Source organism: Salvelinus alpinus, chromosome 30 (assembly GCF_045679555.1).
Source record: "Salvelinus alpinus chromosome 30, SLU_Salpinus.1, whole genome shotgun sequence".
Classification (NCBI taxonomy): domain Eukaryota; kingdom Metazoa; phylum Chordata; class Actinopteri; order Salmoniformes; family Salmonidae; genus Salvelinus; species Salvelinus alpinus.
In genome coordinates this window covers 36,366,093-36,509,372 of record NC_092115.1, presented here as the reverse complement: position 1 = coordinate 36,509,372, position 143,280 = coordinate 36,366,093, and the positions used below count along the sequence as shown (strand labels likewise).

Here is a 143,280-nt window from a genome sequence, read left to right as displayed (position 1 = left end):
GCCGCATACCCTGGGGATCCACACACAAGTTTAATGTTGTCTCAGACGAGATGGAACAAATAAAACATGGCATAGCTTGTCTAACACTTTCTGTGAAAATGTGGTACAGCAGGTGTTTTGAGACATTTTGACACGCTTTTCTTCCTAATTGATTTGTGAAATGGTTTTCATGTTTGACTGTTGACAGCTCCACAGTTTCATTTGAACAACCTATTTACAACTTAATCAGTCAAATGTTATTTAATCAAATGTATTTCTAGAAATAGTCGATCCTGCGCATTTAGATAAAGAAAACATATAGTAGCCATTTAGTATGTGTTGTCTAGTTAGTGTTTGTCTATCTGGAACAATTTCTTGCTACAAGGGACAGTCTCGTATCAAGTCAGGTTAATAACTTAACTTTATTTCTTGCAATAACTTTCAAAAAATATAATTCAAGGTAATAAAATGTTTCAGTTCAACAGCGTACATGTTACATGTACAGTGCCTTCAGAAAGTATTCATACCCCTTGACTTTTTACAGCTTGAATTTAAAATTGATTAAATTAATATTTGTTGTCACTTGCTTTTCACATAATACCCCTTAATGTCAGTGGAATCTTATATTTAGAAATGTATACAAATTAATTAAAAATGAAAAGCTGAAATGTCTTGAGTCAGTAACTGTTCAACCCCTTTGTTAGGGCAAGCCTAAATAAGTTCAGGAGTAAACATTTTCTTAAGTTGCATGGACTGTGTGCAATAAGTGTTTAACATTGTTTTTTTAATGACTACCTCATCTCTGTACCCCACAGATACAGTTTTGTGTGGGGTACAGTCGAGCAGTGATTTTCAAAAACAGATTGAACAACAGACCAGGGAGGTTTTCTAATGCCTTGCAGAGAAGGGCACCTATTGGTAGATGGGTAAAACAAAGCAGACATTGAATATTATTTTGAGCCTGGTGAAGTTATTAATTCCACTTTGGATGGTGTACCAATATACCCGAGTCACAACAAAGATACAGGCGTCCTTCCTGACTTAGTTGCCGCAGAGGAAGGAAACCGCTCAGGGATTTCACCATGAGGCCAATGGTGACTGTAAAATGGCTGTGATAAGAGAACTGAAAATGGATCAACAACATTGTAGTTATTCCACAATACTAACCTAATTGACAGTGGGATAAAAAGGAAGCCTGTACAGATAAACAATGTTCCAAAACATGCATCCTGTTTGTAACAAGGCACTAAAGTAAGTGCTTACCAAGAAGCCAGTGAATGTTCCTGAGTGGCCGAGTTATAGTTTTGACTTAAATGTACATGAAAATCAATACCAAGACCTGAAAATGGTTGTCTAGCAATGATCAACAACCAATTTGACAGTTTATTATTTTCAAAATCCTGTAATGTGCAGAATCCAGGTGTGGATAGAGACATTGATCAATGAGATTACAACCTATAACCTACCCACTCAAAAAAGTGTTGTGTTATCACTATGCTTTCAACCATCTAAAAGCACATCCAAATTCCAATGGAAAAACTGTCTGATTTTTGGTTTAGTTGTTACCCAAATGTCTATCAATGCGCTTTCAACCATTTTAAAAGCACAGCAAAGTTGAAATTGGAACACAACGTCAGATATTGTTTATTTATACAACAGAGTAATGTGTTATCATGGTGCTTCATTAATAGCAGAACTAAATGACCTGGATTACATTAAAAGTACATGATGCAAGTGATCAATGCTGTTTGAGATTCTGCACAGATTATTACAGCAATGTTGAAGTTCTCCACAGACCTACTATGACATATGCATGCTATCTTGAACATGCATGCTTTGTGATTACATTAGAATAAATGTATAGTTACAATAACCTTAAAATGTGGCCATGGATGTTGTGGTAGCAATTCTATAGGAAGAGAGAAACTGCAGATTCTTTTAAACAACACTTTATTATAAGATTTGCAAAAAATGAGAATCAACCATCCACTCAACAGTGCATAGTTGAAAGCTCAATGAACAGTGTTGGTTCTCACCTTTTATAGAGAAGTACTTTTTTTTGTATGCATGGCAGTCAGCAGATAGTGTGTAAAAGGCAATTAGTTGTCTTTTACAGCCGTCCGGCTATCAACCTTGTGCTAATTGCATTCACAACAGCAAACACTATAATGTGCTCCTTTCTGCAAGTTTCCATACATGTGACTTTCTGTAGATAGTAAACTCAAATGTCACATGCTGCAGTCGCACCCAAAGGGACCTTAGCAGTCTTAAGTCCCACAAAGACAAGTTTGTATCAGGTTAGAAAACACAGCAGCATATAACAAGAGACATTCTTTAAACAGTAAAACTTGGGATAGCATGACTAATTATGTAATTTTACACAATATTTCCTCGCTTTTGAGACATTCTAAATTTTAAGGTTAAGTGTTACATTAGTTTGTAAGATGGCCTTAACTTTAGGCTATTTACTGTACTACAAAAGCAACATTTGAATTGTGTTTGATTGACAAGGCAACCAAATAGAAACATTTAAAGGATATGTACTATACCTGCTTGGATAGTTCCATCTGAGCCACTGGCTTAACTCCATTCTGTAACTTTTATTTTTGTTGGAGATGTGAATCCAACATATAATTGGTTAACTTATCAAGTTAACAGGCTATTTATTGTATTTCAAAAGTGATATTGTGTTTGGTTGTCAACACACCCAAATACAGGAGGCGAGAGAGTCAGCTTTGGGAGTGTGGAGAAGAGCAGTTTTGGTTGAGTGACCTGTCTTGAAGCCTGACTGTTTAGGGTCAAGAAGATCGTCCTGAGAGAGATAGCGAGAGAGTTGGTCAGAGACAGAATGCTCAAGTGTTTTGGAAAGAAGGGATACCGGTCTGTAGTTTTTGACATCAGAGGAGTCAAGTGTTAGTTTCTTGATGAGCGGAGTGCCTCGGGCCATTTTGAAGTCAGAAGGGACGCAACCAATGATCAGGGATGAGGGAAGTGAGGAATGGGAGAAGGTCTGGAAAAGGGGATGGGGTCAAGTGGGCAGGTTGTTGGGCGGCCAGACCTCACTAGTCACAGTATTTCAGCTGGAGAGAGAAGGGAGAAAGAGTTCAAGGCGTAGGGTAGTTCTGTATGAGTGAGACTAACTGACTCAATTGGCTGAGTGAATGAGGAGCGGATGTCATCAACCTTCTTTTCAAAGTGGTTGACAAAGTCATCCACAGAGAGGGAGGAGGAATGTGGTGGAGGATTGAGGGAGGAGAAGATTCAAAATAGTTTCCTAGGGTTAGTGGCTTGAAATGTAGAGTGATAGAAAGTAGCTTTGGAAGCGGATGCATAGGTAGAGAGGATGGAGTGAAAGGATGAAAGGTTCTCTGGAAGTTTAGTTTTCCTCCATTTTCGCTCAGCTGCCTGCAGCCCTGTTCTGTAAGGTTGCAATGAGTCACTCAGCCACGGAGCAGGAGTGAATGGCCGAGCCAGCCGGGAGGAAAGGGGACAATGCGAGTCAAAGGATGCGGAAAGGGAGGAGGGTAGGGTCAAAGAGACAGGAGGGAGAAGGATTTAGCAAAAGGGAGAGATGATAGGGTAGAAGAGGAGAGACTAGTGGGAGAGAGAGCGACGATTGCGACAGTGCATGACCATCTAGGTAGGGGCTGAGTTGCTAGTGTTGGAGGAGAGGGAGACACAAAAGGAAAAAAAGTAGTGATCAGAGACCTGGAGGGGGTTGTAGTGAGATAAGTAGGCGAACAGCCTCTAGTAAAGATGAGGTCAAGTGTGTTGCCTGCCATGGGAGGGGACTGGGAAAGGGTGAGGTCCAAAGAGGCAAGGAGGGGAAAGAGAGAGTTGGAAAGAAAGAAATTGAAGGCAGACATCGGGAGGTTAAAGTCGCCAAGTACGGAGAGCGGTGAGCCGTCATCAGGAAAGGAGCTTATCAAGGTGTCAAGCTCATTGAGGAACTCTCTAAGGGCACCTGGTGGGCGATAGATGGCAATAATGTTAAGCTTGAGTGGACAAGTGACAGTGGACAGCATGGAATTCAAATGAGGAGATGGACAGGTGAGTGTGAGAGGAAAGAGGTGAAAAGAGTAGCACTGTTCCACCCCTGCAACGACCAAATGCGAGAGAGCAGCTGGAATAGCAGTGTTCTCTGGCGTGATTCGTTCTCTATCAGGGCCAAAAGTCACGGGACTGAAAGGCAGCATAGGCTGAGATGAACTTGGCATTCTTGACCACAGATCGGCAGTTACAAACGCTGCCAGGGACCAGTAATTCCACATGGGTTGTGCGTACAGGGTACACTAAATGATACCTTTTTAATTTATTTATTCAATTAGGCAAGTCGGTTATGAACAAATTCTTATTTTACAATGACGGCCTACCCCAGCCAAACCCTCCCTTAACCCGGATGAAGCTGTGCCAATTGTGCGCCGCCCTATGGGACTCCTGATTATGGGCGGTTGTGATACAGCCTGGGATCGAACCAGGGTCTGTAGTGACGCCTCTAGCACTGAGATGCAGTGCCTTAGACTGCTGCGCCACTCTGGAGCCCAAAAGGGTTGCAGCCAAGTGGTGGGGAGCATCTGTAACGCCTATAAGGAGAGGAGCGAACGGGTATAGAGAACACACACATAGTTGCCAGACCTAGTCTGGCTTTAATTCCAGGTTGTCTACAAATTAATAATTGATATGTTGGATTCACGTCTCCATCTCAACCAAAAATATCCCATAGGTGGTGCTGCCCAGCCTATTGTTGTCCCCCACAATAAAATCGGGGAGGGAACTGTGACTCTGTGTCCGTAAATTAGTCACACGCGATATCTCAGAAAGCACTGGCTCGATTTTGAAAAAATGTTTTTGACAAAAAATGATGCGTCTTGCCTGCATCATTCGTAGGGGAAGACATGTTTACTGTTGCCTTGGGGCTGTACATTTTGACATTTTATAGTTTTTCTCCAATAGTTAACTGTTTTCAAACACTCTACAGAATAAAACCTACTTCCCTCTCTTTCTGTTCCTTTTCCCTCCCTATGGTTTCTCAGAACTAGAATTCCTGAAGCATCGCCTTGACAAGATAGCTTCTTATTCCTCAACATCAATATGCATTCCTGGAACCTCGCGGCAGGTAGCCTAGTGGTTAGAGCGTTGGGCCAGTAACTGAAAGGTTGCTAGATCGAATCCCCGAGCTGACAAGGGAAAAATCTGTTGTTCTGCCCCTGAACAAGGCAGTTAACCCACTGTTCCTAGGCCGTCATTGTAAATAAGAATTTGTGCTTAACTGACTTGCCTAGTTAAATTAATACAAATAAATAAATTGTTTGGGCTCCAAACCTTCTCAGGTGTGTGCATTTATCTACGTCTGCCACACTGTCATAGAGACTGGATAACTGGCTGTGTTTTAGGTCCAAACAGTCTGGTGAGTGTGTCTCTGTATACTGTATTTTCTTTGATAATGCAATCTTCCAATTTCCATGCTTGTTTTTTGATTATTAATTGATTCATCACCATATTTTACAGTATGGTGTTATTTTCTGCTTGTGTATTCTATTTGCATGTCATCCAACAAATGTAAACTCCTGGAGTTTGCTAAATGGCATTGGCATTTGGATTGGAACCGGTGCTTTGGTATGATGAAAATAGAGATATTTTGCCACCTGTGTGTAAATCAGCTATAATGCATGTACTATGCAATAGTTAGGGGAGACTGGGGGCAATTGTTACAGTTTTGTCTTTTAATCTATTGCTCAGCGATCACTTTAACTAGGCCAGTAATTTATTTATTTATTAACTTACATCGGTCTCCTAATCATTCATACCGTTTATATGTCTGTACTGTACATAAGATGGTCGGATCACAATATTGATTTTAATCAGGAAAGTCCAGACGTTACATTTGCCCCTGTGCCAGAGGCAATTGTAACAGTAGCTGGAGTCAAACGTAACACCTAAAAAAATAAATCCACTTAACTGAATTATATTATGATAGACGATATTAATATTTTGATGTACGTAACCAATAATTACGGTAACACCCATGTTTGTGCATGACCGTTCGGTTCCTCTCGACATCATCTGTGCCCGGTTTTCCAAAAGTATCTTAAGGCTAATAAGTTCATCGTTAGAAATATGAACTTAGCCTTAAAATGCTTTTGGGAAACCGGGCCCAGAATAGTCTTATGGTGCCCAGATCATATCTGTTTACTACTTATTTAGCACTCTACAGGACCCCAAGGCTATTTCAAGTTAGAATTTGTATAAGTCATGTATAATTCATACACTCTTAAAGTTAAAATCACTTGTTTCATTTGGCTGCTTGGCTCAGGGTCATTTTAACACTGCATTACCATTGCACCCAATCCAGCAGTCATGACAAAACCTCATGTGCCTAGTAAGAGACAAGTGACACGTCATTCATGTCAATGTTTTTTCCTCACCCATCGACATACACACAATTCCCCATAACAACAAAGAGAAAACATATTTTTAGAAATGTTTTAATACTTTATTGAAATACAGAAATATCTCATCTAAGTATTCACACCCCTGAGTCAATATTTTGTAGACGCACTTTTGGCAGTGATTACAGCTGTACGTATTTATGGGTAAGTATCTAAGAGCTTTCCACACCTGGATAGTGCATCATCTGCCTATTTGTTATTTTCACATTTCTTCATGCTTGAAATTGGTTGTTGATCATTGCTAGACAACCGTTTTCAGGTCTTGCCATAGATTTTCAAGTAGATTTAAGCCAAAACTGTAACTTGATCTCTGAGGAACATTCACTGTCTTCTTGGTTAGCAACTCCAGTGTAGATTTGGCCTTGTGTTTTAGGTTGTTGTCCTGCTGAAATGTGAATTCATCTCCCAGTGTCTGGTAGAAAGCAGAGTGACCCATTTGCTTTGCCACATTTTTTTGCAGTATTAATTTAGTGCATTGATGCAAACAGGATGGATGTTTTGGATATTTTTATTCTATACATCCTTCCTTCTTTTCACTCTGTCAATTAGGTTAATATTGTGGAGTAACTACAATGTTGTTGATCCATCCTCAGTTTTCTCCTATCACATCAATTAAACTCTGTAATTATTTTAAAGTCACCATTGGCCTCATGGTGAAATCCCTGAGCGGTTTCCTTCCTCTCCGGCAACTGAGTTAGGAAGGATGCCTGTATCTTTGTAGTGTCTGGGTGGTTTGATACACTACATGACCAAAGTATGTGAACAGTGGATACCTGCTCGTCGAACATCTCATTCCAAAGTCATGGACATCAATATGGAGTTGGTACCCCCTTTGCTGCATTAACAGCCTCCACTCTTCTGGGAAAGCTTTCCTCTTGATGTTGAAACATTTCTGCATGGACTTGCTTCCATTCAACCACGAGCATTCGTGAGGTCGGCACTAATGTTGGGTGATTAGACCTGGCTCATAGTCGGCGTTACAATTCATCCCACGTGTTTGATGGGGCTGAGGTCAGGGCTCTGTGCAGGCCAGTCAAGTTCTTCCACATCAAATCAAATCTTCCACAGCAATATCGAGAAACCATTTCTGTACGGACCTCGCTTTGTGCACAGGGGTATTGTTATGCTGAAACAGGAAAGGGCCTTTCCCAAACTGTTGCCACAAATTTGGAAGCACAGAATAGTCTAGAATGTCATTGTATGCTGTAGCGTTAAGATTTCCCTTCACTGGAACTAAGGGGCCTAGCACAAACCATATAAAACAGCCCCAGACCATTATTCCTCCTCCACCAAACTTTACAGTTGGCACTATGCATTGGGGCAGGTAGCATTCTCCTGGCATCCACCAAACCCAGATTCATCCGTCGGACTGCCAGATGGTGAAGCATGATTCATCACTCCAGAAAACGAGTTTCCACTGCTCCAGAGTCCAATGGCAACGAGCTTTACACCACTCCAGCCGACACTTGGCATTGTGCATGGTGTTCTTAGGCTTGTGACCGGCTGCTCGGCCATGGAAACCCATTTCAAGAAGCTCCCTACGAACAGTTCTTGTGCTGACGTTGCTTCCAGAGGCAGTTTGGAAATCGGTAGTGAGTGTTGCAAATGAGGACAGACGCCCATCAGCACTCAGTGGTACCGTTCTGTGAGCTTGTGTGGCCTACCACTTCACGGCTGAGCTGTTGTTGCTCCTAGACATTTCCACTTCACAATAACAGCACTTACAGTTGATCGGTGCAGCTCTAGAAGGGCAGAAATTTGACAAACTGACTTGTTGGAAAGGTGGCATCCTATGACGGTGCCACGTTGAAAGTCACTGAGCTCTTCAATAAGGCCATACTACTGTCAATGTTTGTCTATGGAGCCTGCATGGCTGTGTGCTTGATTTTATACACCTGTCAGCAATGGGTGTGGCTGAAATAGCCGAATCCACTAATCTGAAGGGGTGTCCACATTCTTTTGAATATATATACTGTACATCATCCAAATAGTAATTAATAACTTCACCATGCTCAAAGGGCGATTCCAAAATCCAAATGTTTTTTCCCATCTATTTATAGGTGCCCTTCTTTGCGAGGCATTGGAACACTTTTGTGGTCTTTGTGGTTGAATCTTTGTTTGAAATTCCCTGCTCAACTGAGGGACCTTACAGATAAAGGGGTTGAATACTTATTGATTCAAGACATTTCAGCTTTTCAGTTTGAATTCATTTGTAAAAATTTCAAAAAACATAATTCCACTTAGACATTATGCGGTATTATGTGTAGGCCTGTGTCAAAAAAATTATATTTAATCAATATGAAATTCAGGGTGAATGTGGAATGTGGAAAAATTCAAGGGGTGTGAATTCTTTCTGAAGGCACAATGGAGCTTGCATGGCTGATGAAAATTATGCTAGTTTGAACTATTGGACATTAATACTCAGGGCAGTATATGAAAAATACAGCCAGTGGTAAAAAAAAAAAAAAGTGAGATATTTAGCTGTAACTCTTCAAGCAGGGAGACAATCTAAATGGGCATGTACTGTGTTATTTTCATCACTCTAGCTTATTTATGTTTGTAGAAATTGAAGGTGTTATAATTGCCCCCTGTTAAAATTTCCCCCCGTCTCCCGTACTTGAAATATAGAATGAAATTATGTTTATTTGAAGTTTACATGAAACTAGTTTATCGTCTTTGCTCCCCAGCTGTGTGTCAAACAAGTTATATACCTTTTTCTATCTTTTAATAAATACCATACCACATTTTCAGAATGGTATAATTTGGTTGTGTCGATGAGAATGGAGATTACAATATTCAAGACGATATTTGATCATAAACCATGAGTTGTTAAGAATGGTTGAAGAAAGTGTTTTTGTATTTTACATTTTACCACAGTGCGTCGTGCATTATGCATCTATAGCCTTTTATGTATTAATAACCACGTAGAATTAGGAATGAGAATATTAGAATGGACATGCACCTTCTTATGATGGTATAAAGATCAGCCATTTTGGTCAAGGAGTTGGTCAATGTATAGACCTAGTGGTATTAGACAGAATGTCGAGACCCTGCCTGTGGGGGGGAAAACTGTGGTTATCTAGGTTACCCCATTGGCTCACAGCAAAAACGTAACCTTTTTCAACTGCTATTTTCTTGTTGTCTGCTTGTTTTAGTCAATTACAAAAATACATTTAAGAAAAGTACATGTCTAAAGAATACTTTTCAACATTGTCTGCTCCCTAGCATTCTCACTACTTAGAAAAACGTTATATTGTAAGACTTTCCTCATGCCCCTTTTCATAATGATGCTAGCAGCCACTTGAGTGAGTGCTAGCTAGCTACCGACCGGAACATGAAGCTAGCCAAGACCAACAACACAAACAAACAAACGGACTATACAGTTACATGTAGTGAATGGAGTTACAAATGGTCTGTACTAAACAAGTTTCCCACTTTCCCACACCTAATAGCTTGAAGCCATAGGGCTCTTGTCACAGGCTCTATTTCCCTATGTAGCATTGCAAACCGTAGGTCAAATCAAATCAAATGTATTTGTCACATACACATGGTTAGCAGATGTTAATGCGAGTGTAGCGAAATGCTTGTGCTTCTAGTTCCGACAATGCAGTAATAACCAACAAGTAATCTAACCTAACAATTCCACAACTACTACCTTATACACACAAGTGTAAAGGGATAAAGAATATGTACATAAAGATATATGAATGAGTGATGGTACAGAACGGCATAGGCAAGATGCAGTAGATGGTATAGAGTACAGTATATACATATGAGATGAGTAATGTAGGGTATGTAAACATAAAGTGGCATAGTTTAAAGTGGCTAGTGATACATGTATTACATAAAGATGGCAAGATGCAGTAGATGATATAGAGTACAGTATATACATATACATATGAGATGAGTAATGTAGGGTATGTAAACATTATATTAAGTGGCATTGTTTAAAGTGGCTAGTGGTACATTTTTACATAATTTCCATCAATTCCCATTTTTAAAGTGGCTGGAGTTGAGTCAGTATGTTGGCAGCGGCCGCTAAATGTTAGTGGTGGCTGTTTAACAGTCTGATGGCCTTGAGATAGAAGCTGTTTTTCAGTCTCTCGGTCCCTGCTTTGATGCACCTGTACTGACCTCGCCTTCTGGATGATAGCGGGGTGAACAGACAGTGGCTTGGGTGGTTGTTGTCCTTGATGATCTTTATGGCCTTCCTGTGACATCGGGTGGTGTAGGTGTCCTGGAGGGCAGGTAGTTTGCCCCCGGTGATGCGTTGTGCAGACCTCACTACCGTCTGGAGAGCCTTACGGTTGTGGGCGGAGCAGTTGCCGTACCAGGCGGTGATACAGCCCGACAGGATGCTCTCGATTGTGCATCTGTAGAAGTTTGTGAGTGCTTTTGGTGACAAGACGAATTTCTTCAGCCTCCTGAGGTTGAAGAGGCGCTGCTGCGCCTTCTTCACAACGCTGTCTGTGTGGGTGGACCAATTCAGTTTGTCCGTGATGTGTACACCGAGGAACTTAAAGCTTTCCACCTTCTCCACTACTGACCCGTCGATGTGGATAGGGGGGGCTCCCTCTGCTGTTTCCTGAAGTCCACAATCATCTCCTTTGTTTTGTTGACGTTGAGTGTGAGGTTATTTTCCTGACACCACACTCCGAGGGCCCTCACCTCCTCCCTGTAGGCCGTCTCGTCGTTGTTGGTAATCAAGCCTACCACTGTAGTGTCATCCGCAAACTTGATGATTGAGTTGGAGGCGTGCATGGCCACGCAGTCGTGGGTGAACAGGGAGTACAGGAGAGGGCTCAGAACGCACCCTTGTGGGGCCCCAGTGTTGAGGATCAGCGGGGTGGAGATGTTGTTACCTACCCTCACCACCTGGGGGCGGCCCTGGGACTGGGATAAGGATTGATTGAATATGTCCGTAAACACACCAGCCAGCTGGTCTGCGCATGCTCTGAGGACGCGGCTGGGAATGCCATCTGGGCCTGCAGCCTTGCGAGGGTTAACACGTTTAAATGTTTTACTCGCCTCGGCTGCAGTGAAGGAGAGCCCGCAGGTTTTGGTAGCGGGCCGTGTCAGTGGCACTGTATTGTCCTCAAAGCGAGCAAAAAAGTTATTTAGCCTGTCTGGGAGCAAGACATCCTGGTCCGCGACGGGGCTGGTTTTCTTTTTGTAATCCGTGATTGACTGTAGACCCTGCCACATACCTCTTGTGTCTGAGCTGTTGAATTGCGACTCTATTTTGTCTCTGTACTGGGACTTAGCTTGTTTGATTGCCTTGCGGAGAGAATAGCTACACTGTTTGTATTCGGTCATGTTTCCGGTCACCTTGCCCTGGTTAAAAGCAGTGGTTCGCGCTTTCAGTTTCACGCGAATGCTGCCGTCAATCCACGGTTTCTGGTTTGGGAATGTTTTAATCGTTGCTGTGGGTACGACATCGTCAATGCACTTTCTAATGAACTCGCTCACCGAATCAGCATATTCGTCAATGTTGTTGTTGGACGCAATGCGGAACATATTCCAATCCGCGTGATCGAAGCAGTCTTGAAGCGTGGAATCAGATTGGTCGGACCAGCGTTGAACAGACCTGAGCGAGGGAGCTTGTTGTTTTAGTTTCTGTTTGTAGGCTGGAAGCAACAAAATGGAGTCGTGGTCAGCTTTTCCGAAAGGAGGGCGGGGGAGGGCCTTATATGCGTCGCGGAAGTTAGTATAACAATGATCCAAGGTTTTACCAGCCCTGGTAGCACAATCGATATGCTGATAGAATTTAGGGAGTTTTGTTTTCAGATTAGCCTTGTTAAAATCCCCAGCTACGATGAATGCAGCCTCAGGGTGTGTGGTTTCCAGTTTACAAAGAGTCAGATAAAGTTCGTTCAGGGCCATCGATGTGTCTGCTTGGGGGGGAATATATACGGCTGTGATTATAATCGAAGAGAATTCCCTTGGTAGATAATGCGGTCGACATTTGATTGTGAGGAGTTCTAGATCAGGTGAACAGAATGACTTGAGTTCCTGTATGTTGTTATGATCACACCACGTCTCGTTAATCATAAGGCATACACCCCCGCCCCTCTTCTTACCAGAAAGATGTATGTTTCTGTCGGCGCGATGCGTGAAGAAACCAGCTGGCTGCACCGACTCCGTTAGCGTCTCTTGAGTTAGCCATGTTTCCGTCAGGATTTTTGACCTGGCAACATGTACATTGAACAACAAAGCAGCTTTTCGGCATGATTTGTTATTTCTGTGTAACAAAAAATCTACGACGAAGTTGCCTCTTTTACAATGGGGGTCAATAAGAAAGAATGTTAGTTTCCCCCAATTTGTAAGCGTGGTCGAGGGGAATTCCTTTTTATTATGTGAATACCGACTGGGACTATGGTTTGACAGTGCTGTGATAAGATATTGTGTAAAGTAATGAATTTGAAATTATGCCAGCATTCCATTCAAACAATGCAGTCACTCCACAGCCATACACTGGCTGCAATCAGTTCATGACAGGATATTATAAACTGGGTGGTTTGAGCCCTGAATGCTGATTGGCTGAAAGCTGTGGTATATCTGACCGTATACCATTGGCATGAAAAAAATGTACTTTTTTACTGTTCTCACTGTTCTAATTACATTGGTAACCAGTTTATAATAGCAATAAGGCACCTCAGGGGTTTGTGGTTGCGTCGTGCATAAGAACAGCCCATAGCCATGGTATATTGGCTATATACCACACCTCCTCGGGCCTTATTGCTTAAGTAGTACTCACAGCTTTCTCAAGAAAACAAAAATTTAGACATTGGTCTGTTTACATATATTTTAGGGGCTATTTATACAGCAAATTGGGATAAAACCAGTGTAAACTGTATTTCTAATTATATGACAATAGTTTAGGTTGACAATACTTCTATTACAAAATGTCTGATATACGTATATTACATCCCTTACTTTTTATTTTCCTGCATAAGTAAATTATGCCTCTACTGCCATTCATTCCAATTAGTCTGGTTAGGATTTCTCCCAGACCAAAATGGCTGCTATTTTAGAGCTAATGAAATAGCCCGCTATAGTAATATAATATGATATCCATGTTAATAACCATGTGAGCAATTGCACTGCATTCCACTCCACCTTCTCCTACTAAAAATAGAATAAAAACGTAAACGTCTTCTTTTTTTGTTGTCAATATATGGGTACCCTACATGCAGACTAGACAGACCCTAGTATATGCCTTGCCAATGCTAATTCTACCAATTTCAAAGGGCTGTTGCAGTCTCATACTTACGGTAATAAATACTTACGTCACGAGTTGAGCCGAAGTGAGTTTGCTATTGCGCACGGATCTTCCGCATTAAACATTGGGAACATCTCAATTGCTCTTTTCTCTGGTAATCTCTCCTCGTCTCCTTCTCAAAACCCATTGGATCAGAATGTCAGAGGGGCGGGACCTCTGGCTTTTTCGTTCAATGGGTTTTGAGAAGGAGACCAGAAGAGAGGACGCGAGGAGTATGAAATTGAGATTCTCCCATTGTTGCCATTTATCAACATTACGTATTGATATTGCACATTAGCTTGTAAATTGTAGACTATTCACTACACACAGAGAATAGAAATCTGTAATTTGGACTAGACAAGATGTCCAGCTGCAATTTTCAGTCGCAGTTGTTATCCATTATGGAGGTATTAGCTAAAGCAGCTGTAGCAGAAATAAACAAACGTGTTGATGATAGCTGTGCAGTTATACGTTTGGAAATGACCCAAAGCCAGCAAGATATTGATGTTCTGAAAATGAAGTGTCAAATGATGGAAAGCGAGCTGAAGAAGACACGAGTCAGGAGAAAAGGTAGTAGATGTGTTATTCATGAAAAATTGTGTGTGAATATCTGACTGAATACAATTTTTGTAATTTTTTTTACCCATGGCATCAGAGAGATCGTCATATCCAGTCAAGATTGTTTTGAACAAGCAAAGGAGTAAATCACAGTGGAGAGATGGAGAGATGGCTGTTGAAGAGGACTCTCAATCCCAGGTGTGATACATTACCTTTTACAATTACAGAGACCTGACCTCTTGGATCAATTCTGTTATTGGAATATTAGGAGAATTTACAGCTTTTGTGTGATTCATGGGTATGAAAAGGGTTAGATATGCTGTGTCCAGAGTGATAACCTCAGTCCCCTGTTACAGCCTACAGATGTGGAGCAGAGAGCAGAGACTGAACCCATACTGATCAAAGATGAGGAGACAGCAGAGGATGTGTGGAAAACGGACCCTCAGGAAGAGCTCAGGATCACTGGAGAGGGTGGGTGTGACCATAAGGGGTACTGCTCTGTCTATGAAAGACTGTGTGGGTGTGGTGGTATGTGTGTTCACTGGCGTCAGTTCAGCTAAACCTAGGGCAGGGGTTCACAAACATTTTGATCGCTGAAAACTCTCGTGACCCCAACCATGTGAAAGAAAATATGTAATTAACAGCCAATGTTTACTTTTTTTTGGAGGGGGGGGGGCTATAGGAGTCAATTGAAAAACATTCTAACAATATTTCTGATTGTCTTCTCAACTCATCATCACATATGTTTAATGTGGGGCTATGACAGTCAATTGCAAATTATTGTATCTTATCTCACCACCACTAATGAGTTGGGTGTTCTTGATGCATGTCGCGTCAGAGCTTCTCAAAGTCAGGGGGCGTGGTCGACAGTGTGCAACTCGTCTCTGCTGTCACATCCAACCTGGACGAGAGTGCTGAATCCAGCTTCACACAGATATGAGCTGGCGAAGGGTACCATGAGTGCTTTCAAGACAACTGGGAACTCTGAAAAAGGTCAAATCATGACGTCAGGGCTATTCGGGTCGGATAGTAGTAGCTCTAGAAAGAGGCCCGAGTTACCGAGTTGGAATTCCAAGGATTTTTTGGGAAGTCTAAGCTCATTTACTGTATTTCTACACAATTTAAAAACTCTAAAATGCTACTTGAAGGGCAGCAAAAACAAACACAAATGACCCTAGCCATTAATTATCACCTCAATATTAGGTTTAAAGGTCTGTGAAATGGCATATACTGTACAATATCAACCACTACTCAACCTCATCATTAATTGAATAATTTACTTGTGGAACGGCGCATACAGTGCAACATGAAATAGATGCATAATGCAGACAGCGACTTCAAATGCCGACATCCATAGGTGACGCATGAGTTTTAAGTTTGGGAAAGCTATTTTGTCAGCATAAAATTGCACCTTTTATAATAAAGGATTGCATGCATCTATCATTGCATTTTCAGACTAATGTAAGATAGGCTACTATTCCTAATGTGATGAGTTGATTGCATAGTCATAATTGTATGTAACTCAATCACTGTTTGCAAATCAGACAGTTCTGAATAATGTATGCCTGAGCACGTAGTGACATAGAGTAGGCCTAATCAGAGACGTTTCTTCTCCTTTCTTTGCAGAGGAAAAATGTGGTCTTTTATAAACTCATTTCATGCAATTCTACTACACTTTATATTACTGGAGACATAAGCAACATATTTTTAATATGACACATTAGTAGTCATTGTAAATAATAATTTATTCTTGACTGACTTGCCTAGTTAAATAAAGGTTGAATAAATAAAAAATACAGTAAAAATAGCCTAATCTGCTGACTGACAAACGGATCAGTAAAAATGACCTTGTCTTGAATGCAACCATCTAATCTAGGCCGAAGAAAGTGGGAGACACAAACTGTACAATATGACATCCATCTAACCTGTAGGAGGATAATATTTTTCACCCCAAAAGACTTTACAGTGGTACTGATCCAATGATAAAGACAGTGAATATGCTCACTCAGCAGGGATATGGCCGATACCCTCTGCTGGTGCCAATAAGATAAGAGACTGTTCGCTCAATTGGGAGTTGAGAATTTTGACAACTAGAGACAGATTAGTCTCTTTTCTTTGTCTTCTCTTTTCAGCAGTAGCGATTTGCTTTCTAAACTATGTTTTTCCTACGATTTGTATTTTGAAATATTGTGATAGGCATATTTCTATTAAACTGCTTTTCACTGACTGCTGCAACATAACAATCAGCTATTTGGTAGGCTATTTGCTGCACACGCTGACAAAACTGCGCACTTATAACAAGCCACAGCTAATTTTTTAAAAGAAGCTAATGATCCTCTGTGGCCAAATCATGCCCTCTGGTGAAGTATTTTGAATGATTGTATTTATTTCTGTATAGGCACGAGTAATTGTATAGGTCATTTTGGCAAATTCAATTTTGTGTTGGGGAAGTTTATCCCTAGCCTATTGTAGGCTGACAACAATGTGAAAGTAACCGTTGCATAAAACAGCTAGCCACAAAGCCGACTTGAATTGCCAACATCAAATTCAAAGCAACGGCGCACTGCCTAATTGGCTGACCGGCAAAAAAAACTGTCTGGCACTGTGTGCTGTCTGAGAGAATGATGGGCAGGCTGGCAGCTTCTCTCCGAGCGAAGCTTCGTATGGTCCGAAAGCCAGCCAATCTATGTGCTAAACAGCTGTTACATTTTAATCGGGATTGGAATGATTTAGTCTACTTTTTGGTAGCCTACTTTTACAATTTTAGTCTTGACCTAGGACATAGTGACTGCCATACCCAACTGACGCCCCTGTGGACGTTCCAAATTGCTACATTGGTGTTGTGTTTTATGTTCTGGCATATGGAGTGCACGTACACATGCAGTCAATTCTAAAGTAGTCATGTTTTGCAACCGTTAAGGGTCTTTTGTAATGTTTATTTTATGTTTATTCCCAAATCTTTAGAGTCTGGTTCCAAGGCTGGGCAACCACCATCCTTTGAGCAACGGCGCTGTGACGAGGACTTCATCACACAACCCAACATATCTCCTGAAGACTCAGTGGAACATTGCCCCAATTCTGATGGTCCAGAGGAACCAGGCACACCCAGGCTCACATCTACAGAGGTGTTCAGCACAGAGCAGCACGGACCAGATGAGGACTCACTAGAGCTAGTGATGGTGAAGGATGAGAAAGAGGAGGAGCTGGATCAGACCACGGCCCTGGCAGGACCTGACCAGTTTGTCATGGATGAGACTGATGGGCAGCTGTGGACCTCTGTGGATCCAGGCAGAGACACTGACCCTGATGGCCACCCAGATTTCTCCTTTCATGGCGCAGAAGAGTACTCTCAGAATATCTCAATTTTTCCATCTCACAGTGGGCTGCCATCCCTTCCTACTATGACAGATGGTGTAGGGCCATCGGTTCACTCTTCTAGAGGGAAACGACATGCTAACATGTTCAGTACAGCAGCACACATGAAAAGACATGTCAGGACATTGGCTGATGAGACTAGACAACAGATGCCAGAAGGACAGAGGGGCGAGAGGCTGAACTCAAATAATGATGGAAATAGTTTAGCTCTACAGCCAAGGCAGCATCAGTACAGGGCTTCAGAAGCAACAGTGAGAATGAGTGAGTGCATGACAGGGTCAAACATGGCCACCACCTCCACCTTCTCTGGATACAGCCTGAGTCGCAGTAGTTTTAACATGGTGAAGAGAATGAGGACTCAGTGGAGGTCGGGCGGCACCACTGAGAGGCGTTTCAGCTGCACCTTCTGTGGGAAGAGCTTCCAGCGTTTCAGCCAGCTCAAAGAACACCTCCGAAGTCACACCGGAGAGAAACCGTACACCTGCGAACAGTGTGGCAGGAGTTTCACTAAGCAGTGCAACCTGATCAGACATGCTGTGGTCCACAGCGGGGAGAAGCCCTACGAGTGCACACAGTGTGGGAAATGCTTCACCCGGCGCTCCAGTATGAAGTCACATCAGAGAACTCACATAGGAGAGAGTCCAGTGTCTCAAAATGTGGTACCCGCATACCCTGCGGATCCACACACAAGTTTAATGTTGTCTCAGACCAGATGGAACAAATAGTAACATAATTGTATAATTTTTTGGTAACATTTTCTATGTGAAAATGTAGGCAGAAGTTATTTTGAGACATTCTGACAAGCTTTTCCTCTCTAGATTTGTTTGACTGTTGACTGCACCTCACTTTCATTTTCACAACCTATTTACAACTGGTAACATTGTGTATTTGTACCACAAAATCATAAAAAACATGTTTATATTCAATTAAAAGAATATATATGAAAGAGTCATTTAGGAGCCATTTAGGATGTATTGTCTAGTTTGTGTTTGTCTTTCTGGGATGTCACTTGCCACAAGGGGACAGTCTCATATCAGGTCAGGTTGATAAATCAACTCAACTTCATTTCTCAAGTTATATTTTCACTTTACTCTGCTGCTGCCTTAAAATGTTAAAGGTGCACTATGCAGAAATCGCTCCGCCATTTCCTGGTTGCGAAAATTATAATAGTGTGCCTAATTTCAGTTGGTGACAAAACAAGCAAGTATAGTGTAGAGAATCATTGTACAGTCGTGGCCAAAAGTTTTGAGAATGACACAAATATTAATTTTCACAAAGTCTGCTGCCTCAGTTTGTATGATGGCAATTTGCATATACTCCAGAATGTTATGAAGAGTGATCAGATGAATTGCATTTAATTGCAAAGTCCCTCTTTGCCATGCAAATGAACTGAATCCCCAGAAAACATTTCCACCGCATTTCAGCCCTGCCACAAAAGGACCAGCTGTCATCATGTCAGTGATTCTCTCGTTAACACAGGTGTGAGTGTTGAGGACAAGGCTGGAGATCACTCTGTCATGCTGATTGAGTTTGAATAACAGATGGGAAGCTTCAAAAGGAGGGTGGTGCTTGGAATCATTGTTCTTCCTCTGTCAACTATGGTTACCTGCAAGGAAACACGTGCCATCATCATTGCTTTGCACAAAAAGGGCTTCACAGGCAAGGATATTGCTGCCAGTAAGATTGCACCTAAATCAACCATTTATCGGATCATCATGAACTTCAAGGAGAGCGGTTCAATTGTTGTGAAGAAGGCTTCAGGGAGCCCAAGAAAGTCCAGCAAGCGCCAGTACCGTCTCCTAAAGTTGATTCAGCTGCGGGATCGGGGCACCACCAGTACAGAGCTTGCTCAGGAATGGCAGCAGGCGGGTGTGAGTGCATCTGCACGCACAGTGAGGCGAAAACTTTTGGAGGATGGCCTGGTGTCAAGAAGGACAGCAAAGAAGCCACTTCTCTCCAGGAAAAACATCAGGGACAGACTGATATTCTGCAAAAGGTACAGGGATTGGACTGCTGAGGACTGGGGTGAAGTCATTTTCTCTGATGAATCCCCCTTCCAATTGTTTGGGGCATCTGGAAAAAAGCTTGTCCGGAGAAGACAAGGTGAGCGCTACCATCAGTCCTGTGTCATGCCAACAGTAAAGAGCCAAGGGAGTGGGCTCACTCACAATTTTGCCTACAGAGCAGCCATGAATAAAGAATGGTACCAGCACATCCTCCGAGAGTAACTTCTCCCAACCATCCAGGAACAGTGTGGTGACGAACAATGTCTTTTCCAGCATGATGGAGCACCTTGCCATAAGGCAAAAGTGATAACTAAGTGGCTCGGGGAACAAAACATCGATATTTTGGGTCCGTGGCCAGGAAACTCCCCAGACCTTAATCCCATTGAGAATTTGTGGTCAATCCTCAAGAGGCGGGTGGACAAACAAAAACACACAAATTCTGACAAACTCCAAGCATTGATTATGCAAGAATGGGCTGCCATCAGTCAGGATATGGCCCATAAATTAATTGACAGCATGCCAGGGCAGATTGCTGAGGTCTTGAAAAAGAAGGGTCAACACTGCAAATATTGACTCAACTTCATGTAATTGTCAATAAAAGCCTTTGCCACTTATGAAATGCTTGTAATTATACTTCAGTATTCAATAGTAACATCTGACAAAAATATCTAAAGACACTGAAGCAGCAAACGTTGTGTAAATTAATATTTGCGTCATTCTCAAAACCTTTGGCCACGACTGTACAATCTAAACGGCTGTGAAATATCTTTTCCATAACCAAAAATCTTGTATTTTCAGCAGTTTTGAAGCTGGTGTACAAAATCGAAAGTAAAAGACACAAAAATGAAACTTAAGAACGATAATCATAGAAGTAGCGCACATAGAACAGATCTACCGCTTCTTAGACTTGCCTTCAATGAGAAAGACATATCTATAACTCACATTTCTATGTGCGTTTTGTCGGGTCGCCCAAAGAGTTACATATTGCAGCTTAAAGTTATATGTCAACTCAAAACTAGTCAATAAAATATTTAAGTATAATTTACTATACATGTTCAATAAGCTTCACATTTTACATCTGGAAACTACACTTTTACTGTGTACATTGTCTAATCTGACACTACACCAGTACTGTATAAAGCTGGTAATCTGAATCAAAGGTCATTAGATACTGTAGATATCTAAATAGATTATAGAAATTGATATGCTTGTTAGTTTGAATGATTTACTTGTTCATTGATTTGCCAGTCAACAGAGGCGGAGATATGCAGAAAGAGAATGTGAGAAAAGGAGAGACTCAGGAAGTCAACAGGGGAAGTTTAGTGGTTTCTTGCGTCATTGCTTGCTGCTGCTTGGTTGTGCCTGTGCAGAGTGAAGGTAGGAACAGTCTTAACTCTCTTACTCTTTCTTATTCCTGTTTTTACCTGTAAGTCACCCCGACACGGGACAAGAGTAGCAGTGACACCAACACATCCTCCGATGTGGGATGGTAGGGGTCAGGGGGATGGAGAGGTGGGGTCAGGCTCAGAGGCTTTATGTTCTACGACAGGCCTGCAGTCACAATGTACAGTTAAATGGACTTCAGCTGTAGTGAGAGGGCCCCAATTGCCACGAGAGACAGAGAAGAGAGGGTCACAGAACAGCCAGAGACTTGGTTTGGGGTGTCAGGGTGTCCCATCAACATAGAGAGGCTTGATTGAATTTGAAGTGTCCCCAGATCACAGCACTGAGAGGGCGACTGGGAGTATTGGGGTGAAGGGTGTGGCTTGTTCATTTTGTGAAAAAATATATTGGTGGAAAGTGAAGAGTTATGTATGCTGTAGATTGTGAGCGATGCACAGTTTGATTTGAAGTGACCACATTAAGTGTTGTGTTGGTGTATACATATGATTTTGCTGGTTTCTTACTTTACAGAGTGCCACAAACACAACAACATACCGCATGACCCAGCAGAATAGCTTAACACAGCTATAGCACAGTAAAGTAATGCACTTCACAGAGTTAAACATAAAGCACAATAAAATCCAATGAGGAAAACAACACCGCCTGTAATATCAACAGCACATTGTAAATATATATGAAATCCACGTTACCATTGACCAATTCATACAGAAAATACTCATATTAAACACGCACATACACACATAGTTAACAACAGGGCTGAATGTGAGAAGTTGAGGCAGGAGAAAATAAGAGATGCGGAGACTCCGGAGAAAAGGAGGGAACAATGAGAAGGTGTTTGGCTGTCACCTGTTGGACCACCTGGCTATAACCTGTCAGGAGAGTAAGTCCCAAGTTCCCTCAGTCTGTTAGAATATATTGTATCTGAATAAGATAAATATTAGCATCCTGTTGTTCATCCCTGTCAGGTCCATAGTATTATCATCTTGTCTGTCTCTCAGTTCCTCAGGTGCTGCGAAGCTGCAGTGAATTCATTGAGAAGCATGGGGTTGTAGATGGAATCTACAGGCTATCTGGGGTGTCATCCAACACACAGAAACTGAGGTAAGCGTGTGTGTGTTTGTGCCTCGTATGTGTGTGTGTGCACGCTCCTGCGTGCTTGCGTGAGTCCGTGCGTTTCTATGTGGTCAAGTACAGCAGTGAAATGTAATGTGTTTGTCTCCAAACAGGGGTGAGTTTGACAGTGAGGGAACCCCAGATCTCAATAAGGATGTGTACCTGCAGGACATTCACTGTGTCAGCTCTCTCTGCAAGGCCTACTTCAGAGAGTTGCCCAATCCTCTCCTCACATACCAGCTCTATGACAAATATGCTGTGAGTACCTGTCTTACTTGATAGTAATTCAGATACATGGACACCAGGGTTGCATTCAGTTGGAGCGAAAAGGAGAAAGCATTCTGACACGGAAAAGGAAGTGTTTCTATTGGACATGTTCAGGAATGTTCAAAATGTTTTCTCCCATTTCATACCCACTGAACGGGACCCAGCATTAAAGAGATTGAACGGGACTCACTTACAAATTCGTACCATATTGTACGAATTGGAATTCGTGTCATACGAATTGCAGGAGGGATAAAAGTTATTTTTTTTTTAAATTGCAGGACGTAATATATCATACGAAATGTATGACGTTGTACACAATTGTTAAAACATTTTTGGGACCTGTGTTTGGCTTGTGAGCGCTAATTTTAAAACTACGGGCTGACATTATACAAAACCTTTATAACGCATCTTTAAGATGGCATATGGCTTTATGTATCAACCTCACACACCACTTAACCCCAGGAAGCTGTGGCAATTCAGCTGGAGGACGAGAGGCTGGTGAAGATCAAGGATGTGCTGAAGGAGTTACCCACTCCCCATTACAGGTAAACCTCTACCTATTCAGCCGTTTTTCATAGAGAAAGAGTAAATGTTTGCTATGTGTAACCGGCGTGAAATGGCTAGTTAGCCGTGCACCCTAGTAGCGTTTCAATCGAAGATGTCACCTTGAAGTAGTTGTTTCCCTTGCTCTGTAAGGGCTGTGGCTTTTGTGGAGCGATAGGTAACGATGCTTCGTGGGAGGCAGTTGTTGATGTGTTCAGAGGGTACCTGGTTCGAGCCCAGATTGGGGCAAGGAGAGGGACGGAAGCAGCACTGTTGCATTGGTGCCGTGACCCAGATCACTCAGTTGAGCTTTGCCCAGCTGATGGGGTTGCTGCAGAGGAGGAGGAGGAGGTCAAAAGGGGGGGTGAGAGTAACTGGTGTGAAATGGCTAGCTAGTTAGCGGTGCGCGATAGTAGCATTTCAATCAGTGATGCCACTCGCTCTGAGACCTTGAAGTACTTATTTCCCTTGCCCTGCAAGAGCCGTGACTTTTGAGGAAGCATTAGGTAATGATGCTTTGTGGGAGGCAGTTGTTAATCTGTTCAGAGGGTCCCTGGTTCGAGCCCAAGTTGGGGCAAGGAGAGGGACGGAAGGAATACTGTTACATATGTGTAACATTGCTGGAACCATCTGTTTGTAACTAGGGGGACTGTACATTTTGCCATGTGTAGTTTTTCTTCAATAGTTTCAACTGTTTTCAAACTAACTACAGAATTAAACCCCTTGCCTCTCTTTTTGTACCTTCTCCCGCCCCCTGGTTTCTCAGAACTCTAGAGTTCCTGATGCGTCACCTTGTAAAGATGGCTTCTTATTCCTCACACACCAACATGCATGCCCGGAACCTCGCCATTGTTTGGGCTCCAAACCTTCTCAGGTGTGTGTATCTACATGAGAGAGAAAGACATGAACTAGATAGAGATAGTTTAAACAGTGTGTTTGCATTGTTCAATGTTGTTTAACCCTCTGAGGGTGTTTGCAGGTCAAAAGACATTGAGGCGTCAGGGTTTAACGGTACTGCAGCCTTCATGGAGGTGAGGATACAGTCCATCGTAGTGGAATTCATCCTCACCCACGTGCCCCAGCTGTTTCCTGATTCAGGTACATCACCTCTTTCTCGCTCTCTCTCTCGCTCTCTCTCTGAGAATATACAGTGTACTTTTTCCACATTTTATTACATTACAGCCTTATGCTAAAATGGATGAAATAAAAATTATTCCTCATCGATCTACACACAATACCCCATAATGACAAAGCAAAAACTTTGCAAATGTATATAAATAAAATACAAATGTATATAAATAAATAATTCCATACCTTATTTACATAAGTATTCAGTACCCTTTGCTATGAGATTAGAAATGGAGCTCAGGTGCATCCTGTTTCCATTGATCAACCTTGAGATGTTTCTACAACTTGATTGGAGTCCAGCTGTGGTAAATTCAATTGATTGGACATGATTTGGAGCAATGATAAATGATAAACGGAGCAAAGTACAGAGAGATCTTTGATGTAAATCTGCTCCAGAGCGCTCAGAACCTTAAACTGGGGCAAAGGTTTGCCTTCCAACAGGACAATGACCCTAAGCACACAGCCAAGACAACTCAGGAGTGGCTTCAGGACAAGTCTCTGAATGCCCTTGAGTGGCCCAGCCAGAGCCCAGACTTGAACCCGATCAAACATCTCTGGAGAGACCTGAAAATAGCCGTGCGGCTACACTCCCCATCCAACCTGACAGAGCTTGAGAGGATCTGCAGAGAAGAATGGGAGAAACTCCCCAAATACAAGTGTACCAAGCTTGTACCGTCATACCCAATAAAGCTTGAGGCTGTAATCGCTGACAAAGGTGCTTCAACAAAGTACTGAGTAAAGGCTCTGAATACTTACGTAAATATGATATTTCAGTTTCTTATTTTTTATAATTTTGTAAAATAATCAAAAAACTTGTTTTTGTTTTGTCATTATGGGGTGTGTAGATTGATGAACGAAAAAAACAGTTTTATCCATTTTAGAATAAGGCTGTAACGTAACAAAAAAAGTCAATGGGTCTGAACACTTTCCGAATGCACTGTACACTCACTCATAATCTCTCATATCTCCTCTCTTTCTTGTTCATCTCCTTATAAAGGTATTGGTCTGGAGTGTCTTAAGTCATTCCCATCTCCCTCTATACACAATCCAGAGAAACCTTTATTCCGGGCCATTCCATTCCAGTTAGGCAATATCAGCCCAGGGGACGGCCCCCCGGCCATGCGCTCATATCACGCCATCATCGACGGCACAGACAAGTAAGCAAATTAACCAAAGAACCAAAACATTTCCAATTTATGACAATGTAGTAGTAGGGAGTAACAGTATAGTGGTTGAGATAGGTAGAGATTTAGTGGTCGCAATCGTAAAAGGTAGACTAGTACTAGAGGGGATAGTTCTTCTTCCATGAACAGTTCACGTGGTGAAGAAAAACTCCTGGCCCCAGTAACAGTAGTAACATTCTCTACAGGAGGAAGGGATCTCTCAAGAGCAGGAAGTGGAAGTCCATCTTCAATTTAGGAGGCAGACTCCAAGACCCGAGACGAAGGAACAAGAACTCAACCAAAGGTATGCACCCTCTCCCATAAGAATTAGTGCCACACTGATGTTGTTATCTTTCAATACAATGCATAGCTTTGCAATGGTAATAATGATTAATTTGAGTTGTATAATCATCTCTCCATTTCTCTGTAGAAAAAGAGAGAACTGTCTTAAGGCCAGCCAAGAGCATGGATTCCCTGAGCTCAATGCCCTATTTGCATGAAGGTACACATCCTTCCTTGTTTACCGACTCCTTATCTATAATGTATAGATATTGGTGAACATGTTTGTAGAGTAATCCAAGCATGCTGCTAAAGCATACTTACATTTCTGTGTTCAGTAGTACTATAGGCTTACACTTATGACAGTTTCATCTGTAGACTAATGTGACTGTTTACCATACCTCACAGGTTCCAGACAACGAGCCCCTTCCACTGTCATGTCCCCCCTGGCTCAGCCCTCTCCCTGTCCCCAAGGTGGTGCTGATAGAGGGGCATCCACTAATGGTAGTGATGTGGGCAGCGGATATGCTGTGACCTTCCGGAGGGGTCAGGGGGCTAGTGTGAGTGTAGTGAGCGGGGGAACAAAGGGCAAATACAGTCGACTGTACAGTCACTGTAGTGGGGGCAACAGCACTGAGGCTCTGCAACCCCCATCCAGATCCCCAGGACTCTCCAGCAAAGCGGACCGGCGGGCAGGGATACACATCTCCGGACCTTTCTCAGTCACCGTCCCCCTTCACATCACATCAGGCCTGGCCTTTGGGGTGCTGCAGGGGGGTGGAGCAGAAAGGGGCAATCATAGCGGAGATAAGGGGGAGGGTGAGAGACAGGAGGAAGGGGAAAGGCACATCCGAGTGGAAGTTGTGGTGGAGGACGAGACTGACGGAGTCAAGAGAAGAGATCAAGAGGTATCGGAGGAGAGGAGAGATGAGGCAGAGGATGATAAAGTTGAAGGAAAAGAAGACAGAAGAAAGGAGGAGGAACTGAATGGGGACTGTGTATCTAAGCCATCAGAGGAGAGGGGTGAAGAGAGTGAGGGTGGAGGAGAGGATACAGTAAACCATGAAAACGATGAAGAGGAGGATGAAGAGGGAGAACACATGGGTATGTCTGATCATTCATATATTTTAACGATCATAACACATTTGCGCAATAAGGGAAATGAAACCGTGATTGTAGTAGGATTATTGATCCTGTTTGGAGTGAGTTTTCTAGACTTTTTTGAAAATGGAATTATTGACAATTGGTAATATACAATCTAAGTTGGATAGGCCTTTTGTGTCGATCTGTAAAATCTACATTTAATTGTCAGAAATCAAAGGCTCTGTGCAGACTGCCCTGGATTCTCCAAATGGTGTCAGAAATGACGCAGTTGCCACAGATGTGCCGTACCCTACGACGATGGAGGAGGACGATGCACAAGTCCAGGACTGTCCACTAGACTTTCAGGATACTTTTGGATTCCTGGACCTCATGGACAGCAGTGCCTCCACCAAGGTGTGTGTGCGTGTGCACATGTGTGTTTCATAATTTAGTCATGATCCTAACCTCTCTTCTCCATCCTCTCTCCTCCCAGATGTTCCAGGCGTTCTCAGTGGAGCCTCATCATGGGGAAGATGAGTATGAGGACGAGGTGGAGCAGAGATCCCCTGAACTCTCACATGACAAACCAGACTCTGTCACACAGCCACCTGTAGACACACAGACACAAATACAGACAGGCTGCCAAACAGAGACACACACACTGAGGCAGACACAAACGCCCACACACAGACCTCTAAGCTTTGATCAATATGTACGAGCCGACAAGTCAATGAGTCTACCTTACATGTCCAGGCCCTTCCTGCCTGCTCGGTGCTCTTCCTCTGAAGAAGAGGATAATGACGACAAAGATGCTGATTACGACAGAGAAGATGAGGACGATGATGACATGTTCTGTAAAAGTCTACCATCTAGTTTGGTGTTCAACAGACTGACATGGAGTGGGCCTCAGACTGACGTGGAGAGCGCTTTGTCCCTCCCTGCTAAGCCCTCACAACAATTGGACAGTGCTTCTGATGACAGGTCCATAGGAATTGGTCTATCACAGAGTTCTGAGGCCAGAATGCCTCCTGAGCACTTGGACATTGATTCCCCTGATTGCTGTAACCCATCAGAAGAGGTCTTGAGGCATAGCAAGGCTGAAGAAGAGAATAGACTGGAAGCGATAGACCTGTTGGGGGAGGAGGATGCAGGGCAGGATCCAGACAACCAGGAGAAAGACCAGGCAGACACACTGACGAATACATGCACAGAAAGGTAAGCCAAGGTGGGTTAGGAAGTGACTCAAAGTGAAGAACAGTATATCAGGATAAATGTACATGATAAATGTTACCTGTCATCATAGAGCTGATGTCTTACTCTTCACATTACAGCACTGAGATACAAGAATGTTGTCACTCGGTTGAAACGAGCATGACGAAGGAAGAGGACATTGAGAGGGGCCTCGCTTCAGCATCCTCATCAACTGACTGTGAGGAGGCCTCACTGCAGACCACTGCAGAGGAAGAGGACACTGGAGTTCACCTGCAGCTCAGAGACGAGGAGGACCTGAAGAGTCACTGTGGTGAAGGTGTGATTTCAGAGGGTTACAATGGCGATACCGTGAGCGAAGCCGAGAAAGCAGATTCACAAGAGCATTTACTCACTGCCTGTCGTATAGTTTCCTGTGCTGAAGAGCCAAAGAACATACTCAATGAGCGATCGGAGGTAGTTTCAGCTGGGGGCGCAATGGAGCAGCCTGAAAATAGTGCTGAGAGGGATAGCGAGGGAAAGGAGGAAGATGTAGAGGAAGAGATGGAGGAAAGAGAAGATAGAAATAAGGGAGAATTTAACAAACAAGAAGGAGAGGTAACAAGAACTGAGACTGAGAAGAGAGAGGTATTAAAGGAGTTGGATGAAACAGAAGGGGAGGACTTTGGGGCGAGGGAGCAAAGAGGAATGATTGAAGAAGAGGAAAGGATTGCAGGTGAGGAAGGGGAAGTAGGAGAAGAAGACATTTATGAGATAAAGAGCATATTAGCCAGGGATGACATGATGGAAAGTGGAGAGAGGAAGGATAGGGAAGGGGAGACTGAGGAAAGTAAAGTTATGGAGGAGGTGATAGAAACCAAAGAGGGAGAGAGTATTAGAGTACAGCAGAAAGAGATAGATAAGGAAGGAGAGAGTAAGACAAGTGAAGAGATGAGTGCAAAAGAAGAGACGAAGCGAGAGGTGGAAGGAGTGGATACCATGGGAGAGACTGAGGAAGAGGCAGCTGAAGAGGGGATGGAAAATATGTTGATTGATAATGAGGAGCATAAACAGGACCTAGAGGCACAGCATGTTTTAGAGAGAGGAGAAAGAGCTATAGATCTGATGAAGGATGTTGCGGGAGAGGGAGATGAGGAGGGAGATAAAGAGATGGAAGTGGGAGGTGTAATCAGGGACGAAGAAGGAGATAGTATACATGTGGTCCAACAGGAGACAGAGGAACATGAATCAACAGGGCCAGATAAGGAGAACCAAGAGAGGGAGAATGAAGGAGAGACAAAAGACCAACTACAGATACCAACAATAATAGAGGAAAGTGAGGAAGAACTGAAAGAGGTCCAGATTTACATCAAAGAATTGAATAAGGGACAGAAGGAAGGGAGAGGTAGTAAAGTGGGTTCTGAAAAAGGGGTGGGGAGAGTGCTGGTCAGGTCTAAACAACAAACACCCCCTAAAGTGTGTCAATCAAGATCAGTGCCAATGGTACCACCTAAGCCACATCACTGCCGAATAACTTCACTGAACCTCAGACAAGAGCAGCAGAGGGAGAGGAGAGAGGCAGACAGAGCCATGGGGGAGGGAAAGGTACACAGGGCTTTGGGACAGCAAGATAAGGACAAAGAGAGAAAGATGGAAGGGAAGCTAGAGCATGACAAAGTCTGCGAGACAGAACAACAGTGAAATGAGAAAGGGGAAGATGAGGACAGAGGCAAAAGGGAGTGGCAGGAACAGTGGGGAGGGGAGAGGAGGAGAGATGCGGAAGAGGGGGGAATGAGAGACATGATGAAGAACAGTCAAATAAGTATGTGTTTTGATGAAGCTGTTGAAATGGAAATCAAGAGAGGGAGCGAGGAAGAGGGCAGCAGTGAGAGGGAGAAACAGAAAGATTGAGGATATGAAGTACAATAAAGAGAAAGATGTGGAAAAAGACACCAGTAAATGTTGTAGTCATCGACTCTGTCTGGACGGTTAGTATACAACTGATCATTTATATACAATATATAAATACATTAAACATTACATTTTTATTATACTCCCTGTATAATTCAGCCTGGGTCTAGAACCGGCCCACTCAGATTCAGGGCAACTCAGAAAACTGATCCTCCGCACTCTCTCTCTCTCCCTCTGTAAATGTCCCCCTTTTTGTTGCTGCTTTTAACCTATTAATGTAACTTACCATTTTAACTGCTTGGTTTTAATCAATCTGCAAAGAGTTGTCAATGTACACCAAGTATGGAAATCTCAGGTATCACATCTCATGCATAAGCACAATTGGTGTTGTTAAGAGTGAGCAAGCAAATGGTGAGAAAGCAAATGTAATAACTTCTTAGGAGTTAATGATCGCTTAATGATTGTCTAGAGATGTTTTTAAGGGCAATGTGTCATCATTTGTGTCAATTCCATAAAACAATGCATTTTCTGTTTTATTTGTTTTTGTAAATAAACTTCTTCTGCAAAGAAAAGTGGTCGTCGTATTTGTATTTTCAAAAATCATTTCACTAGTAGCTAGCAGACAATAAAACCAGGTAGCTAGGCGTTTATTACTGATTTCAAATAAATATCCCCATATAAGTGCATTTATTTGAAAGTGTTTGGTACTTTCTGTTGTCATTTCCGTTATCCATCTTTCCGGAAGAAGTTCCCCCCCCTTCCACAAACGTTGCTGTTTGCTAGCTTCGAGAAGCTGTACAATAGAAGAAACGATTATGTTATAAACATTTTACAGAGGCACTCGCACTGCATATTTGTTTCTGTGTAACAACGGTGATTTTATTTGATGAGCAATGTCTAACACTGTTTCTTTTAGTACACAAATAGGTGCAATCATGGATGTGCTAGCAAAGGCAGCTGTTGCAGAAATAACCAAATTTGTAGACGAGGGTACTGTCGTGCTACGGCTGGAAATGTGTCGGAAAGAAAACGAGATAGAAGGCCTTAAAAATAGTTTACAGCTGATGGAAAGAGAACTGAGGAAAGCTCAAAGGGAAGCAGCAGCACGAGGAACAAATGACAGGCAACATGCTGAGGGAATTCAGCTTGGGAGTGGGACCTCACAAAACGGTGAGAGCTCACCCTTAGTTTAGTGCTGTCAAGCAGAGCCCGGTTTAAAGCATCTTAAGACTACGTTCATCGTTAGACCCATAGGACCCTATCGTACCATATACCTATGGTTTTAACGATTAACTTAGCTTCTTATACATCGGGCAATGTACCTCAGTTGTGTAACCAGGATTTGAGTTGTAATGAGGACTGGAAGGCGCGCGACCGCTATTAAAATGCTATTTGGAGAACAGCAAAAATGACCCCAGTCAATATCACCGTTGCTGCTGTAGGTTAATTCACCTCAGTCATCAGCAAACAGACTATTAGCTATACAATTGTAATGTTATACCCATAAAAGGGAGGAAATATGAGAACTGATTCACGCTAACACGTAGCATCAGGTAACGTTATTGTTCAGTCAGTTGTAATGATGAATTGCATAAAATCATCAGTTATTTACATGGATATCTCTTTTCTCAAATTACATAGTTTTTGCATTTGTAGTCCTAGGCATTACTAATATACAGGAGTGAAAGTAGAATTTATTTCTTCATGGTGCAGGAGCTCAAATGTTTTATGGGCCTAATCATAGAACTACATACAGAATCCCTATTAATTCAATAGGATCTCTGTGGGCCTAGCCATTAAGATTTGTAATTTAACTTTTAAAATGTATTACCTTTTATTGTGGCATAAACACAACCAGTCATCATTTGTTTTAATTATTGTGATAGGCTAATGTTTTATCGGTAAAGCATACTCCTACAATGTTTGGGCCGGAACACTGTACCACCTTACTTTTACCCCTGCTAATATATGCTATTTAGCAGACACTTTTATCTGGAACGACTAACAGTCAAGCTCCGCATAAACAGACATCATTGGAGCAGACAAATGATTGTACTATCACATTCACATTAATTATTAGAATATTACTTACGATTCTGTATTAATATCAGTGATGTAGGGGTAAGAAAAAGGTGGGTAATGGGTAAACTATAGACTCCAGTGGGCGATCGAGACGAGACTAACAACTAGAGGTTGACCGATTATGATTTTTCAACGCCGATACCAATTATTGCGGGACCAAAAAAAGCCGATGCCGATTTTTAAATATATATATTTGTAATAATGACAATTACAACAATACTGAATGAACACTTTTATTTTAACTTAATATAATACATAAATAAAATTAATTTGGTCTCAAATAAATAATGAAACATGTTCAATTTGGTTTAAATAATGCAAAAAAAGTGTTGGAGAAGAAAGTAAAAGTGACTCCTGCCATAACGTTTTACGTCTCAGGCCCTCGGGCCTGTGCCGCGAGAAAGCAGGGTTAGCCCTTTGAGAGAGTGGTTGCTGCTAAAAAGGCATAAACAAACCACTGTTCGTTCGCAAAGAGCCTGGAGCGATTAGAACTCAATCAGATCAAGAATATAAGCGCACGGAGCTTTGATCAATGCTGGGAGCAATATTTAGATGTTGACCCATAATTGATTTACTTTGTTGTGTTCAAAATAAACTCAGCAAAAAAATAAACGTCCCTTTTTCAGGACCCTGTCTTTCAAAGATAATTCAAAAAATCGAAATAACTTCACAGATCTTCATTGTAAAGGGTTTAAACACTGTTTCCCATGCTTGTTCAATGAACCATAAACATTTAATGAACATGCACCTGTGGAATGGTCGTTAAGACACTAACAGCTTACAGACGGTAGGCAATTAAGGTCACAGTTATGAAAACGTAGGACACTAAAGAGGCCTTTCTACTGACTCTGAAAAACACTAAAAGAAAGATGCCTAGGGTCCCTGCTCATCTGCGTGAACGTGCCTTAGACATGCTGCAAGGAGGCATGAGGACTGCAGATGTGGCCAGGGCAATAAATTGCAATGTCTGTACTGTGAGATGCCTAAGACAGCGCTACAGGGAGACAGGACGGACAGCTGATCGTCCTCGCAGTGGCAGACCACGTGTAACAACACCTACACAGGATCGGTACCAAACATCACACCTGCGGAACAGGTACAGGATGGCAACAACAACTGCCCGAGTTACACCAGGAACGCACAATCCCTCCATCAGTGCTCAGACTCCGCAATAGGCTGAGAGAGGCTGGACTGAGGGCTTGTAGGCCTGTTGTAAGGCAGGTCCTCACCAGACATCACCGGCAACAACGTCGCCTATCGTCGCTGGACCAGACAGGACTGGCAAAAAGTGCTCTTCACTGACGAGTCACATTTTTTGTCTCACCAGGGGTGGTTGTCGGATTCGCGTTTATCGTCGAAGGAATGAGCGTTACACCGAGGCCTGTACTCTGGAGCGGGATCGATTTGGAGGTGGAGGGTCTGTAATTGTCTGGGACGGTGTGTCACAGCATCATCGGACTGAGCTTGTTGTCATTGTAGGCAATCTCAACGCTGTGTGTTACAGGGAAGACATCCTCCTCCCTCATGTGGTACCCTTCCAGCAGGCTCATCCTGACATGACCATCCAGCATGACAATGTCACCAGCCATACTGTTCGTTCTGTGCGTGATTTCCTGGAAGACAGGAATGTCAGTGTTCTGCCATGGCCAGTGAAGAGCCCGGGTCTCAATCCCATTGAGCACGTCTGGGACCTGTTGGATCGGAGGGCTAGGGCCATTCCCCCCCAGAAATGTCCAGGAACTTGCAGGTGCCTTGGTGGAAGAGTGGGGTAACATCTCACAGCAAGAACTGGCAAATCTGGTGCACTGCAGTACTTAATACTTTTGATTTTGACCCCCCTTTGTTCAGGGACACATTATTCCATTTCTGTTTACACGGAACCCAAACCGGCTGCGCGCGTGCGCCATCGTGCATACATGTATTTTGTCCCCCCACACCAAACGTGATCACGACACACAGGTGAAAATATCAAAACAAACTCTGAACCAATTATATTAATTTGGGGAGAGGTCGAAAAGCATTAAACATTTATGGCAATTTAGCTAGTTAGCTTGCACTTGCTAGCTAATTTGTCCTCTTTAGCTAGCTTGCTGTTGCTAGCTAATTTGTCCTGGGATATAAACAGAGTTATTTTACCTGAAATGCACAAGGTCCTCTACTCCGCCAATTAATCCACACATAAAACGGTCAACCGAATCATTTCTAGTCCAGCTCTCTTCCTTCCAGGCCTTTTCTTCTCTTGACATTATTTTGCGATTGGCAACCTTCATAAATTAGGTGCATTACTGCCACTGACCTCGTTCGTCTTTCAGTCACCTACGCGGGTATAACCAATGAGGAGATGGCACTTGGGTATCTGCTTCTATAAACCAATGAGGTGATGGGAGAGGCACGACTTGCAGCGCGATCTGCGTCAGAAATAGGAATGACTTCTGTTTTAGCCCTTGGCAACGCAGATGCTTGTTGGCGCGCGCGCGCAATAATTGAATAACATAGATTTCAAAATGTATTTTGCAACGCTCGCGCACGCGACGCGAGTGATGTGGTAAGCCTGTTAGTCACATGTCTGTGGAACTTGTTCAGTTTATGTCTGTTGTTGAATCTTATGTTCATACAAATATTTACACATGTTAAGTTTGCTGAAAATAAACAGTTGACAGTGAGAGGACGTTTCTTTTTTTTGCTGAGTTTATATACTTTTGTTATTTTTCAAATTAGAAAAAGTTACCGAAGTCCAGACCCCGGTGTCCTCATATGTAGTTACGGCCCTGCCATCAAGTCAGGTTATTTGCACTGTACAGGGTTTTGCTTTATCGCTTATTTGACATATTTCTAACAATTACATAAACTGTCTACTCTACTTCCAGGTAATGAAGAGGACCAGAAATCCCAAGCCACGCCTGTAGAGGACCCGGAGAAGTTCAATGAGCTGCAGAGCTCAGGACACCTTGTGGAGGCGAGGGGTGGACTGGAGTTGTTGGTGAAAGCAGAGCAGGTGGAAAAACATGTAGCCCAGGGAACTGTACAAGACCCAGGAATCACAGGCAGTTTGGACTTTAGAATGGATGAGAGAGATAGTCAGCTGTGGTTCTCTGTTACACAAGGACTAAGTGGGAATGATTCCACTCACCCAGATGGGTCTTACACTACAGAGAGATGCTTACAGATGTTTTCCTCTCAGGCAGATCAATATCCCACTCCCATCCCATCCCATCCTGCTTCCTGCAACTCTTTGTCTTCTGCAGAGAAACCACTTAATGACATTTTCAGCACTGTCCCAGTGAAAGTGGAGCCCGAGTGGCATCCTCTTTATCATGGCGATGCCATGTCTGAGTCCTTTCAAGCTGACCAGGGGCAGTACAGAGATACTCTGCACCCTGTTGTGATGGAGGGCTTGATTTTACAGCCTAGACTGCAGCAGCCAGGACCTTCTTCACAAGGGCTCATGAGAGCAACTGGGAACACATCTGAGTCAAACTCACACAGCAATGAACATATTCTTAATAAGAACAGATTGAAAACAAAAAGAATGGTCAATGTTTGGAGAGCTGTACCAAACCAAAAAGTGTTTATATGCTCATTGTGTGGAAAGAGCTTCCACCGCCATTGTCAACTTGAAGCACACCAGCACTCTCACGCTGGAGTCAAACCATACAGATGTCTTGAGTGTGGGAAAAGTTTTACGCAGAAAACCAGACTTAAGTCCCATCAGAGTGTTCACACGGGTGAGAGACCTTTCAGTTGCAGACTCTGTGGCAAGATGTTTGCAAGGCAGGACAACTGCCAAAGACATGAGCGATTTCACAGTGGACAAAAGCCATTTAGTTGTGTGCAGTGTGGTAAAAGTTTCACGGTTCTCGGTAACCTCAAAATACATCAAAAACATCAATGTAAATTTGCCAATGTCAGAATGTAAGATTGCATGTTGTTCAGTGTTTTCCTCAGCGTTGTACAGTTAACCCTAACTGTGTCTTCTTGAAAAACATGTTTAACAATTATTTCAGCTTTAAAACCCTACTACTTACAACTCAAATAAGAACTTCCAATTGTTTTGTTTTTTTCATCTTGATGTTTATTTAGGAAATTACTGAGCTCAAAAAAGGGAATGCCATATTAGATTGCAATTTGCCTAGCATTTTTACCAATCTCAACAATATGACATAAATGACTTGATATGCTTCAAGGGCTTTATAGGAAGGTAAGCATTGTTAAATGAGGATGTCAAATTTGAACAAATAATTGTCATTTTGTGTGTCATACCATGAATATTAAATGACATTGAATTGAATGGATTTTCAGGTTGTATATAGTGCAATCAGGGCCGGCTCCAGGCATAAGCGGTCACCTGGGTCTCAACTTAGTTACTATTGAGAGTAAGAATAGTAAAATACACCAGGTGCTATTTAGAAATGTGCTTGTGCACCAGCAGATTGTTCTCTTGTTAATTCAGTCAATCAATTTGCTGACAATTACAGAGGAGCTGCACCAGGATTACACATGCGCAAACCGTGAACAGGACGTCAGCGCTGTGACTACCTGCTACACCAGCGACATAAACAGACGTGTGCGTGGAATTAGATCAGTAGCACTTGGTCTCTTCTGCAAGGAATATATTGACTTTGCATCCAATATGGGTAGACCAGTGGAGGCTCATAATAATGGCTGGAACGGAGCAAATGGAATGGCGTCAAACCATGTGTTTGATTTATTTGACACCGTTCCACTGATTCCGCTCCAGCCATTACCACAAGCCCGTCCTCCCAAATGAAGGTGCCACCAACCTCTTGTGGGGTAGACTATATGATAACAACCATATTCTCACTACATAAAAAATTCAGTTGAGTAAAAATTCTACAACCATCTGCAGTCAATTAACCTCGCTCATTAATCAACAATTGAACAGTAGCTGGCGGTACTCTGCAGGCCATAAGAAATTCACATCAATTGATTTTGTTGAAAAAAACAGAGAGGAAGAGGCGAAGCGAGAGGGTTCTTTGGAATTACTTTTGTGCCTTTAATTTCAAGCAAACCTTTTGAATTCGAGAACAAAATTCTTAGTATTACACAAAAAATCATGTTTTTGAAAGCAAAACATTAACCCAATACTATTGAGAGCAAAATAAATAATATTGAAAGGCAAGAACAAATTAATTGTAAATGAATGCAAAAAATATATATATGAATGCCCCCCAATTTTCTTTTGTGAAACATGTTTTCAATGATCGCGTGATTGCGATGAAATGCTTCCATCTTTGCCTGCAATTTTTAGTTATGTTACCTTGTCCTTTGCTTGGCTGCCTTTTTTTGCAGTTGCAAAGTTTTGGCACATTCATTTCATTTAAGCTGGTTTAAGAGGGAGCCTAAGATGATGTTACTCTATTGTTCAACCCTATTTGGATTGATCGTCCAGCCTCACTCAATGATCCATTTTTTTCAGTCCTAGCTACATATACTGTATATACAAAAGTATGTGGACACCTCTTCAAATTAGTGGATTTGTCTATTTCAGCCACACCCATTGCTGCGTGTATAAAAATGAAAATGTGTCTCCACAGACAAACATTAGCAGTAGAATGGCCTTACTGAAGAGCTCAGTGACTTTCAACATGGCACCGTCATAGGATGCCACCTTTCCAACAAGTCAGTGTATCAAATTTCTGCCCTGCTAGAGCTGCCCCGGTCAACTGTAAGTGCTATTATTGTGAAGTGGAAATGTCTAGGAGCAGCAACGCCTCAGCCGCGAAGTGTTAGGCCAAACAAGCTCACAGAACGTGACCGATGAGTGCTGAAGCGTGTAAAAATTGTCTGTCCTTGGTTGCAACACTCACTCCCGAGTTCCAAACTGCCTCTGGAAGCAAAGTCAGCAGAATAACTGTTCGTCGAGAGCGTCATGAAATGGGTTTCCATGGCCGAGCCGCCGCACACAAGCATAAGATCACCATGCGCAATGCCAAGTGTCGGCTGGAGTGGTGTAAAGCTCGCCGCCATTGGACTCTGGAACAAATTCTCTTGGAGTGATGAATCGAGCTTCACCATCTGGCAGTCCAACGAACAAAACTGGGTTTGGCGGATGCCAGAAGAACGCTACCTGCCCGAATGCATAGTGCCAGCTGTAACGTTTGGAGGAGGAGGAGGAATAATTGTCTTGGGCTGATATTCATGGTTCGGGCTAGGCCCCTTAGTTCCAGTGAAGGGAAGTCTTTAACGCTACAGCATGCAATGGCATTCTAGAAGATTCTGTGCTTCCAACTGTGGCAACAGTTTGGGGAAGGCCCTTTCCTTTTTCAGCATGACAATGCCCTCGTGCACAAAGCGAGGTCCATACAGAAATGGTTTGTCGAGATTGGTGTGGAAGAACTTGACTGGCCTGCATAGAGACCTGACCTCAACCCCATCAAACACCTTTGGGATGAATTGGAACGCCGACTGTGAGCCAGGCCTAATCGCCCAACATCAGTGCTCGACTTCACTAATGCTCGTGGCTGAATGGCAGCAAGTCCCCGCAGCAATATTCCAACATATAGTGGAAACCCTTCCCAGAAGAGTGGAGGCTGTTATAGCAGCAAAGGGAGGACCAACTACATATTAATGCCCATGATTTTGGAATGAGATGTTCGACGAGCAGGTGTCCACATACTTTTGGTCATGTAGTGTATCATGTCTAGCTACATTGTAGCGAAATTCACCAAAAAACAAAACAGAATTGCAAACTAAACTGTTAAATTAACCCAGATTTCAATTTCATCGTAAGTCATACAAAAAGTAATTAACAAACATGTTAAGTTTGTTTTTCTGATAATCTGTCAAGGGAAAAAAAAAACTGCTTTGTAAAAGTTTTTATTTAGAAGATGAAAGGACAGTTGAGTAGTTTGTTTTTCACTGTAAAAAAACTAAGTTTTCTTCTCACTTTTCCCCCCAGTAAAGCTGCTTTTCATCATTTCACAGACTGTAGCCTAAAGACAAAAACTATGTTACCAAAATGATACAACAGAAAACAAAATGGCGACATCATTAGCTAGGCTTCCATCTAACTGGCGACAGTTTCATGTGAATATTCTAAAATCTGCACCTTTTCTCACCAGAGTTGTGTTTCCATCAAATTGCCTTGTAGCGGATAAAAATCTGTGCATGATGACGTAGTGCACATAAAATTTACTTTAGAAGTTAAATTCCCATGTATCAAATAAAAAATAAGTTAAATGTGTTTCCATCGCATTTCCAACTCTACTGATGATTTTGTAACAAAGAATGTTACCTAATATAGCGAATGTGTGCTCTAGCCAACAGCTTGCAGATACAGTGCAGGTATAGCCTACACATGAGGTTATTATGGGCAAAAGAGCAAGATTATTTTAATTTGTCAAATGGCAGCCAAACATCGATCATCATGTCACCAGAATAAGACCCTCGATATTTATTGGAAAGGAGTATCAAGCTCATCAACTGGCACGTTCACCACCCTGTGAAGTTCATCATAACTTATTTCATCTGTAGCCTAATAAACTGCATGCTTTCCCGAGTCGTAGTGCACACATGTCATCACATGACTCCCAAGTTTACTTTGATAGGATGGTGACAATAATTTAAAAAATATATATTATATCAATATTTGCTCATAAAAGCCTTTCCACTGCCATTTCTCTCATAATACATTTTACAGACAAAACGATCCCACCTTGTCTAGCGTATTTTGTTTTGTCATTTGGAAAGTTTACCGGCAAATACATTTTTCATCCGACATGTACTTTACTCGCATAAAAAGGTTGGATGGAACCTGGTTAATGACACTAAAACATCTCCAACACAATCTAATCTTGATTCTTTGGTCATCATTTCTATCTAAACACATGACAGATAATGGAATGCTGATGACATTGTTCTACAGTTCCCAGGCACATAGATAGTGAAGAGCAGTAGCCTATTGTTCTATTGAAATGTACTGTAACTGTAGTTGTCCTACAGCAGGCTGCAGACACTCATCATCTTAGTGCTGCTTGGAGAAGAAGTCTTTGCTCTTCTGGGTGTCGGGCTTGATGGTGTCACTTCCTGGTTTCCAGCCGGCGGGACAGACTGAGGAAACACCAGAGAAGAAGTGTGTGTGTCAGGACAGTGCAGTATGATAAACAAAACACTTTGAACCGGAGCTTGACATTTTTATACATTCTGACATCTACTATCAGCCTAACATTCTCAGCTGTTACAAACATGGAATGTTACCTTAAAAGAGAGAGTGGTAATAGTGCTCTAAATGCTAAATGCATAGTGCAGGTATCGTCAACTGGCGGCCCTTGGCCCCCCCAAAGTTTTGAGCCACAAAAACATTTTTGTACATGTAACACTAAAATCAATAGGAATTCACCTCAAAATTATTTTAATTTAGGAAATCTGTTACTAAGTATTTCCACTCATAAATAGAGAGACATATGTGATTGTGTACCAATGTAATCAAGGTTTGAAATTATGTTTTTGTCAAATACAGTATCTGTTTGGGCTTCTATCGTACAAATGATTCATAATTATGTTCCAGTCCCCTGACCATCTGCTCAAGAAAAACAATTGGCCCGCGGCTGAATCTAGTTGATGACCCCTGACATAGTGTATGTGTCTTCTGACGGTACATGGTAAAATATGGCACTGCAAAAGGTTAGCCTGATTCTGTGTAGGATAAGGAGGTATTGTCTTTTAGAAAACAAAAAGAAAGCAGGGTTAGTTATGTACCTTCTCCGTGTTTGTCAGTGAACTGAAAGGCCTGCACCAGACGCAGGGTCTCGTCGATGGAGCGTCCCACTGGAAGGTCGTTGATGGTGATCTGCCTCAAGAGGCCCTTGGCGTCAATAATGAATAGGCCCCTGAAAAAATAAATATGGTATAGATTGAGTCATTTAGGTTTGTGTTAGTCTTGTTGGGCACATTACCCAGGTTTTGACCCAGTCGGTCATAGAAACACTGAACTTTGACCCTTGAACTTGTCTGTTGTGAACCCACCTGTAGGCGATGCCCTCGTCCTCCTTCAGCACCCCGTAGTCCGTGGAGATGGAACGCAGTGTGTCGGCTACCAGAGGGATCTTCATTGGACCCAGACCGCCCTGCTTACGAGGTGTGTTGGTCCTGTAAGAACACACAACGAGTCTGAATTTAGTCTTTTTTTGTGTGTCTGAGACCAAGCGTCCCTGCCAGCTGTGGTATACAGACGGACACGGATAGTAGTAAACAGGTTTCTGTGTGCCGGTCCTCTGAATAATAATAAAAAATATTTGGACACTGAAGTTTTAGCCTACTCTAGTAACTGAAATATGTGCACTGACTGTAGGCCTATAACACTCACATGTAGCCTAATATAATAGTACTGCAGTAAAATGATACACCAAATTATAATTTGGACCGTGCAAACGTGCGGTATTTGTTGACCTACTTTACTATTTTGTGAATGCCTTTTCAAATGGATTTCACTACTCGTGCTTCTCCTATAAAGTTTTATCTTGGAATACTAAAACAATGAATAATCCTGTCAAGAGGTCTAGGATCTTCTCCCATTTGAAAAGCTAAAAGCAGATTTACGCATTAAAGATCAATCAATGGCTCAGGTCAGGTTTTCCCATTCAGACTTTAACTCCAAAGCCAGAGGGGTTGCAATTTTGGTTAGTAAAAAAATACATTTCTCTACTACTAATGTTATTTCAGACAGTAACGGGAGATTTTTAATCATAACTGGCACACACCTGTAGTATTGTTCAATGTATATGCTCCCAATTTTGATGATGTTGAATTTGCCAAATTGGTTTCTGCCAAATCCCTTCTCTGAACACCCATCTTTTGATATTTGGCGTGGATCTGAATTGTTTTATTAGCCCGGCTTTAGGCCGCTCCAACCCCAGAACTATGTCTCCTTCTGCTATGTCAAAGTCCATTCTCAGATTTTATGATTCAGAATGGGTGTACAGATCCCTGGAGATTTCAGAATCCCCAGGCAGTGTTCTTTTTTTCCCACATGTACATCATTCTTTTTCTTGTATTGACTATTTCTTTATTGATCACAAGTTACTTCCAAATGTCACCTCTTCTGAATATTTACCCACTGTCATTTCTGACCATGGACCTTTAGCCCTCGACATAGTCCTATCAGGACAAACTCGTACTCCTCTCTGTTGGAGATTCAATTATCTTCCCCTGTCTGATGCAGACTTCTGTAACATTATCTCCACTTCTATTGATAATATATATTTTTCAAATCAGACAAGCTCAACCTCTCATTCTCTCTTATGGGAATCACTTCAGGCCTTTCTTATTTTTCTCATATTAACAAAACTCGGAAAGTTAAACTAGAAGAACTCACTAAAGCCATCCTTGACCACCAATATGCCTTGACGCCATCTCCAGAGCTATATAAGCAACGCTTGAACTTACAATCTGAATTCAATCTCTTGTCCACTACAGATGCAGAATGGTTACTATTGCATTCACGTGGTACCTACTATGAACATGGCGACAGGGCAAGTCGTCTGCTCGCACACCAATTAAAACGCAGTGCTGCTACCCGTCTGATTCCCCAAATGAAAGATTCCTCTCATAGCTTGATTTCTGACCCTACGGGGATCAATGACACCTTCAAATCTGAATTTCCATCAGATACTGCCAATATGACAACATTTTTGGGCGAACTGGAGACTCCCACAGTTGAGGCTGAAACTGTAGATGATCTCCTCTCAGCCTTGAAGAAGTTATTCAGTCTATCAAGTCAATGCAGAGCAGCAAACCTCCAGGGCCCGATGGGTTTCCAACAGTTCTTTAAGAAATTCCATACCAAGTTAGCCCCTTTACTTTTACCTATGTATAATTAATCACTTGAACGTGGCTCGCTGCCACCTACCCTAACACAGGCTTCAATAGCGCTTCACCTGAAGAAGGGGAAAGACCCCACTTCCTGTTCTTCATTTAGGGCCCTAAGTCTCCTTAATGTGGATGTAAAGATGCTGGCGAAGGTGATAGCAAGGTGTCTGGAAGTAGTCTTACCAGGACTCGTATCACAGGAACAAACCGGCTTTATAAAAGGACAGATTCTTTTTTATATTCAGATGCGGTTTAACATGATTTATTCTAAACAATTCTCCAACTCCCCTGAGGTGGTAATCTCCCTAGATGCAGAGAAGGCATTTGACAGAATTGAATGGGAGTACCTATTTGCTGCTGTTACATTCTTTTGACTTGGGGACAAATTTAGCTCATGGATCCGTCTCTTGTATACATCTCCCCAGGCCAGTGTCTGTACCAATGTCAACCGTTCTGACTATTTTGCCCTGGAACGTGGGACAGGCTGCCCAATGTCCCCTTTATTATTTGCTGTCGCCATTGAGCCTCTTTCAGTAGCTTTACGGGCATCCTCCTCTTTCCAAGGTGTAACACAGGAAGGAGTTGAACATAGGTTATCATTATATGCAGATGATTTGTTACTCTATGTAAATAACCCTGTAACCTGTTTACCTTCTATCCTTTCTATTCTGGAGAACTTTGGCTCCTTCTCCGGTTACAAGCTGAAACTCCAGAGAAGTGAGTACTTCCCACTCAATCCAGCAGTGCTACAGTTCCAGCAGACAGACTTGCCTTTTCAGCTTAGCCGCTCTGGTTTCAAATACCTTGAAGTGAACGTTACTTGTTCATTACATGCTCTTTTTTCTGCAAACTTTGCTCCCCTCCTTACGCAAATTAAATCTGATTTTCAGAGATGGGGTAGCTTACCACTATCACTTATATGCTGTAAAAATGAACAGTTTACCCAAATAACTATCCATTTCAATCTATCCCATTGTTTTTACCAACTTTCTTTTGTTTTTGTCAATCAATCAGGCTGTTACCACATTTATCTGGGGAGGAAAGGTACCTAGAGTCAGTAGATCTTTACTTCAGAGATGCAAGTTTAGTGGAGGTCATACACTATCCAACTTTGTATACTATTACTGGGCAGCCAACTTTCAGTAATTGCTATTCTGGTTACATGCTCCAGATACCCCATGATGCTACCTAGAGGCACATTCTTGTATTTCTGCTTCTCTTCCTGCTTTACTCCGCTCTTCTCTCCCAGCATCCACCTCTTGCTATACTGGCAATCCTGTAGTGCCTTCCACACTTAAGATTTGGTACCAGTTTCGAGTGCATTTTAAATTCTACTATGGGTCCTATTGATAAGATTCACTTATTCCCATTCCACCAACAAAACTACATCTGCTTGGGAACGGGAAATGGGTGTTGAATTCACACAGGAGTGGTGGGAGGAGGTGATTGATAGAGTACGCTCCACTACATCTTGTGCTCATCTTGGTCACATACAATTTATGGTTTTTCAAAGAGTGCATTTTTCCAAATCCAGATTGTCTGAAATATATCCAAATGTAAATGATGAGTGTGATAGATGTCATGTCTCTGTTCAGTCAATGCTCTAAACTACAAAGATTACTGGGATTCTCTTTAAAAAATGATCTGAGGTGCTTGAAATTAACCTGCAGCCATGTCCCTTGATAGCTGTTTTTGGTATTCCAGAATACGCGTTCTCCTTGGACCCCAAACATGCCGATGTTGTTGCTTTTATATCCTTATTAGCTCGACGTAGAATTATTTTCCAGTGGAAGTCTGCTCAACCCCCACTTATTTCTCAATGGCTCAACGATGTAATGTTCTTCCTAAAGCTTGAGAACATTAAGTATTCTCTTAGGGTTTCCAATGAATGTGTTATGTGGAGGAAGGAAGGAAGGTTGGTTGGGATATGGTAAAATCTTTGTACTTACATTGATGTACATTTTGTAAAACTTGAATACAAATATATACAAAAAAAATTATAAAATGATCGCTGCACTGTAACTTATCCTGCGTCACCTAGGATGAAATCTTCATAAGGCAAAATAATTGTGCAAAAGACTCGTACCAGGCAAGATGGCAGAAGTGGGAGTCAACAGAGGCACCAATGACCTCGCAGTCGATCTTCCTGAACTCCTCGGCAGCGTCACTGAAGGCGATGATCTCAGTAGGGCACACAAAGGTGAAGTCCAGTGGGTAGAAGAAGAACACCACATACTTCCCTGCAGGCAAGCAGCACAAGACACACCATTAGACAAACCTATCAAGTTGCGGAGCCTGGAAGCACATATTCAATGTAACTAAAATCTTATCCAACAGGCTTATAGGTCATTACTGTATTATCAAACTTTAAAATCAATCAACAAAGGACAGTGCAGAATACTATGAAACGTAGTAGTAGGTCTACCTCTGTAGTTGGAAATGCTGAGGTCTTTAAACTGTCCATCTGGCATGACTGCTGTGGCCTTGAAGTCAGGGGCCAGATGCCCGATGCGCGCTTTACCTGCAGCCATCTTCAGTTTCACTGGAGGGGGAGGAAGATAAATTGAACAAATAATCCTTAACTGTTTTATGTATGCTGTCAATATACATTATACAGCAATAACCACTCATGGTAGTACACAAAAAACACTAAGATAACTGGACATGACAGATGAACTGGGATGCTCTCTCCATCCTCTTTCTATACATTTTCGGCATTGAAGCTATAATGTGAAAAGAACTGAAAACAATACAGGCAGGAATAGGAAATTGATTCTATGGAAGATTTCACTTCTTTCATGAGCAACACCTAATCCACAGGTGTTTCCTAAATGGCCATTTATGGCTTTATTTTAAGCATTAATCACATAGTTCAACAGGCTGTTCTTGCCTGGCAAGTGGCAAAACCTTTTACTATATTGCACACGCAGTCAGTCCTATTTCGTAAACCTGCATTCGTTTTTTTCCCCTCACCTGATTTTTTTATTCCAATATTCCATTGAACAAATAAATTATGTAGGCCACTTGGACATAATCCCCCCCAAAAACTATTGTAAAGCTAAACAAACTCATTTATTCTGCCGTCAATGGAAATGTAGGCTACAAGTTTAATGCCGGTAAGATTGCACACAAATGAAATGATAAGGAAATAAAAGTGAAAAACTATTAGTCATAGTATGGCTAAGTTTTCACTTTCTTTTTTTGGAATAACCGAAAACGTGCTTTAGCCTATATATTTCATGATAGATTGAAAGTGTAGCCCTACAAAACACATACCTCAGCCTTGGTCCTACAGCAGCCGCTTGAGATGAGGAGTGCGAAGAACGAGATTAATCGCATGGAACTATATACAGCAGCTCAATTCTCGCGATGTTAGAACACTGCCAGTGGCCACAGCCCATTCTTTATTTATTTATTTGTATTATTATTTTCTTTAACAACAATTCAATACTGAACGTACATGGGGGAACACAAGTATATATAAATAATATACAAAGGACAATTGGGCTAGGGGTTACAATATCACATTACACAAGGACCTTAAGGGACATGCATAGAATTATGTGTAACAGCTTTTTTGTTAGTAGAGTATTTAATGGTCTTAAAATATAGTTAAATGTATTTTTGTAAGGAACGAAAATGTGGTGTTTTGTTTGTAAATTTGCATTTGTGAATATGAAATTTGGCCAAAAGAATAATGAAATTAATTACATGAAATTGTTTCAATTTATTTATATTGTAGGTAAAATATTCAAGCAGTACGTCTCTCCACAATAGCGTAAAATCTTAATAAATGTGTTCAATTATAAATCTACTGATGTCTTGCCACAGTTTCCTTACATGAATACAATGCCAAAAAAGATGCAAACCTGTTTCTGGGTGGTCATTACAAAAGATACAATTTGAGTTTATGTTTTTCTTAAACTTCTTCATATAGTGGTTGACAGGATAATATTTATGAATCATTTTAAAGGAAACTTCCTTAATTTTGTGAACAAGTAGGTATGTGTGTGGCAACATCCAAACTTTTTTCAACAGATATTATCAATAAATCCATTCCAATAAGGCATACAACATTTTGCTGAAACAAGGTTCGTATCGCTCTGTTGTTGAATGGACCAAAAGAGAAACAAATCTTTCCTACTGTTGAGTCAACAGGGTTAATGGAAGGTAGACTCTGAGGGTCAGGTCTTGACATGTTCCTGAATAATAAAGCAACACCTGAGGGAATGGCATCTAAACCTATTGCAAACTCTTTAGGTGTTACAGGGACATGTAAAGTGATAAGAATTCCTTATAACTAAGTAAAAAACCCTCTGCATTTACAGTTGAAGTCAGAAGTTTACATACACCTAAGCCAAATACATTTAAACTCAGTTTTTCAAAATTCCCTGTTTAAGGTCAGTTAGGATCACCACTTTATTTTAAGAATGTGAAATATCAGAATAATAGTAGAGTGAATGATTTATTTGAGCTTTTATTTCTTTCATCACATTCCCAGTGGGTCAGAAGTTTACATACACTCAATTAGTATTTGGTAGCGTTGCCTTTAAATTGTTTAATTTGGGTCAAACGTTTCGGGTAGCCTTCCACAAGCTTCCCACAATAAGTTGGGTGAATTTTGGCCCTTTCCTCCTGACAGAGCTGGTGTAACTGAGTCAGGTTTGTAGGCCTCCTTGCTCGCACACGCCTTTTCAGTTCTGCCCACGCATTTTCTATAGGAATGAGGTCAGGGCTTTATGATGGCCACTACAATACCTTGACTTTGATGTCCTTAAACCATTTTGCCACAACTTTGGAAGTATGCTTGGGGGTCATTTTCCATTTGGAAGACCCATTTGCGACCAAGCTTTAAATTCCTGACTGATGTCTTGAGATGTTGCGTTAATATATCCACATAATTTTCCCTCCTCGTGATGCCATCTATTTTGTGAAGTACACCAGTCCCTCCTGCAGCAAAGCACCCCCACAACATGATGCTGCCACCCCCGTGCTTCACGGTTAGGATGGTGTTCTTCGGCTTGCAAGCATCCCCCTTTTTCCTCCAAACATAACGATGGTCATTATGGCCAAACAGTTCTATTTTTGTTTCATCAGACCAGAGGACATTTCTCCAAAAAGTACAATCTTTGTCCCCATGTGCAGTTGCAAACCGTAGTCTGGCTTTTTTTATGCCGGTTTTTGAGCAGTGGCTTCTTCCTTGCTGAGCGACCTTTCAGGTTATGTCGATATAGGACTCGTTTTACTGTGGATATACAGTAGATACTTTTGTACCCGTTTCCCCCAGCATCTTCACAAGGTCCTTTGCTGTTGTTCTGGGATTGATTTGCACTTTTTGCACCAAAGTACGTTCATCTCTAGGAAACAGAACGCGTCTCCTTTCTGAGCGGTATGACGGCTGCGTGGTCCCATGGTGTTTATACTTGCGTACTATTGTTTGTACAGATGAACGTGGTACCTTCAGGCATTTGGAAAATGTTCCCAAGGATGAACCAGACTTGTGGATGTCTACAATTTTTTCTCTGAGGTCTTGGCTGATTTCTTTTGATTTTCCCATGATGTCAAGCAAAGAGGCACTGAGTTTGAAGGTAGGCCTTCAAATACATCCACAGGTACACCTCCAATTGACTCAAATGATAGCAATTAGCCTATCAGAAGCGTCTAAAGCCACGACATAATCTTCTGGAATTTTCCAAGCTGTTTAAAGGCACAGTCAACTTAGTGTATGTTAACTTCTGATCCACTGGAATTGTGATACAGTGAACTATAAGTGAAATAATCTGTCTGTAAACAATTGTTGGAACAATTACTTGTATCAGGCACAAAGTAGATGTCCTAACCGACTTGTCAAAACTATAGTTTGTTAACAAGAAATTTGTGGAGTGGTTGAAAAACTAGTTTTAATGACTCCAACCTAAGTGTATGTAATCTTCTGACTTCAATTGTATTTAAATGTGATATTTAATTCATTTATTTTTATATAAATATTTGCAAACATTTCTAAGAACCTGTTTTAGCTTTGTCATTATGGGGTATTGTGTGTAGATTGATGAGGGGGGGAAACGATTTAATCATTTTTAGAATGAGGCTGTAACGTAACAAAATGTGGAAAAAGTCAAGGGATCTGAATACTTTCCAAATGCACTGTAGGTCCTTAGAAACAGGAGAAGGAATACATTTGCATTTCCAGTCGGTATATGAAAACAGAGAGGAAGGTCTAGTGCTCTTCAAACAACAAATTACGATGTAATTAGTGTTTTTGTGATTATTCAGGTATTATTGATGTCCATATTATTGTGTTTTTGAAAGCTGAACATTGGGCTGTAGGCCTCTGTTTGATCTGTATCCCACCGCACGCTGCCTGCGAGTTTAATAAGGGTTTATTGTGTTGGTCCCCTCTTATCTGGCCCTTCATGTGGTGTCCATGGCAACAACATGCAAAAACATCACCCCAGTTACAGCAGCAGCAGGATGAGGTGGAGGAGAGATGAGGAGAGGCACTGGGCCCTTCAGTGTGCACCCAACTATCTCTGTAGCATCTTTTCATCTGAGGGCAGAAAATGACTAGCCTGGTCCCATTGGCATGACAATGGCCTTAGGAGCTGGCAGCACAAGCATATCTGGGACCAGGCAACATGACCACTGTGCACTGTAAACACCAATGTGCTGTCATTACTCAAAACTTTTGAGGAAATCCGTTGCACTTCCTAACTCTGAGCACCGTTACTTAAAGTGATTTCGTAGTCATTATTCAAACCGATAGTCACTGTGACCCTGTTTGATTAGTATCATCTTGAACATTTTAAGTGACTCCTCCACGATGCCTCCAATATAATTTCCCAGTGTGCCTTGCCTTTTCGAGTGAATTGTAGAGTTACCACCCATGACTGTTTTTGTTAGTGGCAGAGACATGGTTGTCGATTTCGTTAATTTCCAGTACCAGTTCCAGGTGAATATTATCATTATAATTACATTCTTTATGACAATATATGACATACAGTATTTCAGAAAGTATTCAGACCCCTTGCCTTTCTCCACATTTTGTTGCGTTACAGCCTTATTCTAAAATGGTCGTACATTTTTTTTATCCTCACCATTCTACGCATAACACCCGATAGTGACAAAGCAAAAACAGGTTTTTAGAATAAAATAAAAAAAGTATTACAAATAAAAAACTGAAATACCTTATATACAATTCACCCAACGTATTGTGGGAAGCTTGTGGAAGGCTACCCCGAAATGTTTGACCCAAGTTAAACAATTTAAAGGCAATGCTACCAAATACTAATTGAGTGTATGTAAACTTCTGACCCACTGGGAAGAAATAAAAGCTGCCATAAATCATTCTCTCTACTATTATTCGGACATTTCACATTCTTAAAATAAAGGGGTGATCCTAACTGACGGGTAATTTTTACTAGGATTAAATGTCAGGAATTGTGAAATACAGAGTTTAATGTATTTGGCTAAGGTGTATGTAAACTTCCGACTTCAACTGTAAGTATTCAGACCCGTTACTCTTCTTGGTATGACGCTACAATCTTGACACACCTGTATTTGGGAAGTTTCTCCCATTCTTCTCTGCAGATCTTCTCAAGCTCTGTCAAGGTGGATGGGGAGCGTCGCTGCACAACTATTTTCAGGTCTCTCCAGAGATTTTAGATCGGGTCCAAGTCCGGAATCTGTCTGGGCCACTCAAGGACATTCAGAGACTTGTCCCAAAGCCACTCCTGCATTGTCTTGGTGGTGTGCTTAGGGTCGTTGTCCTGTTGGAAGGTGAACCTTCGCCCCAGTCTGAGGTCCTGAGTGCTCTGGAGCAGGGTTTCATCAAGGATCTCTCTGTACTTTGCTGCATTCATCTTTCCCTCGATCCTGACTAGTCTCTCAGTCCCTGCCGCTGAAAAACAGCATGATGATGCCACCACCATGCTTCACCATAGGGATGGTGCCAGGTTTCCTCCAGACGTGATGCTTGGCATTCAGGCCAAAGAGTTCAATCTTGGTTTCATCAGACAAGATAATCTTATTTCTCATGGTCTGAGAGTCTTTAGGTGCCTTTTGGCAAACATTTTACTGAGGAGTGGCTTCTGTCTGGCAACTCTACCATAAAGGCCTGATTGTTGGAGTGCTGCAGAGATGCTTGTCCTTCTGGAAGGTTCTCCCATCTCCACAGAGGAACTCTAGAGCTCTGTCAGAGTGACCATCGGTTTCTTGGTCACCTCTCTTACCAAGGCCCTACTCCAACGATTGCTCTGGTTGGTCCGGCCAGCTCTAGGAAGAGTCTTGATGGTTCCAAACTTCTTCCCTTTAAGAATGATGGAGGCCTCTGTGTTTTTGGGGACCTTCAGTGCTGCAGAAATGTTTTGGTAACCTTTCCCAGATCTGTGCTTCGACACGATCCTGTCTCGGACATCTACAGACAATTCCTTCGACTTCATGGCTTGGTTTTTGCTCTGACATGCACTGTCAACTGTGGGACCTGTGTGCCTTTCCAAATCATGTCCAATCAATTGAATTTACCACAGATGGACTCCAATCAAGTTGTAGAAACATCTCAAGGATGATCAATGGAAACAGGAGACACCTGAGCTCAATTTCGAGTCTCATAGCAAAGGGGCTGAATACTTATGTAAATATGTTTTTTCAGTTTTTTATTTTTAATACATTTGCGAACATTTTCTAAAAACCTGTTTTCGCTTTGTCATTATGGGGTATTGTGTGTAGATTGATGAGGGAAAAAATGATTTAATACATTTTAGAATAAGGCTGGAACATAACAAAATGTGTAAAAAGGGAAGAGGTCTGAATACTTTCTAAAGGCACTGTATATTATATTATGGAAAGAACGAAGCTCCTTATAAACTGACTGTGTACATGTAGACAGGATATTACGCACTATGCCATCCAGACCTATATAATTGAGGCCATCAGCTGACCATTTTCCTCACAACGACAGCCCCTCTAGTGAATGAAGATGGTTACGATGCTTTTTTTACCATTCACCATAATAGAGTGAAATCGTCAGCATTCTAAGACCTATTTGACATATTACACACACAATTCACATTTAAATTACCTTTACAATTCACAATACACATTGACATTATACAATTCATAGGACACAGGGTGTTAGAATAGAAGTCTTGTGTTGGTGAAGACATATAGACCAAATTGGTGTGAAGGGTCTCAGTGTGAGCCTGATTGGGTCTGTCATGTCCAGGCCTGCCCTGTGATGGGTTGTCAGGTCCAGGCCTGCCCTGACAGGGCTGTAAACAGAGGAGCCAGCGGGGGTTCTTCAGGGGGGGGGTTGGTGCTTAGAGCACCCCTCACAGAAGGCACTGACAGCAGGGCTGCTCGCTCTCTCAGCTCCCTGGACAGAGCAAGAGCAACAGGTTCCTCCTTTGCACCTGTCTTTCTGTTCCCTCTGGATGGATCTTGGCTAGCAGCATACAGGCCCGACAGAGCTAATGTCTCTGATTTAATTCAATTTAATGTTATTGGTTCCCTTAGGGCTTAGGCAAATTAGTATTACCGGCAGGCCTGACAAAAAGCCTCTTGAGAGAAATGTGTGGTGTGTGGTAACAGAAGCCCTCTGAGTTGTTTTCAACTCTCATCCTCTCTGATGTCTCCTTCCCGATAGATAGCTTACCTGTAGACTAAAGGCTTGCATCTCATGCATACTGGAGTTCAATCAAATGATTGCATGGCAGGTGCCATAGTGAAGAGCTCAAAGAGCTCAGTCTCAATGAGTGTTCTTTTGATAGGGACTGATGTGAGCTGGATAGATTTCTAAAGCCCCACCTGTAGGCAAAGTAGTGCAGATTTCCTTATTACACTAATGTTATATTTATTTAGGCAAGTCAGTTAAGAACAAATTATTATTTACAATGACAGCCTACCGGGGAACAGTGGGTTAACTGCCTTGTTCAGAGCAACAGATGTTGACCATGTCAGCTCAGGGATTCAATCCAGCAACCTTTTGGTTAGTGGCCCAACACTCTAACTACTAGGCTACCTGCCACCCTAACTATTTTCCTGTGCTACTACTCTTGTTGCCACACTTTCTCCCGATTAAGGTTTAAAATAAGTGCTATTTTACATGTTGAGCTATAACCATAATCTTTGTTGAGCTATTTCTCCATTATTTGTTGTGATATTGTCAAGAAAATATGAATATGGCATCATTATTTGCCATCATTCGACAGATGTAAAAATGTGTCACAGCACCTTTCATTTTTCTCCTGCTGTTTCCCCAAGCTGAAGTTGACCGGAAATGATCTGCAAGATTGGCAAGAGTGATCAACTATTATATGCGCATTCACTGTATAAAAATGTTTACCATTAATTTAGTTTAATTTGTGATGGTCAAGATAACTGAACAGCGCTCACGGAAATGCACTACTGAGATTGAGAAGCTAGCAGTGTTGCACCGCATAGTGAATAAACTATTGTCAATGGATTTCATGTTACTTTTGACAGCTGAATATTGTTTGCCAATGTTTAACGTAAACTAGCTAGCTAACGTTAGTTGGCTAACTAGACACCTTGTTAGTGGCAATAAACAGAGAGCAAAAATGATTTGTTTATCAATGTTTTTTCTCAGTTCTACACAATGCTCATGGAGGAGGCAAATAAACTCATTGGCACAGAGAAAAGACATCTCATCATGGGGGATGTGGTGTCAGCAGTCAACGTCCTCCAAGAAGCCTGCGGGATGCTGTGAGTAGGGCTGGAAGACACACACACGCACACGCACACACACACAGTTGAAGCAATCTGTCTGTAAAATAATTTCCAATTTCTAATTAATGTCCTAATCAATAACTTTGCCCTATTTATCTTTCCAAAGCCAAAAAGTATGGTTACAGCAGCAGATCAGTGAGGAGAGGCTTTCTTCATGTGTGGTAAACCTCTCCTGGAGCTGGCCAGGTAGGTTTTCATTGTCTTTCGCACTATTTTAAGTGATATCAATTATTATTATAAATTACATCTTCGGGTCTCACCAAACCACCTCCATTACAGTTGTAGCTAACAAAATGAATATGTCATTTTGTCTTTGTGAAGCAGGATGGAGAACGGCATCTTAGGGAATGCTCTGATGAGGGTTCCTGAAGAAGATGAGGAGGAGGAGGGAAAGAGAAACCGATAGACTCCAACATCAAAAGAGCAGACAATGTTGACGGTAAGCATTCTAAATTGTTAAACCTCACAAGTAGTTGACGCTTGCCTACTTATAAAATTTGGCCGAGTGGTTGTGCTGATCTCTCTGATAATGAAGATAATGCTGTAGATCAGATAATGCCGTAGATCAGATAATGCTGTTTATAGGGCAGCAGGTCGCCTAGCGGTTAAAAGCTTTGTGCCAGTAACTGGTTCAAATCCCTGAGCAGACTATGTGAAAAATCTGTTGATGTGCCCTTGATCAAGGCACTTAACCCTACTTGCTCTGGACAAGAGCATCTGCAAAATAACTTAAATGTAGTAGTCACATTTACCCATCTTTTGATTCTTAGACGCATCTCAATTTATCACAGAGAAGACCAGGGATGAGCTCAGAGTTCAGGTCTATAACGCCATGACAAAAGAGAAGAACGGTGAGAAAGGCAGATTCAGATAAGATCACAGTGGAAGAGACAATGAGGGACAGATTGAGAACGGCCATGTTAATGGTTCTGACACCACTATCAGCCATGTTAATGGTTCTGACACCACTAACGGCCATGTTAATGGTTCTGACACCACTAACGACCATGTTAATGGTTCTGATACCACTAACAGCCATGTTAATGGTTCTGACACCACTAACGGCCAATGGAAAAATGCAGTGGAACTGGCATCGAGGTCTATAGTTGAGTTTGAAGGCTCTAGTTGTGTACTTTTCAACTCAGCCATTGAGCAATTCAGCAAGGTTATTATAGTTGTGTTTTTATATTTGTTTTTATTTCTATTCGTTTTAAGATTTTTTGTTTGAAATTCAGTTTAATTTCAGTTAGTTTTCTGATCCACTTAGCAATTTTTTTATTTACTTTTAAGTTCTATCAAAACATTCCTATTTTGGTTTTAGTTTTAGTGTTAGTAGCCTATGTGCGCGAGGCTAGGAGCCATTTACAGTTGAAGTCGGAAATTTACATACACCTTAGCCAAATACATTTAAACTCAGTTCTTTCTTTTTTTTTACAATTCCTGAAATTTAATCCTAGTAAAAATTCCCTGTCTTAGGTCAGTTAGGATCACCATTTTATTTTAAGAATGTGAAATGTCCGAATAATAGTAGAGAGAATGATTTATTTCAGCTTTTATTTCTTTCATCACATTCCCAGTGGGTCAGAAGTTTACATACACTCAATTAGTATTTGGTAGCATTGCCTTTAAATTGTTTAACTTGGGTCAAATGTTTCGAGTAGCCTTCCACAAGCTTCCCACAATAAGTTGGGTGAATTTTGGGGCCATTCCTCCTGACAGAGCTGGTGTAACTGAGTCAGGTTTGTAGGCCTCCTTGCTCGCACATGATTTTCAGTTCTGCCCACAACTGTTCTATAGGAATGAGGTCAGGGCTTTGTGATGGCCATTCCAATACCTTGACTTTGTTGTCCTTAAGCCATTTTGCCACAGCTTTGGATGTATGCTTGGGGTCATTGTCCATTTGGAAGACCCATTTGCGACCAAGCTTTAACTTCCTGACTGATGTCTTGAGATGTTGCTTCAATATATCCACATAATATTCCTTCCTCATGATGCCATCTACTTTGTGAAGTGCACCAGTCCCTCCTGCAGAAAAGCACCCCCACAACATGATGCTGCCACCCCCGTGCTTCACGGTTGGGATGGTGTTCTTGGGCTTGCAAGCCTCCCCCTTTTTCCTCCAAACATAACAATGGTCATTATGGCCAAACAGTTCTATTTTTGTTTCATCAGACCAGAGGACATTTCTCCAAAAAGTTCGATCTTTGTCCCCATGTGCAGTTGCAAACCGTAGTCTGGCTTTTTTATGGCGGTTTTGGAGTAGTGGCTTCTTCATGCTGAGCGGCCTTTCAGGTTATGTCGATATAGGACTCGTTTTACTGTGGATATAGATCCTTTTGTACCCGTTTCCTCCAGCATCTTCACAAGGTCCTTTGCGGTTGTTCTGGGATTGATTTGCACTTTTCGCACCAAAGTACATTCATCTCTAGGAGACAGAACGCGTCTCCTTCCTGAGCGGTATGACGGCTGCGTGGTCCCATGGTGTTTATACTTGTGTACTATTGTTTGTACACATGAACGTGGTACCTTCAGGTGTTTGGAATTTGTTCCCATGAATGAACCAGACTTGTGGAGGTCTACAATTTTTTTCTGAGGTCTTGGCTGATTTCTTTTGATTTTCCCATGATGTCAAGCAAAGAATGAAGTATGAGTATGAAGGTAGGCCTTGGTATACCTCCATTTGACTAAAATTATGTAAATTTGCCTATCAGAAGCTTCTAACGCCATGACATCATTTTCTGGAATTTTCCAAGCTGTTTAAAGGCACAGTCAACTTAGTGTATGTAAACTTCTGACCCACTGGAATTGTGACACCAGTGTATTATAAGTGAAATAATCTGTCCGTAAACAATTGTTGGAAAAAGTACTTGTGTCATGCACAAAGTAGATGTCCTAACCAACTTGACAAAACTATAGTTTGTTAACAAGAAATTTGTAGATTGGTTGAAAGACGAGTTTTAATGACTCCAACTTAAGTGTACGTAAACGTCTGACTTCATCTCTATGTGTTGTACAGTTTTTGGGGATGTCACTTCTTGCCACTGGGGCAGTAATGCATAAGGTGATAGGTCAAGTCATAGCTTAGGTTAGGTTTAAATGTAAACTCAGCGAGATGCACGAAGTAAACAGTAGTAGTGAGATATTTTCCGCAACAACCAGGGGCTTCATTTATCAATATTGCTTAGTAACTATTCTAAAATACAACTTACGGACAGAATTTTGAATGTTTGTACACATAGAATAAGTGTGATTTATTAAACAACCCTGTGAGAGTCATAAGCACACTGGTAGGAGATAACATTGATAAATACCAATTGTTATCAGTGCTTGTGCATGACCTTGGCTATTTGCATTTCGAAACACCCCTAATTAACCATATTGTTAAAATCATTACTTTAAATCCTGTGAGGAATATATAATGCTGTACTATGAAATCCGTGGAGACTGCTGGAACAGCGCGGGATGGAGTGGCATTAAATCACTGATTCAGCTCCAGCCATTACCACGAGCCCGTCCTCCCAAATTAAGGTGTCGCCGACCTCCTGTGCATGAAATACAACAGCGCAACCCAAAAAAGGTAAGAAAAAAAACGCTTCAGAGGTGCTATTGTCAGAGATTGAGTACAACCAAAATGTGTTATTTGACTTGCTCAGTTGTGGCTTGACCAGTACAAATAAAAGCATAGCTACAAAGAGAGGACCATTAGGACAATGCAAGTTTCTTAAGCAATGGCAAATATACTTCAAATAAGTAGGCAACACTCCCCAATAAGCCATCCATCCTCAACAGCGCCCTTCTGTAGGAGTATAGGCCAACATTGCTGTTCTGCAGAAGGAACAAGTCGTGCGTTCCACTTAGCCAATACATTCAGTAGCGTCTTTTGAGCATTTACAACCTATCACCTGCGCATTAAGAGTGGAAGCCTTTTCTGTTCACATAGTTGAACTCGTTTTGGGATGGTGCTTTTATGGCAATGTGGGGAACCCATTAATGGCAAAGAAACCCCTCTTGACTTCAACCTGCTGTGTGATGGTGTATGGAAATCGTATGTTACTGTTCGTTTTGATGATTGCAACCAAAACATTTGCTCATCGAGGGCTGTGAGATGCCAATCCTCAAGCTCCCGCTGAAAAGCGCCGTTGCCAAAAACCTGACGGTGCATGGATAGCACGTGGATGTGCACCGGAATGGCATGTTTGCCTTTCCAAAGTGGGTTCTAAAACCTCGCAAAAATCCTACAAGATTGGCTCATCAGATATCGTTTCCGAAAACAAATCTGTACTTTCTGCAAAAAAGTCCCACCTGTCTCTAAAAACGCGCCCTGCAAAATGCAGCGTGTGCCAAATCTTCCAACAGAGCAAGGTCAGCCATCTCTTATTCAATTTCCCATTATCTGTCTTTTATAGTGTTTCAGCAAGGGTGCCCTTTCACACATGCCTCTAATTTAACAAATTACTATACTTTATATGGATTATTATCGTAATAAATGCACTGATGTGGTCAAATTACATGACATAGCCTGTCAAGATATGCTGCATGAATTCTCAATGGAAATGCAATGAAATCGAACAATTATTACACTATTACTCTCTCAATTTCACACATTTGAAACATAGTGTATATTTTCCACATTCTATGCTTGTCAAGCAGTTTCCATATTCCACCCCTTGGCATCGTGCGTATGCAAAGCCAGTAGAGGTGTCCGTGGGCATTCTCTCTCAGCAAAAAATTAAGTAATTTTAACAGTTAAATGAATGAATTTGGTGCACTTTGAGATTAACATTGAGAGATTATAATATTGAGAGATTATATATTTTTCAGGTAATTTGCACCTTCCCACCTGTCACAGCAGACACAGCCAGTACTCAATTACAGTTGCTACTGTGGGTCTCTCTACTCTGGAACACCCTATACTCTCTGGAACACGTGAGGGGCGGTGTTATGGGCGCGGCCTGCCTGCCCGCCTTACCGTACTTCCTTACCCGTCCAAATAAAATATTGAAATATGTCTAATTTATTTGACCTAGACGAGCGCCGATAGAAATACACATCAACCTCAGTTAAAGCATCCGAGTGAGCGAAGCAGCGTCCCTCTGTCTCAGTATGTGTAGACCATGTATTTGATGCTGTCTGGATCAAAAGAGTATGGCATGTCATGCTATTCCTGTCCAGACAGCATCAGATACATGGGCTACATATAGAGGGGCGCTGTTTCCCTCCCTCGATGCTTTCTCCGGTGATATAGTTTCAGCAGAGAGGAAAAGGCGAAGCGAGATGGGTCACTTTCGCCTAAATCTGCCCAGTATAAGTCCAATGCGTTTCTATGGGAATAATATGCAGACATAAACTTGTCGCCTACCTTTGGGACAAAGACTCCCATTGTTAGGGTGGAGATATGAGCATCTCGTCATTATATACAGATCTCTGGTGTCTGCCTCTTGCGAATTGGAAAGGAAATTTGGTGGGTGTGACAGTGCGCTGTTAGGATGCTTTGTTGCCCTAAAGTAAATTGATGTTTCGTCAAAATGATATAATTACTCCTGTCTAAATACAATCATTCAAAATACTTCACCAGAGGGCATTACTTAGCCACAGAGAATGATTGGCTTCTTTAATTTTTTTTGCTGTGGATTGTTTCAAATCGCAAGTGTGTTTGGGAAGCCCACAATTTGGGTAGTGCGCATGCATGGCAATAGGTCTAACTGATTGAGTTGCAGCTGTCAGTGAAAAGCATCTACGCTGCTGCTGCTCTCTGTTATTATCTATGCATAGTCACTTTAATAACTCTACCTACATGTACATATTACCATAATTACCTCGACACTGGTGCCCACGCACATTGACTCTGTACCGGTACCCCTGTATATAGCCCCGCTATTGTTATTTACTGCTGCTCTTTAATTATTTGGTATTCTTATCTCTTACTTTTTGGGGGTATTTTCTATTAGCTAACCACGATAGCAAAAGACCCAACCGCATATTTTCACAATTTTTTTACTGCATAGGTAGCTATCACAAATTCGACCAAATAAAGATATAAATAGTCACTAATCAAGAAACAACTTCATCAGATGACAGTCCGATAACATATTTATTGTATAGCATATGTTTTGTTCGAAAAATGTGCATATTTCAGGTATAAATCATAATTTTACATTGCAGTAGTCTCACCAAAGCAGCTAGAATAACTACAGAAACCAACGTGAAATACCTAAATACTCATCATAAAACATTTATGAAAAATACACGGTGTACAGCAAATGAAAGACAAACATCTTGTGAATCCAGCCAATATTTCAGATTTTTTAAGTGTTTTACAGCGAAAACACAATATAGCATTATATTAGCTTACTACAATAGCCTACCACACAGCCGCATTCATTCAAGGCACGTTAGCGATAGCGAATAAACCAGCAAAAGATATTAATTTTTTCACTAACCTTCTCAAACTTCATCAGATGACAGTCCTATAACATCATATTACACAATACATATATGGTTTGTTCGAAAATGTGCATATTTAGCGGTACAATTCGTGGTTGAACAATGTGAATACTAGCCAAACAGCACAAAATAATCCGGATATATTTCTGACACTCACATCATCTAATCAAATAACTAATCATATACTTTACTAAAAAATACAGGTTGGACAGCAAATGAAAGATACACTAGTTCTTAATGCAACCGCTGTGTTAGATTTTTAAAAATAACCTTATTACAACATACAGCTTACGTTATAGCGAGATAGCGCCCGAAATCTGGGCGGAATATAGTCTAAACATTTTCGACAGAAATACGAAATAATATCATAAATGGTTCCTACTATTTGATGAGCTTCCATCAGAATCTTGTACAAGGTGTCCTTTTTCCAGAATAATCGTTGTTTGGTTGTAGAATGTCGTCTTCATCTGTCGATTTAGCTAACAAAGATGGCCATGCGGCACGGAAGTGTCCAACTCACAATAACGCATAACAAAGGAAATACCGAAAATCGCAATATACTGATATAAACTGATATAACTCGGTTTAAAATAACTACCTTATGATGTTTTTAACACATATATCAAATAAAATCAGAGCCGGATATATCTAACTTCTAAAACGAAAGCTTTTCTGAACGCAATGCAGAGGTCCCTCTTGCGTCAGGCCAAACGGTGAAAAGACCAGACCCTCCGTTCCAAGACGTTTTGTTCGGCCTCAGATCTAGCTAGACACCCCATTCCAACTCGCACTGCCTACTGACATCTAGTGGAAGGCGTATGCAGTGCATGTAGACCCATAGATTCCATGCAAATTAATAAACTGACCCTGGAACAGAGCCCTCGATTTCAGATTTCTCACTTCCTGACAGGAAGTTTGCTGCAAAATGAGTTCTGTTTTACTCACAGATATAATTCAAACGGTTTTAGAAACTAGAGAGTGTTTTCTAACCAATAGTAATAATAATATTCATATTGTACGAGCAAGAATTGAGTACGAGGCAGTTTAATTTGGGAACGATTTTTTACAAAGTGAAAACAGCGCCCCCCCTATTGAGAAAAGTTAAGGGCTTGTATGTAAGCATTTCACTGTAAGGTACACCTGTTGTATTTTGATTTGATTTTGATTTGAAGATAATATGTATTGAGTATAATTTCCAATGTTGCATCAATAAGAAAGGTAGGGCTGTGTGGTGAAGATATGGCGCATGTCCAGAATGCATGTATATGTAGGAAAGTGCCATATGGCAATGTCTTATTTCTGATAGTCTTAACTCACTACGTACACCACAACACCACGTACACACAAGTCAACAAAGTGTTTTTTAAATCCATTGCGAATGATAGATTTTTCAAATGCTGAGGAACTTTCCAACACTCCCTGCCTCGATAATCACAAAGCCTAGGTGTGAAAGAGCAAAATATCATGATCTGATGATCCCATTCGGAAAGTGCATTCGGAAAGTATTCAGACCGCTTGACTTTTTCCACATTTTGTTATGTTGCAGCCTTATTCTAAAATGGATGAAATTGATTTTTCCCCTCATCAATCTACACACTACCCCATAATGACAAAGCGAAAATATTTTTTTTTTTTAAATGTTACTAATTTATTAAGAATTAAAAACTGAAAATCATATTTACATACAATACCAGCTACTCATTCAAGAAAAACTGAAAATCATATTTACATACAATACCAGCTACTCATTCAAGAGTTTTTCTTTATTATTTTTTTTTTTTAGAGTAGAATAATAGTAAAGACATCAAAACTATGAAAGACTCTTCCTAGAGCTGGCCGCCCGGCCAAACTGAGCAATCGAGGGAGAAGGGCCTTGGTCAGGGAGGTGACCAAGAACCCAATGGTCACTCTGACAGAGCTACAGAGTTCCTCTGGGAGAACCTTCCAGAAGGACAACCATCTCTGCAGCACTCCACCTCTGACTGGGTCCGGCCTGTGCGATTGCCACTGCCCGTTGCTGCTTGTGGCTCCTGCAGCCTAAGTATCAGGTCCTAGGTTCAGGTCCCAGGGTCAATCTCTGCTGCTGCAGCCCTGCGATCTCCAGTCCTGAGATTCTCTTCGAGCTCTGCCGCTGTCGCCCTGCGGTCTCCAATCCTGATGTTCTCAGCTGACACCCTGCCAGGGGTCAATAAGACTCCTGCTCCTCCCCTGGGGGTCTTACAAGCGCTCACCATTGAGGTGCTCCTGTTGCCTGTTCCTGGGCCGATTGGGGCAGCCGTCATCGGATTCACCACCGCATCTTGTTGGCTTCCCTATTCCAGAACTGCTTCACAACCTGCACTGCCCCCCACAGTCTGGTGACCTCAAGCACCTTTGTGATGGGGTGGCCAGGTGCACTTAAAGACAGGCCTTCTGTTGGACCAATCACCCATCTGGTCTACATTTCTGCCTCTCTGGATGACCACACGTATTCACGTCATTCCTCTCAGTGACTGTTAGCCCTTGCTGCCCTTTGTTGAGTTTTAGTCGGGCAGCTTAGTCTCCTATTCAGAGGACCCCACTTTTGTTAGTGGCTTATTGGTCAAGGTCACGCCAATTACTTATCACCACATCTCGTTCAGCCTATCACCAGCTTTGATTCCAGGGACTTCAGTTTCAGTTGGTCTATGACCCCAGCATGCTGTGTGGTCAGAAATATGCTTTCCCCATCTTGATGAGCACTTCCACAATTTTCCCTCCTGCTGAACTTTCCCTCCTGTGGACTGAATGTCTGATGTTTGAATGTGAGTGCATCTAAACCTAAGTGCATTGAGATCTGTGTCATGTTATGTGGAGCTAGGTTTTGTGGTTTATTGTGTACAATTACAATGTGTTGAGCTTGTTAGCGAACTCAAACTCCCGCCAGTGTTAGCACTCCCGTTAGCATTTTGCATTGGAATGCATGAGTATTTTAGCATGGCGATTAGCGGTTTGTTAGCGTTAGAGTTGCTAGGATATTTTCTAGTCTATATATATCACTCATGCTCATTGTAATTATATTATGTATACATTTCAATATTATTTTCATGTTTATTTGAGCACATTTGCCTGAGTTTCATGTGTAGAAGTCCAATAGGCTGTTTAGTATATTGCCATGTGACTAGGCCTTATGCCTGCTGTAGTGTATAACCCTTGCTGTTATATACTGACCTGTGTTAGCTTATACAGCCAAGTCATTCATATTATAGCAGTGCTATAGCCTAAGTTATCTTTCCCCGCTTTCCTTTCAGGACCACATAGTCAATGTCAGTTCTCACTGGACATGATTCTGAGTGGTCAGGTGTGTGTGTGATGTGTGTGTAAATGTGGACATCTTCTTCCATTAAACTCCCATTAACCTGGACATCTGCCTCATCCTTGATCTGACCAGACAATCTAATGTGGTTGCTATCATGGTCCTTCGATTCTCTACAATCCTAACCCTACCCCTATTTTTCAATAATTATTAATAATGTAATGGATGTTTGTTTTCATTAAGATTCAAAAGTTTTTTTCTTAACAATTTAGGTTTATGTCTCAGAAATACACCAATTACTTTTAAAGCACAGCAAATGACCTAGACCCTTGTTGGCACAGCAAAACATAAACAAACTAGTATTTAAATTTAGGGACGGTTCAAATTCAGTTTGGGACAGTTGAAATTGTACTTCGGGATAGTACCGGGACAGTGATGGAAAAAGTTAGTCGTGAGCCCTGATTGCTGGCCAAATTTACTGGGAGAAAAAGCAATTATATGCAGGCTATCAGCGTGTCACCCACCAATTTACAAGATGGAGGCATATGCATTTTGAAAACATACTTAATTGTTTGAAACCTGAATGTTTTACTTCATATTATGAGGCATGTTTTACCTTGCTTGAAAGTCCGACCATTGAAATGCGGAGGCAATTATTTTATAAAGACTTGAGTTTCAAGTTTGGGGAAGCATACAATCTATACTATCATTTCAACCGATTTGCATGCCAGTTATGATTTTCATATGCGCCTTTTCGTGGAACAATTGAATTTCAATAACGTTTTTGTTTGTCAAATTCATTGTCACGTGGTTAATCATAAAAATCTTAATTAAAATGATAAAAATATAAAAGTTTAAATTAAACTAATGCAAGAGCACCTGCCTACCTTGGCAGCTAAATAGCCTACATAAAGCAGACCAATAAAAACAGAAAATATACTGATGAAAATTCCGGTACATCTATCTACTCAGGCTGTCTGCCTCCCTTTCTGTCTGTCTTGACTTGAGCTATCGCTAGTGAAGTGCAACATTGCATGAAATCAATCAAAATGATTGGATCCGGCCCATTGTCCAGAAGCTAAAGGCACAATCCTAGTCATATTAGCATCCCATCATAGTTGTTGCATCTTTAGATTTACACTCTTTCTAAATATCTAACGGAGATTTTCATCTGTCATATACAACTTGCATCAGGTGCGCTGTTTAGAATGGTGTTTTCGCGCGAATTGCATTGTGGCAAATGTTTGAAAATAAGCACATTATAGGTCTCAGAGCCAGAACAATCTCGTCGACTACTGTTGAATAATTAATGAATACTTCGACATATCCAACCTTAAAAGTAAAAATAAAGTTAGTAAAAATAAAAAATAAATGAATGTATGCCTATTTAAACAGTTTTGATGGTTATTCTATTGTAATGAAACAGGCAGGGAGCAGGCCTCGAACCCTCGACCTTCTAGCCCGAAGTCCAGCGCGTTATCGACTGTGCCCCAAAAGCATGCTCAAGCAGCAGAGTCGATATCCCGTTTATAAACCCAGGGTCGTTACACTATTTTCATAGCGGTTTTCATGCATAATCTTCAATTACATGGTTATTCAATTACCATAACAGTCCTAGGTTAATGTTGTAGTAAAGTTCCAATTCAGTCCACAGGGGGGCACTGTCACCGTCAGATGTGTGCTTCAATCAGAAAAACGTTCTCTCATCTCTTCAGTTTCAGCTAGCTAGCCAGCCAGTAGTTTCCAAAGTGGCTATCCAGCCAAGCTAGCTACATAAACGAAACCTATCAAATACACTTGATGGAAATAAACACTTTTCTTAATATCATGACTTATATCAACATCCTTAGCCTGGTATCGTTAACAAATACGCGCCCATAAAGAAAATTTGAATTAAAAACAGGTTCAGCCACTGATCGACCGTGATAACAAGATGGCGCCAATAGAGATAGCAGTTTCGCTTCAAGTCCTTAGGAAACTGTGCAGTATTTGTTTTTTTAAATGTATTATTTATTACATTGTTAGCTCAGAAAACCGTAAGTGTTATTACATACAACTTGGAAGAACTATTGGATATCAGAGAGACATCAACTTACCAGCACAACCAGCACTACGACCAGGAATATGACTTTCCCAAAGCGGATCCTTTGTCTGCACCTCCCAGGGCATTTGAACTGATTCCAGGGGCCGACGCAAAACAACGCCGCCGGAGGAGAGGGTGCCGGAGTAGTCTTCTAGTGAGGCTTCGGATGCGCGCACACCACCCACCGCTCCCGAGTATATTACTCGCTAATATCCAGTCCCTAGTTAACAATGCCAACGAAATCTGGGCAAGAGTTGCTTTCCAAAGAGATATCCGGGATTGTAACATACTCTGTTTCACAGAAACATGGCTAGCTGGGGACATGCTGTCGGAGTCCATACAGCCAACGGGATTTTCAGTACATCGCGCCGACAGGAATAAACATCTCTCCGGTAAGAAGAAGGGCAAGGGTGTATGTTTCATGATTAACAACTCATGGTGTAATGGTGACAACATACAGGAACTCAAGTCCTTTTGTTCACCTGACCTAGAATTCCTCACAATCAAATGCCGAACGTGTTATCTCCCAAGAGAACTCTCCTCGGTTATCGTCACAGCCCAGCCGTGCATATCTCCCCACAAGCGGATACTAAGACAGTCATCAAGGCACTTCACTGGACTTTATGCAAACTAGTACTATATATCCTGAGGCAGCATTTATTGTAGCTGGGGATTTTAACAAAGCTAATTTGAGAACAAGGCTACCAACAGTGGCTTGCGAAAGTATTCACCCCCCTTGGCATTTTTCCTATTTTGTTGCCTTAAAACCTGGAATTAAAATAGATTTTGGGGGGGTTTGTATCATTTGATTTTCACAACATGCCTACCACTTTGACGATGCAAATTTCTTTTAATTGTGAAACAGACAAGAAATAAGAGAAAAAAACTGAAAACTTTAGCGTGCATAACTATTCAACCCCCTAAGACAATACTTTGTAGTTGGAGGGGTTCCTGCTGGTGTACAGCAATTTTTAAGTCACACCACAGATCCTCAATTGGATTGAGGTCTGGGCTTTGACTCGGTCATTCCAAGACATTCAAGTGTTTCCCCCACTCAAGTGTTGCTTTAGCAGTATGCTTAGGGTCATTGTCCTGCTGGAAAGTGAACCTCCGTCCCAGTCTTCAATCTCTGGAAAACTGAAAAAGGTTTCCCTCAAGGATTTCCCTGTATTTAGCTCTATCCATCATTCCTTCAATTCTGACCAGTTTCCAGTCCCTGCCAATGAAAAACATCCCCACAGCATGATGCTGCAACCACCATGTGGGGAATGGTGTTCTTGGGGTGATGAGAGGTGTTGGGTTTTCGCCAGACATAGCATTTTCCTTGATGGCCAAAAAGCTAAATTTTTGTCTCATCTGACCAGAGTGCCTTCTTCCATATGTTTCGGGAGTCTCCCACATGCCTTTTGGCGAACACCAAATGTGTTTGTTTATTTTTTTCTTTAAGCAATGGCTTTTTTCTGGCCACTCTTCCATAAAGCCCAGCTCTGTGGAGTGTACGGCTTAAAGTGGTCCTATGGACAGATACTCCAATCTCCGCTGTGGAGCTTTGCAGCTCCTTCAGGGTTTTCTTTGGTCTCTTTACTGCCTCTCTGATTAATGCCCTCCTTGCCTGGTCCGTGAGTTTTGGTGGGCGGCCCTCTCTTGGCAGGTTTGTTGTGGTACCATATTCTTCAAATTTTTTAATAATGGATTTAATGGTGCTCCGTGGGATGTTCAAAGTTTTGGATATTTTTTTATAACCCAACCCTGATCTGTACTTCTCCACAACTTTGTCCCTGACCTGTTTGGAGAGCTCCTTGGTCTTCATGGTGTCGCTTGCTTGGTGGTGCCCCTTGCTTAGTGGTGTTGCAGACTCTGGGGCCTTTCAGAACAGGTGTATATATACACTGAGATCATGTGACAGATCATGTGACACTTAGAGTGCACACATGTGGACTTTATTTAAATAATTATGTGACTGCTGAAGGTAATTGGTTGGAAGTCGGAAGTTTACATACACCTTAGCCAAATACATTTAAACTCAGTTTTTCACAATTCCTGATATTTAATCCTAGTAAAAATTCCCTGTTTTAGGTCAGTTAGGATCACCACTTTATTTTAAGAATGTAAAATGTCAGAATAATAGTAGAGAGAATGATTTATTTGAGCTTTTATTTCTTTCATCACATTCCCGGTGGGTCAGAAGTTTACATACACTCAATTAGTATTTGGTAGCATTGCCTTTAAATTGTTTAACTTGGGTCAAACGTTTTGGGTAACCTTCCACAAGCTTCCCACAATAAGTTGGGTGAATTTTGGCCCATTCCTCCTGACAGAGCTGGTGTAACTGAGTCAGGTTTGTAGGCCTCCTTGCTCGCACACGCTTTTTTTTTCTTTTTCTCTGAGGTCTTGGCTAATTTATTTAGATTTTCCATGATGTCAAGCAAAGAGGCACTGAGTTTGAAGGTAGGCCTTGAAATACATCCACAGGTACACCTCCAATTGACTCAAATTATGTCAATTAGCCTATCAGAAGCTTCTAAAGCCATGACATCATCTTCTGGAATTTTCCAAGCTTTTTATAGGCACTTTCAAATGAGTAGTATGTAAACTTCTGACTCACTGGATTTGTGATACAGTGAATTATAAGTGAAATAATCTGTCTGTAAACAATTGTTGGAAAAATGACTTGTGTCATACACAAAGTAGATGTCCTAACCGATTTGCCAAAACTATAGTTTGTTAACAAGAAATTTGTGGAGTGGTTGAAAAACGAGTTTTAAAAACCTCTTAGTGATCCCTCACACGCCAATACCGTTAGCGGGATAGATTTGACAACATCCAGTGAAATTGCAGAGCGCCAAATTCAAACTACAGAAATATCAATATTCAACATTCACGAAAATACAAGTGTAATACATCAAAATAAAGCTTAACTTCTTGTTAATCCAGCCGCTGTGCCATATTTCAAAAAGGCTTTACGGCGAAAGCAGACCATGCGATTATCTGAGGACAGCACCCCGCATACAAACACATGAAAATCATTTTCCAACCAGGCAGGTGCGACACAAAAGTCAGAAATAACGATATAATAAATGCCTTACCTTTGAAGATCTTCTTTTTGCAATCCCAAATGTCTCAGTGACACAATGATTGGTTGTTTGGTTCGATAAATGCCTTCTTTATATCCCCAAAATGTCTATTTATTTGGCGCGTTTGATTCAGAAATACACCAGTTCCAACTCGCCCAACATGACTACAAAGTATCTAATAAGTTACCTGTAAACTTGGTCCAAACATTTCAAACAATGTTCCTAATCCAACCTCAGGTATCCTAAAATGTAAATAATCGATACAATTTTAGACGGGATAATCTGTTTCCAATACCGAAGAAAAATAACATGGACCGCGCTCCTGTTCACATGCCCCAAAATAGTAGGGACCTTCAGAGTGACACATGGAATGAATAGCACTACTTCTTCATTTCTTTAAAATAAAAACATAGACCAATTTCTAAAGACTGTTGACATCTAGTGGAAGCCATAGGAACTGCAACCAGGTTCCTAATAAATAGGGTTTCCTTTAGAAAACTATTGGAAAATCCTATGACCTCAATTTTGTTTTTCCCTGGATGGTTTTTCCTCGGGGTTTCGCCTGCCAAATCAGTTCTGTTATACTCACAGACATCATTTAAACAGTTTTAGAAACGTTAGAGTGTTTTCTATCCATGTCTACCAATTATACGCATATCCTATCTTCTGGGCCTGAGTAACAGGCAGTTTCCTTTGGGCATGCTTTCATCCGGACGTCAAAATACTGCCCCATAGCCTTTAGAAATGTTAATGACTCCAACCTAAGTGTATGTAAACTTCCGACTTCAACTGAATATAATGTATACTGTATCCTTCACTATCTATTGTATTTTAGTCGCTCTGTTACTGCTCATCCATATATTTTATACTTATATATTCTTATCCCATTCCTTTACTAGATTGTGTGTATTCGGTTTTGTTGTGGAATATGTTAGATATTAGGTTTTGTTGTGGAATTGTGAGATATTACCTGTTAGATACTGCTGCACTGTCGTATCTAGAAGCATAAGCATTTCGCTACACTCACAGTAACATCTGCTAACCATGTGTATGTGACCAATAACATTTTATTTTATTTGATCTGGCAGAGTTACTCCACCTCAATAATTCCATTTGTCAAATCGCTCGGCACACGCATACTCAGGCCGACTGACTCTTGTTCAGGCAAATTAGAAATAAGTGCACTCAGGCTATTCAGAAGGCCATAGATAGTTACTTTAAGGAGAAGTTCTCTCTATGGGTATAACCCCAAGAAGTTCTGGAAAACAGTTAAAGACCTGGAGAATAAACCCTCCTCCTCACAGCTGCCCATGTCCCTTAATGTTGATGATGTGGTTGTTACTGACAAGGAGCACATGGCTGAACTTTTTAATCACCACTTCATTAAGTCAGGATCCCTATTTGACTCTGCCTCCTTGCCCGTCCAACATTTCATCATCTCCCACCCCTTCTAATGCGTCTATCCCCAATGCTCCTCCCTCTTTTTCCCCTGCCCCGCTACAAAGTTTCTCTCTGCAGGCGGTCACTGAGTCCGAGGTGCTAAAGGAGCTCCTTAAACTTGACCCCCAAAAAACATCTGGGTCAGATGGTTTAGACCCTTTCTTCTTTAAGGTTCTCTGACCTTTGTAACCTGTCTCTCCTCTCTGAGGCGGTTCCCATTGCTTGGACGGCAGCCACGGTGCATCCTTTATTTAAAGGGGGAGATCAAGCTGATCATAACTGTTATAGGTCAATAAATCTTTTCCCCTGTTTATCAAAAATCAAAAGTGTTTGAAAAACTTGTCAATAATCAACTGACTGGCTTTCTTGATGTCTATAGTATTCTCTCGGGTATGTAATCTGGTTTCCGCTCAGGTTATGGATGTGTCACTGCAACCTTAAAGGTCCTAAATGATGTCACTATTGCACTTGACTTTAACCTCTAATTCCTCCCAAACCCGGATCCGGGAGCACCCCCCACAGTAAAAAAGCTGACTAGCATAGCCTAGCATAGCGTCACAAGTAAATACTAGCATCTAAATATCATTAAATCACAAGTCCAAGACACCAGATGCACCACATCTTGTGAATCCAGCCATCATTTCTGATTTTTAAAATGTTTTACAGGGAAGACACAATATGTAAATCTATTAGCTAACCACGTTAGCAAAAGACACCAGTTTTTTTACTCCACCAGTTTTTTACTCCATCAGTAGCCATCACTAATTCGACCAAATAAAGATATAAATAGCCACTAACCAAGAAACAACTTCATAAGATGACAGTCTGATTGTATATATTTATTGTATAGCATATGTTTTTTTAGAAAAATGTGCATATTTCAGGTATAAATCACAGTTCTACATTGCAGCTGCAATCTGAAATAGTGCCGAAGCTGCCAGAATAATTACAGAGACCAACGTCAAATACCTAATTACTCATCTTAAAACATTTCTGAAAAATACACAGCGTACAGCAAATGAAAGCCCAACATCTTGTGAATCCAGCCAATATGTCAGATTTTTTAAGTGTTTTACAGCGAAAACACAATATAGCATTATATTAGCTTAGCACAATAGCCAGAAACACAAGCAATTTACCAGCAGCACAGGTTAGCGATCGTAACAATACAGCAAAAGATATATAATTTTGGACTAACCTTGATATACTTCGTCAGATGACAGTCCTGTAACATCATATTACACAATGCATATAGGTTTTGTTCGAAAATGTGCATATTTAGCAGCACAAATCGTTGTTATACAATGTGATCAGTGGCAACAGGTCATGCATTCTGGACGGCGCCATCTTGGAAAGGCACCTAAGTTTACGATTATTTATCGATTAGATTGACAAAAAAATACAGGTTGGACAGCAAATGAAAGATGCATTAGTTATTAATGCAACCGCTGAGTTAGATTTTTAAAATTAACGTTACTAGACATACAGTGTGCGTTACAGCCAGACTAGTGCCGCAATAACGGCGGACAAATGCGTTTACATTTTTCCACATAAATACGGAATAACATCATAAATAGTTCTTACTTTTGGACGAGCTTCCATCAGAATCTTGGGCAAGGTGTCCTTTGTCCAAAAGAATCGTTGCTTGGTTGTAAAACGTCGTCTTCAACTTCGGAATTAGCAGCTAACAATAGCTATGTGGCCACAACATTCCCAAATCCCCAAAACGCAATACTAAGGAAATTCCGAAAATAGCAATATACTCGCATAAACTGATATAACTCGGTTTAAAATAACTTCGTTATGATGTTTCTAACACCTATATCGAATTAAATTACAGACGGATGTAGCTAAGGCCGATAACTGAGCGTTTCAAAATGCCATCTTGAGGTCTTGCTTTGCGCAATGACGAACGACGAAAAGAGAGCACACTTCGTTCCTTGGCCTTTTATAAGCTCTGAGAACTACGTAGACACTCCATTCCACTTCTCATTGGTTACTGACATCCAGGGGAAGGCGGGTGCAGTTCATGTCGACCCATAGGATACATACAGAGCTTTAAACTGATCTGAGAACAGAGCCTCGTTTTCAGACCTTCGCAGTTCCTGTCATGGATTTCGCTGCAGAAAGAGTTCTGGTTCACCCACAGACATAATTCAAACGGTTTTAGAAACTAGAGATTGTTTTCTATCCAATAGTAATAATAATATGCATATTGTACGAGCAAGAATTGAGTACGAGGCAGTTTAATTTGGGAACGATAAATGTCCAAGTTGAAACAGCACCCCCTGTAGTGTCAAGAGTTAAGCAATGTTATGCTGCTATTTTTAGTGACTTGGCTTTTGATACAAAGCTTTTGATACGGTAGACCATTCCATTCTTGTGGTCCGGCTAAGGAGTATTGGTGTCTCCGAGGAAGCTTTTTGCCTGGTTTGCGAACTACCTCTCTCAAAGAGTGCAGTATATAAAGTCAGAACATCTGCTGTCGCAGCCACTGCCTGTCACCAAGGGAGTACCCCAAGGCTCGATCCTAGGCCCCACACTCTTCTAAATTTTCATTATCAACATGCTCAAGCAGTAGGAAGCTCTCTCATCTATTATATGCAGAAGATACAGTCTTATACTCATCTAGCCCCTCCCCAGATTTTGTGTTAAACGCTCTACAACAAAGCTTTCTTAGTGTCCAACAAGCTTTCTCTGCCCTTAACCTTGTTCTGAACACCTCCAAAACAAAGGCCATGTGGTTTGGTAGGAAGAATGCCCATCTCCCCACAGGTGTGATTACTACCTCTGAGGGTTTAGAGCTTGAGGTAGTGACTTCATACAAGCACTTGGGAGAATGGCTAGATGATAAACTGTCCTTCTCTCAGCACATATCAAAGCTGCAGACTAGACTTGGTTTCCTATCGTTTTCTATCGTAATCGCTCCTCTTTCATCCCAGCTGCCAAACTAACCTTGATTCAGATGACCATGTTAGATTACAGAGATGTAATTTATTGTTCGGCAGGAGAGGGTGCTCTCGAGCGGCTAGATGTTCTTTACCATTCGGCCATCAGATTTGCCACCAATGCTCCTTATAGGACACATCATTGCACTCTATACTACTCTGTAAACTGGTCATCTCTGCTTATTTATAAAACCCTCTTAGGCCTCACTCCCCCCTATCTGAGATACCTACTGCAGCCCTCATCCTCCACATACAACACCCATTCTGCCAGTCACATTCTGTTAAAGGTCCCCAAAGCACACACATCCCTGGGTTGCTCCTCTTTTCAGTTCGCTGCAGCTAGCAATTGGAACGAGCTGCAACAAACACTCCAACTGGACAGTTTATCTCCATCTCTTCATTCAAAGACTCAATCATGGACATTCTTACTGACAGTTGTGGTTGCTTTGCGTGATGTATTGTTGTATCTACCTTCTTGCCCTTTGTGCTGTTGTCTGTGCCCAATAATGTTCCTACCATGTTTTGTGCTGCTACCATGTTGTGCTGCTTCCATGTTGTGTTGCTACCATGCTATGTTGTTGTCTTAGGTCTCTCTTTATGTAGTGGTGTGGTGTCTCTCTTGTCGTGATGTGTGTTTTGTCCTATATTTTTATTTAATTTTGAATCCCTGCAGGTGGGCTTGTATTGTTCATTTTTTTCATAAAAATGTGTTAGTAAAACACTTTTAAAAATACTTTATAGTGCAAGTGATGTGTGGTTATGGAAACTTATATCAGACTGAAATGTAAAAAAAATAATAATAATATTGGGACTGGATCAAAAACAAGCCCGGCCTAATGACAGCACTGCGCATAGTCATGGCTGTGTGTAAATTTATGCACACTCACAAGCAAATGTTCTTATTGACAAATTTCACACGTTGCGTGGAAATGATCCCATGCATGCTTTATGTACCGATTTGTACCTAAGCATGATTGATAAATGAGGCCCCTGGATCTTTGAAGCATGAGGCTAAACTTCTCCACTGTTTTGGTCCTGTAGGTACCAGTTGTAGCAGCTTGAAGCACACCCGTGTACATGTGTGTGAGAGCAAAGTCTCATCGTGCTCATCTCAATGGCCATGTTGGAGTGGATCACTTCTGTCAAGTCGGTGACCATCGTTGGTCAGTCTTTCAAAATGTGTTGCATTCTGGGGGAAAAAATTGTCTGACTTGTGCCCAAGTGAACTGCAAGTTTCTGCAGTTATGGTTAAACTTCATCCTGCTGCCATGGCCTGCCTGCATTGTGGGAGGCTCTATTGTCAACCAATCATTAGGGTGTTTTTGTTTGACCCAAACGAATGTGACCCAAGACATGACTAAAACCAATTTGCTGCAATTTATGTATATAGTAGATAGATACAAATAAATATTTGAGTCTCTCTCACCAATTGATTGTACAATATACACAGTTGTTTATTTCAGTTTGTGAGTGTGTGATTATGGGGGTTAGATACATGTTTATTTCAACATTATAAAGAAAATGTTTTATAAACAATGGCAACACCGCCATGTTGATCTAAGCCTTGCTGTTGGAAAACCATATTAGTGTCCGACTTTTGGCTATTGCAGATGCAACTCCCTCGACTTCACTCCTCGGCTTTCTGTCTACAGTCGGTTACTTTAGCCTTACCATTTATACGTGCACAATATCTACGGTCCTGCTTGTTGAAAGTCAATCTCAATTTATTTATTTTTTAACTCGGCAAGTCAGTTAAGAACAAATTCTTATTGACAATGACGGCATACCAAAAGGCAAAAGGCCTCCTGCGGGGACGGGGGCTGGGATAATAAATAAATATATATATATAAATATAGGACAAAACACACATCACGACAAGAGAGACAACAAAACACTACATAAAGAGAGACCTAAGACAACAACATAGCAACACATGACAACACAGCATGGTAGCAACACAACATAAAAACATGGAGCAACACATGGTAGCAGCACAAAACATGGTACAAACATTATTGGGCACAGACAACAGCACAAAAGGCTAGAAGGTAGACAACAATACCTCACGCAAAGAAGCCATAACTGTCAGTAAGTGTCCATGATACTCTTTGAATGAAGAGATTGAGAATGTGACCTGCCAGATTCAGAAGCTTGAATATCCTCTTTGAAAAAAAGCTTGAACCCACCCATTCGAATTTTGCCCCCCAAAAATATAAAACTGAAGATAATTCATGATGGTTTTATTTGATTTGACTTCGTTTTGGAGTCAAATATAATAGTTTCAGTATAGTTGTAGGTTATCAAACAGGTTTCTTAATTTTATTTCAGTTTACTAAATTGTTTATTCATGATTAGATTTCGTTTCAGTTTTTAGTTTACTATAATAACCTTGACCCGTTGGATAGATGTATACGAGACCGACTTAACCGTTTGAGAGCCTGAGTTTTATTGAAGGAAAGAGTGTAAGGAGGACCAGCTGCTGGGAGCCCAGGCCGAGATGCACTACCAGCTGGGTCTCACCCCCTGCTCTGACTGCCAGTACAGCCAGGCCATCAAACACCTCAACAACTCCGCCAGGGTCATCAAGAGCAGACTAGCGGAGGAGGTGAATGTGATGAGTGATTCTCATTTTGAATGAAAAGGAATTGTTTAGATGGTGTAATTCTTGGAAAATTTTAGTTTTCTACCTTGTAACACTCTTTCATTGTTTGTCTCCCATCCAAGCATCAGGAGGTGTTAAAAGCAGAGGGGCCCGATGCAGCTGTTGAAGCAGAGGCTGTGATGCAGGAGACACTGGTGAGCAGGGGATTGAGATGGAGGGGGATCTAACCAGATTGATTAACCTAGTTCTAGCCCCCGTACCTTTTTAGGCTCTCTTAATTAGGTTTGAGCTTATGCAATACGGCTAGCATGAAGTTTGATTTCACCTTTCATTGGTTGTTAATTCAGGCAGGTGGTTCAGCGTTTCCAGCTCCAAGTGGAAGTTTTCAAAACGGTGGGATGTTTGCATCTATGGTAAGCCTAAAATTTTTGATTTTAGGCAGGTTTATTGGTTAGTTAGTGTTTTTAAACAACATATTCTAAGGGGTATGACTATGCGTCCTATCCCTCACTCAGATTCAAGTCAGGTCCACCTACAGAAACGGCCCGTCTCCGACATCTCACACCTGGTCTGAAAAAAAGGTCAGTGACGTGAACATATCTGCTCCCAGATAACACCTCTAGTCTTCCCCGTAGCATCTACACACACACACCTATTTGTACCGTTTAACAGCGGAAACCAGAAGACAGCTTAGTAAAGGAGTGACTTCAAAAAGGTGAAACAGGAGACTCACGTTAACAAAATGGAGGTTGAAAGGTTTGTATTTTCCACTGCACAGGTAGTGACAGTAAATATCATGGAATACCTACATGTACTACTACGAGACCAATTTTAAATGCACTAAATAGATCACCACATTCAATAGCATGTGCCTCTTTGTGATTGCAATGGCAAAGTCATTGTCAGTGAATTCAGTGTTGTGATGATTCTCTCATGCTTCCTCCCTGCAGCCAGTGAAGCCCTGGTGACTGCCTGATGCCATCACATTCTTCTAATGCAGATCAAGTTGTAAATATGTCATGTTCCTATGGTGTACCTGGTTGTGCTTTGTTTTTCATATTTGTAATATTTAGTATTAATAAAGAATACCTAATTGATCAATGAATCATCTTTGTTTGAATTGTAAAGAAACTTATAATGGGACTTTGGTAGGAAGATATCTACCTCTTGAAACAGTTTAAACGAATGCCTCAGTTCCTCCTCGCAGTGATCAGTGGTGTACTGTGAACACATTGACTGTTGTATACCTATGGAATAGATGTATGGCTATGAATTACATGCATCTTCTCTTGGCACTCAGCATTAAGGAGATAGATTGTAGGTAAGGCCCTGCAATAAGACTAGTGTCCTGTCCAGGGGGTGGACTTGTTCATCAAGCTGCCTCACGCTACAGAAGCAGGAGAAAGGCTCCTGCTCATATGAGACGTTCCGATTCGCACAAGCCAAGGTTACTTACTTACTATGGAATAGATATCCTTGCTCAGTGGCCAGCCCAGTTGAATTAACTCATGATCAGATGACTGGGCTGGTGACAAACACTTTGCTGAGAGGGAACAGAGGTGGATCATGTGGGAAAATTCAGTGTTACAGCGTGATTTGACATTTAAAAGGCAACGATCTCTCGTTAGCAGATTGCATTCACGGTAAACGCTGAATGACAGCTCAATCAGAAACGACCTTTACATTTCTAGTGTGCGATAGTGAATAGAGCACTTCACCTGTTTCAGTGGTAATCGCAGTCTGCATGGTTTGTTCCATTTTTCATATTTGATTTATGGGACAGGTGAGAAACTGGGAAAGATAGGAGTGTCACAGGCATTGGGTCAGATTTGAACCCTGGAAGGTTTGTGTACTGTCAGCAGCATGGTTAACACTGTATTGAAGAAAGGGTTAGTATATCTATGGGTGACTGAATCCATGTGATGCGATTGACCATTAACACAATCCAACAACTTGTTCATAGAAACAACAATCAGAACACATAACACCAAGCAAGGCCGGATTTGTATTGAAACATCTCACCATGTCAGGAACCAATTTTATTAATATCATTAATGTCGTCAGTGTCACTGAGATGAGTTAGTCTGTTTAAAGCAGAATCGGATGTGCATTGCCCTTTTCTTGACGAACACTCAGTTCCACAAAGCGAGGAGGAAGGGAAGGGGGGAGGAGGTGCAGTGAAGGAGGCAACGCAGGGAAAAAGACCTCCGCATGGGGAAGCTGAAACTTCCCGCTCCACTAGGATGTGATTGGTTTTAGCTTGTGCAAGATCAAGACGAAACAGGTGTTCTGAAAACGAAGACAAGAGGGGTGTGTGTGTGTGTGTCGGGTTTGTTTCGTAAAGCCACTTCGTCAGGTTTTGATGCAGTCGCCGACGTCATCGTCGTCCGAGGTCTGGCTGCTGCTGCTGGTTTCAGACTCTGAGCCCTCGTCATCTTCTAGGTGGGCCTCAGCCACACACCTCCAGGGGGTGAAGTGGAGGGTGACGCCTCGTGCCCCCCGGGGGAGGACCCCGTTTCTCTTCAGCTGGGAAGAACAAGAACCACCTGAGTCAAAACAAGAACCTAGACACTAACCTGGTTCTCATGCTATGTGCTTTAGACAACTCTTCCATACGGCATGGGAGTGTTGGCTACAACACATACACAGGAGCCTTTTTTACACCTTGCGCTAACATGTGGCTTTCACTATCTGATCAAGTTCTGTTACTTTTACACATGGTTTTAAAATGTGTCTTATCGGTCCACTGTGACCAGATTTCCTGGTCACTCCATGTATAAAGGTATTTGAGAGATTGTTTCAAAATAATATTTTATATATCATAAAATTAGACAATTATTTATGCCTTGAGTCTGTCTTGTCAATCATTTTACTGGGCGCTATAATGATGATTCAAATGGTTTCACCATCCAGATCTTTTTACACTTGTAAGATATCCAGATACATTCCGTGCCTGACTACCTCCGGAGGGTTACCTAAACACCCCGTTTTTATTCTGTACAACCACATGCCACTTCCTATGAAGTTTATTACAGTCTGTCATTGAAGATGCACATAACATATTGATGATATTGTAAGACTGCCACAAACTCGTACCTGTTCTGTTTTAGTCTGGAACTCTCTGAGCTCATCCTCTGTCAGGGGCAGGAAGCTGTCATCATTTTCTGGGTATTCCTGCCAGCCCATGGCTTTCAGTAATCTACAAGAAAACAGCAAACACTGCTTAGTAGACTAATTGTGTGTGTGTGTGTGTGTGTGTGTGTGTGTGTGTGTGTGTGTGTGTGTGTGTCAGTCCTACCTGTGTTCTGCCTCTAGGGAGCTAGACAGGTGATCGGTGTCTGAATTGCTGAGAGAGAGGGAGTGAGACAGGCCATTCTCATGGCAGACTCCCTGGCTGTAGGCTTTGGGCTCTGGGGTGCTGCTCTCGCCCTGAGGAGTCTTTCACACATAAGAAAAGACACCTTAATAAAAACAGGTCACTTCTGCTTACATATGAACTGAACCATGTAACGTTCCGAGCCTCTGGTTCATTTTCCTCAGTCAGCCTGTGAATGTACCTTCACTTGGTTTAAATGTAAGATTTTTAAAGTTTTGGAGAGCCTTTCTGTCCCACTTTGATGTTTTTTAGAGGGGTTATGTACCTGTCCAGGAGTTGCAGGGCTGCTGCTGGAGGTCAGGTCTCCGGTGCACTCGTCCTTCAGCGTCCGCAGGAAGTCACTCTTCCGGTCTGGTCCGCGCCGCATCAGCTTTAGCCGCGACGATGGGCCAATGTCCATGGGAGGAGTTGTACTGTAGGGATGCTGCTAGACGACACAGATGTGGAGAGAGAAGAGAATGCTTAGCCCTGGCTTCTAACAGTTATGTGAACTTTTTCTCCCTTTCAGTCTCCAGGACTGGATTTGTATAGCCTGCTACAGTGTATTCGGAAAGTATTCAGACCCCAGAACAATCCATAGTGTATTTTTGATACTGTCGCAAAGCTAACTAAAAAGCAGCATTCCCCAAGAGAGGATGGCTTTCACTTCAGCAGTGATAAATTCTTTAACTTCTTTGACGAAAAGATCTAGATCACTAGAAAGCAAATTACTCCTCTTTAAATCTGCGTATTTCTCCATAGCTCAGTTGTACTGAATCTGCACAACACTGCCAGGACCTAGGATTAAGGGAGACACTCAAGTGTTTTAATCCTATATCTCGACAAATTCATGAAAATAGTCATGGCCTCTAAATCTTCAAGTTGCATACTGGACCCTATTCCAACTAAACTACTGAAAGAGCTGCTTCCTGTGCTTGGCCCTGCTATGTCGAACATAATAAACGGCTCCCTATCCACCAGATGTGGGGGGTATCGTCGGACGGGGCCACAGTGTCTCCCAACCCCTCCTGTCTCAGCCTCCAGTATTTATGCTGCAGTAGTTTATGTGTCGGGGGGCTAGGGTCAGTCTGTTATATCTGGAGTATTTCTCCTGTCTTATCCAGTGTCCTGTGTGAATTTAAGTATGCTTCCTCTAATTATTTTCTCTTTCCCTCTCGGAGGACCTGAGCACTGGGACCTTGTCTCATGACTACCTGGCTGTCCCCAGTCCACCTGGTCATGCTGCTGCTCCAGTCTCAACTGTTCTGCCTGCGGCTATGAAACCCTGACCTGTTCACCGGACGTGCTACCTTGTACCGGACCTGCTGTTTTCGACTACCTCTCTAACTGTCTCTAACTCTGAATGCTCGGCTATGAAAAGCCAACTGACATTTACTCCTGAGGTGCTGACCTGTTGCACCCTCTACAACCACTGTGATTATTATTATTATTATTATTATTTGACCCTGCTGGTCATCTATGAACGTTTGAACATCTTGGCCATGTACTGTTATAATCTCAAACCGGCACAGCCAGGAGAGGACTGGCCACCCCTCAGAGCCTGGTTCCTCGCTAGGTTTCTTTCCAGGTTACTGCCTTTCTAGCCACAGTGCATCTACATCTGCATTACTTGCTGTTTGGGGTTTTAGGCTGGGCTTCTGTATAGCACTTTGTGACATCAGCTGATGTAATAAAGGATTTATAAATACATTTGATTGATTGATTCACTTTTCCCACATTTTGTTACGTTACAGCCTTATTCTAAAATGGAATAAATAAAACATGTCCTCTAAGCAATATACACACAATACCCCATAATGACAAAGAGAAAACATGTTTATAGAAATGTTTGCAAGTTTCATAAAAATAAAAAACAGAAATACCTTACTAAAATAAATATTCAGACCCTTTGCTATGAGACTCGAAATTGAGCTCAGGTGCATCCTGTTTCCATTGATCATCCTTGAGATGTTTCTACAACTTGGGAGTCCAGCTGTGGTACATTCAATTGATTGGACATGATTTGGAAAGGCTAGATAAGAGCCCACAGTTGACAATGCATGTCAGAGCAAAAACCAAGCCATGAGATCGAAGGAATTGTCAATAGAGCTCCGAGACAGGATTGTGTTGGCGCACAGATCTGGGGAAGGGTACCATAACATTTCTGCAGCATTGAAGGTCCCCAAGAACACAGTGGTCTCCATCATTCTTAAATGGAAGAAGTTTGGATACACCAAGACTCTTCCTAGAGCTGGCTGCCCGGCCAAACTGAGCAATCAGGGCCTTGGTCAGGGAGGTGACCAAGAACCCGATGGTCACTCTGACAAAGCTCCAGAATTCCTCTGTGGAGATGGGAGAAACTTCCAGAAGGACAACCATCTCTGCAGCACTCCACCAATCAGGCCTTTATGGTAGAGTGGCCTGACGGACGCCACACCTCAGTAAAAGGCACATTACAGCCCGCTTGGAATTTGCCAAAAGGACTCTCAGAACACGTGGAACAAGATTCTCTGGTCTGATGAAACCAAGACTGAACTCTTTGGCCTGGATGCCAAGCGTCACTTATGGAGGAAACCTGCGGTGAAGCATGGTGGCAGCATCATGCTTTGGGGGATGGTTTTCAGCGGCAGGGACAGGGAGACTAGTCAGGATCGAGGGAAAGATGAACGGAGAGATCCTTGTTGAAAACCTGCTCCAGAGCGCTCAGGATCTCAGACTGGAGTGAAGGTTCGCCTTCCAACAGGACAACGACCCTAAGCACACCGCCAAAACAACGCAGGAGTGGTTTCGGGACAAGTCTCTGAATGTTCTTGATTGGCCCAGCCAGAGCCAGGACTTGAACCCGATCAAACATCTCTGGAGAGACCTGAAAATAGCTGTGCAACGACGCTCCCCATCCAACCTGACAGAGCTTGAGAGGATCTGCAGAGAAGAATGGGAGAAACCACCCAACTACAGGTAATCGCTGCCAAAGGTGCTTCAACAAAGTACTGAGTAAAGTTTTTGAATACGTATGTAAATTCATATTTACTTAATTTATTTTTAATACACTTGCAAAAAATTCTTGAAACATGTTTTTTATTTGTCATTATGGGGTATTGTGTGTAGATTGATGAGGGGAAAAAACAATTTACTACATTTTAGAATAAAATGCCGACGTAACAAAATGTCAAGGAGTCTGAATACTTTCTAAATGCACTGTACATATAAAGTGGGTGATCAATTAGCTTAATTTCTCAGATCAAATAAAATGTCAACAAAAATAATGTTACAGGAATGCTAATTTAATCCATTTCAGAATAAGGCTGTAAAGTAAAACAAATAGTGGAAAAAGTACATTCCAAATGCACTCTGAACCCTTTCACGCGTGTTAGGTGTCTGCAGAGTTGCCCTCACCTCTTTGGGGGTGTTGTGGCTTTGTAGCTGGGTGGCAGAGGCATAGGGTTTGGCTGCAGACACAGGACTGGTGAAGACAGAGTCTCGTCCTGACAAGTGGAGGCCAGGCTTGATGGAGTCTCTCCCACCTGGCTTCCACTGGTGGGGCTTGGTGGTCACCAGGGCAGGCTTGGGCACCAGGTTCTTGTAGACAGAGTGGGTGGAACTGGCAATGGTGGGCAGGGCTTTGCTGCTGTTGATGGGTGGGGCTCCGGAGCTGGCAAAGCTGGCAGAGAACGCAGTGCATCCTGGGTCCTCTTTGGAAACCTTCTTGATCACCAGCATCTTAGACACCATCTGCTTGCCACTAGGAGGGTTCTCTGGAGATAAGGGAACCAACAACTTGTTAGAGGGTAACGACATGGAGACAAGGGAGTGGTCTGAACTTTGAAGATGTTACTGATGTCAGCTTTCTGACATCAGTGTTGAAATCAATCAATTAGTGATTACCCCATACTCCAGCGTGAGGAGCCACTGGCCTCGTCTGGTTCCCAGACTTTCCAGTTGTTTCAGGGTTAAGGGAGGGCTGGGAGAAAAAACATGAACATTATTTGTTATTATTCATTATATTGAAGTTTGTAGATACTGTATATTTGCCATGATGTTTTATGTTTACCTGTACCAATCCAGACATTTCCCCACTAGGTCTCAATGTCACTATGCCTATTGACCCCTTTTTTAACTAACTCTTTTTCACCGACTCTATGCACACACTGGACTCCACCCACCCACCCACCCACTCACACCAACACATACACTCACCACATATACAGTGCCTTCAGAAAGTATTCATACCCCTTGACTTATTCTAAAATGCTTTGATTTACAGACAGAATTCAAAAAGGATTAATAATCTTTGCACACCTGGATTGTACAATATTTTCACATTATTCTTTTTTAATTATTCAAGCTCTGTCAAGTTGGTTGTTGATCATTGCTAGGCAGCCATTTTCAAGTCTTGCCATAGATTTTCAAGCCGATTAAATTACAAACTCTAACTAGGCAACTCAAGAACATTTAATGTCGTCTTGCTAAGCAACTCTAGTGTATATTGGCCTTGTGTTTAAGGTTATTGTTCTGCTGAAATATGTATTATATATGTATTTGGAAAGCAGACTGAACCAGGTTTTCCTCTAGGATTTTGCCTGTGCTTAGCTCTATTTCTTACCGATGACAAGCATAACATGATGCAGCCACCACCATGCTTAAAAATATTAAGTGATGTGTTGGATTTGTCCCAAACATAAACACTTTATATTCAGGACATGAATTTAATTTCTTTGCCACATTTTTACTTTAGTGCCTTGTTGCAAACAGGATGCATGTTTTGGAATATTTGTATTTTGTACAAGCTCCCTTTTCCCAAGTGGCGCAGCGGTCTAAGGCACTGCATCTCAGTGCAAGAGGCGTCACTACAGTCCCTGGTTCGTATCCAGGCTGTATCACATCCAGCCGTGATTGGGAGTTCCATTGGGCGGTGCACAACTGGTCCAGCTTCGTCTGGGTTTGACCGTCATTGTTAATAAGAATTTGTTCTTAACTGACTTGCCTAGTTAAAGGAAGGTTATACACATTCACTGTCATTTAGGTTAGTATTGTGGAGTAAGTACAATGTTGTTGATCCTTCCCTCAGTTGTCTTCTATTACAGCCATTAAACTCTAACTGTTTTAAAGTTACCATTGACCTTTTATGAGTTAGGACACCTGTATCTTTGTAGTGACTGGGTGTATTAATACACCATCCAAAGTGTAATTACTAACTTCACCATACTCAAAGGGATATTCAATGTCTTCTTTTACCCATCTACCAATAGGTGCCCATCTTTGCGAAACATTGGAAAACCTCCCTGGTTTTTGTGGTTGAAATTCACTGCTCGATTGAGGGACCTTACAGATAATTGTATGTGTGGGGTACAGAGAAGAGGTAGTCATTCAAAAAATCATGTTAAACACTATTATTGTACACAGAGTGAGTCCAGGCAACTTATTATGTGACTTGTTAAGCACATATTTACTCCTGAACTTATTTAGGCTTGCCATGACAAATCGGTTGAATACTTAGTGCATCAAGAAATGTCAGATTTTCATTTTTTATTAATTTCTAAAAACGTCTAAAAACAGAATTGCACTTTGACATTATAGAGTTATTGTGTGTAGGCCAGTGACACAAAATCTCAATTGAATATATTTTAAAATCAGGCTGTAACGTAACAAAATGTGGGAAAAGTTAAGGGGTGTGAATACTTTCTGAAGACACTGTATGCTGCAGCTACAGTGCATTTGGAAAGTATTCAGACCCCTTGACTTTTTCCACATTTTGTTACGTTACAGCTTTATCAAATTGGATTAAATAAATAAAAATCCTCATCAATCTACACACAACAACCCATAACGACTAAGAGAAAACAGGTTTGTAGAAATGTTTGCAAATGTATAAAAATAAAAAATATATGGAAAAGGTCAAGGGGTCTGAATACACTGTACTGCTCCACATACACTTCTGCTACAGCTCAGATTATGAGCTATCCTGTTGCCTAGTCACTTTACCCCTACCTATATGTACATAGCTACCTCAATTACCTCGTACCCCTGCACATCTACTTGCCGCACTGGTAGCCTATTTGCGGGAGCATTTTCAAAGCGAGATTCTCCCGTGAGTGTAATTGACTCCAGTGAGTTAAATTTGCTGCAATGAGTGTAATTTGCTCAATATTATGAGTTGAGAAATAAAGTTGACATAATTAGAAAGAAGATATTCTTCTCTTTCATCCTGTAGGTATGTAATTCCATATTAATTTATTCTGTTGTTTCTAGCGAAATTCATAAAAACATTGAAAATAAATAAATAAATAAATAAATAAATATATATTAAAATGTATATATACAGTACTATTCAAAGGTTTTGACACACCTACTCATTCCAGGGATTTTCTTTATTTTTACCATTTTCTACATTGAAAAAGAATAGTGAAGACATCTAAACTATGAAATAATACATATGGAATCATGTAGTAACCAAAAAAGTGCTGAACAAATCAAAATATATTTTATATTTGAGATTCTTCAAAGTAGCCACCCTTTTGCCCTGATGACAGCTTTGCACACTCTTGGTATTCTCTCAACCAGCTTCATGAGGTAGTCACCTGGAATGCATTTCAATTAACAGGTGTGCCTTGTTAAAAGTTAATTTGTGGAAAATATTTGCTTCTTAATGTGTTTGAGGCAATCACTTGTGTTGTGACAAGGTAGGGGTGATATACAGAAGATAGCTACATTTGGTAAAAGACCAAGTCCATATTGTGGCAAGAACAGCTCAAATAAGCAAAGAGAAACGACAGTCCATCATTACTTTAAGAAATGAAGGTCAGTGAATCTGGAAAATGTCAAGAACTTTTAAAGTTTCTTCAAGTGCAGTCGCAAAAACCATCAAGCACTATGATGAAACTGGCTCTCATGAGGACCGCCACAGGAAAGGAAGACCCAGAGTTACCTCTGCTGCAGAGGATAAGTTCATTAGAGTTTCCAGCCTGAGAAATCGGCAAATAACTGCACCTCAGATTGCAGCGCAAATAAATACTTTAAGTAACAGACATTTCACATAACTGTTCAGAGCAGACTGCGTGAATCAGCCATTCATGGACGAATTGCGGCAAAGAAACCACTACTAAAGGACACCAATAAGAAAAAGAGACTTGCTTGGGCCAAGAAACATGAGCCATGGACAGTAGACCGGTGGAAATCTGTCCTTTGGTCTGAGTCCAAATTTGAGATTTTTGGTTCCAACCACCGATTATTTGTGAGACACAGAGTAGGTGAATGGATCATCTCTGTATGTGTGGTTCACACCGTGAAGCCTGGAGGATGAGGTGTGATGATGTCGGGGTGCTTTGCTGGTGACACTGTGTGATTTATTTAGAATTCAAGGCACACTTAACCAGCATGGCTACCACAGCAGCGATACGCCATCTCATCTGGTTTGCGCTTAGTGGGACTATCATTTGTTTTTCAACAGGACAATGACCCAACACACCTCCAGGCTGTGCAAGGGCTATTTGACCAAGAAGGAGAGTGATGGAGTGCTGCATCAGATGACCTGGCCTCTACAATTAGCCAACCTCAACCCAATTGAAATGGTTTAGGATGAGTTAGACCGCAGAGTGAAGGAAAAGCAGCCAAGAAGTGCTTAGCATATGTGGGAACTCCTTCAAGACTGTTGGAAAAGCATTCTAGGTGAAGCTGGTTGAGAGAATGCCAAGAGTGTGCAAAGCTGTCATCAAGGTAAAGTGCGGCCACTTTGAAGAATCTCAAATACATTTTTATTTGTTTAACACTTTTTTGGTTACTACATGATTCCATATGTTTCATAGTTTTGATGTCTTCACTATTATTCTACAATGTAGAATTTTTTTTTTTTTTTTTTAATTGAATGAGTAGGTTTGTCCCAACTTTTGATTGGTACTGTATATATATTTTCGCAGTTGAACACCCCTGCCCTACACATTGCTTGTTTTGCACAACAAAAATATTTTTGAAACCACATAATGCAGAGCCATTTCTACTGTCCAAGTCTGCCATTGTTGATTCTGCTTGTGAGGAGATGACCATGCCTCTGAGTGACACTGATAGAAGAGAGGGAGGGTGCAGCTTTCCCATTTGACAACATGGGAAGGCTCCATTATCATAATATGATTTTATTGTGAAAATATTGTGAAACACCATCATTCAACTATTACTGCAGATATTTTATGGACATTTTCTGAAATTACAAAGCAAAAATTCTAAATGTAGCTCCTGTAATGCCTTTGCTAACTTTGCTTTAAATGATACAAGAAGGTGTTCAGAGTGGTTTGAGAATGAGATTACTACTCACAAAGTCCTCTTCCACAAATTTCAGCTTGTCCTCCCCGCTGCGTTCCTCGTTGGGGAACTTGTCCTTGTAGGGGGTCCCGGGGACGCCCTTGCGGGGATGGAAGTTGCCGTTGCGCTGCCGGTGCCCCCCCTGCCTGTCCCTGTCCCCTCCTCCGGGCACGGTGCGTCTGGTGTGGCGCCCCTGGTGGTGGTGCACGTCCTGCACCCCCCTTGGTGCCCCGTGCCATGTGGGAGGAGCCTCCTTCCAGCAGGGAACCCCCGCCAGGCCACCATGCCCCCCCTTTGCCACCCCAGAGTCCACAGAGTCATGCCTTAGGAGGAGAGAAGGCTGCTGCCACCCATCACCTACAGACACAGACAGGAACATAGACAGGTTAATACTATGGAACACAAAACAAACACTGCACTTATAAGCGAGCTGTCAACATACTAGAGGTGAAAATACGTTTTTGGGAGCACACAGGGGGTTAGGATCATCAGGGTTACCTGCGGGGGCGTGCAGGGGCCCGTTGTTGAAGAAGCCATCGGAGGAGTTGTGTCTGCGGCGGCTCACAGCAGCACGGCTGTCCCGGTGGTGATGGGGGTTGCCATGCTTCTCGAGGCTGGCTGCAGGGGACTGGACACAAAACAAAGTCAGTGAAGTAAAATCCATCTGCTCCCAGATAATAACTCTAGTATCTCCACACACACACACACACACACACACACACACACACACACACACACACACACACACACACACACACACACACACACACACACACACACACACACACACACACACACACACTTTCAGGGGTGGGAAACAGGAAGCCTTCTCCCACACCAAACTCTACACATCTTATCTGATTTCATTAGCAGAAGAATATCACACAGAAACATAATACATATATCTATGTAATATACAGTAACGTAGACCCCATTATTTATATTTCTACTTTGCACATTCTTCCACTGCAAATCTACCAATCCAGTGTTTTACTAGCTATATTGTATTTACCTCGCCACCATGGCCATTTTTTTTGCCTTTACCTCCCGCATCTCACCTCATTTGCTCACATTGTATATAGATTTATTTTTCTACTGTATTATTGACTGTATGTTTGTTTTACTCCATGTGTAACTCTGTGTTGTTGTATGTGTCGAACTGCTTTGCTTTATCTTGGTCAGGTCGCAATTGTAAATGAGAACTTGTTCTCAACTTGCCTACCTGGTTAAATAAAGGTAAAATAAAATAAATAAGCAGCTTAGGTTTGGTGTTTATGTAATAACTTGGTGTAGTCCATTAGTCACCACTATCAGATTGATCTTACTGGACTGCCACTGACCAAGGTTGAGGTCTGTGTCCAAACCACAGACAAGTAATTCGGCTGGTACACCCTGAAAGTCACCTGGTATAGGCTACACCCTATCTACTCCAAGCTCTTGCTTAGAGTACAAAAACACTGATCTCATTCAGCTACAGAGCTGAATCTCAACCCTGTCTAGTAGCTCGAACAGCAAGACAACACCACACCGAGCTCTCCTGCCTTTCACACTTCTGCACATTTATCTTTCCCTTTCTAGTGCTTTCACTTACCACACTAAGAAAACACATTTCTATCACAGAGCCTGGAAGATAGCCACTCGGTGAGGAACAAATATCTCTGGTACACAGTATTCACGGATTCAATGCCACTTACTTGCGTTTCTCCTGTCTGTTTCCCCTTAGTACACACAGTATCTTTCCTGAACCCTGTGCTGATGGCAGTCAGTCTGCCCCCGATCGGCCTTCCCCTGGCTGCACGCCCGCACGTACACACACACAGGAGCTCACCTTGGCAGGCTGGGGTGTGGAGAAGTTAAGCCAGGCAGGGACAAAGTCATGCTGCGCCATTTAGGTCCAGTGTCTCCAGTCAGTGGATCGAGGCATCAAACCTCATGGCAAAGATCTGACAGAGAAAAATGAATGAGAAATCTTGGACTTTGGGACAAAAGAAACAACACATTGTTGCATAAAACGTATCATTATTACCCCAGAGTTTTTGGCTCTGAAGTCCTCTCCTCCTCCCGGTCTCTCCCTCCTCTGTGGGCTTGTTCTCTCTGGCCCGCTCACAGACACACCACTGGTCTTAGACTCAGAGTGTGTGATGGAGAGCAGCACCCCACTGCCGAGCCCTCCTCCTCCAGGACAGAACAGCCCCTTTCCCCAGACCCTGTCGTCCAGGGTGAAGTGTTGGGAGACGGGTCACAGGGTTCTGAGATGATCTGGAATGGTGATCCAGAGGCCTGGTGTTGATTCAAGGGTTCGTTACCCTGGAGGGGATTTGATGGCTGTGGACTTCTCAAACTATTTTAACACGTGGTTTGAGCTGGGGAAGTTGTGTGTGAGTTTTTTGGGGAGCGCCGTTACCCCCACCCCCCCCCAATTCTTCCTGATCACTCTACTGAAGCAGGTAGGATTCTTTGTCAGGGGCAGAGACACAGAGTCAGCTTGATCTGTGCTGTGAAACTGAAGGTTCTGACTGGCGGGCTCAGTAGATTGGAAGGTGAATTGTCCAATGGGTGAGGCAGCTGCAGGTTGTCTGGTGAGATTTGACGCTCTGGGGTATTGATCCCGGTCAGTGTGAACAGGACAGTTCCACAATGACATCAGAAGAGGGGTGGAAGGAGGTTCTAGCTCTTCTCCTGCAACTATGGGTGCCAGCTCTTAGACCAAGACGCACCTTTTACAGAGTCATTTTAAGCTCCACCCAAACACATGCAGAAAATAAATCGATTCAGAGAAAGTATTTTTATTCCAATGGTCACTGAAAACCACAGCTCACCTCATTAAACTGGTGAAAAGGCTGTCCAGGTTTGAAGGGAAAAAAGGTGTCTAGTATTAAAGTCACATGACAGTAAAGGCAGTAGAATCCACTGTTACATTTCTGACATCTTCAATCGAGGTCAGTGAAATTTTGATACTGCAGAACAATGCATTATAATGCTGTTTTTCAGTGCATGCTAAAGACAATGGTGCCTAAATGGCTGGTTAGGCCTGTTGCTTTCTTCATCCGTCTTATTATATCTGTATCTGTTAACTGCCGGTAGAATTATCCGTGGTTGTGCGGTTGCAGGAGGAGAGTGCAATAGTTCAGATTTCATAGATGAGTGAGCTTTTAGACGATATAACAGCAATCTCTTACAAGCACAGTGCCCTGTGTCACAACACACCTGGGACTCCTTTGTTGAAATATAAAAATACACTTTCCCATAAACGAGGGAACCTCAAATGCAAACACAAATGTCTTCCTTCAAAGCAAAAGAAAGCGTAGGAACATATGGAGAATGTCACAGATAATTTGTCAACGGAATAATTTTGTTGAAGATTCTGAGCTTTTCACAACACAAAAGACAGGTGCTATGCAGTTAATCCAAGTATTTTCAGTCCTCTTGTAGTGTTGCATTCACATGCACTTCTGCGAACCCAACTTCTGCAGACCCAACCTGCAAAAAGAAAACAGAAATAGCATTAGTTCAGAAACTGACAAATACTTTTGAATCTCAGGCACTGACCGGTAAGGTTGTAATGCATATGGCCATCGCCTAAGCCTATAAGTTTCTGTGCGGGGAGTTTTGTTTAGAGCCCAGACGCTCGGTCTGAACATTAACATACATCGCTTGCGGTATGGTTTCGGAAGCATAAGGACCATATCATATCAGCTAGAAATACATTTTCTAAAAACAAAAAGGTTCAATTGATATACACCTTGATAGGGTTAGTGTTCCCACACTACCATATGTCCATGTTACAGCGCCAAACACCTGTGTGTAAGCATAACTCGGAAAAGTGTAGCTTCGTTGGATGGAGACACCCATAGCTGTATGGATCTGTGCAAACCTCCTACAGTAAGTGTATCTTTTCTTATTGAAGGATTCTTTCTCGCTGATGAAAGAGAAGGGCCAGATGTTTTGAAAGCCATATGGCAAGTGTTGATTATTGACGTTTCTAAATGTCAAAATAGGGTAGGGATTGTAGTTCATGAGGCAGTTGTTGGTGAAGCTAATGGCTGAGAGCTGTTGGGAGAAGGCAGAATTCTGCCTGGAGTTTGATAGCTAAGTTGGTATTGCATGTCAAATTTGATGAAACGTGCTCCCAGAACATCTTTGATAAACCCACAAATAGAAAGCAAACATGTTTCAATGGTGCTAAAAAAACACACAATCAAAGCCATGTTATACTCAGATTTCTCCCTTATAGAACTGCAAGCTTTGATCAAATATGTATACCAGTCTAAAAATACTCTAGACCTGAACACTCTCACTCAGCTCCTAATCTAAATAAGGCACAGCGAATGACTGTGTTCTAAACTGCTAGCTAAGTCCTGCGAACCACAGCATGTCACCATGAGTGACCGAGGCTGCAGTACTTCCTAAAGACAAATCAATAAACATCCTGTATAGCACGGTGATATGCTGCCCAATGGCTTCCATGGTGTATTGAGTGGACCAAGTTATTACTCTAATTGCAAAGTAAAATTGATTGAGAGTCATTGATGAAGCACTGCCAGTTGTGAAGGACACATTCAGTGATGCACCAATTCACAAACACTGGAGTGACTTTTGACTTGAAGCAATGGAGTGTCTTAACAGGTGTCTGTCTACAAAATCTAAATTCTTGACAGCAAGTTGACAACTGATTTGATTCGATTCAGAAAGCAAAAACGTTGATCACTCCTAAATAATTAGCTAGTTAGATCCCGTGAAACTTTTTGTAACGTTCACCAAGTTGTTAGCGAGCTACAGCAACGTTAGAAGCTAGCAAGTCAACTAGCTAGCTAAATATCTAATGTTAGCTAGCTACATTAACTTGCACAACTACTACTCAGTCCCAAACTACTGTTAAAGACATACCATATAGTTATGCAACAGAGTAACTTAAATTGTTTATAATATTGCTGTCACATTTCTGCAAATCGAGGTAAACAGACCGTCGTTGGAACAAGACGGTTTCAAAATGGCTACCTTTAGCCCACACGGGGATTCGCATGTTAGCTAGTTAGCTTGTTATATTTGATATGATGATGCCAAAACCTACCTGCTATGTTAAGCAAGATGTTCTTCAATAAATATGATAACAAATATATTTAGACGTAATATTCCATCGATGATTAGCATTGAAATACTTTCTTCCTGCTATGTGCCTCTAGATGAAGAGGCGTTCTGGTGTTTGTTTGGGTTTTTGGAGCGCGTTCGCGCAGCTTACGTATGTTCAAGTTCCTGAAAATAATATTGCAACCTGGCGCGTTGCAGGGTGCGTTTCAAACTGAACAGGAGTGGGGAAAAAAGTTAAATAAATAGAAAATGTGATGCAGCTTAGAAACAAACTAGAGTAACATCGAAATTGTCCGTTTACACTAACTAGTACAAATCAAAATACTAGCTACATATTTGTGATATTGAACGTTACTCACTAGCTCCCAGGCGCTCTATTAATCAAACCGTGTGTACATCGAACTTTCGCCAGACACTGTGAATCGAGAAAACGACCTTACACACCTCTGCTATGGCTAACTTTTAAGTGGACTGTACCGCGTGAAGATCAAGGGTAAAACGGATAATATATATTTCTAAACGTTATAAAATTACATTTGCAAAGGCTTTTGTTAGAACACATCTATTTTGGGTAGCTAACGCGTTAGCTAATGCTGAAGAGGTCAAAGCTAACCAACAGCTAACTAACTAACCAACTTGATTTGGTAAAATATGGCATTACGAAATGTGTATTAACGTATACCAATCACATGTGAAACTGGCTTTACATTCCTTATGTTCTAAAATGTGCATGCGCCTCTTTTCCTTTTAGATTGAAAATGTTCTCATTTGCATTGAAAAGGCACTTCAATCCCCGTGTGGTAAGAATACACATTATATCAGTTCTGTGACGCCATAATATTGGTCTATCTTTTGTCCATTTGATCTGGAACAAATAGCCAAGAACATATGGGTTCTCTGTACCAGGATGGAGGCACAGATCATGTAAAACCCTACTGAGAAATGCATTTGCAATTGTCTTTATTCTCAGGGTCCATCATGGCGATCGCTGCAGTGGGTACTCCGTGGGTCCAGCTGCATGGTGAAGAGGGAATGTTTTTACACCAGTTCCAACCCCTTGTTGGCTCCACAAGTTTCCATGGCAACATCACTACTGTTCCCGAAATTAGCCTCCTACAGGCTTCGCCTCAGGCCCCTGAGCTTCTCTGCCTCTTTGCTCTGCCAGGGTCACCCCGTGCCCACGGCCCCTGGGAGAAGACAGGAGAACCAACAACACCTCAGCATGAAAGCCCTGGCCAATGCGCCCAAGCCTGCTTTGTACCTCGGCTTCTCCGGCCTCCTTCCATTCCTGGGTGCCCCCCTCCTGATGGCTGTGACCCAGTCCTACCTCCCTGAGGTGGCCTACGCCCAGGTGGTCTACGGGGCTTCAATCGTGTCCTTCCTGGGTGGGGCCCGCTGGGGCTTTGCCCTGCCTGAGGGGAGCCCTGCCCAGCCCAACTGGATGAACCTTGGCAACAGTGTGGTGCCCTCCCTGCTGGCCTGGCTGGCTCTGCTCTGCAGAGACAACATCACAGAGGGAGCCCTAGTGGTCATCATGGGGCTGGGCCTGGCCCTGCACTATGACCTCACACTGCTGCCTGGTTACCCCGGCTGGTTCAAAGCCATGAGAACCATACTCACTCTGGTGGCTACCTTTTCCCTAGTGGCCACACTGACATTGCAGAAGATGTGCCCGGAGAAGAAGATCAAGGCACAAGAGAATTGACTAGGTAATTACTAAGGGATATTAAAGTTAGCACTTGAAAGCTAAATTCTCTCAACGTGAACAGTGGAACTGACCATTGTGGAATTAGTTCAGTAGGAGCAAACAGGGAGAAAACATTTTAAAAAATGGAAATGCTGCGACGCAACAAACATTTCCAATAAAATACATTTTCACTGGATTTCCTTTTAATCAATTTGCTACTTAGACACTTCCGTACCTCAACAGGTGAGTAGTGAAATACAATTTCACGTTGTAATCTAGTGCCACTGCTGAATGAAGGTGATACAAGCTCATTCCAACCAAGGGGACATTTCTCAGTAGAATGATACTGTAAGCTTAGCATTTCCAACCATAACAGTTTGACATGAGGACCATAAGTAACATTTTGCTCGTAGTAGCTTCTTGCTTCTGTCATCAAGTGCAGTACAGGGTTTAATACAACTCCGTGTAAACACATGAAGCCCATCGCACTAGCAGTCAGTCTACCTTCAGTCAACATGGATAATGGACAACTCCCATGTAAGTTAATAGTTTTGGTGTTAATTTTAAATGTGACACTGAAGTTGGGCAAAAAATATGAATCAAATATACAATCAAAGTGCACAGGTTGAAACAATTGATAGGATATCGGTGACAAACATCCTTTACACTTATGTATAACGTAATGGTCCTGAAAGCACCAATGTTTAAGTCCACACAAATTAGCAGAGAAAATACAGTAAACAATGAAACCTATTTACCCTCCAGAAACACTGGCACACCTCTGAAACAGAGCAGGAAGTATATGACTAAGTGATGGAGACAGACAGGTCTGCCATGTAACTGACGGAGTAGGTACTGCAGTCTTGCTAGCTCATTTGAATCAACAGTCTCCCATTTGGCAGTCTCCCAGTCATCTGTTTGTCTGTGTACAATAAACTTCTAGTTCAGTTACATAAAAGCAATAAAATATCCAAAATAACAGAACAATCCAAACATTCTGAAATCCATCAATTCCCCTGCAAGAGTCGCACCCTCTATTGGCTATTTGAGTACAATATGGGAAATAACAGAATTCGATTCTCCTGCAGCATTCTGCCACTGCTGTTCAAAAGTTAAAACACATTGCTGGTGAAGGCTATGTTGACAATGAACTCGAGGACTCGTCTTCGATGTGGCTCAGATGTGTTGTCTAGTGTGTCCACCCAGGTACCAAACCAGGTCTCAGGCAAGGTTGCTCATCATGTAACCAACAGTCTTCTCGTCTGAGATTCAGGTTTGTTCCAGAGAAACCTAAAACCGCAAAGTCGAGCCTACTCATAAGGTGACCGAACCACCTACGCTTGTTCCACTAGGTCTCCTCTCAGAGCACGGCCACGCCCCCATCACAGCGGCTGGTGATCATGTTGCCGATCTCCGTCCAGGTGGGGGTCGTAGATCTCCAGAGTCCACTGTCACAGGGGCCGAGAAGTCTGCTGGAGCCCCCCCCTCTCCCCCACAGCGTACAGCAGCCCGTTAACAGCTGACACAGACACCCCGGCTCTAGCTACCGCCATTGGGGCCACCTCCACCCACTTCTCCTGTAGAGGGAAACAGAGACATGTTCGAGGGACACCGTCTGAGGTCACTATCTACATAAAGCTATGATGAGGTATTGTGACAACGTGCTGCTTTTCAAACAAAGCAGTATTTATATACGTCCGAATTGAGACGGACATGTGAAGACTGCCCGAGTGCCAACCCCTCTGAGTTTTGACCTGACTAGCAGTATATAAATCTACCCTAACTCCCTCACCTCCTTGGGGGAGCCCAGTGCCTCGTTCCAGCCCCCCACGGCATAGATGCAGTTGTTGAGGTACGCCCACGTAGGCCTGCCGGGTCACCATGACGGGCAGGGCGCTCCAGCGCCGGGAGATGGGGTTGTACACCTCCGCTGAGCGCAGCTCCATCCCCTCATCACTGATTCCCCCAGATCACATAGATGAAGCCTAGACGGAGGGGAGAGGGGAATGAGCAGAGGCCATTCAGAGAAATGATGTAATTGAGGTAATAAACATTGAGACAGCGGAAGCAATTATATTGATATGGTATGTTTCGTTAGAAATGTCTTGTTGTGCATTGTCAGCCTGTAACTTTCATGCCCAGATATAATTGCCCATTTTGGGATAAAGAAAGTGAATTGAATTAGCAGCCAAAGTAGTATAGAGGCACTGCCATGCTTCCAATGATCTCCCACTTATTCTCTGTCGGGTCGTACCGCTCCATCGTCTTCCCAATCTCTGATCCAACCCAACCACCTGCAGAAACACAGTAGTGAGGAGACATCATGGTGACCTATTCATATAGTATCTTATCCCATAGACTCTTAAAAAAATCCCCAAAGAAAGACTTGGACACTATTATAATTTCAATAATTAGCAGGGCAACCAAAAAAATGTGGGGGTATTTTAACGGTGTAAGAAATAAAAGAGGATTTCTTGATAAATAAGTAAAAATAAGACAGATCCTGCTTGACAAATCAGGAGTATCATTCCATTTCATCACCTATGTACTTGAAGAGTCTCTGTGGGGAGAGCAGGGGGAACCTGACTGGGTCCAGCACCTCCACCACGTTTCTTCCTCTTGGCCACGTCCTGAAGGACCCAGTCCATGGCTGCCGTGAATACCTGGTACTCATCTTCGATCCGCAACTCCTCGCTCCGCAGCAGCTTCACCAGCTGGTCCTTGGACAGGCCCCAGAACACATCCAACACACACACACCTAAAGGGCAGATGTTCCGATTGTGATTTTTGTTCATTGGTGTAAGTGTTATAACAGGTTGGGAACAGGCTATTCACTTTTTGTTACACACACTCAGCAGATTGGAATGAGATGGAAGGGGAAAGAGAGAATCTGAAGACAGAACGATGGAGGAAGAAGAATACTGTGTATCACCTCCAGAACGTGTACATGGACGTAGTTCTCAGTGAACTCCAGCATGTCCATGCAGGCGATCTGCTCCAGGAACTGGTATAACCCCACACAGTTGGACAGGTCCATGTGGCTTTTGAGAAACTCTCCACAGATAGACACCACCTCACTCAGCTTCAGCATGTCTGCTGCCACCATCAGCTCCTGCATGTTCTCCACTGTCACATGAATCATGCCTGGACTGATTCAGTTCAAAGAAACAAAGAAATCTGTATTATATACTGTTTTGTGTATGAACACTACTGTACACTACACACTCAGTAAATTGTACATTTCATGATAGGACGAACCTGTGTATATGAACTCCAGCAGGACCTCAAACACCTGTGCCTCCAACCCCAGGATCTGGACCTCCTCCTTGTCTGCCTCGCTCATCCACCCAAAGAACAGAGCGGAGAAGTAGGGGCTACTGGCAGCCAGGACCAGCTTATGGACACTGAACACCCGGCCTCCCAGCCGTAGCCTGACGTCACAGAAGTCTGCCCGGAGACGCATCTTATTCATCTGGGCCAGGATGAGCCGGGCATAGCGGTCCGACACAAACAGCCTGCTCAGGGGACTGGGATGTCACGCCAGCTGCAGATATGTCACCTCCACCGCAGACATTGCTCCCAGGGATGAAGGTGGGGAGCAGGGTGGAAATATTACATGGTGGCTCTGTCACCAGGACAGACAGGGGTGGTGTCACAGAGATTGTACACACATACTACTGGACTCTCCAAGCAGACACATCTGACTAGGGAGAAGAGCACAAGAAACATGAAAGATGACACAATCTCAAACATAACATATACATATTGTAACATGCTGGTATATGATAAATACCATCATAATGATTCAAGTGCCAAATATTTTCTCCTGCTGTTCTGCCTGTTGTTTTTGTCTTCAAATGTGTTTTTGGATTCTTATCTCCTTTAAAGTTAAAGTCATGCATATAACTGTGCATGTATCAGTTACCAAAAAGTCCCTTGTCTTTATATCATCACCACCATCTGATCTGGTTCAAACTGTAAACCGGCTCATGACAACATATTTCCTATAAAGCAAACAGAACTTAGCAGGCGCGCTACATTTCTGCGGGTATGTGAGAGATGGGGTCAGATCATTTTATTATTTGAATGGAAAATCATGACAATCGAAAATGCTGAAATGGAACCTTTTCTTCACAAAGAAAATATAATACACCAACCTGCACAGTTTCTTGCTAGTCGTCCTCAATTTCTCTAGTTAGCTAGCTAGTTACTTGCTGCAGGCAACTTCCGCATACTTTTCTGGATCGACGGTCTTGAGTTTAATGACTAGGCCTAACTAAGCAAATACCAAACGTCTAATCATATCAACACCACTAGACGGCAGCATTGCCTTTAGTGTGCAAGTGAAACATCACAATCGGCAGCAATAAGGGCCTGGGCCAAAGATGCTGGAACCAAAAGCCTGCATTGCTGCCTGCTTGCCTACCAACATGCAGGTCACAACCATAGTTAAAACCACATGATTATCCTCATGATAATCCAGCATGTAGTAGCACTTGGTCATAAGAGAAGCAAGAAATGCCTATTTTGCAATATCCCTCCCTATCTGCATTCTGTTTGTTATTGCCCAAGACTGAAAGTGCTGTTAGTTAAATGGCAGGGCGAAAAGTGAGTGTTTTTAATTGAGCTGGGCAGGTCATGGCCTCTTCATGCACATAGGGCCAAATTCAGAATTCAAACAAATCAAAGTCTATTTGTCACTTACACAGATTAGCAGATGTTTAAGCAAGTGCAGTGAAATGCATGTGTTTTTATCTCAAGCAGTGCAGTAAATGTCTAACTGTACAATATTAATACACAAATATACCCTCCCAAGGAAGAAGAAACAAGAAATTAAGAAACATCAGAACGAGCAATAACAAATGTCAGAGTCCGGAATATAAATATGTGGTGTGTGTATAGACAATTTGGACAATATATAAGTAGAAAAAAGGTATGTACAGCAGTAGTTATATAGGATGAGCTATGTCGAGAATACAGTATGTACAGTGCATTTAGAAAGGATTCAGAACCCTTGACTTTTCCACATGTTACGTTACAGCCTTATTCTAAAAATGATTAAAATATTTTTAATGATCAATCTACACACAATACCCTATAATGACAAAGTGAAAACAGGTTTTTATACATTTTTGCATATGTATATATATTTAAAAAATTGATAATGCATGTCAGAGCACAAACCAAGCCATGAGGTCAAAGGAATTATCCCTAGAGCTCCGAGACAGGATTGTGTCGAGGCACAGATCTGGGGAAGGGTACCAAAACATTTATGCAGCATTGAAGGTCCCCAAGAACACAGTGGCCTCCATCATTCTTAAATGGAAGAAGTTTGGAACCACCAAGACTCTTCCTAGAGCTGGCCGCCCGGCCAAACCCGATGGTGACCAAGAACCTGATGGTCACTATGACAGAGCTCCAGAGTTCCTCTGTGGAGATGGGAGAACTTTCCAGGAGGACAACCATCTCTGCAGCACTCCACCGATCAGGCCTTTATGGTAGAGTGGCCAGACAGAAGCCACTCCTCAGTAAAAGGCACATGACAGCCCGCTTGGAGTTTGCCAAAAGGCACCTAAATGACTCTCAGAAGGTGAGAAACAAGATTCTCTAGTCTGATGAAACCAAGAATAAACTCTTTGGCCTGGATACCAAGCGTCACGTCTGGAGGAAACCTGGCACCAGTCGACCCCTAGTGGTGTAACTGCCTACGTCAACACCTTCTACTCATGAGACCAAGCCCATGCATATACAGTTATACAAACTTGCAGGAGAAAACATTAGTCCAGTGTTTTCTAAGGGCTCAGCAGTAATTGGTAAGAAGAAGGGCGGGGGCCTTATGATTAACGAGACGTGGTGTGATCATAACAACATACAGGAACTCAAGTCCTTTTTTTGTTCACCTGACTTAGAATTCCTCACAATCAAATGCCGACCGCATTATCTACCAAGAGAATTCTCTTCGATCATAATCACAGTCGTGTATATTCCCCCCCAAGCAGACACATCGACAGCCCTGAACGAACTTCATTTGACTCTATGTAAACTGGAAACCACATATTCTGAGGCTGCATTTATTGTAGCTGGGGATTTTAACAAGGCTAATCTGAAAACAAGGCTCCCTAAATTTTATCAGCATATCGAGTGCGCAACCCGGGCAGGCAAAACCCTGGATCATTGTAATTCTAACTTCCGCGACGCATATAAGGCCCTCCCCCACCCTCCTTTTGGAAAAGCTGACCACGACTCCATTTTGTTGCTCCTAGCCTATAGACAGAAACTAAAACAGGAAGTACCCGTGCTCCGGTCTGTTCAACGCTGGTCCGACCAATCGGATTCCACGCTTCAAGATTGCTTTGATCACGTGGACTGGGATATGTTCCGCATAGGGTCAAACTACAACATTGATGAATACGCTGATTCGGTGAGCGACTTTATTAGCAAGTGCATCGGTGATGTTGTACCCACAGCGTCTATTAAAACATTCCCCAACCAGAAACCGTGGATTGATGGCAGTATTTGCGCAAAACTGAAAGCGTTAACCACGGCTTTTAATCAGGGCAAGGTGACCGGAAACATGACAGAATACAAACAGTGTAGCTATTCCCTCCGCAAGGCAAGCTAAGCTTCAGTATAGAGACAAAGTAGAGTCACAATTCAACGGCTCAGACATGAGAGGTATGTGGCAGGGTCTACAGTCAATCACGGACTACAAAAGAAAAACCAGCCCCGTCGCAGACCACGATGTCTTGCTCCCAGACAAAATAAACAACTTCTTTGTTCGCTTTGAGGATAATACAGTGCCACTGACACAGCCCGCTACCAAAACCTGCGGGCTCTCCTTCACTGCAGCCAACGTGAGTAAAACATTTAAACGTGTTAACCCTCGCAAGGCTGCAGGCCCAGACGGCATCCCCAGCCGCATCCTCAGAGCATGCGCAGACCAGCTGGCTGGTGTGTTTACGGACATATTCAATCAATCCTTATCCCAGTCTGCTGTTCCCACATGCTTCAAGAGGGCCACCATTGTTCCTGTTCCCAAGAAAGCTAAGGTAACTGAGCAAAATGACTGCCGCCGCGTAGCACTCACTTCCGTCATCATGAAGTGCTTTGAGAGACTAGTCAAGGACCATATCACCTCCACCCTACCTGACACCCTAGACCCACTCCAATTTGCTTACCGCTCCAATAGGTCCACAGACGACGCAATCGCAATCACACTGCACACTGCCCTAACCCATCTGGACAAGAAGAATACCTATGTAAGAATGCTGTTCATCGACTACAGCTCAGCATTTAACACCATAGTACCCTCCAAACTCGTCATTAAGCTCGAGACCCTGGGTCTCGACCCCGCCCTGTGCAACTGGGTCCTGGACTTCCTGACGGGCCGCCCCCAGGTGGTGAGGGTAGGTAACAACATCTCCACCCCGCTGATCCTCAACACTGGGGCCCCACAAGGGTGCGTTCTCAGCCCTCTCCTGTACTCCCTGTTCACCCATGACTGAGTGGCCATGCACGCCTCCAACTTAATCATCAAGTTTGCAGACAACACTACAGTGGTAGGCTTGATTACCAACAACGACGAGACGGCCTACAGGGAGGATAACCTCACACTCAACGTCAACAAAACAAAACAAAGGAGATGATCGTGGACTTCAGGAAACAGCAGAGGGAGCAGCCCCCTATCCACATCGACGGGACAGTAGTGGAGAGGGTGGAATGTTTTAAGTTCCTCGGTGTACACTTCACGGACAAACTGAAATGGTCCACCCACACAGACAGAGTGGTGAAGAAGGCCCAGCAGTGCCTCTTCAACCTCAGGAGGCTGAAGAAATTCGGCTTGTCATCAAAAACACTCACAAACTTTTACAGATGCACAATCGAGAGCATCCTGTCCTGGGCTGTATCACCGCCTGGTACGGTAACTGCTCCGCCCACAACCATAAGGCTCTCCAGAGGGTAGTGAGGTCTGCACAATGCATCACGGGGGGCAAACTACCTGCCCTCCAGGACACCTACACCACCCGATGTCACAGGAAGGCCAAAAAGATCATCAAGGACAACAACCACCCAAGCCACTGCCTGTTCACCCCGCTATCATCCAGAAGGCGAGGTCAGTAAGAGAGACTGAAAAACAGCTTCTATCTCTAGGCCATCAGACTGTTAAACAGCCCTCACTAACATTTTTTTTATTTTTTTTTATTTTTATTTTTTTTAATTTTTTTTAATTTTTCTTACATTTTATCCCCTTTTCTCCCCAATTTTTCGTGGTATCCAATCGCTAGTAATTACTATCTTGTCTCATCGCTACAACTCCCGTACGGGCTCGGGAGAGACGAAGGTCGAAAGTCATGCGTCCTCCGAAGCACAACCCAACCTAGCCGCACTGCTTCTTAACACAGCGCGCCTCCAACCCGGAAGCCAGCCGCACCAATGTGTCGGAGGAAACACCGTGCACCCGCCCCCTCGGTTAGCGCGCACTGCGCCCGGCCCGCCACAGGAGTCGCTGGAGCGCGATGAGACAAGGATATCCCTACCGGCCAAACCCTCCCTAACCCGGACGACGCTAAGCCAATTGTGCGTCGCCCCACGGACCTCCCGGTCGCGGCCGGCTGCGACAGAGCCTGGGCGCGAACCCAGACTCTGGTGGCGCAGCATAGCACTGCGATGCAGTGCTCTAGACCACTGCGCCACCCGGGAGGCTAGCCCTCACTAACATTGAGTGGCTGCTGCCAACATACTGACTCAACTCTAGCTACTTTAATAATGGAAAAATGTATGTAATAAATGTATCACTAGCCACTTTAAACAATGCCACTTTATATAATGTTTACATACCCTACATTACTCATCTCATATGTATATACTGTACTCTATACCATCTACTGCATCTTGCCTATGCCGTTCGGCCATCACTCATTCATATATGTTTATGTACATATTCTTATTCATTCCTTTACACTTGTGTGTATAAGGTAGTTGTTGTGAAATTGTTAGGTTAGATTACTTGTTAGATATTACTGCATGGTCGGAACTAGAAGCACAAGCATTTCGCTACACTCACATTAACATCTGCTAACCATGTGTATGTGACAAATACAATTTGATTTGATTTTAATTTTCCATTCATGTGTGGCTTACAGTCTGACTTGACTCTTATCTATTTACTCCCCTGCAGGGGTCTGTGTTTATGTATCTCTTTAAGCCTTAAGACGCTTTCCAACAGACCTCCTATTTTGACTGCAATGGCTCACACATCTGCTCAGACCGTTTCTATAAGAGGCAGAGACTAGAAAAGAACTGTGGAACAGTATTAAACATTATAATGCATATATTGCTAATCTGTGGTCCAAGACCCTATACATGTAGTGGGGGAGCGTCTTATAGCCCTTCCTCTTCTATTAATACAACATGAGCATAATCAATTATTATAATACATTAATAATTTGGTGTAGCCCCTATCATGACCCCAAGGTGACCCCCATCAGCAGCATCATGCTGTGGGGATGGTTTTTCAGTGGCAGGGACTGGGAGACTTGTCAGGATCGAGGGAAAGATGAACGGCGCAAAGTACGGAGAGATCCTTGATGAAAACCTGCTGCAGAGCGCTCAGGACCTCAGACTGGGGTGAAGGTTCACCTTCCAACAGGACAATGGCCCTAAGCACACAGCCAAGACAACGCAGGAGTGGCTTCGGGACAAGTCTCTGAATGTCCTTGAGTGGCCCAGTCAGAGCCCAGACTTGAACCTTGATCGAACATCTCTGGAGAGATTTGAAAATAGCTGTGCAGCAACGCTCCCCATCCAACCTGACAGAGCTTGAGAGGATCTGCAGAGAAGAATGGGAGAAACTGCCCAAATACAGGTGTGCCAAGCTTGTAGTGTCTTACCCAAGAAGACTTGAAGCTGTAATCGCTGCCAAAGGTACTTCAACAAAGTACTGAGTAAAGGGTATGAATACTTATGTAAATGTGATATTTCAGTTTTTAATTTTAATACATTTGCAATACATTTTAAAACCCTGTTTTTGCTTTGTCATTATGGGGTATTGTGTGTAGATTGATTAGGGGGGAAAACAATTTAACACATTTTAGAATAAGGTTGTAACAATATGTGGAAGATGTCAAGGGGTCTGAATACTTTCTGAATGCACTGTACATATATAGTGAGTGATCAATTAGCTTAATTTCTCAGATCAAATAAAATGTCAACAAAATAATGTTGCAGGAATGCTAATTGTATCTTTTTCTAACTGCAATAAACATTATGTGAACATTATTTATGTGAGCAGTGTTCAGCTACTCTATGTACATGGGGCAGCAGTCGCTAAGGTGCAGGGTAGTCTACCGGCTGGTAGCTGGCTAGTGACAGTGTCTAAGGTGCAAGGCAGGGTACCGGACGGAGGCCAGCTAGTGATGACTGATCAACGGTCTGATGGCCTTGAGATAGAAGCTATTTTTCAGTCTGTCAATCCCAGCTTTGATCAAATCCAAATAAAATTTTATTTGTCACATGCGCCGAATACAACAGGTATACAACAGGTACGAATACTTACAGTGAAATGCTTACTCACAAGCCCTTAACCAACAATGCAGTTTTAAGAGAATACCTACAAAATGTAAGAGATAGATGGTAGCAGGGTGAACAGGCCGTGGATTGCTTGGCTGAGGTCCTTGATGATCTTCTTGGCCTTCCTGTGACATCGGGTGCTGTGGATGTCCTGGAGGGCAGTCAGTGTGCCCCTGGTGATGTGTTGGGCTGACTGCACCACTGGAGACCACTGCGGTTGCGGGTGGTGCAGTTTCTCTACCAGGCGGTGATACAGCCCGACAGAATGCTCTCTGGTGCATCTGTAGAAGTTTGTGAAGGTCTTAGGGGCCAAGCAGAATTTCTTGAGCCTCCTGAGGTTGAAGAGGCGCTGTTGCTCCTTCTTCACTGCGGTGTCAGTGTGGAGGGACCATTTCAGGTCCTCAGTGATATGCACGCAGAGGAACTTCAAGCTTTTGACCCTATCCACTGTGGCCCCATCTCTGCTGTCTCCTGTGGTCCATGATCAGCTCCTTCATTTTGTTGACGTTGAGGGAAAGTTTATTTTCCTGGCACCACTCCGCCAGGGCTCTCACCTCCTCCCTGTAGGCTGTCTCATCGTTGTTGGCAATCAGGCCTCCCACTGTTGTGTCATCAGCAAACCTGATGATTGAGTTGGAGACTTGTGTAGCCACACAGTTATGGGGACAGGGAGTACAGGAGGGGGCTGAGCACTCACCCCTGTGGGGTCCCCGTGTTGAGGATCAGCGTGGTGGAGGTGTTATTGCCTACCTTCACAACCTGGGTTCGGCCATCAAGACGTCTAGGACCCAGTTGCACAGGAGGGGTTCAGACCCAGGGCCCTGAGCTTAGTAATGAGCTTGGAGGCACTATGGTGTTGAAAGCTGAGCTGTAGTTGATGAACAACATTCTCCCATTCGTATTCCTCTTGTCCAGGTGGGATAAGGCAGTGTGCTGTGCAATGGCGATTGTGTTGTCTGTGGATCTGTTGGGGCGGATAAGTAGATCTTGAGATAAGTAGATTTAACATAGACTTAAGTTAATAAAATTGCTTGGTGCTTAAGGTATTCATATTATGAACGTTATCTGTGTGGAACAATTGGCTAATCAGATACGTCAATTAGCGCAGAATCGGGACAGTAAGCCTGTAAGCTTGTTTATGCTATTTGTAGGCTACAGTACGAAGAGTGAATTTGAACTGTAAGAGGATCTGGATAAGAGCGTCAGCTAAATCAGTGGTTCCCAAACTGTGGGTCGGGACCGACTTGTGGGTCTTGGCAGGGGTCCAGGTTGGTCGCGAGACTACATTTTCTGTAAAAAAAAAATCTATACTTTTTGGGATGGAAAAACACTTTTAGTGTCAACTTCAATGACTAAAACCAAATAAAAAGTATGTCGAAAAGATAAAGAACTTATATATTTTTTAAATAGCATCTAATCCCGCTGTCGCCTTGACGATTATGAAAAGTCAGATCCTCAGCGTCACCCAGCAGTTTCTCAACCCCTTTCACTTTGATTATCAGCCCAGCAGAGGAGTTGAAGATGCCTTTATTACTCTCCTCAACATAGTCTATAGACATCTAGAGGGTGCCAAATTCCATGTCAAGGTTCTGTTTGTTGACCTTTTTTCTGCCTTCAATACAATTCAGCCTTACATTCAGGCACAGAGACTCATAAGGGACTTCTCCTTAGATGGGGGGCTGGTTTTCACAGTGGGTCAAGGTGGGTCCCCACGTGTCAGACAAACGCACCACCAACACAGGCTCCCCACAGGGATGTGTTTTGGCCCCACTCCTGTACATCTTGTACAGCAACATTTGTAAGTTCCCATCCTGACAGACACCTCGCCAAGTTCACTGAAGACATTGCCTTGATCAGCCTGCTGCATGAAAACGAGGAACACCATGGCCTCGTCGTAAATTACTCTGTAGAGTGGTGTGATGAATCACACTTGGTCTTCAATGCCAACAATACCAAAGATATGTGCATAGACTTCAGGAAGCGAACAATAGAGATTGTAGAGGAATTCAAATATCTGTGTGTCCTCTTGCACAATAAGCTTCAGTGGAGTAAATGAACAGACCTGATCTACAAAAAGGCCAGAAGAGACTGTATTTTCTCTAAAAGCTGGCATATTTTAATGTTGACTGTACTATACTGACTCTGTTTTACAAATCTTTCATTGAGAGCATTTTAACTTTTTGAATTTTTTGTTGGTTTGACAATGCCAGAAAAATATGCTGAGAAGGATTATCACCATAGTAAGCAAGGTACTTGGAGTCAAACAGACAGGCTTGGATGAGATCTGTAAGGTCAGGGCCTTCAGCAAGACTCACAAAATAATTTTAGACCCAAGCCACCCCCTGTACCTGTACTTTGAACTACTCCCCTATGGGTGCAGGTACAGGGCACCCACCACCAGGAAAAGCAGAACTAGACAATAATTTGTGCAAGGTGTGATATCCCTCCTAAACAGCTCGGGTTAATGTTCCAATCCACCCAGTAAGGCCAGCAGCCTAGTCTTCTTTCATCGATATATACTGTATGCACAGTAACTGTTATGAATTTTGTATTGTCAATTTGTTGTCTACTGTATTTAAACACCACTTTAAACAAAATTTCCCCACGGGAACAATAAAGTCAGTAAAGTAATCTTTGAGAATTTACAATCACCAAAGTAAAAGCTAGATAATCAGGCTCTCATTGATTTTGTTATAATATTTGAGCCTAAAGAGCACAGCATTAGCTATGTAAAAATGCGTATAATTGCAGGAAATGAGATTAAAACGGCAACATTTTCACTCAGCTCTATGGCAACTGTGTAGAATTGCAGAATATTAGCTTTAAAACTGAGCTGCCAAGATGAGGGCCTTAAATGTTCCTGCCCATGGCCCAGATAGAGTTCAGCCCATGGCCTTGCCCATCACCTACACCACTTTTTTATCCAGAAAAAAACCCTGCTTTGTTACTAATAATTTCATAATTATACAGTACATTTCTTAACATTGGTCACAAGAGCCCATACTCAAATCTGCATTCAGTTAGGTGTAAATGTTTTGAAGAAGTGGATATTATTCATATATATTTCTTTGGTTTGTGTGTGGTTTTTTTCACTGCTCAACCCTTATTGTGGGTCACGATTCAAAAGCCACATCAATTGGTGGGTCACGAAGCAAAAAATGTGGGAACCCCTGTATAAATGACTAAAATTTAAAATGTTAATATTAAACCTAAACCTGAGGACCGTCGTTAAATAGATATGTTTTTTGGGCCTGACGACACATAGACTTGAATGAACATTTCTGGTCCAACACGCCATTACTTCTTTCATTTTTTGGATGATTTGATTGTTTGGAACTTTGTCTGGAACCATGTTCAGTGTCTGAAACCCGTTCTTCTTTAAATTTAAGCCCCAAAGGTTAAAAGGGTCAATTAATCAAGACAATCAAGAAATTGGTTCAATTACCTCAGAAGGAAATCCATCTTGGCGTCATCTTTTCTTCTCCACATCATCTAGAGAAGCCTTTTTGTAAACTAAATGTATATGATTTGCACCTGATTTCCATTCAGTGAGTTATTACATCTCATGTAGCCTATTTCCTTAATATTAAATCCAGTCCATTTTGTGACCTTGTGGGGATACCATCAGTAGCAGTGGCGACCTGCCATTCAGGACCGTTGGGGCTTTGCCACCTGTTTTGAGCCCCACCTGTTTAGCTAAAAAATAAATACTAAATAAAGGTGTTTTTTTGGTTGCCTGTTTTGTTTGTTATTTTGGCATAAAACGTGTCACATATCAGTTTGCAAACAATGAAAAAATAAAGAAAGGATTTGAGTTAATAAAGCCACATACAAATATGGTCCTTTTTTTGCTTTCTTGAGTAAAGCAGCTCCAAAATGCAGGTGTTTCAGCCTAGCTCAGTGTTTTCTATGGTGGTGGGGCAGCCAGCAGAGGTTGGTAATTTTCTCTAGTTGCGTCGTGATTGGCTCAGTGGTCTGTCACTTATTGGGACACTACGGAGAGAGCGCGAAAATTCCAGCCCCTTGGGTGCTGTCATAGATTTACATTAAAAGTGCCCATCCAAGAAGGCCCATCCAAAAATGATGTCAAATCACGTTATATCTACCGTAGCTTTGATTGTACTGATCATGTCAACATCATACTTTCAAAATCTTAGCTAGCAAGCTAGACAAGCAATCTGGACTTGGAGACTTTGAAGAGACCCCTGGTGGTATGTCTTGTGGGGTATGTTTGGGTGTCTGAGCTGTGTGTTAGCTTTTTGAACAGACAGTTATGTGTTTTCAACACGTCACTATTTCACACAAAGACAAGTAGTGATGTAGTCAATCTTTCATCTACTTTGAGCCAGGAGAGATTGACATGCATGTTATTGATATTAGCCCTCTGTGTACATTTAAGGGCCAGCCGTGGAGATTGACATGCATGTTATTGATATTAGCCTTCCCGAGTACATCTAAGGGCCAGTCGTTGCCACATTTTGAGGTTACTGTAACAATAAATATCTTCTTATGTAATCATAGAAAGCGTGCATGTTCAGGGTCGCAGGTCAGTGAAATCTTCACAATTTCTATAATAATCTGCACAGAATCTCAAATGACATTGATCACTTGCACCATGTACTTTAATGTAATCTCAACTAAATGCAATCCAGGTCAGTTGGCTGTGCTATTTGATCAAGCACAGTGATAAACCAAATATCTGACATCCCCATTTGAACTTTGGTGTGCTTTTAAATGGTTGAAAGTGCAGAGATAACACATTTAGTTGACAACCAAACCAAAAATGTGACATTGATTTTCCATTGGAATTTGGTTGTGCTTTTAGATGTTTGAAAGCATAGTGATTGACAACACATTGGGAATTCAACAAACTTTTGGCTGTCTTTTTGAGTTAAGTGAAAATAGGTTGGAATCGCATTGATCAACGTATCTACCAAATATGACCCAATTCTCCACGTTGAAATGACATGGTGTGCCCAGTGGGAGTCAAATCCCAATGTAAAAGGTTTGAAATGACATAGTTTTTGTCAAATAAACTATTTATGTTTGGGCTTCTTGCGGTCAATTTGTAGTGTGAAAATTATTTCGAATTATGTTCCCGCCCCCCGACCATCTGCTCAAGAAAAAGTCAATATGCGGCTGAATGTAGTTGGATTTTGAGGATTATGAGGGGGCCGGAGCTACTTGGGCTTCCGCAGGTTAAATCAGAGGTCAGACAAGGTGCATGTGTACAAAAAACTAAATAGGTAAGAGTAAGTGGGATCAAAATGAGGACTCCCTGCTTGGGAAACAGTGGCAATTGTTAGCCTACTAAGAGAGGGCTATCCTGGATAAATAAATACATGAATGAATAAAATGATATGTTGAGGGTGAGTGAAGAAACCGGGTTAGGTGGTGTAGTTAGAGGAGGACAGTATGTGAAGAATGGATACCCTAGCTGCCAAACTGGCTCCCACAGATCTTATTTGCTAGATTATAATCCCCCTGGATTGTTTGTTAGCAAGCATAGGGCGGTTAGTCAGCTGCTGCTAACTCCGCTGAACCAGCTGGACATCAGGCTGAATGTTCGGCCTCATTACTTTACCTGACCAGAGGTGCCAGAGGTAGTTGTTGCCAAAAAGCCAGGCCAAAAACAACCATGTAAGGTTACATAAACATGGGAAAATACAAGACTTCATTGCATTTATAAAGGGATTCTAAGTAGTTTATAAATGGTTAATTATTCGTTATAGATTTAGTTTATGTGATGGCCCTGAGGAAGGAATGGGATTGACAGTCAAATTGCTAATAAAATATCAAATAAATAGGATCAATTATTGTCAACACTGGCGGTTCAGCAATGGATAAATGTGTGCACAGAAGTGATAAAATAAACAGTAGGCCTGGCTAAAATTAAGAATGTAAGTAAAAATCAAAGCACGCATGGATATAATAAAATTACAGGTAATAAAATAAGATTTTTACTGTGTTGAAATTACACGAAAACGAATTGTATAGAGAAGATAGGCCTATTCTTATTTGTGATTGTGTTAAAATTGCCTGAATGTTATGAAGCAGTTCGGGACATTTTTCTTTAAATGTTTGGGGATCTTCAAGATTCTGCAGTATTACAAAATGACAATGTATGCATACCTAACCTAATTTCTTTCATGCTTTCCACAGCAGCCTGTGCTGGTGAAAGAAAAATAATCACCATGTCAATGTCACTGGGCTACAGAGTCTGCCTCCAACATAGCAACTAGCTGCTGGTTGGCTGCCAGTTAGTGAGCTCTCGCCATTTCATTGGTGGACCAGGCTGATGTGGAATGGGAGAGGCAGACGGAGACAGAGGGAAGAGGGCCGTCATTGGCTGTGGAAACCTGAAGGAGAATAGCTCAATTGCCAACGCCTGAGAGCAGGTTTGATGGTGTATTTTAGGTGTGACTATAAAGGTAATTCATTCTCCAGCCCTCCTTGCTCAGAAGTTTTTTCAAAGGACGGATGGTGATAGTAAGACAGCAATGGATGGCATAGACGAAGTGGTGGTAGATAGCCTAGCGGTTAAGAGCGTTGGGCCAGTAACTCCCTGAGTTGACTTGGTGAAAGATCAGGCAATGTTCACTTGAGCAAGGCACTTAAACCTAATTGCTCTGGATAAGAGTGTCTGCTAAATTACAAAAATGTAAATATATACTGAACAAAATATAAAGGCGACATGTAAAGTACTGGTCCCATGTTTTATGTGGTGAAATAAAATATCCCAGAAAATTTCCACATGCAAAAAAAGCTTATTTCTATCAAATTTTGTGCACACATTTGTTTACATCCTTATTAGTGAGCATTTCTCCTTTGCCAAGATAATCCATCCACCTGACAGGTGTGGCATATCAAGAATCTGATTAAACAGCATGATCATTACACAGGTGCACCTTATGCTTGGAACAATAAAAGGCCACTCTAAAATGTGCAGTTTTGTCACACAACACAATGCCACAGATGTCTCAAGTTTTGAGGGAGCATGTTGGCATGCTGACTGCAGGAATGTCCACCAGAGCTGTTGCCAGAGAATGTAATGTTAATTTCTCTACAATAAGCTGCCTTAGGCAGCACATCTGACCGGCCTCACAGCCACAGACCACGTGTAACCACGCCAGCCTAGGACCTTCTCATCCTGCTTCTTCACCTGCGGGATTGTCTGAGACCAGTCACCCGGACAGCTGATGAAACGGAGGAGTATTTCTCTCTGTAATAAAGCCCTTTTGTGGGGAAAAACTAATTCTGATTGGCTGGAACTGGCTCCCCGGTGGTTGGGCCCCTGCACAGTCATGTGAAATCCATAGATTATGGCCTAATGGATTTATTTCAATTGAATGATTTTCTTATATGAACTGTAACTCAGTAAAATCATTGAAATTGCTGCATGTTGCGTTTATATTTTTGTTCAGTATATAAACAGTATGAATATCAATGGAAGAATTTACATCTGCAAATATTACCATGAGAGAAAGTGATGAGGGTTGTGGTGGAGACAGTTTCAGGTCAAGTCAGTCAGAGAGTTCAAACCAGCTAACAGGACAAAGGTTAAGTTGGAGGTGTAATCAGAGCTGCCATTCTGTCACTTTCAGTGTTGCAGTGCAAACCTGTGCAATCTGTCTCTGTGAATTGCCTACTGTCCATTTTCTAATCAGGAACAGACACTAACACACACACCCTGGTAGTGAGTCAGCAGCTCACAGACGCCAGTGCATCTGGTCCATCCATCCAGCCAAGAAGGCTGTCCTGTCCTCTCTATGCTGCTGACTGACACAGTTTTCAGGGTATAATCCTTGGTCTGGACCTAAGAGGATCCCCCCCCAGAATATCTGTGTCTGTTCTCAGGGGCATCATGCTCCCATTATGTTAGAGGGGGCACGAATTATGTGAGGATGGGGGGGCGGTGGTCCGGAGGGGAGCTGTTCCGCTTCCATAAGTCTGAGAATTTAGCATTTTTCAAACACCTGAAATCACTTTTCCCTGCAATCTAGAGCCATAATCATTATACTTAATTGTATGTAAAAAAAAATAAATAAAAATAATAATAACATATATATATATCAGTACTAGTCAAAAGTTTGGACACAACTACTCATTCAAAGGTTTTTCTTTATTTTTACTATCTTCTACATTGTAGTAACCAAAAAAGTGTTAAACAAATTTGAGATTCTTTTAAGTAGCCACCATTTGCCTTGATGACAGCTTTGCACACTCTTGGAATTCTCAACCAGCTTCATGAGGTAGTCTCCTGGAATGCATTTCAATTAAAAGGTGTGCCTTGTTAAACGTTAATTTGTGGAATTTCTTTCCTTCTTAATGAGTTTGAGTCAATCAGTTGTGTTGTGACAAGGTAGGGGTGGTGTACAGAAGATGACCCTATTTGGTAAAAGACCAAGTCCATATTATGGCAAGAACAGGTCAAATAAGCAAAGAGAAAGGACATGCCAAATCTTTTCAGTCTCCTGAGGGGGAAAATTGTGTTGTTGTGACCTCTTCACGACTGTCTTGGTGTGTTTGGACCATGATATTTTGTTGGTGATGTGGACACATAGACTGACCAGATTAATCCAGGAGAAAGCTTTGATCCCTTATTGATGTCACTTGTTAAACCCACTTCAATCAGTGTAGATGAAGGGGAGGAGACAGGTTAAATAACGATTTTTAAGCCTTGAGACAATTGAGACATGAATTGTGTATGTGTGCCATTCAAAGGGTGAATGGGCAAGACAAAAGATTTAAGTTTCTTTGAACGGGGTGTGGTAGTAGGTACAAGGCGCATCAGTTTGAGTGTGTCAAGAACTGCAACGCGGCTGGGCTTTTCACGCTCAACAGTTTCCTATGTGAATCAAGAATGGTCCACCACACAAAGGACATCCAGGCAACTTGATACAACTATGGGAAGCATTGGAGTCAACATGGGCCAGCATCCCTGTGGAACGCTTTCGACACCTTGTAGAGTCCATCCCCTGATGAATTAAGGCTGTTCTGAAGGAAATAGGGGTGCAACTCAATATTTGGAAGGTGTTCCTAAATATATATTAAGGTGTCTGTCGTAGAATTAACAGCAAAAACAAATGTAGACATGAATAAATTCCAAAATATTTTTTTACAAAGGTGGGGGAGTTCCAAGATGGAGGCGTGGTGGCTTCAAAACAGCGGCCCTTGTTCAGTCATCTAGTATATACTGCATATCAATTATTGGGACCTACACTAACGGACCTGAGGTCCCGGGAATAGAGATTGGATGTCCCCTCTCACTCGCATCACACCAGGATTTTATAGAGGGGTGAAAGGATGTCCTGAGGCTGGGGTGGATGATCTGTCCCTAAGCAGCTGCTCAGGTGAGAGATTTCACTGGTTTCAGGTGTTGCATGCATAGAAGGATTGACAGCACCATTTAAAGGCATAGTGAAGTCTTCATAAATCCTTCATAAATAGAAAATGTATTGTCATTGGTTGGTTGCATAAATAAAGACTTGGAAGAAGTGGAACAAGGACAACACAAGTTCAAAAAAAACCTCATCAGTTTATTGTCTTTCAGCAAGAAAAGGTTTTAATAATCTCATATTGCTTAACGTCACCCCAGGAGTTTCCTCAATCCTCCCGTCAAGTTTTTAAGAGAGACTAAAACACCTTCCATCGAACCAACCACAAAAACAAGTTTTACAGTATCTCAATTCAGATTGTCTATTGTCCTCAAACTTGACAAATGTGCCAAGAACAACATGGATTCCTCTCCTCTTAAGCTATGTAGGCCTATATGTCATGAGGAAACATTCAATGCCTGTATTGAGCAATGCCACAGTTCAAGTAATAGAGACAGAATTAACACTTCCGCACCTCTGGCAGTTCACACAAAAACGTTCTTAAAAGGTCACATCATCAGATGAATAACGCCACCAATCAAGAGTTAGTGCATTTCTATGGCAAATGCTGATGACCCCCGATAATCATAATCATTCAATTCTAACATTACAAATACTGTTGGATTGCACTTTCCTCAAGCTTTCATCTTCTGTGGCATATTTCAGAAAAAATATATATCTAAAAATACAAAAAGCTTATACTTTGAGTAACAGAATATAACGTACAGTCCATTTATGTTTTGATCAAGCACATGTGTGGTGTGTTTTCCCCCCCCATCACCATAAACTGAATTTTCTGGTCGGGACACATATTTTCTCACTAATAACAAGTGCTTTGGTTATTGGGTACAATATGTAGAATGTTGTTCTAAGAATATATTGAAAATTGTTTATGCTACATTCAGTACGGTAGATATCAACTGGTAACTGGGTTATAATTTGACAACAGAAAAAATCAAAGCTACTGTCAAATTGCGCTACATCAGTTCCTATAGTTGCATGACTACGTACTCAAATACTCAGAACGAGTTTGGTACGTACCACAGCTAGCTATGCCACCGAGTCAGCCATCTTGTTTTTCAGCACCATTATATTCTAAACCCACTTTAATGATCTGCCGTGCATGGACATCACAGAAATTAACACGTATTTGAAAATGAATCGAAATTCCAAGGTATTGGGTGTATTACGGTCTCATTTTACATCAGCACCAGTTCTTTGTGTTGTCAAAATGGGGCCCTGGAAGTCCAAATTAAAAAAAGAGCACCTGACAAATATAAACATATTATGATATAGTACATGTAGTCAGTCATCCACTGGATGACCAGGCCCACTAATGAAAACAAATAGTATCCCATAAAAGAAAAGGTGAGAAAATGGGTACAAAAAAACAAACAAACCAATAACAATAGCAAACAGAATCTTATAAAAAACAAAGTCCCAGCTGACATTCAAGTTCCGGTCAAAGTTCCAATCAAGTGAAATCACATTCACAAATCTGTTGGAATCATCCTAGTGCAAATCCGTAGAATAGCTTCAGTACGCAAACACGTCCGCCCCCTCAAGTTGCTTCACTAAGCAAACACATCTGCCCTCAAGTTGCTTCAGTACGCAAGCATATCCGCCCTCAAGTTGTCCTACTAGGATAGCTACAGAACGCAAACAGGTCCCACATCCGTCTAGTCTACATCTCTGGCGCGGCTGCAGGGAGTCCAGCGGGTAGTTTAGTAGAAGTCTGTAGAAGATGGTGTTCCTCTGTCTTTAGTAGCAGGCAATCCTCTGTGGCTGTGCGGGGCGAAGCTGACGAGACAGGGGTGACGTGGACGGGGTGCACCAGCCGGACGTCCAAGGCCTGGTTGTGCTGTGCCAGGGAGTTGAGGCGGTAGTGCAGAACGAGCTCCTTCAGAGAACAGTGGAGGTCGTAGGGCTCAGCGAAGCCGTAACCACGTGGCGTGCTGTAGATCATGCAATGCTTTACTTCTTCATTCACACTGAAAGGTTACAAAAGAAAGATATGTTAGTACCAGTGTAGCAGCCCCTAAGCTTTGAAACATGCATCAAAGTGAAGTAACTGCTTTACAAGAGCCTATAAAATAGAGCCATCTCATACGGTATAGCAGTATTCACATATTTTTCTTAATCTCCTTTCCTTCATGACTATTTACATGATGTTCATTTCTCGCAGGAAGAGAACACTCACACTACGGAGCAGGCGTAGCAGCCCTGCTTGCTGCTCTCTCGGATCAGGAAGGTTCCGGTGGGTTTGTCCATCAGCATCTCCTCAGCCTGCGTCCTGCTCAGCTCTCCCACGAACCAGGTCCCCTCATCATGGTGCGCCAGCCTCTCCCGTTCCCCCTTCAACACATAGGTGCTGCACACACACCAGGGAGGACATTGTTAAAACCTTTCATTGATAACAATCATTCATAAATAGTGAGCATACTATTAAAAAGAGGTGTATTTAATCATTTCTAAACAGGTATATGCACCACAAGCATTTCTAAGCAAAAACTAAGTACAATTACGAAGTATTCTAAGAATTTACAGGTCTATACTATGAAATACTTACTCGTCACTGCTATCGTCTTGGATCCCCAGCCAATCATTAATGCGTTTCTGTCGCACACCTTTGTGATTCAGCCAACTGAAAAACCAAAGGGACCAAAAATTAATGTCTGTGCCAACCCACTGGGCAGACATCATTTCAATGTCTAGTTTTGATGACATTTTAGTTAAATTGTCAACTACGTGAATTCAACATGAAATCAACAAAACATTTCACCATGTCATTGGATTTAGGTTAAAGGTTTGGTGAAAAAAAGACAAAATTCCCTTATGTTGATTCAACGTCATCACATATATTTTTTGTTGTTGAAATGACGTGGAAACCACGTTGATTCAACTACTTTTTGCCCAGTGGGAAGGGATTGAAAAAAGCTACTTTTCATTAACAGTGATTGGAATAAAATTGAATAAAACAGAATAGAATAGAAGTATTGTAACTTACTTGAAGTACTGGTCCCTGATGTTGCGTAGCTCTATGAGGTCAGGCCTGAGGCTGTTGATCCTCCTGTCTGTCTCTCTATAGTCCTGGACCTGGGACCTCAAGTCCTGCTCCAGGTGGACCTTACTGTTGTAGATCTCCCCCAGCCGAGACTTCAGCTTCTCATAGTTCATTAGGAAGCTGGAAGGGCAAATGTCAATGGTCATAAGAGGTCAAAAGATGGGTCATGGGTCACGCCACTGAGCTGAAACATAGCTGCATGCATGTTGGAAGGATGAAACAACAAAGAGACATCTATCCACACTATAAGCATGTGTGGAGACTCCATGTGGAGAGACGTAGCGATGTTGTTGCCTTAGTTTGCCAGACTCACCTCTCCAGGTCCTTCTCTGTTCCCTCAGATCGACTGCTCCTCTCACACTCCTCCCCGTAACGCTCCTGCTCACGACACTGCTCCTCGAAGATCAGCATGGTCTCGTTGAAGGCATCTATCGCTGTTCTCTTCATCTGGATCTCCTGTGAGGTTTTACTGTAGGCCTCGTATAGACGGTCAAATTCTTGACTCTTCTCCTGATACTGACTGTGGTACTCCTGGAGCTTCCTCCCAGCCACGTCAACACTGTCCTCTTCCACCAGCTCATCCTGGGTACAGACAGGCAGACAAATGTAATACAGCAGACAACTAATTACTTGTCTGTGTATGACGATTATCTTCCATTTACTTAGGAAACCAAAGGCAAATTTCACTCCCTCACAAATTTCCATCTCAAAATGGAAACAAACATTATTGAGACTGAGGGTAGATGAGAGGTGTGGGTGGGTGTCTCCTGCCTACCTGTTGGAAGCGGGATACGGGGTGTGTGAGCATGACGTCAAGCACAGCGTTGTATTCCACCAGAGGATGATGCTGGTAGTGCCAGATGAGCTCCACCACGGAGCTGAAGGTCAGGGGTTCTGAGAATCCGTACTTCCCCTCACGGTGGTAGATCTTTATCAACTTGCTGTGGCCGTCTTTCCTCAGCGTCAGAGTGAAGTCTCCTTGTGTCTTAGTGGAAGCGTCACGAACTAGGAAGGAACCGTCAGGTGTGTTGCAGAGCTTCTCGTTGACTTCCTCCCTGGAAATGTCTCCCCAGTACCACTCGGCATCTTGCAGGGGAAAGACTGGGGCTTCCCTGAGGCAGTTGTGGCTCATGGTGGAGGTAATGGTCTTTGTTGACCTAGGAGGGAGAGCTGAGAGAGAAAGCGAGCGATCAGGATGACAGTTTCCTGAGATAATGATCAGTTTGAGAGGAAGTGATATAACTGCAAACATAAACTGTCACCTCACTATCACCACCGGCAGACCCACAGCTGTTTAAATGAATAATCCCCCACACAACAACCCCCCCCCACACACACACACACACACTCTTTGCAAGCTTGTCAAATCTCCAGACAAGCCTAGGCATGTCAAACATAGGTTCACTCACAATGTTGCCTTTTAGAATTTTTTCTTGGGGAAATAGATTTCACACGTTTGTCAACAAGTCTGAAAAACCAACAAAGAAGCTAAAGCAACCAAATGTAAATGCTGCAAATTCAGCACATTTTTACTTCGTCAGTAAAGTGCAAATGTAGGCATAACTTTAGATAGGGTCACTTTTACATCCCCTGGTTGTCTTGTGTCCAAATTCTGCAACTGCCCCAAAACCATCCATCTTCTGGAAGGATACTACAGTTATGATCCTCTATAAAACTATTATATTTTTCTTTTCCGCAGGACTTTTCAAAACCCTCTTAACTTCTCCATATTGGGGTGAAGGACGATATTGGCGATATGTTTCACTACAGGCCAAAAGTGCATTTTAGGAACCTGTAGCAGCAAAAGCTGAAACCATGAATTCCTAAACTGTATGACTTGTGACTGTACCCTAAGCCCTCACTCCAGAGGGTGTCATGAAGTAAAGTAATACAAAAATACAGTATATGAAGAATATACTTCATAAAAGCCCAGATATAAATATCACATTATCTTTCTTTTAATTTAAGAAGCATTGGAAATTGTCCAATGCAGTTCTAAACAGGCTATGGCTATGTCATTCACTGTAATCCCATGGAGACAGCTGAATAAAAAAAATGACAATATGTGATAATAATAAATGCAATATCACATCAGATAGCATACAGCCATCCATTGGCAGTTTCAAAGTAAGTCATGCGACAAGTTGCCTAGTCTGGTCTGGTAGGCTTTCAGTGGTTGCGCACGAATTAACTACGGTCGGCTACAGTAGACTAGAGAAAAAGGGGAACAAAGCAGTCATTTCATGCGGCATTTCTTCTCCACTCAACATTGTTTACGCGCTGGTAAATCGCGTTATTATAACATAATAATAGGTTAGAGAGAATTTCATCAACCTATGGCCCAAAATACCATGTTTAATTTTGATATATATCTTTGTAAGACAAAGCAAGACTGAGAATGAGCGAATCCACCGCGTCAACGACAAAAGTATTACGTAATTGCCAAGCAGCGAATTGCGCTATGCATGCCTGGGCAAAACACATGGGGGGGGGGGGGGGCAACACCTGTGTGTACACAACTGGTCTTATGTCAACTTTCTATCATAAGATGTTAATAAAATGTGATAGGCATTTTAATAGAATACAGATCCAACAAATACCTGGAGGCGCCTGATCCATTTCGACGTAGAATAGGATTTAAGAGGGATAAAACATCCCGTTCCAAACGTTTAAATTCCTATTCGTTTTGTGGGATACCTTTCCCTTTCTCACGATGGGTGAAAAATATAACTTTTTCTTGCACCAGAGTGAAAGGATCACAATGGCGATTCGTTTTAGGAGCCTATGCGTCCTACTTCAGATTAGACAGTTCGGTAGCAGAATTATTAATTAGTCCAGTTTGAGAGAATATCATCAACGCCAAACTCGTAATTCGTTCAATACATTTAATCACAAAAGCAGTTCTGCAAAAAATGAAGATAGTCATTTCCAGCAACGTCTCTCATTACCGCTGATCGGCTCCGCTCCAAACTTCGTCGCAGAGGCAGCGGTCAAGAGATTTTAAAGGGATCTGCAACATCATCTTGGGAGAAACCACCACTTTTAGAGGGAGAGCTGTCGTCACAAGACGGATTGCTTAATGTAGACAGACTGAAAATACATTTCTGATGTAAATATGAAATAGTATCGTGTTGTCTTGTATTGTATTAATTGTAGCCTATATCTGAATGCAGCTTTTATAGACATACTATTATTGGTGAGGGATTTGTTTAATAACCGTTCACGTACACCCCTAAATGAAAGTGGTACGTTCCTTGCCTGATCGTTTCATTCAAGGCTCTCAATGCAAGGTAACTGTAACTGCGATTAATTCGACGACACATGAGATATGAATATAACTAGCGAAGACACACAGATACATGTTTAAAAAATAAACAATAATAAAGATAAGCACCATAATGCCTAGTAGCCCTTTACACTCGTACTCGCCTGTCATCGATGACTATTTTTTATTTATTAATATATAAATGATGTTGACGTAACTCTGCAAAAAGTCATTCATAAACCTTTTTAATTTCCATTTGCATTAGAAAGCTAAGTATTTGTTTCTTGGGCTTCAAGAATGTGACAGCTCAAAGTGCTTTAGGCCTTGAAAAATAAATAATTGAACTGATTGAAAGTGATGGGATATCCGTGAACAAATGCCGTGGTCAAGGCTATGACTGCGCCAGCGCAATGAGTAGAGTTTACTCAGGTGTTCAAACGCGCATATCAGACCGAGAGCCTAATGCTTCTCGGGTAGTTCTTTAGTAGTTTTAGGGCTCTATTTAATCTGTAACGATGAAGCGTTACAAATTCCGCGATATAAATGTAAAGGTAGTTTGCGATTGAGAAGAAATATGGAGCGTTTACCGTGAATGCAGTCTCCGCTAACTTTTTAGGGATAGGGGGCAGCATTTTCACTTTGGATGAATAGCGTGCCCAGAGTGAACTGCCTCCTACTCTGTCCCAGATGCTAATATATGCATATTATTATTACTATTGGATATAACACACTCTGGAGTTTCTAAAACTGTTTGAATGATGTCTGTGAGTATAACAGAACTCATATGGCAGGCAAAAACCTGAGAAAAAATCCAAACAGGAAGTGAGAATTCTGAGGCTGGTCGATTTTCAACTCATCGCCTATTGAAATCCCAGTGGGATATGGATCTGTTTGTCAACAGTCTGTAGAACGTTGAATGAAGCTTCTACTGTGATGTGGGGCCGGATAGGAGCTGTTTGAGTCAGTGGTCTGGCAGAGTGCCAGGTCCTGGTCATGCACATTCCACAGTATATCGACTTGCGTTCCATTACTTCTATAGACACAAAGGAATTCTCCGGTAGGAACGTTATTGAATATTTATGATAACAACATCCTAAAGATTGACTCTCTACTTAGTTTGACAAGTTTATTCGACCTGTAATATAACTTTTTGAAGTTTTCGTCCGACGTTCGCCTGGATCTGCGCGAGCATTTGGATATGTGTACTAAACGTGCCAACAAAAGTAGCTACTTGGACATAAATAATGGACATTATCAAACAAAACAACAATTTATTGTGGAACTAGGATTCCTGGGAGTGCATTCTGATGAAGATCATCAAAGGTAAGGGAATATTTATGATGTAATTTCGTATTTCTGTTGACTCCAACATGGCGGAGAAATGTTGTTTATATCTGAGCGCCGTCTCAGATTATTGCATGGTGTGCTTTTTCCGTAAAGTTTTTTAGAAATCTGTAACAGCGGTTGCATTAAGAACAAGTGTATCTTTAATTCTATGTAAAACATGTATCTTTCATCAAAGTTTATGATGAGTATTTCTGTTATTTGATGTGGCTCTTTGCAATTTCTCTGGATATTTTGGAGGCATTCCTGAATATGGCGCCAATGTAAACTGAGATTTTTTTTATATAAATATGCACATTATCGAACAAAACATACATGTATTGTGTAACATGATGTCCTATGAGTGTCATCTGATGAAGATCATCAAAGGTTATTGATTCATTTAATCTCTATTTCTGCTTTTTGTTACTCCTATCTTTGGTTGGGAAAATGGCTGTGTGTTTTTTGGACTTGGCGGTGATCTAACATAATCATATGTTGTGTTATCGCTGTAAAACATTTTTTAAATCGGACACGATGGGTATATTTACAAGATGTTTATCTGTCATTTGCTGTATTTGACTTGTTAATGTGTGAAAGTTACATATTTCAAAAAAATATTTTAGAATTTCCAAAGCTGCCTTTTTCAGCGGAATGTTGTCAGGGGTTACGCTAGCGGAACGTGTGTCCTAGAAAGGCAGCCTTGGTGGCCTTGGTGGCCTTGGTGCAGTCATTTGATTTCTCGCCTGGTTCACCAACTACTTTACAGACAGAGTTCAGTGTATCAAATCGGAGGGCCTGTTGTACGGACCTCTGGCAGTCTCTATGGGGGTGCCACAGGGTTCAATTCTCGGGCCGACTCTCTTCTCTGTATACATCAATGATGTCGCTCTTGCTGCTGGTGATTCTCTGATCCACCTCTACGCAGACAACACCATTCTGTATACTTCTGGCCCTTCTTTGGACACTGTGTTAACTAACCTCCAGACGAGCTTCAATGCCATACAACTCTCCTCCGTGGCCTCCCAACTGCTCTTAAATGCAAATAAAACTAAATGCATGCTCATCAACCGATCGCTGCCCGCCCGTCCAGCATCACTACTCTGGACGGTTCTGACTTAGAATATGTGGACAACTACAAATACCTAGGTGTCTGGTTAGACTGTAAACTCTCCTTCCAGACTCACATTAAGCATCTCCAATCCAAAATGAAATCTAGAATCGGCTTCCAACAAAGCATCCTTCACTCATGCTGCCAAACATATCCTCGTAAAACTGACTATCCTACCAATCCTTGACTTCGGCGATATCATTTACAAAATAGCCTCTAACACTCTACTCAGCAAATTGGATGCAGTCTATCACAATGCCACCCGTTTTGTCACCAAAGCCTCATATGCTACCCACCACTGCGACCTGTATGCTCTCGTTGGCTGGCCCTCGCTTCATATTCGTTGCCAAACCCACTGGCTCCAGGTCATCTATAAATCTTTGCTAGGTAAAGCCCCACCTTATCTCAGCTCACTGGTCACCATAGCAGCACCCACCCGTAGCATGCGCTCTTGCAGGTATATTTCACTGGTCACCCCCAAAGCCAATATCTCCTTTGGCCGCCTTTCCTTCCAGTTCTCTGCTGCCAATGACTGGAATGAACTGCAAATATCACTGAAGCTAGAGACTCATATCTCCCTCACTAACTTTAAGCACCAGCTGTCAGAGCAGCACACAGATCACTGCACCTGTACATAGCCCATCTGTAATTAGCCCATCCAACTACCTCATCCCCATACTGTTTTTTTTTTTTTTTTGCTCCTTTGCACCCCAGTATCTCTACTTGCACATTCATCTTTTGCACATCTATCACTCCAGTGTGTAATTGCTATATTGTAATTATTATATATACTTTTTCTATTGTATTATTGACTGTATGTTTGTTTATTCCATGTGTAACTCTGTGTTGTTGTTTGTGTCACACTGCTTTGCTTTATCTTGGCCAGGTCGCAGTTGTAAATGAGAACTTGTTCTCAACTAGCCTACCTGGTTAAATAAAGGTGAAATTAAAAATAAATTAATAAATATATCACAGTGTCAAGGTATATGAACTAATCGGTCATAGACCAAACAAAGCAATTATCACAACACATACAGTAGGTTGTAATATGGGTATTTTTTTCATGGCTTGGCTTCCCAGGTGATTTTTCCTTCGCACTGCTACTGACTCAGTATAGAAAACAGTCAGGCATGCATCCTGGACCTACAGGCCGTGTTGAAAACATTTGTGCACAAAAATGCAAGGTGACGCAGTCGCATACTGTAGCTACTATCGGCATATACAGTACATTTAAAAAAAGAGAGAGCCAAACACAGACACAGAGAGACCTTTTCTCTAAGAGAAAGAAAGAAAAAAAGTGACACAGAGAAACAGCAATAAGGATTTCAGAAGTCCAGTGGAGTCTCTCAAGTTGGATTTAATTGAATTTACCTTAATTGCAGCCCATTTGTGCATGCTATTAACCAGACAAAACCTTCTGAGTTCAACAATAAATAGTTGGCTAAATGTATCCTAAGTCGATTACTTTTTTCCTCATTGTTAGGCTAATTGATGTGTCATTTCTTTCTAAAGTGTTTATAAATAGCTGCTACATAGCAGCTAAATATGAGAAAACTGAGTTTATTAGGCTACAGAAATAAGTGATGAACTTCACAGGGTGGTGAATATGCCAGTTGATGATCTTGATGCTCCTTTCCAATAAATATCGAGGGTCTTATTCTGGTGACATGATGATCGATGTTTGGCTGCCATTTGACAAATTAAAATAATCTTGCTCTTGTCCATAATAATTTCATAATGTAGGTAGCCTGCCCACACTGTGTCTGTGAGCTGTTAGCTAGAGTGCATGTGCCACGACCCACATTTGCTATATAAGGCAATAGTTTCTGTGACAAAACCATCAGTAGAGCTGGTGTCATACAGAGTATTTTCTTAGTACAAGTAAAGTGACACAGGATGGCCATAACGCTTCATGACAGTGTCATAAAGTGTATTTTCTACATGTTACTAAAAATAAGATGAAAAATATATGACTGTAAAGAATTCATTACAAATGTGTTTTTTCCCCTGCCAATAAGGTTCCTTTCATTTGAAAGTTTGTTTCTGCAGCCTCCCTCAAGGTCTTCACCTCCACACTTGGATCCAGCTGTCACGCCCTGACCGTAGAGAGCGTTTTATGTCTCTATTTTGGTTTGGGCAGGGTGTGATTTGGGTGGGCAGTCTATGTTCTATGTTCTATGATTTTGTATTTCTATGTGTTTGGCCGGGTGTGGTTCTCAATCAGGGACAGCTGTCTATCGTTGTCTCTGATTGAGAACCATACTTAGGTATACTTGGTTCTGATTTTCTGGTGTTTTTACAGTCATTTATGTCCAACAATTTTCTAACAGAAAACTTGGGTGGCTAAATAAAATCTCCCGTGGGCCAAATTCGCACTGTGAGCCGCCAGTTGAGGAACCTTGCTGTACGCTTTCTTGAATTTGTTCTGGATTTGGGGACTGTGAAAATACCCCTGGTGGCATGTCTGGTGGGGTCAGTGTGTGTGTCAGAGCTCTGTGTAAGTTGACTATGCAAACAATGTGGACTTTTCAACACATTCATATTTCTTATAAAAAAAGAAGTGATGCAGTCAGTCTCTCTTCAACTTTTAACCAAGAGAGACTGGCATGCATACTATTTATATTAGCCCTGTTATTACAATGAAGAGCAAGACGTGCTGCTCTGTTCTGGGCCAGCTGCAGCTTAACTAGGTATTTCTTCACAGCACTTGACCACATGACTGGACAATAATCAAGATAAGATAAAACTGGAACCTGGAGAACTGGAACCTGGAGAAAATGCAGAGCATCTCTTTACTATGGACAGACCTCTCCCCATCTTTACAACCATTGTTGTTACCATGACAGTTTACAATCTAAGGTAACACCACGTAATTTAGTCTCTTCAACTTGTTCAACAGCCACACCATTCATTGCCAGATTCAGCTGAGGTCTAGAGCTTAGGGAATGATTAGTAGTTTCAGTGATGTTTATTAACTGGCCACCCATTCTAAAACTGAATGCAACTCCTTGTTAAGGGTTTCAGTGACTTCATTAGCTGTGGTTACTGACACGTACAGTGGGGCAAAAAGTATTTAGTCAGCCACCAATTGTGCAAGTTCTCCCACTTAAAAAGATGAGAGAGGCCTGTAAATTTCCTCATAGGTACACTTCAACTATGACAGACAAAATGAGAAAAAAAATAGGATTTTTAATGAATTTATTTGCAAATTATGGTGGAAAATAAGTATTTGGTCACCTACAAACAAGCAAGATTTCTGGCTCTCACAGACCTGTAAGTTCTTCTTTAAGAGGCTCCTCTGTCCTCCACTCGTTACATGTATTAATGGCACCTGTTTGAACTTGTTATCAGTATAAAAGACACCTGTCCACAACCTCAAACAGTCACACTCCAAACTCCACTATGGCCAAGACCAAAGAGCTGTCAAAGGACACCAGAAACAAAATTGTAGACCTGCACCAGGCTGGGAAGACTGAATCTGCAATAGGTAAGCAGCTTGGTTTGAAGAAATCAACTGTGGGAGCAATTATTAGGAAATGTAAGACATACAAGACCACTGATAATCTCCCTCGATCTGGGGCTCCACGCAAGATCTCACCCCGTGGGGTCAAAATGATCACAAGAACGGTGAGCAAAAATCCCAGAACCACACGGGGGGACCTAGTGAATGACCTGCAGAGAGCTGGGACCAAAGTAACAAAGCCTACCATCAGCAAGCGCATTGAAGATGATACGTGGCTGGGTCTTTCAGCATGACAATGATCCCAAACACACCGCCCGGGCAACAAAGGAGTGGCTTCGTAAGAAGCATTTCAAGGTCCTGGAGTGGGCTAGCCAGTCTTCAGGCTGGGCCAAAATACCAGCAACAGTGTGTGAAAACCTTGTGAAGACTTACAGAAAACGTTTGACCTCTGTCATTGCCAACAAAGGGTATATAACAAAGTATTGAGAAACTTTTGTTATTGACCAAATACTTATTTTCCACCATAATTTGCAAATAAATTCATTAAAAATCCTACAATGTGATTTTCTGGATTTTTTCCCCTCATTTTGTCTGTCATAGTTGAAGTGTACCTATGATGAAAATTACAGGCCTCTCTCATCTTTTTAAGTGGGAGAACTTGCACAATTGGTGGCTGACTAAATACTTTTTTGCCCCACTGTATATGGACACACTGTCACGTTCCTGACCTATTTCTGTTAGTTTTTGTGTGTTAGTTGGTCAGGACGTGAGGTTGGGTGGGCATTCTATGTTTTCTGTTTCTGTGTTGGTTTTGGGTTACCTGGTATGGCTCTTAATTAGAGGCAGGTGTTTGGCGTTCCTCTAATTAAGAGTCATATTTAGGTAGGCGTTGTCACAGTGTTCGTTGTGGGTGATTGTCTCCTATGTCTGTATGTATGTTCGTACCACATGGGACTGTAGCGTTTGTTTGTTTCGTTTCGATGTCGTCCGTTTCCTGTACGTAAGTTTATGTTTAGTTATGTAAGTTTATGTTCAGGTTGCGTCAACGTCGTTTTCTTATTTTGTAGTTTGGAAAGTGTTTGTTTCGTTTCGTGTGCCATCGTAATTTATAATAAAGATGGCTTATTTCCCAAAGCCTGCGTTTTGGTCTGAGGATCCTTCTCTCCTCACCTCATCCGAGGATGAGGAGAGCGACAGCCGTTACAGAATCACCCACCAACACGCTAAGACCAAGCGGCAAGGGAAAACGAAACGGAGTAAGGGACAGGAGAGAAAGGAGCAATGGACATGGGACGATGTTTTGGATGGAAAGGGTTGCTACACTTGGGAGGAGATCCTGGCTGGGAGGGATCGCCTCCCATGGGAACAGGTGGAGGCATTGAGGAGAGCAGAGGCTACCTGGGAGAGGAACCGGAGCTATGAGGGAACGCGTCTGGCACGGAAGCCAAAAAAGCCCGTGAGTAATTCCCAAAAATTTCTTGGGGGGGGGCTAGGAGATAGTGGGCCAAGGGCAGGTAGGAGACCTGCGCCCACTTCCCAGGCTTACCGTGGAGAGCGGGAGTACGGGCAGGCGCCGTGTTACGCAGTAGAGCGCACGGTGTCTCCTGTACGAGTGCATAGCCCAGTGCGGGTTATTCCACCTCCCCGCACTGGTAGGGCTAGATTGAGTATTGAGCCAGGTGTCATGAGGCCGGCTCAACGCGTCTGGTCTCCAGTGCGTCTCCTCGGGCCGGCATACATGGCACCTGCCTTAAGCATGGTTTCCCCGGTTCGCCTACATAGCCCGGTGCGGGTTATTCCACCTCCCCGCACTGGTCGGGCAACCGGGAGTATTCAACCAGGTAAGGTTGGGCAAGCTCAATGCTCAAGAGTGCCAGTACGCCTCCACGGTCCGGTATTTCCGGCACCACCTCCCCGCCCCAGCCTAGTACCTACAGTGTCTACACTACGCACTAGGCTACCAGTGCGTATCCTGAGCCCTGTTCCTCCTCCACGCACTCTCCCTGTAGTGCGTGTATCTAGCCCGGTGCCTCCAGTTCCGGGCCCACGCACTAAGCTACCTGTGCGTCTCCAGAGCCCTGAACCCACTGTATCTTCTCCCCCTACTAATCCTGATGTGCTTGTCCTCAGCCCGGTGTCACCAGTGCCGGTACCACGCATCAGGGATAGAGTAGGCTTTGAGAATACAGTGTGCCCTGTCCCTGCTCCCCGCACTAGTAGGAAGGTGCTTGTCATTAGCACGGTGCCTCCAGTTCCGGCACCACGCACCAGGTCTACAGTGTACCGTATCCGGCCAGAGCCATCCGTCTCCCCAGCGCCATCTGAGCCATCCGTCTCCCCAGCGCCATCTGAGCCATCCGTCTCCCCAGCGCCATCTGAGCCATCCGTCTCCCCAGCGCCATCTGAGCCATCCGTCTCCCCAGCGCCGTCTGAGCCATCCGTCTGCCAGGAGCCTGCAAAGCCGCCCGTCTGCCATGAGCCTGCAAAGCCGCCCGTCTGCCATGAGCCTACAGAGCCGTCAGCCAGACAGGAGCCGCTAGAGCCATCAGCCAGACAGGAGCCGCTAGAGCCGTCAGCCAGACAGGATCTGCCAGAGCCGCCAACCAGACAGGATCTGCCAGAGCCGCCAACCAGACAGGATCTGCCAGAGCCGCCAACCAGACAGGATCTGCCAGAGCCGCCAACCAGACAGGATCTGCCAGAGCCGCCAGCGAGCCATGAGCAGCCAGAGCCGTCAGAGAGCCATGAGCAGCCAGAGCCGTCAGAGAGCCATGAGCAGCCAGAGCCGTCAGAGAGCCATGAGCAGCCAGAGCCGTCAGAGAGCCATGAGCAGCCAGAGCCGTCAGAGAGCCATGAGCAGCCAGAGCCGTCAGAGAGCCATGAGCAGCCAGAGCCGTCAGAGAGCCATGAGCAGCCAGAGCCGTCAGAGAGCCATGAGCGTCGAGAGCCGTCAGCCTGCCATGAGCGTCGAGAGCCGTCAGCCTGCCATGAGCGTCGAGAGCCGTCAGCCTGCCATGAGCGTCGAGAGCCGTCAGCCTGCCATGAGCGTCGAGAGCCGTCAGCCTGCCATGAGCGTCGAGAGCCGTCAGCCTGCCATGAGCGTCGAGAGCCGTCAGCCTGCCATGAGCGTCGAGAGCCGTCAGCCTGCCATGAGCGTCGAGAGTCGTCAGTCAGCCATGAGCTGCCTTTCAGCCTGAAAAGGCTAGATACCCAGAACTGCCCATCAGTCCAGAGCTGTCTCTCTGTCCGGAGCTGCCTTTCAGTCCGGAGTTGCCCCTCTATCCTGATCTCCCTCTCTATCTTTATCTACTTCTATATTCTTATCTATCCCTCTGTCTTGATTTATCTCTCTGTCCCGGTGTTGTCCTTATTAGATATGTTGTTAAGGGGATTTTGTGGGGGTCAAAAGAGGGTGGACATTCTTGGAGGGAGGAAGCTAGGATGGATTATGGTGGGGTGGGAACCGCGCCCGGAGCCTGAGCCACCACCGTGGTTAGATGCCCACCCAGACCCTCCCCTAGACTTTGTGCTGGTGCGTCCGGAGTTCGCACCTTGTGGGGGGGGTACTGTCACGTTCCTGACCTATTTCTGTTAGTTTTTGTGTGTTAGTTGGTCAGGACGTGAGGTTGGGTGGGCATTCTATGTTTTCTGTTTCTGTGTTGGTTTTGGGTTACCTGGTATGGCTCTTAATTAGAGGCAGGTGTTTGGCGTTCCTCTAATTAAGAGTCATATTTAGGTAGGCGTTGTCACAGTGTTCGTTGTGGGTGATTGTCTCCTATGTCTGTATGTATGTTCGTACCACATGGGACTGTAGCGTTTGTTTGTTTCGTTTCGATGTCGTCCGTTTCCTGTACGTAAGTTTATGTTTAGTTATGTAAGTTTATGTTCAGGTTGCGTCAACGTCGTTTTCTTATTTTGTAGTTTGGAAAGTGTTTGTTTCGTTTCGTGTGCCATCGTAATTTATAATAAAGATGGCTTATTTCCCAAAGCCTGCGTTTTGGTCTGAGGATCCTTCTCTCCTCACCTCATCCGAGGATGAGGAGAGCGACAGCCGTTACACACACAGGCTTTGTTTAATCACAGTTGCAGGTCATTGGTAAAAATAGAAAAGAGTAGAAGGCCTAGAGAGCTGCCCTCCGGTACACCACATCCGACATGTTTGACATTAGAGAGGCTTCCATTAAAGAAAACCCTCTGAGTTGTATTAGCTACAGTTGGAGTCGGAAGTTTACATCCACCTTAGCCAAATACATTTAAACTCAGTTTTTCACAATTCCTGACATGTAATCCTAGTAAAAATTCCCTGCCTTAAGTCAGTTAGGATCACCACTTTATTTTAAGAATGTGAAATGTCAGAATAATAGTAGAGAGAATGATTTATCTGAGCTTTTATTTCTTTCATCACATTCCCGGTGGGTCAGAAGATTACATACACTCAATTAGTATTTGGTAGCATTGCCTTTAAATTATTTAACTTGGGTCAAATGTTTCAGGTAGCCTTCCACAAGCTTCCCACAATAAGTTGAGTGAAGCTTGTGACTTTGTTGTCCTTAAGCCATTTTGCAACAACTTTGGAAGTATGCTTGGGGTCATTGTCCATTTGAAAGACCCATTTGCGACCAAGCTTTTACTTCCTGGCTGATGTCTTGAGATGTTGCTTCAATATATCCACATAATTTTTCTTCCTCGTGATGCCATCTATTTTGTGAAGTGCACCAGTTCCTCCTGCAGCAAGCACCCCCACAACATGATGCTGCCACTCCCGTGCTTCACAGTTGGGATGGTGTTCTTCGGCTTGCAAGCCTCCCCCTTTTTCCTCCAAACATAACAATGGTCATTATGGCCAAACAGTTCTATTTTTGTTTTATCAGGCCAGAGGACATTTCTCCAAAAAGTACGATATTTGTCCCCATGTGCAGTTACAAACTGTAGTCTGTCTTTTTATGGTGGTTTTGGAGCAGTGGCTTCTTGCTTGCTGAGCGGTCTTTCAGGTTATGTCGATATAGGACTCGTTTTACTGTGGATATAGATACTTTTGTACCTTTTTCCTCCAGCATCTTCACAAGGTCCTTTGCTGTTGTTCTGTGATTGATTTGCACTTTTCGCACCAAAGTACGTTCATCTCTAGGAGACAGAACGCATCTCCTTCCAGAGCGGTATGATGGCTGTGCGGTCCCATGGTGTTTATACTTGCATACTTTTGTTTGTACAATTTAAGGTGGTACCTTCAGTCATTTGGAAATTGCTCCCAAGGATGAACCAGACTTGTGGAGGTCTACAATGTTTTTCTGAGGTCTTGGCTGATTTCTTTTGATTTTCCCATGATGTCAAGCAAAGAGGCACTGAGTTTGAAGGTGGGCCTTGAAATACAACCACAGGTACACCTCCAATTGACTCAAATGATGTCAATTAGCCTATCAGAAGCTTCTAAAGCCATGACATAATTTTCTGGAATTTTCCAAGCTGTTTAAAGGCACAGTCAACTTGGTTTATGTAAACTTCTGACTCACTGGAATTGTGATACAGTGAATTATAAGTGAAGTAATCTGTCTGGAAATAATTTTTGGAAAAATTACTTGTGTCATGCACAAAGTAGATGTCCTAACCAACTTGCCAAATCTATAGTTTGTTAACAAGAAATGTGTGGAGTGGTTGAAAAACGAGTTTTAATGACTCCAACCTAAGTGAAGGTAAACCTCCGACTTCAACTGTACATAGCTCTGAATCCACGATATGGCAGAGGTTGAAAAGCAATAAAACAAAACTTTTCTCAACAGGTTATGGTCAATGAAATCTAACAGTATAGCTCCCACAATCTTCTTATTATCAATTTCTTTCAACCAATCATCATCATCATCTGTGTCAGTGCAGTACATGTTGAGTGTCCTTTTCTGTAAGCATGCTGAAAGTCTGTTGTCATGTTTGTTTACAGAGAAATAGCATTGTATTTGCTCATACGTGTATGTGACCAATAACATTTTATTTTATTTGATTTGAAAGTTGAATTTGTCTTTCTGCACATGATTTAATTTAAAGTACTCCAAAGTTTTCTTCCATCATTTTTATATCATTGAGCTTTGTTTCTGCTTTTTTTGTTGAGTTTAGTCACAAAATGTCTTCATTTGCAGTTAGTCAGCTAGTCAGTTGTGCAGCCAGACTTATTAGCCACTCATTTTGCCCCATCTCTTTCAACCATACAGTCTTTCAATTCCTCATCAATTCATGGAGCCTGAACAGTTCAAACAGTCAGTTTCTTAACAGATGCATGTTTATCAATAATTGGAAGAAGTAATTTCATAAATTCATCAAGTGCAGCGTCTGGATGCTCCTTTTTAATCACATCAGACCAACAAATATTTTTTTACATAATCCACATAAGAGTCACAGCAAAATCTTTTGTATGATCTTATACACTATTTTGATGAATAAGCAGGCACAGGCAATTTAAATTTTTGTCGCTGGGCTTCTCTTCTTGCTTCTCTTCTTCCAACGTATGAGGCGCGCGCCTGCAGTTAAGAGTTATAATATCTCCTCCTAGTGGTGGCGCCGCTAAGTAATCATGTATATTAAAGAAAAACCACGGAGGACTACAATAATAATGTTGTAACAAACAAACTTTGAATCCAAAATATGGATATTTATAGAATCTATCAACAACCAGAAATACAGTACCCCTTTTTTGGGGGTGACTACCTCATCTCTGTACCCCACACATGCAATTGCCTGTAAGGTCCTTCAGTCAAGCACTGAATTTCAAACACAGATTCAACCATAAAGACCAGGGAGGATTGCTCTTCTTTGCCTCCCAACGAAAGGGCACCTATTTGTAGATGGGTAAAAATAACAAAAGCAGACTTTGAACATCCCTTTGAGTATGCTGAAGTTATTAATTGAACTTTGAATGGTGTATCAATACACCCAGTCACTACAAAGATACAGGTGTCCTTCCTAACACAGTTAACGGTTAGAAAGGAAACCGCTCAGGGATTTCACTATGAGGCCAATAGTGACTTTAAAGTTACAGAGTTTAATGGCTGTGATAGGAGAAAACTGAGGATGGATCAACAATATTGTAGTTACTGCACAATACTAACTCAAATGACATTGTGAAAAGTAGCCTGTACAGAATAAAAATATTCCAAAACATGCATCTATTTGCAATAAGACACTAAAGTAAAACTGCAAAAAAATGGCAAAGAAATGTACTATATGTCCTGAATACAAAGCATTATGTTTGGGGCAAAGCCAACACAACACATCACTGAGTACCACTCTTCATATTTTCAAGCATGGTGTGGCTGCATCATGTTATGAGTATGCTTGTCATTGGCAAGGACTAGGGAGTTTTTTTTAGGACAAAGTGAAACGGAATAGAGCTAAGCACAGGCAAAATCCTTGAAGAAAACCTGCTTCAGTCTGCTTCCCAACAGACACTGTGAGACAAATTCACCTTTCAGCAAGACAATAGCCTAAAACATAAGGCCAAATCTAGACTGGAGTTGTTAACCAAGATGACATTGAATGTTCCTGAGTGGCCTAGTTACAGTTTTGTCTTAAATCGGCTCAAACATCTATGGCAAGACTAGAAAATGTATTTTTAGCAATGATCAACAACCAGCTTGACAGAGCTTGAAGAATTTTTAAAAGAATAATGTGCAAATATTGTACAATCCAGGTGTGCTAGGCTTTTAGAAACTGACACAGAAAGACTCACAGCTGTAATCACTGCCAAAAATGACTCTAACATGTATTGACTCAGGGGTGTGAATACTTATTTCAAAATGTCATTTTAAATACATTTGCAGACATTTCTAAAAACATTTTCACCTTGTCATTATGGGGTATTGTGTGTAGATGGATGAGAAAAACATATATTTAATCCATGTTGAATTTAGGCTGTAACAAAATGTGGAGTAAAAGCGTAAAAAGTAAAAGTCTTGAAGCGCTTTGAGACGATATGAAAAGCACTATATAGTTCAAATGTAATTATTATTATTATCACGTACATGACCTGTCAGTCATAAGTCCCAAAGAGTTTTTTTTGTCCCACTCCTGCATTCATCCCAGTCATCAGCAATAGATCATTGGACTAGCCACATGTTTGACATGTGTACAATTACAATGGTAATAAATTAGCAAATGTTAGGAAATATTATATAACATGGTTTGGTTTGCCTTGTGTGGTAAGATTTGTGGGCTTTGACACTCTTATATAGGTGTCAGAACCAGACAAAATATTGCAATATATGCCACAACGCATCTAAATATATGTGTCATGACAGTGTTATGACAATGTTATGACAGGTTATATCAGTTATGACATGGTTATGACCGTGCCATAACGTGTTATGACGCTAGGTGTCAAATAAAGTGTTACCAAAAGTTTTTAACATGTGAAAACACGAATTTCACATGTGAGGTGAAAACATAATGTTCTTCTCACGTGAAAAGGTGGTGTTAACATAACTCTAAATGTAATACATGTGAAAATATGGTTTCACATGAAATGTAATCTCAAATTGTGAAATCAGTAATTTCACATGCGAAAATGTGATTTCATGTTTCAAAATGCGATTTTCACATATGAAACTGAAAATTTTATGTGTTTTCTAGGGCAACTCCTAACTCTAAACCAACCCCTAAACCTAATTCTAACCCTAAACCTAACTTCTAAACCTAAAATAGACTTTGTCCTCTTGGGTACCTGGGAAATGTCCCCACCAGGAAGAATTTTCCTTGTTTTACTATCCTTGTGGGGACTTGTGGGGATTGCCAGTACCCACAAGGATAGTAACACACAGACACACACACACACACACACACACACACACACACACACACACGCATACAAACTTGTACAGTATGTGTTGTACAGTATGTGTTAAGTACAACTTGTACACTTACTACAATAACTATTTGAGTTATTTGCTTTTTCTTTGTCTAATTTGCATGCCTTATGCAAGTTATTCCTTATAGCAGAAGAATTCCACTGAAGCAGGCAAAGGGCTTGGGAAGCATTGGACCTCCAGTTGACATGTGTTGTCTGTCCAAGTTTGTGCATATGTTTCCATGTTTGTGCATGTGTTTGTGTATTGGTGTGTACGCGTGTGTGTAGTCTTTGTGGGTTCTTAGAAATAGTCTGTCAGGGCTTGTCAGTGGCTGCCCATCCCCCAGCCCTCACCCTGTACAGCCCTCACAGAATGTGCCCTCTTGGCCTCTGGGTCTGACCTTTGTGACATCATGTTTCACTCCCAGTGCACTATTCTGCTAGCACTCAGTATCAGTGCTAGATCTATGTAGGGGGAGAGATGGCTAAGATGGGCATAGCCCCTGAGTGTGTCTGCGGCGTGCAAACATCAAGACAATGTAAAAGTGTGACTTTTTATATTATTTTGTGTGTGTGTGTATGAGTGTTAACATGATACACATGTTTATGTGTAGCAGTATATGTGTTTGTGTGTGTGTGTGTGTGTATGTTTTGTGGCAAAGAAGGGGGCCGAGTGATAAATGGCAGATATGTGAGGGCAGAACTAATAAACGGGCTCTGCCCTCTCACTAAGGGGTGGCCAGATGGTGAACTACAAAGCACAAAATGTCCGACCACCAAAATGCTACAATCCTCAGAAGCAAGGGGAACGCTCGCAAGGTGGGGCTGACCCACATATATAAGGGGTCAAGCCACACCAGGAAGAGGGGGAGAGAAAGAATCTGTGGACCTGTGGATTTACCGTGTATTACCTGGACTGTTTGGACTTACCTGTTGGCTGTTTTGGACCCTGATCTACCGAGAACACGATTTGTGTACCAAACCCTGCTATCCTCGATCGACCACGCCTGCGGCCTGGGGCGGTTCAGGCTGGAGAAACAAACATTCAGTTACTGTCCTGTTGGAAAGAACTCTCTCTGGTGTGATTCTGTGTCGGTCTCCCGCTTAATTTGTGTACAAACTCTCCTAACCTTGAAGAGAGTTGTCACACGTGGTGGAGAGTGCAGGCACACGGTGGACTGTGTGTTTTATTGTGGTTTGAAGCGGATAAACGGATTAGCTATACTGCTGGTTAGGTTAAAAAATGTAAATAAAAAGTAATACGTTCAGTTAGCACTCCAAAGGGGAGTCAGGTTTTTGTATTTTGTTTGTTTCGTTCAGTTTAGTCTGGGAAAATGAGTATGGAAGGAGCCATACAAGCACTGTTACAAGAGATGGCAGCCCAACAAGAGGCAACTAGAGCTCAACAAATAGCTCATCAGGATGCGTTGCGAATGCATCAGTACACGCTGCAGGTCCAGCACCGCAGGTCCAGCACCGCACCAACTAGTTAAAAGAAGGCCTGCAGGAGCTAGCGGCCCAAATTGGAGCTCAGCTGCCAGCTTCAAAAACCCAGAGGCGGGCCAATCATTTTCTTTAAAAAATGACAATGCAGGATGATGTGGAACCATACCTCACCACCTTCGAAAGGACGGCCGAGAGAGAGAAGTATCGAAAAGAAGAATGGGCAGGACTTCTGGCACCATACCTGGCAGGGGACACTTAAAAAGCGTATTTCGACCTGGAGTTGAAAGATGCACAAGATTACAATAAACTAAAGGGAGAGATCCTGACTAGACTGGGAGTGACCTATACCGTGAGGGCACATCGTTTCCAACAGTGGGCCTATAGACCTGGACAACCACCCCGAGCACAGATGTTCGACCTGATTCACCTGGCAGAACGGAGACCCATTCATCCACCGAGATCGTCGAGATCATCGTACTCAACCAGTTTCAGCTAGGGCTACACCGAGAAATATGACGATGGGTTGGTCAGAATGAGGTACTTTCCGCTGACCATCTCGTGGCCCTGGTTGAACAGTATTGTACGGCAGGAACAGCTGAGCAGGCACAGGAGGGAAAAAAACGTTCCCCAGGCCCTGGCGAACCAGCGGACAGGGTAAGACTGTTTCAGTATTTGGGGGGGGGGGAACAGAGTGGGGCTGTGAGGAAAGAACCAGACTGGGGGCGAGACACTCTGGCAAAAGCCGAAAACCGGGACAGGGGGTTGAAAGGGTCTCCCCTCAAAACCCTATTATCTGTTACAATTGTAATTGACCAGGACATGTTGCTGCATACTTCCCTATTAAAGAGGAGCCAATGCAATGTAACATCGGTGGAAAAGAAGAAACTGATATATTATATGCCTGTCCTGTGGTAACCACTGTACTGAAAAACCAAGAAATGAACACATGTGTATGGTGAAGGTTGAAGGCAGTATATTAACCTTGGTCGTAGAAAACTTGTGCCAACTCATAAACTGGATAAACGTCAGGACGTCAGTGTTATGTGCATTTATGGTGATACCTGCCCGTACCCCACAGTGAGTGAGCATACAAACTGAGGACGGCTTGCTGGATTATGAGGTCAGATGTTAGATCCAAGATGGCGTAGCAGTCAGACGTCTTTTGTCCTCGTCTTGTCGTGTCCCGTGTATATATCTTCTTATATCTTTTAAAAATATTTTTCATAACCTCAACTTCAACATACTGTAATCCGCCTCACCCAATGTAGTATGGATCTGCTATTTTCTTTACTTTTGAACAAGAACCCCCAACAGAAGCTAGCCAGCTAACTAGCTACTAGCTAGTAGTCAGCTAGCCACTGCTAGTGGTCATCAGCTACCTTTAGCCCGGACAACTCTCGCCAGTCTGCACAGCGTGACTCAAACCAGAGCAAATCGGTCTTATTTTTCTCCATATCTCCGGATTCCTACCGCAAGCTCTGAACCTTTTCACCTGGATCATCGCAGCTAGCTAGCTGCTATCCGAGTGGCTAGCCGAAGAGGTCCACCAGCCACTCCTTGGGCTACAATACCTATTTTGCCAGGGGGTTTTTCAACTGGCTCCTCTGATGCGACGTCCCCTGAATGCTCATCAGCTAGCCTGCTAACCGCGGCCCGCTAGCTGTCTAGAGCATATCGGACTATTAGCTGAAGAGGCCCATCGGACAAATTCTTTGGCCACTATACCTATTTTTCCAATTGGCCTGGACCCTTTTGCCACACTGAATAGCCCCCGCGATATGCAACTTTTCAGGAAAGTTAGGAAAGCAAAAGCTAGCTTTTTCAAACAGAAATTTGCATCCTGTAGCACATACTCCAAAAAGTTCTGGGACACTGTAAAGACCATGGAGAATAAGAGCACCTCCTCCCAGCTGCCTACTGCACTGAGGCTAGGAAACACAACTGCTCTTAAATGCAAGTTAAACTAAATGCATGCTCTTCAACCGTTCGCTGCCCACACCTGCTCGCCCGTTCAGCATCACTACTCTGGACGGTTCTGACTTAGAATATGTGGACAACTACAAATACGTACCTAGGTGTCTGGTTAGACTGTAAACTCTCCTTCCAGACTCACATTAAGCATCTCCAATCCAAAATTAAATCTAGAATCAGCTTCCTATTTCGCAACAAAGCATCCTTCACTCATGCTGCCAAACATACCCTCGTAAAACTGACTATCCTACCGATCCTTGACTTCGGTGATGTCATTTACAAAATAGACTCCAACACTCTACTCAGCAAACTGGATGCAGTCTATCACAGTGCCATCCATTTTGTCACCGAAGCCCCATATGCTACCCACCACTGCGACCTGTATGCTCTCGTTGGCTGGCCCTCGCTTCATATTCGTTGCCAAACCCACTGGCTCCAGGTCATCTATAAATCTTTGCTAGGTAAAGCCCCGCCTTATCTCAGCTCATTGGTCACCATAGCAGCACCCACCCGTAGCACGCGCTCCAGCAGGTATATTTCACTGGTCACCCCCAAAGCCAATTCCTCCTTTGGCCGCCTTTCCTTCCAGTTCTCTGCTGCCAATGACTGGAATGAACTGCAAAAATCACTGAAGTTGGAGACTCATATCTCCCTCACTAACTTGAAGCACCAGCTGTCAGAGCAGCTCACAGATCACTGCACCTGTAAATAGCCCATCTGTAATTAGCCCATCTAACTACCACATCCCCATACTGTTATTTTTTAAATATTTTTTTGCTCCTTTGCACCCCAGTATCTCTACTTGCACACTTATCTTCTGCACATCTATCACTCCAGTGTTTAATTGCTATATTGTAATTATTTCACCACTATGGCCTATTTATTGCCTTACCTCCCTTATCCTACCTCATTTGCACACACTGTATATAGACTTTTTCTATTGTATTATTGACTGTATGTTTGTTTATTCCAGGTGTAACTCTGTGTTGTTGTTTGTGTCACACTGATTTGCTTTATCTTGGCCAGGTCGCAGTTGTAAATGAGAACTTGCTCTCAACTAGCCTACCTGGTTAAATAAAGGTGAAATAAAAAAATAATTAAAAGGTCAGTGTTTTCCCGGAGTATGATGTAATACTGGGTAGATACTTTGCAAGGTTAGGCCAAAATAATGGCATATTTGAGAAGCCACAACCCCTGACCAAGTAGGCAGCCCTCAACCAAAGCCAAGAAAATAAATGGTCTTCCAGGGTCCAACCTCACAGGTGCTAGTAGGGGAGGATGAGGAAGAAAGGGCAGACCCTGTTGATAATGAGCAGCCCAGTACTAGTGAGGTAGGGGTCCATCTGGAGCGGGGGGCTCAGAGGGGGACAATCTAGAACCAACAGACCTGGCAGGGTCCCTGACTAACTTCGGGACGGCCCAGACCCAGGATCCGACCCTACAGCAAGCCAGAGCAGATGTGCAGGTCGTAGATGGTAACTCCATAAATGACGGTACGATGCCTAATAGTTTCCCCCACTTCATCATGAAAAAGGGTTTGGTGTACAGAGTAGCAAAACTAGGGGTTGATGTGGTGGAACAGTTGTTGGTCCCCACCCGGTACCGGAGAACAGTACTGGACTTAGCTCATGGGCACATGCTGGGGGGATACCTTGGTGTTGATAAAACCCAAGACAGGATTGTGAGGAGGTTTTACTGGCCAGGGATTCAGGTTGAAATGGCTTGACATTGTGGGGAGTGCCCCAAGTGCCAGGTAACAGCTCCCCGACCAACTGTTAGAAGCCCGTTAGTGCCACTCCCCATAATTGAAATGCCATTTGAGAGGATAACGATGGATATAGTTGGCCCGCTACGCAAGTCCACCAGAGGGCACCAGTATATTCTGGGCTTCCTAGATTATGCCACTCACTACTCAGAAGGCAATCCCCTTTTGGAAGATGGCTTCCAAAAATATAGCCAAGGAATTAGTGCTCCTGTTAACTTCTCACGAGTCACCAACCCTGATCCGGTAGCACCCCCCCCCCCCCCCCCCCCCCCCCACTGAGTAGCATAGCTAGCATAGCGTCACAAGTAACTTGTAGCATCTAAATATCATTAAATCACAAGTCCAAGACACCAGATGAAAGATACAGGTCTTGTGAATAAAGCCACCATTTCAGATTTTTAAAATGTTTTACAGGGAAGACACAATATGTAAATCTATTAGCTAACCACGTTAGCAAAGGACACGATTTTTTTACTCCCAACAGTTTTTTCCTGCATCAGTAGCTATCACTAATTCGACTAAATAAAAAAATATATAGCCACTAACCAAGAAACAACTTCATAAGATGACAGTCTGATAACATATTTATGGTATAGCATAGTTTTTTTTTTGAAAAATGTGCATTTTTCAGGTATAAATCACAGTTCTACATTGCAGCTGCAATCTGAAATAGTGCTGACCCAGCCAGAACAATTACAGAGACCAACGTCATATAACGAATTACTCATCTTAAAACATTTCAGAAAAATACACAGCGTACAGATATTGAAAGCCCAACATCTGGTGAATCCAAACAATATTTCAGATTTATTAAATGTTTTATAACGAAAACAAAATGTAGCGCTAAATTAGCATAGCTATACCAGGCAGATTCGGCTAGGCGCCCACGGCCAGTTCACATGCACAACAGATATGATATAACATCGTAAATTGGGTCTTACTATGGCTGATCTTTCATCAGAATGTTGATCAAAGTGTCCTTTGTCAAGATGAGTCGTTGGTTCCGTTCAGAATTGTTCCTTTCCCACTCCATTTAGCACAGGTACTGGTCGAGTGGCACGGATCTCTCAAACGTAAATAAAATCAGACAACGGAACACCACAAAACTCCCGAAAAAATTCAAATAATCTGATTAAACTATATTGAAAAAACATACATTACGATGATATGGTCACATGTATCAAACAAAATTCGACACGGAGATAGTTTTCTACTTACAAAGCATGTAGAGGTCTGTAATTTGTATCATAGGTACACTTCAACTGTGAGAGACGGAATCTAAAACAAAAATCCCGAAAATCACATTGTATGATTTTTAAGTAATTAATTAGCATTTTATTGCATGACATAAGTATTTGATACATCAGAAAAGCAGAACTTAATATTTGGTACAGAATCCTTTGTTTGCAATTACAGAGATCATACGTTTCCTGTAGTTCTTGACCAGGTTTGCACACACTGCAGCAGGGATTTTGGCCCACTCCTCCATACAGACCTTCTCCAGATCCTTCAGGTTTCGGGGCTGTCGCTGGGCAATACGGACTTTCAGCTCCCTCCAAAGATTTTCTATTGGGTTCAGGTCTGGAGACTGGCTAGGCCACTCCAGGACCTTGAGATACTTCTTACGGAGCCACTCCTTAGTTGCCCTGGCTGTGTGTTTCGGGTCGTTGTCATGCTGGAAGACCCAGCCACGACCCATCATCAATGCTCTTACTGAGGGAAGGAGGTTGTTGGCTAAGATCTCGCAATACATGGCCCCATCCATCCTCCCCTCAATACGGTGCAGTCGTCCTGTCCCCTTTGCAGAAAAGCATCCCCAAAGAATGATGTTTCCACCTCCATGCTTCACGGTTGGGATGGTGTTCTTGGGGTTGTACTCATCCTTCTTCTTCCTCCAAACACGGCGAGTGGAGTTTAGACCAAAAAGCTCTATTTTTGAATCATCAGACCACATGACCTTCTCCCATTCCTCCTCTGGATCATCCAGATGGTCATTGGCAAACTTCAGACGGGCCTGGACATGCGCCTGCTTGAGCAGGGGGACCTTGTGTGCGCTGCAGGATTTTAATCCATGACGGCGTAGTGTGTTACTAATGGTTTTCTTTGAGACTGTGGTCCCAGCTCTCTTCAGGTCATTGACCAGGTCCTGCCGTGTAGTTCTGGGCTGATCCCTCACCTTCCTCATGATCATTGATGCCCCACGAGGTGAGATCTTGCATGGAGCCCCAGACCGAGGGTGATTGACCATCATCTTGAACTTCTTCTATTTTCTTCTATTTTCTAATAATTGCGCCAACAGTTGTTGCCTTCTCACCAAGCTGCTTGCCTATTGTCCTGTAGCCCATCCCAGCCTTGTGCAGGTCTACAATTTTATCCCTGATGTCCTTACACAGCTGTCTGGTCTTGGCCATTGTGGAGAGGTTGGAGTCTGTTTGATTGAGTGTGTGGACAGGTGTCTTTTATACAGGTAACGAGTTCAAACAGGTGCAGTTAATACAGGTAATGAGTGGAGAACAGGAGGGCTTCTTAAAGAAAAACTAACAGGTCTGTGAGAGCCGGAATTCTTACTGGTTGGTAGGTGATCAAATACTTATGTCATGCAATAAAATGCAAATTAATTACTTAAAAATCATACAATGTGATTTTCTGGATTTTTGTTTTAGATTCCGTCTCTCACAGTTGAAGTGTACCTATGATAAAAATGACAGACCTCTACATGCTTTGTAAGTAGGAAAACCTGCAAAATCGGCAGTGTATCAAATACTTGTTCTCCCCACTGTATATGCATATAGTAAGAGCAATAATTGAATAAGAGGCAGTTTAATCTGTAGAGCAAATTATGCTAATGGGAAAATAGCACCCCCTGTATTCTCAAGAAGTTAACCAGGGTAGGGATTCCAAAAGAGATCCTTACTGACCAGGGGACCCCCTTTATGTTCCCCTTATGGCGGCCCTTTGCAAGTTGTGGCACATGAAACAGTTGAGGACATTGGTTTACCATCCTCAGACGGACGGGCTGTTTGAGAGATTCAACTGCACCCTGAAGTTAATGCTCAGGAAGGTAATCGATAAGGATGGGAAAAACTGGTATTTAATGTTGCCGTATCTGATGTTTGCCATTAAAGAGGTTCCCCAAGCCTCGTGGGGTTTTTACCCTTTGATCTGTAATATGGGAGTCACCCTCGGGGAATCTTAGACATCGCACGGGAAACCTGGGAGCACCAGTCCACCCCTTATACTAGTGTTGTAGAGCATGTCATGGCCATGCAAGACAGGATAGCCACAGTCACGCCCATAGTAAGAGAGCACACAAGGCAAGCACAAGAGCACCAACGACACACTTATAACCAGCAGGCTACCCTGAGGGAATTTCAACCGGAAGATAAGGTATTGGTGCTGGTCCCCACGGTAGAGTGTAAACCTTTAGCCAGTATGAAGTGCTGGAGAAAATAG

The 143,280-nt window shown here is 42.4% G+C and overlaps 8 protein-coding genes and 2 pseudogenes across 13 annotated transcripts in view; 6 read left to right on the top strand and 4 right to left on the bottom strand.

The window, feature by feature from the left end:
• LOC139560375 (uncharacterized) overlaps positions 1-647 on the top strand; it is a 13,371-nt gene extending 12,724 nt beyond the window's left edge. The window contains exon 4 of the mRNA XM_071377084.1: positions 1-647. This exon is cut by the window's left edge and continues 989 nt beyond it. Within this exon, the coding sequence (XP_071233185.1) occupies positions 1-63 (63 nt within the window). The 3' untranslated portion in view covers positions 64-647.
• Positions 648-13,935: 13,288 nt separating this feature from the next.
• Positions 13,936-18,574, top strand: LOC139560373 (putative zinc finger protein 286B). Its single transcript, XM_071377080.1, has 4 exons — positions 13,936-14,259; positions 14,345-14,445; positions 14,604-14,718; positions 17,212-18,574. Exons 1-4 carry the CDS (start codon positions 14,052-14,054, stop codon positions 18,345-18,347), a joined length of 1,560 nt encoding a protein of 519 aa, XP_071233181.1. The 5' UTR covers positions 13,936-14,051; the 3' UTR covers positions 18,348-18,574.
• Positions 18,575-20,902: 2,328 nt separating this feature from the next.
• Positions 20,903-30,279, top strand: LOC139560371 (uncharacterized). 3 transcript variants are annotated; one of them, XM_071377078.1, is made up of 14 exons: positions 20,903-21,005; positions 21,543-21,912; positions 22,031-22,133; positions 22,259-22,403; positions 22,875-22,957; positions 23,722-23,829; positions 23,935-24,053; positions 25,081-25,240; positions 25,453-25,550; positions 25,677-25,748; positions 25,934-26,629; positions 26,847-27,022; positions 27,102-27,823; positions 27,940-30,279. In XM_071377078.1, the coding sequence occupies exons 2-14, from the start codon at positions 21,825-21,827 to the stop codon at positions 29,495-29,497; spliced, it is 4,128 nt and encodes a 1,375-aa protein (XP_071233179.1). In that variant the 5' UTR covers positions 20,903-21,005; positions 21,543-21,824; the 3' UTR covers positions 29,498-30,279. The 3 variants fall into 3 exon arrangements, with proteins under 3 accessions (XP_071233179.1, XP_071233178.1, XP_071233180.1); XM_071377077.1 differs by having other exon boundaries at positions 26,838-27,022; XM_071377079.1 differs by lacking the exon at positions 20,903-21,005 and having other exon boundaries at positions 21,683-21,912; positions 25,135-25,240; positions 26,838-27,022.
• Positions 30,280-30,459: 180 nt separating this feature from the next.
• LOC139560378 (uncharacterized) lies at positions 30,460-36,077 on the top strand. The gene is made up of 2 exons (XM_071377087.1): positions 30,460-30,877; positions 34,657-36,077. Exons 1-2 carry the CDS (start codon positions 30,601-30,603, stop codon positions 35,703-35,705), a joined length of 1,326 nt encoding a protein of 441 aa, XP_071233188.1. The 5' UTR covers positions 30,460-30,600; the 3' UTR covers positions 35,706-36,077.
• Positions 36,078-38,610: 2,533 nt separating this feature from the next.
• On the bottom strand, positions 38,611-45,934 carry LOC139560380 (peroxiredoxin-1-like). The gene is made up of 6 exons (XM_071377089.1): positions 45,893-45,934; positions 45,042-45,158; positions 44,703-44,856; positions 40,775-40,897; positions 40,508-40,638; positions 38,611-39,859 (listed from the first exon to the last, which is right to left on the bottom strand). The coding sequence occupies exons 2-6, from the start codon at positions 45,145-45,147 to the stop codon at positions 39,774-39,776; spliced, it is 600 nt and encodes a 199-aa protein (XP_071233190.1). The 5' UTR covers positions 45,148-45,158; positions 45,893-45,934; the 3' UTR covers positions 38,611-39,773.
• Positions 45,935-53,228: 7,294 nt separating this feature from the next.
• LOC139560020 (protein HGV2-like) lies at positions 53,229-77,135 on the top strand (annotated as a pseudogene).
• A 91-nt stretch (positions 77,136-77,226) lies between these two features.
• On the bottom strand, positions 77,227-92,187 carry LOC139560369 (vasculin-like protein 1). 3 transcript variants are annotated; one of them, XM_071377073.1, is made up of 11 exons: positions 91,943-92,187; positions 88,898-90,351; positions 88,700-88,814; positions 87,370-87,499; positions 86,885-87,228; positions 82,465-82,540; positions 81,976-82,334; positions 78,866-79,027; positions 78,523-78,662; positions 78,321-78,423; positions 77,227-77,750 (listed from the first exon to the last, which is right to left on the bottom strand). In XM_071377073.1, exons 3-11 carry the CDS (start codon positions 88,757-88,759, stop codon positions 77,577-77,579), a joined length of 1,548 nt encoding a protein of 515 aa, XP_071233174.1. In that variant the 5' UTR covers positions 88,760-88,814; positions 88,898-90,351; positions 91,943-92,187; the 3' UTR covers positions 77,227-77,576. The 3 variants fall into 3 exon arrangements, with proteins under 3 accessions (XP_071233174.1, XP_071233176.1, XP_071233175.1); XM_071377075.1 differs by having other exon boundaries at positions 78,866-79,024; XM_071377074.1 differs by lacking the exon at positions 91,943-92,187 and adding an exon at positions 91,759-91,836.
• Positions 92,121-93,842, top strand: LOC139560370 (transmembrane protein 69-like). The gene is made up of 3 exons (XM_071377076.1): positions 92,121-92,452; positions 92,711-92,759; positions 92,930-93,842. The coding sequence occupies exons 2-3, from the start codon at positions 92,718-92,720 to the stop codon at positions 93,662-93,664; spliced, it is 777 nt and encodes a 258-aa protein (XP_071233177.1). The 5' UTR covers positions 92,121-92,452; positions 92,711-92,717; the 3' UTR covers positions 93,665-93,842.
• Positions 93,828-105,996, bottom strand: LOC139560019 (actin-binding protein IPP-like; annotated as a pseudogene).
• Positions 105,997-113,733: 7,737 nt separating this feature from the next.
• LOC139560368 (phosphatidylinositol 3-kinase regulatory subunit gamma-like) lies at positions 113,734-119,655 on the bottom strand. 2 transcript variants are annotated; one of them, XM_071377072.1, is made up of 7 exons: positions 119,605-119,655; positions 117,432-117,826; positions 116,970-117,238; positions 116,600-116,776; positions 116,162-116,236; positions 115,793-115,963; positions 113,734-115,583 (listed from the first exon to the last, which is right to left on the bottom strand). In XM_071377072.1, the coding sequence occupies exons 2-7, from the start codon at positions 117,786-117,788 to the stop codon at positions 115,277-115,279; spliced, it is 1,356 nt and encodes a 451-aa protein (XP_071233173.1). In that variant the 5' UTR covers positions 117,789-117,826; positions 119,605-119,655; the 3' UTR covers positions 113,734-115,276. The 2 variants fall into 2 exon arrangements, with proteins under 2 accessions (XP_071233173.1, XP_071233172.1); XM_071377071.1 differs by having other exon boundaries at positions 119,257-119,649.
• Between the last annotated feature and the right edge of the window lie 23,625 nt (positions 119,656-143,280).

What these genes read in the sequence shown, in the direction of transcription:
- LOC139560373 (XM_071377080.1), top strand. Translation starts at nt 14,052, where the DNA reads ATGTCCAGCTGCAATTTTCAGTCGCAGTTGTTATCCATTATGGAGGTA. An exon ending in GACACGAGTCAGGAGAAAAG is followed by an intron (nt 14,260 to 14,344) that starts GTAGTAGATGTG and finishes CCATGGCATCAG; the next exon opens with AGAGATCGTCATATCCAGTC. An exon ending in AAGAGGACTCTCAATCCCAG is followed by an intron (nt 14,446 to 14,603) that starts GTGTGATACATT and finishes CCCCTGTTACAG; the next exon opens with CCTACAGATGTGGAGCAGAG.
- LOC139560371 (XM_071377077.1), top strand. Translation starts at nt 21,825, where the DNA reads ATGCGGAGACTCCGGAGAAAAGGAGGGAACAATGAGAAGGTGTTTGGC. An exon ending in GAACAAGAACTCAACCAAAG is followed by an intron (nt 25,551 to 25,676) that starts GTATGCACCCTC and finishes ATTTCTCTGTAG; the next exon opens with AAAAAGAGAGAACTGTCTTA. An exon ending in ACGAATACATGCACAGAAAG is followed by an intron (nt 27,824 to 27,939) that starts GTAAGCCAAGGT and finishes TTCACATTACAG; the next exon opens with CACTGAGATACAAGAATGTT.
- LOC139560369 (XM_071377073.1), bottom strand. Translation starts at nt 88,759, where the DNA reads ATGGCGCAGCATGACTTTGTCCCTGCCTGGCTTAACTTCTCCACACCC. An exon ending in GCCCCTGCACGCCCCCGCAG is followed by an intron (nt 87,229 to 87,369) that starts GTAACCCTGATG and finishes CTGTGTCTGTAG; the next exon opens with GTGATGGGTGGCAGCAGCCT. An exon ending in TCCCTAGAGGCAGAACACAG is followed by an intron (nt 78,424 to 78,522) that starts GTAGGACTGACA and finishes GTTTTCTTGTAG; the next exon opens with ATTACTGAAAGCCATGGGCT.
- LOC139560380 (XM_071377089.1), bottom strand. Translation starts at nt 45,147, where the DNA reads ATGGCTGCAGGTAAAGCGCGCATCGGGCATCTGGCCCCTGACTTCAAG. An exon ending in CACTTCTGCCATCTTGCCTG is followed by an intron (nt 40,898 to 44,702) that starts GTACGAGTCTTT and finishes GTGTTCTTACAG; the next exon opens with GACCAACACACCTCGTAAGC. An exon ending in CACTGACAAACACGGAGAAG is followed by an intron (nt 39,860 to 40,507) that starts GTACATAACTAA and finishes GTGTTTCCTCAG; the next exon opens with TCTGTCCCGCCGGCTGGAAA.
- LOC139560370 (XM_071377076.1), top strand. Translation starts at nt 92,718, where the DNA reads ATGTTCTCATTTGCATTGAAAAGGCACTTCAATCCCCGTGTG. An exon ending in GGCACTTCAATCCCCGTGTG is followed by an intron (nt 92,760 to 92,929) that starts GTAAGAATACAC and finishes CTTTATTCTCAG; the next exon opens with GGTCCATCATGGCGATCGCT.
- LOC139560378 (XM_071377087.1), top strand. Translation starts at nt 30,601, where the DNA reads ATGTCTAACACTGTTTCTTTTAGTACACAAATAGGTGCAATCATGGAT. An exon ending in GAGTGGGACCTCACAAAACG is followed by an intron (nt 30,878 to 34,656) that starts GTGAGAGCTCAC and finishes CTCTACTTCCAG; the next exon opens with GTAATGAAGAGGACCAGAAA.
- LOC139560368 (XM_071377071.1), bottom strand. An exon ending in ATCAGGGACCAGTACTTCAA is followed by an intron (nt 116,237 to 116,599) that starts GTAAGTTACAAT and finishes TTGGTTTTTCAG; the next exon opens with TTGGCTGAATCACAAAGGTG. An exon ending in CAAGACGATAGCAGTGACGA is followed by an intron (nt 115,964 to 116,161) that starts GTAAGTATTTCA and finishes GTGTGTGTGCAG; the next exon opens with CACCTATGTGTTGAAGGGGG.